This window comes from Ipomoea nil, unplaced genomic scaffold (assembly GCF_001879475.1).
Source record: "Ipomoea nil cultivar Tokyo-kokei standard unplaced genomic scaffold, Asagao_1.1 scaffold2191, whole genome shotgun sequence".
Classification (NCBI taxonomy): Eukaryota; Viridiplantae; Streptophyta; class Magnoliopsida; order Solanales; family Convolvulaceae; genus Ipomoea; species Ipomoea nil.
Window position 1 is genome coordinate 222,466 of NW_017618619.1, and position 144,179 is coordinate 366,644.

Sequence of the window (144,179 nt, forward strand, 5' to 3'; positions counted from 1 at the left end):
TAGGCGCGATTTTTGCAACACTGATAATTTCTATACTATAGATTTATAAAATCTATATTGTAGATTCATAATTTCTATACTGCACATTCATAATTTCTGTACTGTATGAATCTACATTATAAATTTTATGAATCTAAATTATAAATTTTATGAATCTACAGTATAGAAATTATGAATCTACAGTACAGAAATGATGAATGTGCAGTATAAAAATTATGAATCTACATTATAAATTTTATAAATCTACAGTATAAAAATTATTAATGTACACCGTATCCACTATGCATATGGTAGACACGGGTCCCCAGCATAACGCTATGTTCGATGCACCATGCATGGTGCATACGGATGCCAAAACGACGTCGTTTTATTAAAAAACGCGCGTATCCCATTTAAAAAAAATTCAGGTTCGATTCCCAGCAACAACATTATATTGTTCATTCATTCTGGAATTTTAGTTCATAGATTATGGAATTATAGTTCATTGATTATGAAATTATAGTTCATCGATTATGGAATTGTAGTTCATCGATTCTGAAATTTTAATTTATAGATTATGGAATTTTAGTTCATTCATTCTGAAATTTTTAGTTCATAGATTAGATTATGGAATTATAATTCATCGATTATGGAATTTTAATTCATATGTTGTTGCTGGGAATCGAACCTGATTTTTCTTTTAAGGAGAGATGCGCGTTATATTAAAACGACGTCGTTTTTGCATCCGTATGCACCATGCATGGTGCATACGGATGCACAGCATAATTTGCCATGTTCGATGGCCCGAACCCAAAACTTCTTTGGTTATGTCATCATTTGCCGGCCCAATTTGGCTTAAGAGAGCTAGGACAAAATATAATTTTGAATTTTCCGTATAAGCATAAATGAGGTTTCCAAATTTTGAAGAAGACTCCGCAGTATATCTTTGACTTCACCATTTCAGTGTTTTGGTGGTCGTCGGTGAGTTTTCTTCTCTCTGGAAGACCAAATTCTACTCCCATGGCTCATTTCCGGCTGCGTCTCTGTTTGCCAACTCTGGCCTTCGCTCTCTTGTTTGCTACCGCCTTTGCTGAGATCCGGTCCACCGAGATCCGATCTGACGCCCGATCCACCATCCCTTTCGATGAATTCGGCTTCACACACTCCGGCCGTCTCAACCTCTCCGTCACCGACTTCTCCTTCTCCGTTCCAAAAGGCCAGCCCGATCCGCACCTTTCCCAGCTCGGTTTCTTCCTCTGTACTCTCGATACTTGGATGCACGTCCTCGAGCAGTTCCAGAGTAAGGAAATTCAGTGCACCCTCGAATCTGAACTTATCACTAGGGTTTTTACCTTCGACCAAATCAAACCCTCTGCCCATGAGTACAGCGCCTCCATCAAGGTTTCGGAGGCAAACCAATTCACACTGGTGTTCGCGAATTGTATCCCCAATCTGGAGGTTTCCATGAATGTTCAGTCTGTTATGTATAATTTCAACCCCAAAACGGGCCAGCTTGATTTTCTCTCCGCAGGCAAGACAGCTCTACCTGTGATATATTTCTTGTTTTTCTTGGTATATTTGGTGATGGGCGTTGTTTGGGTTTATACGCTTTATAAGAAACGCTTATCTGTGTATAAAATCCATTTCTTTATGCTTGCCGTGCTGATTATGAAGGCCCTGAATTTACTCTGTGAGACTGAGGATAAATCGTATATTAAGCGGACTGGGACTGCCCACGGCTGGGATGTTCTGTTCTACATATTTAGTTTCTTGAAGGGGATCACCTTGTTTACTTTGATTGTTCTAATTGGTACTGGCTGGTCATTCTTGAAGCCTTATTTGCAAGATAAGGAGAAGAAGGTGTTGATTGTTGTGATTCCCTTGCAAGTTGTGGCTAATGTGGCTCAGGTAGTGATTGATGAGACAGGGCCATTTGGTGAGAGTTCATCTACATGGAAGCAGATTTTCTTGCTTGTTGACATTGTGTGTTGTTGTGCTGTATTGTTCCCGATTGTGTGGTCGATTAAGAACTTGCGTGAGGCTGCCAAGACGGATGGGAAGGCTGCCGTGAATTTGATGAAGTTGACGTTGTTTAGGCAGTACTATATCATTGTTATATGCTACATCTACTTTACGAGGGTTGTGGTTTATGCTCTCGAGACTATTACTTCCTACCGATATCAGTGGACAAGTGTGGTCGCCTCTGAATTAGCCACACTTGCGTTCTACGTTTTTACTGGGTTCAACTTTAGGCCTAAGTCTCACAACCCTTATTTTGCGATCGATGAGGATGAGGAAGAAGCTGCTGCTGAGGCACTTAAGCTCGAGGATGAATTTGAATTGTGAGTAAATTTTGGCTAGCATTAATGAAGATTGAAAAGTGCTGTGATATGTCAATTGCCTTGTAACCTTTTTGAATCAATTCTCCTAGTTTCTTTATGCATACCACATCCCCCCCTTGTACTTTGTTCCATATACAAAATCCTATGATAAGTGTCTTGTTTGTCTGTTTCAGTATCTCATTGTTGAAAAACCTGTTGGGCTATTAGATGTGTTATACTTATGTTTAATGTTGATTTACTAAATTTGATGACATCATTTATGTCAGTGATTTTGAAAGATAACTATTGCCTGGATAGTTCAGCTACATGGTTCAATGCTTATTCTTGTGAAGGATGTAAAATGGAAGATATTTCAGGCTAAAATGGTATTGTGTGAGCCTGCTTTAGTAAAACATTGATTCCAATATTATGCATAGAGTTGTAGTTGTTAGTATTAGATGCATCATAGTCAAATGGTTAGCATATAAAAGGAATTATGAGTACGTTTCTTTACTTGACTGATGAATCAAGGCCAATTCGTTTTGTCCGCATTGGGAGCTCTAGCTCCAAGATGTTGTTGGTGCGACTTGAACTCCTATCTTGTTGCTGGAGTGGTGACTTTTGCCTTTAAGTAAGGTGATTTCCCACTTAAACTAGCTGAGTGGCACAAAATTATTTCTTGATTTGATGAATAGGCTGTTGAAGTTGTTTTATTATATTTTTAAAAAATGTCAATTAGTTTAATTTGTAATGACTATTTGTAGTTTTTACATAGGTTTGTTATAGTAATTTTAATATGGTTTTTATGTAAATACTCTAGTATTATCTGAAAGAAAAAACATTATTACTTTAGCTTATGTCAATCTAACTAGGATTTATACTATAATGCAAAAATTTGCAAAATCTTTTTTCCAAATAAGTCAAAATAAAATAGGGTTAGTTCATTGTATATGCTCCCATATTTTCCAAAATGATTGTTCTATTTATTACTCCATAATCTACATCTACATACAAAAAATGATTGTTCTATTTATTGCTCCATAATCGACATTTACATACAATGGCTCTGTTTGACAGAGCTTATTTAGAAGCTTATAGCTTAAAATAAGCTATAAGTTCTGTTTGATAATGTTTCCAAAATAAGCTCATAGTTTAAAATAAGAATTTATTTTGGAAGCGTTTCAAAATAAGCTCATAGCTTCCTAATTTTTTTTTTTCATCTTTATCCTTATTATTTTAAAGAAATGACATAATTTACGCTTCCCAATTAAAATCCTTTTCTCTTTTCCTTTATTCGCAACTTTCAACGCAAATACTACTACTACTACTAACTTTCATCGCAAATACTACTACTACTACTACCTCATTATGAGATGCTAGATCATGATTATGCTTATAGTTTGATTTTCAATGCACTGGAAATATATTTTGCCAAGCAATGAAGGATTGTGTCTACAAATTAATTATACAGTATTTGACACTTGTTATCCAAATATTAACTATACAGATGGATGATTCTTCATGTTGTCATCAAAACATTCCAAATGAGCCAACTGAAGAGTCGGTTAGAGAAAAAAGCCAACTGATGTTTAAAGGTAATTAGTACTTAGTAGTGTGTTTGAACTTTGGATTGCTATTTTGTTATATAATGTTTAGACTTTGGATTTAGACTACGTGAATATGGATTGTTTGATAGTGTGTTTGGAAAATTAGGAAATGTTAAAAGTAGGGGTTCTAAAACCAAACCGAATATCAATTCAAACTAATTCCGAACTAAAATCGAACAGAAACCGAATTGAATTATAATGTTAAACCGTATGGTATCATTTTTTTAATATCAAAATATTAAAACCGAAACCGAATCCCAAAACGTCCACCTCTAATCCCAACAAATAGTCTAAAGTCCCATAACAGAAATAGACTCCATGAAATATTTTCCACATATGCTTGACTTGCAACATTATCCATAACTCAGTCCTCCATATTACCAGTAATAGAAGCCCACAAATTATGCGGACAAACATTTTCCTAAGTTTCTCTAAATAAACAATAATCCCCAACGCAGTGGAGAAAAGTTTTGTACATTATCATGCAATTGAAACATTTAGGATCTACAGCAAATAAATACATCGCTTTTAAATAAGCTAGAACTATAATATAGACATAGCTAGAAGTCTAGAACTATTGTTACCTGATACATTTTCTCTTAATTAAGTCTTAACAAATCAAAAATATTTTTCTATTGACTATTACTTTTCTCATAGGTTTGAAATAAAATTTATAATCACACTTTTTGTCAACTCAATAATTTCTCATTTGTAGATAAATAATTGAAAAAAAAGCAATCTATTTTTATAAAATACAAATTTATAGTTCACTTATAAGGAATGTTATATTTTTATTAATCTTTCAATTGTGACCTTAAAATATTTAATTAAAAATTATTATGAAGGGAAAATTTTAGTTTATGCTCCACTATATGCTAACTATCAATGTTACCCCTTAATTATTAGTGGTGTAAATGTTTCCCCTCAATTTTCAAAATGGTACATATATTGTCTCCCGTAGTGTAAATGTTGCCCCTCAATTTTCAAAACGGTAAATATATTGCCCCTCTCGTACCGTACGAGAGGGGCAATATATTTACCGTTTTGAAAATTGAGGGGCAACATTTACACCACTAATAATTCAAGAGTGATATTGATAGTTGACATATTATGGAGGGGCATAAACAACAAGTTTCCCTTAAATGAATAAATGGTTGTTTTCTTTATACAATTATATCCGTTAAAAGAAAATGAGAAATATCAGTTTTGGTCCATGAGTCTGGTGTAACATTTTTAGCTCCTCATAGACAAATCATGGTTGTTCTAAATAAAATTTTTTGAAATCGTAGTTTTGCAAGATCGATTTTGTTATCTGATCTAGGTATCAATCTTTATCTTTTGTATCTCATTACTCAACCTATGTCATTTTAACTCAAGAAGTGCTCAAATATGTCTAGTGTTATTTGATAAAAGATATCAAGTTAGTATAATAGTTATGATTTTTTGAGTTGAAAATGAAATACGTTTTGAATAAAGAAATGTGTAGAAGAAAACTTGCGATCAAAGTAACCTTACAAAATAAGAGTTCAAAATTTTTTGACAAATTTTGTTGTAATGGACTAAAAAGACTACTTTAAGAAAAAATTTTTACAACTCTAAGGGACAAAATCTACAGTAAATATAAATTTAGTAAGTTATTGAAGAAACAATTATTCTATATATTAGATTACTAGTATAAGCTCAAACAATAATGTTGAGATGGTCAAGTTGGTCTAAGGTGTCAAATTAAGGTTCTGGTCTAAAAGGGCGTGGGTTCAAATCCTATTCCCAAAAACATCAACTTTTACCATCTATTTATAGGAGCAAGTTTCTCCAAAAAAAAAAAAAAATGTGGAGCTGGTTAATTATCAACCTATATGCAGCCTACTGATGGGCTGACAATTACCAGCATGGTGGTTCAACATGTAAATGAACAGCCAGGACCATGGAGATACATACAAAAGTGTTCTCCAACCTAACCTAATATAGATCACTTGGATTCCCACTTGGAAGAGGATAGGAATGCTGCTTGTTTGTAGAAGGGATGCGATGCTTTTTCATGGAGTAGAAGGGATTACCGTTTTGGCATCAAATCAGAACTATTGCTGAGTGTTCTCCAACCTAACCTAATATAGATAACTTGGATTCCCACTTGGAAGAGGATAGGAATGCTGCTGGTTTGTAGAAGGGATGCCATGCTTTTTCATGGAGTAGAAGGGATTACCGTTTTAGCATCAAATCAGAATTATTGCAGTGTTTAATTCAATGATGCAAAATTTTGTAAAGGTATTGCTTCACGTGGCCTTGTTTTCAATGGCGCACCCTTTTTTGCTTCAAAAGTGAAGAGCGTTTAATTTGAGAATGATTTTCAATGGCGCACTTGCTTCACGTGGCCTTGTTTTCAATGGCGCACCCTTTTTTGCTTCAAAAGTGAAGAGCGTTTAATTTGAGAATGATTTTCAATGGCGCACCCTTTTTTGCTTCAAAAGTGAAGAGCGTTTAATTTGAGAATGATAAGTAGCAACAACACGCATATGATTTGATCTCCGTTTTCTTTGCAAGATATGGCTAATTGGCAGTGGCAGTTGCAATCATGATTGTTCGTATCACAAAGTCAGCAACGTGAGTCATCCAATTATTGACACGGGGGCCAACTGCCCCAAATAAAACACACCTAGTGGGACTTGAACCCACAATCACTTGATTAGAAGTCAAGCGCCTTATCCATTAAGCCATAGGTGCTAATGCATAAAGTATGACAAAGTAAAACTTTTAGTAGTGTAATAACTCATTGAATCAAAAGTAGCATTTATTCTAAAGTTCTCACCCATAAACAAAAGAAGAATCCTTGGATATGAAAATAGGCCAATGAGGGCCTCCACTTTCATAAACATTGACACATCCCGGTTCCCAAGTTATTCTAAAGTTCTCACCCAAGGGAGTGTCATCCATTGAAGAGCAATCTTTGTTTGTGCCACATATTTCATCAATTTCATCTTCATTGAGCACTTCTTCAATTGGATCATCTTCAAGTTGATCCTCATCACCATTATCCCCTTGCAAGTCCACACTTTCACCCCAACTTGGTGTCTCCATCTCAATGCACTCACCAATAACCGCATCATCTTCATCTTCAAGGTCCTCCCCTCCTTTTCATTTTCTTCAACCACATGACCTTCATTTGGCAAGAGCAACTCTTGTAGAACATCTACATTGGAAGACAATTCTTGAACGAGTTCTTGAGTTGTCAAACCTTGTATTTGAGCCATCCTGTTGTCTAGTTGAACTTGTTGCTCATTCAATTGCATAAGCATGTTGGCCATCATGAACTTCATCTCCGGATCTTGATCAAATGGTTGGAATTCTTGTTGAGGTTCTTGATAGAGTGGCTTTTTCATGGAGTAGAAGGGATTACCGTTTTGGCATCAAATCAGAATTATTGCAGTGTTTAATTCAATGATGCAAAATTTTGTAAAGGTATTGCTTCACGTGGCATTGTTTTCAATGGCGCACCCTTTTTTGCTTCAAAAGTGAAGAGCGTTTAATTTGAGAATGATAAGTAGCAGCAACACGTCGACACACATATGATTTGATCTCCGTTTTCTTTGCAAGATATGGCTAATTGGCAGAGGGGCGGCGGCGCTCCGGTAGCTGGACAGAACCGTGGCAGTGGCAGTCGTGATTGTCCGTATCAAAGTGAGTCGTCCAATTGTTGACACGAGGGCCAACTGCCCCAAATAAGACACACCTAGTGGGACTCGAACCCACAATCGCTTGATTAGAAGTCAAGCGCCTTATCCATTAGGCCATAGGTGCTAATGCATAAAGTATGACAAAGTAAAACTTTTAGTAGTGTAATAACTCATTGAATCAAAAGTAGCATTTATTCTAAAGTTCTCACCCATAAACAAAAGAAGAATCCTTGGATATGAAAATAGGCCAATGAGGGCCTCCACTTTCATAAACATTGACACATCCCGGTTCCCAAGTTATTCTAAAGTTCTCACCCAAGGGAGTGTCATCCATTGAAGAGCAATCTTTGTTTGTGCCACATATTTCATCAATTTCATCTTCATTGAGCACTTCTTCAATTGGATCATCTTCAAGTTGATCCTCATCACCATTATCCCCTTGCAAGTCTACACTTTCACCCCAACTTGGTGTCTCCATCTCAATGCACTCATCAATAACCGCATCATCTTCATCTTCAAGGTCCTCACCCTCCTTTTCATTTTCTTCAACCACATGACCTTCATTTGGCAAGAGCAACTCTTGTAGAACATCTACATTGGAAGACAATTCTTGAACGAGTTCTTGAGTTGTCAAACCTTGTATTTGAGCCATCCTGTTGTCTAGTTGAACTTGTTGCTCATTCAATTGCATAAACATGTTGGCCATCATGAACTTCATCTCCGGATCTTGATCAAATGGTTGGAATTCTTGTTGAGGTTCTTGATAGAGTAGCTCTTGAGGTTCCCATTGATTATTGGCATATTCAACATCACTTGGTCTCATGTGATAGCCCTCATTGTCAATGCCATCATCGGGTACAATAGTGACTCCTCAACGCCTAGCCAATGCCAAGGTCTCCTCATCTACTCCAAACATCCCAACACTTGGTGAATGGATGTGATGATCATATGAGGGTTGAGTGTCTTGGGGGTATGGTGTGTAATGAATGGGTGAAGGGTATGGATTTGGAGAGTAATCTTATGGTGGGAAAGGATGTTGAGGTGGATTGTACTCTTGTGAACATTGAGGGTATTGATCATAAAAAGCATATTGGGGATCTTGGTATTGTTGGGTACTCCTTTGAGTCTTCTTTCCAATGGGACACGAATCACGTAATTTGGATGTTTGTAGCTCGAGATATGGTCCAAAGACTATGACGCCAACGTGCAGGTCGGAAATTGCAATTGCATGATCGCTTGCTTCTCTTTTGCTTTGGTTTGCCCAAATGATCATGACCATTGAAAGCACCACTCTTAGGCTCCCTTGGAAGTGTTTTTCCCCTCCTCTTAGCTTTTCCTTGGCTCCTATGGACTCTAAATGTATCCATAATGTTCCACTTGACTCCAATATCCACCAACATGCATGATATATATTACTCATCTTTGCTTCCAATGCTTTCCAAATCAAACTTCTTGCAAAATAATACAATTTAGTCATAATCTCATGAAATTTAGAATGATCAATATGCAAAATTGCTTAGTGAAAGGGGGAAAATACAGACAAATAAGCACTTATCAGGAAACAACTGTGTTCAACGGTCGATCCATGCATAGGATAGGTAGGGATCACTATACCCTTTGAACCTTCCCTTGTGAAGATATGTTTACTTTACTAGATGTACGGTAGAACGCGATGTCTTTGAACTGACTGCCGTTTTTGTAGACGATGACATATCTCACACAGGAACTTCCCAACCATGCTCTGTTCTCATGACTGTGCCCATTTTGGTCGTTGGTCGCCGTTCCTGGTTCTGCGAGAGTTTCTAAAGAATTGTGCCCATCAATTCTCCTTTGAAGCGACCCTCACTTCTCTCTTACACTGAACCTAGGTGCCATCTAGGTTGGGTATCCACTATAGAACTTTTAGTCTAAGGTCTTTAGACCCATTCCTCGTTCCAACTTCTCCACAACCATTTGCTTACACTTGGGTTAGCGAGTTAGCGGCTGCTACGTTATCTTTTGACATCACGTTGTCAATAGAGATAACCCCTGTTGTGAGATATTGTTTAATGGTATTATGTCTACGACTTATAAGTCTAGACCTACCATATCACATCTAACTTTGTACTTAACCAATTTTGGCTTGACTATCGCAATGTACACAAATTGGAGGTACGAGTTTACCTCTAGGAATATTCCCGAAAAAATTGCATAGCCATTCGGCCTACTCGCTCGCGACACGAGTCTAAGGCTCTCAGCATAGATCCCGTTATGGATCTTAACTGTCACAAATCGTTTCAAGAAATTCCATACAACCAATTTCATTGGCCTACGTAAACACGTAGCCTTTAATGGACTTATCTTCCTTTGATATCTTTTTAACATGCTATACTTTCCAAGTACAGCTAGATATCCCACGTAGTGCAATCCAAAGTCACGAGCATACCTTTAGTATCTCATAACTCTCACTATTGCCTTCTAGTGCGTAACACTAGGGTTACTCGTATGTCTACAGAATTCGTTAACCGCAAAGGCAATATCCGGCTTAGTACAATCCATTTGATACAATTAAACTACCCATAATCTGAATGTATTCTCCGTGAGAAGTACATTCTTCGTGATTATTGGCTAGTTGTACGCTAGTATCTAACGGTGTCCAAGCCACTTGATTAATATCATTTCCAAGGATTCAATCAACACAATGAGATTGGCTTTACACGAGACCATACCGTCTTCTCACATTTTTAATCTCAAGGAGTAAATCTGCCAAACTCACACCTCTCATGTCAAATCTCAAATTTAACATGTTCTTGGTAGAATTGATCATTACTATCCACGATGAGTTCATCGTGTATAAACAAACAATGATATCATTGTTTATCGTACGCATTACGTAGACACACTTTCACTTTCGTTTATACTAAACTCGTTGGTCATCAATGTATGATTAAACCTACATGCCAAACACTAAGGCAATTGTTTCGAACCATACAATGATCTCACCACTTACACACTTTCTTTTCATAGCGTGGAACCACAAAACCCTCGGGTCGTTCCATGTCTACTAAGAAAGCAATACATCCATTTCGATGAACTTCCAAGTCTCGCTAAATGGCTATGGCAAGTATCATCCTAAGGGATTTCATTCTCATCACAAGAGAATATATATCAAAGTAACCGTGGCACTTGCGTAGCATGTAATCTACAATTACAAGCCCGACCATTTTACTTCAATATGTCCAACCGGTTTTATCTTCCGACTAGTGATCCACTTAGGATCCAGAGGTTTTACAACCTGAAGGAAGAACAACCAGTTCCAAGTATGATTCTCTGAGATCGAATCTACTTCACCTCGGTAGCCTCTCTCGGGTTGGTCCACCTGTAGAACTCACCACTTCTACATACGTTCGAGGCTCATTTTCTAACAACCTTGTCAGAAAATTCAGTTTATTTTCTAGTAAACAAGTTAGAATATGCGCACCACATTCTAACATGTACATCAGAAAATATGGATCAAAGGATTTTTCAATCCTAGCTTTCTTGCTACGTCTAGCTTTGAGCTCGGGTTCTCTTTCATACCCTCCAACCATAGCTATGTCGAAAGTTCATTTCAACGTTCTAGGTCCTTTTATTGAACCTTCACAGAAATACATCTTCAAAGAACGATGAATTTCTTGATTCAATTTATCGTGTTCTTATGTACATCCAAACTATAGGACTCGTGTACTAAGAACCAAAACTGCCTTTGTCAAGACACCCCCACATTTCGGGCATTAGTAGGAAAACTTCCTACGTACCCACAATTCGTAAGAATTTCATGCGGGTAACCTTATTTAAAAGGTACTTACTTGTCCAAAGTATTGTCTCACCCCACATACCTTGAGGTAGACCCGAACTTATCAACGTCTTGATATTTATGTTTTGCAACAACGTTTGATTGAGGTGAATACCATGTCGTACGCTCGAGTATGATACCAATGCTTGCGCAGAAATCACCAATAAGTGTTTCATGTCACCACATCGATCGATCGTAACCGCATTAATCCACGACTAATTTGGTTTTCTCTTTTATTCTTATAAAGAATAAACATGTGCTACCCGTTAGCACATCTCGCAGGTGCTAACAAATTAACACATCTCATAGGTGCGAGCCGAATCAGCACGTACGAATCCATTCGAGTTTGACCGATGCCAAAACCACGAATCATTGCAACACGAATTGTTGCAAATGACCACCTATTGCAAATTATGCAATTAATGCTCCATCCTAAGCATTACCTCGTGAACAACACGAATCAAAGCAATGCTAATTACTTAGCACTTTGGGTGCTAATCTTGATTCAACGCACCGAATTGAGCAAATTCAATTCTTAGCTTTAAGCATATAGCTGTAAGTGCTATATTAAGCCACAATTAAGCACTACCATTAATGCTAATTATATTTGGACGTTTAATATTACAATGCTAATTCAATTAGCATTTTCTATTAAGCTCAAGCTTAATTTTACGTCTCAACAATTTGTCTCAAATTACATTTCATACTAGCATAATTTAGATTTTTCATCAAGTTAATTATAACACAATTAACAATAACAAATCAACCAAATTTTCTGACTAGTTGAATCAAGCTTATATAATCGTACTCAGAATATTATTTAAAATATTCAACAATGGAGTTGTGACGCTCTGGATTATATAGCTATCCCAATTTTTGACGAATTGATTCTACTTTGAAATCTATATCGTTTAACATGAACTAAAACCGAAGTCCGTACGAGATTTCAAACATGTAACATGCTTGTTACATTCCGTTCCGGCCGTTAAGCCATTTTAGGATTTTCCACATAATGATACGTGATGCACTAGGCATCCATATTGAATCATTTCATACATTTGACATTATTTTAACAAATAATTCGTATGTACCAAGATTCAACAACTCAATGGAACAATTATATTTTTATTCAAAAAAGTATTACAGGGATACTAAAATATTTATTCCACAAATAAATAAATAGAAAAAATACATTGGAAACAAATTCCTTATTCCTATCTCGTAGTAATCCTTCTAACCCGTGTGCCTTGTTCCATTTTCCAACCGTCCACTCCACGAAAGGTGGTCCCATAGCGCACATTGGGGGTACCTGTTAAAGAAACCTCAGTTGTGACCTTACTCGTCCAACTATCCACATTCTTTAACCTTTTCACCAGGATGACGGTTCGCTTCATAGTGGCTGCTCACTTCTTCCACATAATCATCTTTAGGCATAAACTTTCGTTTACCTTTCCTTTGATTATCGTTGAAGACATTGGTCACACTACAATAGTCCTCAGACCATGTAGTGATTACACCATCATAGGATCCTTCGTGGCTTTTAGCCGATCCACTAGGCAACACATTAGGTACCAATTGTGTGCCACTAGCCACAGGTCTATCGGTTCGTGAACCAACGTTCTCCGGAGCACCATCGTGTGTTTTTGCAACTCTCATGAAAATATCATTTCCAACGTTGCTACCGTCAACCAGCATCACGGAATGTGCAACATCGTTGCCTTTCCGACCATTTGAATGTGCACCACAAGCAACATTCACGGTTCCAATACTCTTGGAATCCATCGACTTGTTCATTATAAAAAAATAAAGTTTTAAGATTGTTGAAAATAATGAACCAAAAGTCGATTTAATATCTCAAAATAATATTTATCTATACACAAAAATATATAAAATATTATTGGATATATATCCGAGAAATATATATACACACAAATATATATAAAATGGACCCAAAGGTTATATATACATATATATCTACGGAAAAAGATATATCAATATATATCAACCAAAATTGGAACTAATAATCCTCAAATTATAAATCCAATCCAACGACGAAAACAAATATAGAGAGAGGATTTTTGCTTAGAAGCATAATCCAAACCGAAAGAAGGAGATTGGCTCGTGTTTGGGTATAGGGTTTTTAGCGCGAGTCAAGAGATCACTCTTTCCTTAAAACCTTATTTGCCACCTCCCAAAAGTGCTAGGAGCGTTATGGCCTAGGATTCCCAGGATAAAACGTGTTACGGTTCGACGTTTGAGCACCCAAACGAACGAACCCGGCGAACTAGAGCAAAGCCTTGAACACAGTTAGGCAAAGAAAGGAGTAGAAGCAGAGATTTTTGGAGCTAAAAACGTGCAAGTGTGTATATGTATTGTTCTTGTTCACTCTTATTTTAAAAAATTCTGCTGCTCTATGCCTTCTTATTGTAACACCCCGTGTTACGACCCCTAAAACCAATTAATCATTTAATCAAATATCCGAAGAAAAAACTAAATTACAATAATTAACTTAGAAAAGGCCCACCATAGTCCGTGGGCCCTCACCCCTAAAACCCAACCCCTAACCCTAGAAGGAATAGAATTAGCAAGCCTATAATACTAGACCCTAATTAGGACTCCTAGGTGTATAAATAGGGGACATAAGAGGTACCTAGAACCCCACCACAATAATCTCTCACCACCCAAAGAGCTCCAAGAATTCCCTTAGGAGAAATCAAGAAAGAAGAAAGCTTAAAGAAAGACCCTTCATAGCCAAGGAATTAATTAAGGCTAAGAGGTAACCCATGTCTCAACAAAACCTATTTTCATAGCTATGATTCCCCCCTTAGGATTTCTCCCATATTCTTGTGTGTTGATGATTCGTTATAATGATCTTAATAATTGGTGTTATGACTCCATGGGTGATCTTGATGATAAGAGGTTCTTGATGATTATATGGTGTTCTTGATGTTCTTGATGTTCTTGATGATTATATGATATTCTTGATGTTTATATGATATTCCTACCGAATTTTGATATTAGAAGATGAATTGTGTTCTTGTTGATTTAAAAATAATTAGAACCCTAGGTTGTATCGTGGAATTCGTATGGTATTATTCTTTGTATATTGGGTGGGAATTCGTATGTTTGGGTGTTGATTATGTTTAGAAAAGCATGATAGGTTATGTGCCGTATGTTCTTGCTTTTGAATCCGTTAACTGTCTACGTGTTGTTGTCAATTGCGTTTGAAAGTGTCTAAGCATGGTCTCGGGTTCCACAATGGTTCCCGGGGCGTTTTTCTGTGATGAAAGAGTCAGTGGGGGGTAGGGGACCCGCCACCTACCCGCGGCCAATGTTGGTAACGCCGGCAGCGGGCAGCCGGCGGGCGGGCAGCTGCCCACCGGGCACCCGCTGCCCGGAAAGCTGCCGCCGGCGGGTGACCCCTCACCCACCGGCTACCCGCTGGATTTTACCCTACCTTGGGATTTTGGCTTCCCCGTTTGATGTTCCCCCGATCCTTGTGGTGTCCCAACGGACTCCATCTATCGTGCCTGTGTCTAGTTTGATATTTCGGGTACCGTTCGTAGGTTGTATAAGTCTTATATATTGCATGCTAGTTGAATTGGTATCCCGTTGGCCTAGGTGTAAGGAGTATGAACCCCTTAGGATCACTCTTAGTATGTGGATGATCACGCATAGGTTTCGTTATACGATTTCTCCCCCCTCCCAATGTGCTAATGTGGGCTGCATGTGCTTGCTATGTGTTATGTGTGCATGATACCCCAATTCGGTTGCGATCGAATTGGTTATTCCTGAGCTGTGGTTCAGAAGCTGGCTGCGGTCAGATTTACACTCTTGGGTTGCGGTCCACCGTTTGGTTGCGATCAAACGTTTCTACATGAGCTGCGGTTCATATTTCCTGGCTGCGGTCAAATGACATACTCTTGGGCTGCGGTCCACTGTTTGGTTGCGATCAAACACTATGATGAGCTGCGGTTCATCGGCCAGTTGCGATCGACCCCTCCGTGTTGCGATACGGGGCAGGGTGCTGCGGGGCCGTGTCAGAGCTATATGCGCTGACCCTCATGTATGGGCATGCGATTGGTCCTGTGGCGCCAACAAAGTGTGCTATGTGATGAGATATAGATGGTTTGATGTTATGATTGTTACGAAGGCGTGACCATAGGACACATGCTAGTGAACTATATATGCTTGGTTATGATTATTGTGTTTACCTATATCTGTGCCCTACGTTGAGAATTGTGTGTGCTTGGTTATGTCTGTTGGTTGTGTTTATCCCTATCTGTCGAGTCCATTCCCTGTTTGAAAGCTAGAGTCTCTTAGGATATATCTTCATGCTTCGAAATGGTTTTTCATATAACTATGTATATATCTATATGTATGTATTTCAACGCGTTGGAGTGGGTTACCAGCATCTCTCGCTGAACAGATATATTTGGCTTTCAGGCACAGACGAGTAGATCACTGGAGCGCGCTAGAGGTTTGGGGCGTAGATTAGATAGTTTTCCCTTTTGGCCTGCGTGCCATGATTTGTATTGATATTGACTGAGATTGTTAGAATTTAGCCTGTGCACCTGAGTTCTCTAGCTCAGGTGTGTCATAGCACCCGTACTCTTTATATTATGTTTGGGAATTAATGAGATTTCACCTTTATTATATAAGCTTCAAAAGTTTAAAAATTTCGGGGTGTTACACTTATATAGGGATGTAGGACCTTAATTGCATTAAACAAGACCATTAAACTTGACTTTGTAACATCCGAAACAGCAAGCCATTACCCAGGATTTAAATTCAAAATTGAAATTGGAGTTAATTAAAAATTAAATCCGTAACTGAAGAATTTAATCCCACATTTGTCTGTTGGCCTTTAGCCACGGTTCGGCCTTAGGCTAAGCAAGTGTTGGCCTGGACCGAGCTCATCTCGATAGCTCGGTCTTGGCCGAACCCAAGTGACTACTTTTGTTGGAAAAATGATACTGAAAGTCGGCATAACTTAGCCTGCAAGGCCAGCCAATTTCCGGACGACATTCGTGCTCGCAGGTGCCAGCGCACACGAGCTCAGGCTCGTATCAAGCCTTTCCAATCTCAGTTTCGGATTTAATTTGCACCCCTCCCCCTACGCGCGATAAAAAACCTCTATGTTATACATTCAATAAACCTTTAAAGGACTCTTGTATAAATAGTGGGGCAAATCCTCTTCCCAAACCAATGTGGGACAAAAGCTCACTTTTTCCCTTCATTTTTTTCCAACTCAATGGGTGTACTTTGAGAATCAATATCTCATTCACCCATTATCCATTTTGAGCGTACAATATATCAAAATAGCCACTTAACATGCCATTTTAATGCTATTTTTCCAACAGATTTTTCTCTCCTCGGTGATTTGAATCATAGTAGCTTGATCTCCGTTTTCTTTGCAATATATGGCTAATTGGCAGAGGGGCAGTTGCGCTTTGGTCGTTGGACAGAACTGAGGCAGTGGAAGTTGGAATCGTGATCATCCATATCGAAGTCAGCAACGTGACAGTCATGGCTTTAATGTTCAATGTCAAATTTGTAATGGTTTTGGTCACACAGGATCCAATTGTTTTCAGCGCTATGATGATCAATGTCAAATTTGTAAAGGTTTCGGTCACAAGGGAGCTAACGCTTTTCGGCGCTATGATGATCAGTGTCAAATTTGTAAAGGTTTCAATCACACGGGAGCCAGTTGTTTTCAGCGTTATTCAGGGGCTCCAAGTTTGCAGTCTAATTTGGTGTTTCAAGATGGTTTGGGTGTTTTAAAACCTCGTCAAACTCTCATACTTGGGTTCCATAAACTGGAGCCACAATTCATGCAACTCCAAACGTAGCTGCCATTTCTACCTCGGAGAAGTACACAGTACTGGTAATGACACTTTACGTGTCGGTGATGGTATGTGCCTCTCTATTAGTCGTGTTGGTCATGCTACTTTTGATACCCTTTCTTGGTTTTTTACGTCTGATATAGTGCATGTTCCTGGTCTGTCTACCTCTTTATTATCTGTTCAACGTTCTGCTACAGATAACAATGTGTTCTTTGAGTTTCATCCTTCCTTTTTTCTTGTGAAAGATATCACCACCAAGGAAATCTTCCTACGAGGCAGTAGTTCGGGTGGCCTATACACTTTACCTGTTCTAAATTCACATCTTTCCGTGTTTCTCTCCGCTAGTGCTTCCGCTTCGATTTGGCATGATGGGTCATCCTCATCAGCGTGTCCTGAGTCAAATTTTTCCGTCATGTTCGATTAGTGGGTCTACTCGTAGTATTCATTGCGATTCTAATTTATGTTCAGCGTGTCAATTGGATAAATCTACACGTTTCCCTTTGGCACGTGTTGAGTCTAGCACTTCAGACATTCTTGATTTGGTATACATTGATATTTGGGGATTAGCTCATTTGCTATCTTCTAATGCTTGTCGTTATTTTGTCATCTTTGTTGATGATTATTCTCGTTACACTTGGTACTTTCCTATGAAGCAAAAAGCTAATCTTTATGCCATATTTGATCATTTTCGTGCTTTAGTTGAGCGTTCATTTAATCCTAAAATCAAGTCCATTCAATCTGATCTAGGAGCTGAATATAAGAAATTACATTCCTCGTTTGTACAACTAGGCATTAATCATAGACAATCATGTGCATATACTCACGAGTAAAATGGACGTGTTGAACGGAAACACAGGCACATTGCTGAAATTGGGCTCACTCTTATGGCTCATGCCTCTATTCCGTATCATTTTTGGGATTTTGCTTTTGAGACTACTGTTTATTTGATTAATGAAATGCCTTCTAGTGTCTTAACCAATTCTAGTCCTCATCATGTGTTGCACAAGTCTCCCCCTTCCTATTCTTTTCTCCGTGTCTTTGGCTGTCTGTGTTATCCTCACTTAAGACCATACAATCGTCACAAAATGTCATACAGGTCTTCTCCTTGTGTCTTCCTAGGTTATCTTGAGTCTTTTAAGGGGTATAGGTGCATGGAGTTATAGACTAATAAGATTTACAAATGCAGGCATGTCAGATTTGATGAAAACGTATTTCCTTTTACTACTAAATCTTCCTTGCAGGCTGCACCACCTACTCAGACTGCTCACTGGCGGAATCTATTCTCCACCATGACGTCAGCAATGCTGCATCAAATTCCGTGCATCTAGATTCGCCGCCAAAGCCTGTGTTGCCGGACGAGCCCATGCAAGCTGATTCCGTGCAGCCTACGTCATCCTCGGCCGAACCTGTAGAGGCTGCACGGCGTCCGCGTGGCAAATCGATGAGGCCAACCATCCGCATTGACTCTATGGCAACTTGCAGTAAGTCTCAAGCTCCTCCTATGGCTCTGGCTGCTCAGGTTTGTCCTACAGAACCAACGTGTTACACTTAAGCTAATAAATATCCTGAGTGGCGTGAAGCTATGGACCAAGAATTTAATGCTCTACAACAGAATCAGACTTAGTCCCTAGTTCCTTCCACCACAAGTATGAATATTATTGGGTGTAAATGGGTGTTTGCACGAAAAGGAAGGCGGATGGCACTATTGTGAAGCACAAAGCCAGGTTAGTAGCAAAAGGTTTCAATCAAGTTCCAGGTCAGGATTTCGTTGATAAATTCAGTCCAGTGGTGAAACCCACAACTGTAAGGCTTCTATTATCCTTAGCTTTATCATCTGGATGGGTTATCAAGCAGCTAGATGTGCATAATGCTTTTTTAAATGGAAATTTGGACGAAACTGTTTATATGAAGCAACCCCCGAGTTATATTGATGCTAGTTTTCCACAACTTGTCTGCTTATTAAAACGTTCCATGTATTGATTAAAACAAGCTCCTAGATCATATCCGTTGGTTTTCAAGCATAAAAAACAGATGTTCCATTTACTCTCAAAATTGTCTACTACTTTAAAGCCCTAGTTACCCCATGCATGTTCATAACTGTTTACCACTGAGGCCCGAACCCACAACCTCCCATATAGGAGAGTAACTTGGTGTTATTAGACCATAAGATCATTGACGCACTTAATGCTTTCTAATCATTAACAATTTTTTTTATTGCATTTAGGGAATAATAATAAAGAAAATTATCAAAAGAAAAAAGTGTCAATGGCATAAAAAAAAATGTAAAGATATAACACAAACAACACAGTAAACAAACAATTAATACAACTTATATTACTAACATAATTTTAATTTCAATTAAGAACTAGTATTATTGACTCTTTCTAAATTTTAAATTTGTTGCACTAATATATATACCTATTTTCTTTTTTGGGCTAAAGTAATTCATTAAAATTTTAAAAATCAAAATTAGATTATTTAATATAATAATAATAATAATAAAATTAAAAAAGATTGAATATTAATAATAATAAAATTAAAAAGAATGAATATTAATTTTTTTAAAGACTAGTGTTATCAAAGAGGGTCATTATATCAGGGACTGCGGTCAAAAAGGCGCTGTTTCTTTCAATAATAAAACGGCGCGCCGTTAGTGTTAACGGAGCGCACATTTTTTTGTATGTTAATTATCAACTAATACTACAGTGTATCTAAACTGACACTATAATATATCTAAATCGACATTTATCACGTACTATTTTTATATTATCAAATGAAACTACAGTTATATCAAAATGATACTGTAGTTGTGGTGAAATGAAACTGCCATGTATATAATATGAAACTAAATAACATTTCACATATTTGTGTGTATATTGTACAATGAAGCTGTAATTATATCAAAATGATCATGTAGTTGTGTCTTAATAAAACTATAGTGTATATAAAATAAAATTAAATAACATTTTCACATATTTGAGTCTATAAATATCGAATGAAAATGTAGTTATATCGAAATGAAACTGTAGTTGTGTTGAACTGGAACTACAGTGTATACAAAATGAAACTGAATAACATAGTTACTTTTTACGGAATGGTGCGGAACGACGGGAAACGGATGCCGTTTATTTTCATTAAACAAAACGACGTCGTTTTGATGCGCGGTGCATAATCGATTATGCACCGTGGTGCACGATATAATTTGCCTATCAAAGAGGCAATTCCTAATTTGCTCTAAGTACAAAATTCATACTCATAAGGTACAGAATTTTATAAGTTCTTGTATATGGATTACACTTGCATGCGAGCTTTATACTTATAGATAAGTATTATTATTATATATGTATATTTATATACATGTGAACCTATTTGACTTATATCTATGATCTTGATTGGATTAACGTGTTATATGATAACAAACGATTGTCCAATCTATATCTGTATGTATTTTACAGGGTAGAGTGGTGTATACCTAGCATTCGTGCTAACAGGTTAATTTTGTATAACTTTTTACTTAACCCCTTTCAGGTTTGACCGATGATTGCTGAGCGCGTTAGATATAGCTAGACGTAGTATAGAGTTTTGGGTTCTAGTTCTAGTATTTGTCAAACCTCTTAAACTAATCTTGATAATAGACTTGCGCAGTCTAGTTGATCCTTATTATGTTTTGTAGTGCATTGACACTTAGGCATGTGAGCATTATTTTTTGTGTCGAGTTGAGCTTAGACTCCTGATATTGAGTTTGTGGGCCCTTAATGATGCATGATGACGATACGTTTTGTTAGTTTATTCCCGTGTAGTTACTCTATTGAGGGTAGCTACTGGGTAGCATCCCCTTGTGTTTTGATTTTTGGGTAATTAGTATTTAATTTTTCTCTCTTTATTCCACATTTTTCTACTATGAAAATGGAAGGACCATATACTCATCTTGTAACTAAATATCAAAGTTATAATATAAAATATGTTATATATTTATTAAACTACCAATGTCAAATATGAACAAGTGATTGAGTTATAACATGATAACTCTAAGGGGACGTTTGGTTCACGGAATGTTAGATTACCTTAGGGAATGTTAGACTGCTGGGAATGTTAGATTCCTGTGTGTGGTTAAATCTGAAGTATGTAATATAACCATGTTTGATTTAGGAGTTATGTTATTATGCGATATTACTTTTTTATTTTAATACCCTTAACATATTTTCGTGTATTTCAATATATAAATTTTAAAATAAATAAGACAAAGGAAACTTATATTAGTTTGAACTTGAAAAACAAAATTACTTTATAAGCTTACATGACGTAATAAGAAATAAAATAAAATATATAATTATAAAAATAATTAAATATGATACATATAATAAGCTAACATAAAATATATTATATATTTCATACAAATACTAATTAGAATTAAAATGTAAAAAATAGAAACTATGCACGGGAATCTTAAAAAAAACCAATTGTATATTATATATTTCATATCTTGCAGTGTGTTCAATGACACTGCAAGATATGTTGACCAGGGAGGTGGCAAAAGAAAAGGTATGCAATTGGATTTTACTGCAGAATTGTCAATTGTGGTCATGCATCCTGCTCGTCGAAATTCCAGGCACCGTTGCAGAGAATTGGACGGCGGATTCGCCTTTTTCGTTTCGATGAAAAATGCTTATTCAAAGTGTAGTGGACTCTTACTTGATACTAGTATTTGACTAAAATTATGGGGTTTGTTTTTTGTTTTTTGTTTTTTTTTTTGTTTTTTTTTTGTGGTCATAGGTTTCTGATTGATTTGATGGAAAGAAAAATAATAATAATAATAATAATAATAATAATAATAATAATAATAATAATAATAACAACAACGATAATAATACTAATAATAATAATAAAGTAGTTTTTTTCTCAGTCTTGATCATGATCGAAGACTACAGTGGATAAGAAGATTCCTTGCTATGAATTAATCATTCTTCTTCATAGTTATATTTTATCAACATTGTAACTTTCATTGGATTGTTTTGAGTATTTTGTTAAAAATAACATATGTTATGCTTTTTCTGAATATTGTTAAATGTTCTTTAAAATTTTTTGTTATTTATATGACAATTTTATTTCATAATAATAATAATAATAATAATAATAATAATATTTTTTATACAAGGGCATTTAATGTGATGCATTCTCTTAATGTGACATTCGGAATCTCACATTCCCTTAGTTATATTATATAACTTGAACAAAACGACCCCTAATAAAAACACACCTAGTGGGACTCGAACCCACAATCACTTGATTAAAAGTCAAGCGCCTTATCCATTAGGCCATAGGTGCTAATTAAAAAGGTATAACAAAGTTAAACTTTTAGTAGTGTAATAACTCATTGAACCAAAAGTAGTACTACGTATTTATTTAGACTATCATTTTTAGACTAGCGTTATTACAAAATTGCAAACATTTATTTCAGTGGCAATTATAATCAATCTCTCATATATTATCTTGGATTTATATACTTTGCATTACTTATTTAAATAAACAAATACAACATTCAACTACCGATGTTCATGCATCTCCTGTATAATCTTGAACTGTTATACTTTGAATTACTTATTTATAAATAATCATTGGGTATTATCCCATTCGCAAAACGCGCGTAAAAAACTAGTTATTGTAGATATAGATTTTATAATGGTGACTATGAAGAAAAAGTACTGACTGTTAGGCTAACTTTATCCCTCAAAGAATGGGACTTGCAAAGTGATGTGGCATGCTATGTGGAAAATAATTTTTTATATTATTGTTAGTTGTTTATTTGTACTGCAAGCTTGCAAAGTGTAAGGCTGTCCTTATCCCTGCAAACATCTCCCACTCTCAAAAATGGGTCCCACTTCCACATCATCTTATTTGCAAATCATCTCCTATTCACACTACATCCCTACAAATCTCTCTTACTCTAAAAAATGGGTCCCACTTTTATTTTATATTATATATATATAAATAAAAAATAAAAAAGAATAAAAAAGTAAAGAAAAGTACATATTTGCAGGCAACATGGCTGCCTTGCAATACTAAAGTACAAAGAAGGCTGCCATTCGGCAGCCTTCTTTGTACTTTACAAACTTGCAAAAGATGCAAGTTTGCATTACACATCATATAACAAAAAAAAAAATAAATAAAAAATAATTCCATGTGGCATGCCAAATAAGATTGCAAATGGGTACACTTGCAGGGGTAAGGTCAGCCTAATAAAAAAGGTTGATGCATGGAAACATGTAGCAGTATTTTTATACTTTATTATTATTATTATTATTATTATTATTATTATTATTATATTCGTACTTTATTTATTATTTATTATTTTATTATTTTTTAAAATTATTTTTTGATATAATGTGAGAGTATGACGACTTTTAAAAGTGGGAGAGTATTGCAGAAGTGTAGAAAAAATAATGAAGAAATTACAAATTTGATGATATAGAAGTATGATCTATTTTTAAAAGTAAGAGAGTATTACAAGCATAAACATAGTGTTAAAAGGTGGATACGATTTCCCGGCCACGGCACCAAAAAGTTGATAGTACAGAAAAGATGTTGTGAGATAACGGGTGATAATGTCATTCTGCAAAGGATTGGGACTATGACGTGTACTTGTGAGATAACTAAGGTTCTAGGCACTAAAATTTTGAACTCCACAAAAATCCAAGCAAATCATATTCATGAGTGAGCAATTATCATCAAGAGATTGAAAGTCTAGCACAAGTACAGTTAACACTATTAAAACACAAGAAAACACAATAGTAAAGGATGTGGCTCAAATTAGGGGATATCACCTTCTAGATGCCTTAAAAGCCTAAGAGATTAGGGAAGAACAATTAACCAATGGATCAAACGGTTATGCACAAAGGAATCGTAGTCTTTCATGAGCAAGTAAACAAGGATTAGAACAAGGTATTGCTCCATTATCATAGTGTATCAATCCCAAGCTCTACAAGCACTAAAGCATATAAATTCCCAATTTTCCCTACTTTCATAGAAATAAATCAGGTTGAGCAAGATGCGGCTTGAGTTCCTCTCCTTACTAAAAAAGAAAAAGGGGTGGATACAATTCAAGTCCGAATTGAGGAAGGATTTGACACTTTAAGGATGAATTCTGATTTGGTTTTGACTTCATCCTAAACAAGCAACGCGTCTACCTTTATCAAATCACACTTTTAACTATGACTTAATCTCTTAATTATTTATAATATTGATTTAACCCTTAAATTTTTAGTAAAACGGTAAATTTAGTTTTAAGGTTGGAAAATTGTAAAAAATGCCCCTCTATAATATGCCAATTATCAATGTCACCCCTGAATTATGAGTGGTGTAAATGTTGCCCCTCAATTATTAAAATGGTGCACATATAGCCCCTCTCGTAACGGACCTATGGTTCCCCACCGCTATCCATCGCTGGTACCAGGGCCGGATTTTAGGTTTGTGTGGCCCTGTTCTGGTAAATAACTGAGGCCCTTCAAAATCTAAATTTTTAAAAGTAAGATATAGGAGTTTCGAACTTTTGACCTTCAAGTTAAAATACAATATATACACATTTATACCATCTCTTCATAGAACCTTTTTAAATTTATTGTAAACTTTTAATTTTTATTTCTAAACTACCTAGGTAAATATTAAATATTGGACCTCTAAAATTTGGGGCCCCTCTAAAATTGGGGGCCCTGTACGGTAGCCCAGCTTGCACAGCCTAAAATCCGGCCCTGGCTGGTACATCGCATCGAGGGAGGGAAAAAACAACTAAATTACATATTTACTCTGACTTAACGGTGTCGTACACTAACGGGGAACTACATGACTATTGCGGGAGGAGCTATATGTGCACCATTTTGATAATTGAGGGGCAACATTTACATCACTCATAATTCAGGGGTGACATTGATAATTGACATATTATAGAAGGGCGTTTTTTACAATTTTCCCTTTTTTTTTTTACAAATTTCAAGGACCAAATTTATCCCTTCACAAATAATTTGAAAATTAAATTTACACAACGCTATAATTGGGGCACTAAACGTTTCTTCTTTTTTTTTTTTCATTTTTTTTTTGGTCCTTAAAAGTATAATACATATTTTTTAAATTTATAAATATTTTTCCTTAATTCACAGAGTTTTCCCTAGAAATATTTTGTCAAATTCATCTTGGCTTTGTCAAAATAAAATTGAGCAATAATTGAAATTATTTTTTTAAGACTTAAAGTCAATGTTTGAGTATAAGTTTTGGCATTATCAAAAGGGGAGAAATTGTTAGGAATAAATTGTAACAAATTTTGATATGCCAAATTGTAAATCGTATAACCCCCAATTTTATTTTGGTTACACTATTCGAGTCATAGATCAAGAAAAGGAAAATTGGATGAAGAAGATATCAAGCCTAAAATCAAGAATTTGCCTAGTGAAAATGGCAAATAGAAGAAGATGTATGCGTGATATGTGGAGGGAATGTTTTCGCTTGGATAAACAAGATATAACTTGAACCAAACATTGGAATGTGACATTCGAAATCTCACATTCCCTTGGTTATATTATATAACTTGAACCAAATAACCCCAAATAATAAAACACACCATAGGGATTCAAACCTACAATCGCTTGATTAGAAGTCAAGCATTTTATCCATTAAGCCATAGGTGCTAATTAATAAAGTATGACAAAGTAAAACTTTTAGTAGTGTAATAACTCATTGAACCAAAAGTAGTACTACGTATTTATTTAGACTATCATTTTTAAATTAGCGTTATTACAAAATTGCAAACATTAATTTCAGTGGCAATTATAATCAATCTCTCATATATTATCTTGCATTTATATAATTTGAATTACTTATTTAAATAAATAAATCCAACATTCAACTACCGATGTTCATGCATCTCCTGTATAATCTTGAACTGTTATACTTTGAATTACTTATTTATAAATAATCATTGGGTATTATCCCATTTGCAAAACGCGCGTAAAAAACTAGTTATTGTAGATATAGATTTTATAATGGTGACTATGAAGAAAAAGTACTGACTGTTAGGCTAACTTTATCTCTGAAAGAATGGGACTTGCAAAGTGATGTGGCATACTATGTGGAAAATAATTTTTTATATTATTATTGTTAGTTGTTTATTTGTACTGTAAGCTTGCAAAGTGTAATAAAAAAGGTTGATGCATGGCAACATGTAGCAGTATTTTTGTACTTTTTTTTTTTTCAGGTACACTTGGACCGAGTTTCTCAAGAAGAAGAATGAAGTTGAGCAAGTGTTGCCAAAGCTATTGAAGCAACTTCAAAATGAGAAAGATTTACAAATATCAAAAATTCGAACGGATCGTGGAACCGAGTTCGTGAATGGTGTGATACAAGCTTTTTGCAATTCACAAGGAATTTCTCATCAACTATCTGCCGCGAGAACACCACAACAAAATGGTGTTGCCGAAAAAAGAAACCGGACGCTTAACGAAGCCGTACGAGTGATGATTAGTGTCGCCGGTCTCCCGAAAAAGATATTGGGCGGAAGCTATTAACACTGTCTGTTACACTCAAAATCGAAGCAAGATCCACAAGCAGTATAGCAAGACGCCATATGAGCTATTAAAAGGGAGAAAACCAAATATTGGTTATTTTCATATTTTTGGATGCAAGTGCTTTATTCATATTAATGATAAATTGCATCTAAAAACTTTTGACGAGCGTGCAGATGAAGGAACTTTTCTTGGATATTTGACTACCAGCAAAGTATTCAGAGTTTTGAATAAAAGAACAATGGTGGCTGAAGAATCCATACACGTGGTATTTGATGAAAAGTCACATGTCAATATTGATGCCCTGGACGAAAATGGCGAGGATATTGAGCAAAATTGTAACAAGTGTTAGATTGATTTTTTTGATACTGATGATACGTGTGAAGATAATATTTTGCAGGGAATGGATGAGTTGGAAATTAACTCTCTAGAAAATCCTATCCCTCATCCAGTAAAAAATGAAGTTAGGGATGCAGTTGGTATTGAAATTGCAAATCAACCCAGGGATGCAGTTGGTATGGAAATTGCAAATCAACCCTTGGATGCAATTACGGGAGAAGTTGAAAATCAATTTCAAAGAGAAATTCGAACCATTGCTACCACTTCTCAACCAATGGATCCACCCAGTACCATGCACCCATTTGAACCAGACTTAAGATGGCTCAAAAATTACCCACAAGAATTAGTGATCGGAAATGTTCGAGATGTCGTGAAAACATGATCATCTACCATGGAAGCATTGTTCACATGTTATCTATCTCAAATTGAACCAAAAGAAGTGTACGAAGCTTTAAATGATCGTAGTTGGATTGACGCCATGCGAGAGGAACTCGATCAATTCAAGCGGAATGACGTTTGGGAACTTGTTCCAAGACCAACGAACCACAATGTCGTAGGAACTAAATGGGTCTTCCGGAACAAAGCAAACGAAGAAGGCGTGATTGTTAGGAATAAAGCAATGCTCGTTGCAAAGGAATACTCTGAGGAGAAAGGAATAGATTTTGATGAAACCTTTGCACTCGTAGCACGACTCAAAGCAATAAGGATTTTCATAGCTTATGCCGCACACAAAGATTTTATCGTTTACCAAATGGACGTGAAAATTGCATTCTTGAATGGACTACTCGAAGGAGAAGTTTATGTCGAACAACCCCCAGGTTTCGAGGTCAAAGGCGAAGGTGACAAAGTCTACAAACTTGACCATATTCTAGACACTCTTTCCTTTCATATCCTAGTCAGCCCTCATCGCCGACGCGACCCACTGGATGCGCTCCATCAAGGTTTTCGGAGAAATCCATCTCTGTCCGAACTGAGCTATTCGGTAAAAAAACTAACCAAACTGAAGTATGGTTTAGTTTTTTCTTTAAAATAATAATAATAATAATAATAATAATAATAATAATAATAATAAAATAGTAAATCTAATCTCCTTGTTGCCTGCTTTGTCGTTCAGCTCCTATTCTAACTGTATCCCTTTTAAATATGATTTCTTTATGGCATATTCTCTACTTTGCACTTTTGTTGTTTGCCGCAATTATTTTTTGCCTCACAATAATCTCTAATTTGAGTTATTCTTACAATATTCAGTAATTTCCTTAGTTTCATGTTTATATGCCATTAATGTGCTTCAACATCATTCTAATTTTGATTTTCAGTGCAATGGAAATATATTTTGCCAAGAAATGAAGAATTGTGTCTAAAAATTAATTATACAATATTTGACATTTGTTATCTAAATATTAACTATACAGATGGATGATTCTTCATGTTGTCACCAAAACATTCCAAATGAGCCAACTGAAGAGTCGGTTAGAGAAAAAAGCCAACTGATGTTTAAAGGTAATTAGTACTTATTAGTGTGTTTGAACTTTGGATTGCTATTTTGTTATATAATGTTTAGAATTTGGATTTAGACTCCGTGAATATGTATTGTTTGATAGTGTGTTTGGAAAATTAGGAAATGTTAAAAGTAGGGGTTCTAAAACCAAACCGAATACTAATTCAAACTAATTCCGAACTAAAATCGAACAGAAACCGAATTGAATTATAATGTTAAATCGTATGATATCATTTTTTTAATATCAAAATATTAAAACCGAAACCGAATCTCAAAACGTCCACCTCTAATCCCAACAAATAGTCTCAGAAATAGACTCCATGAAATATTTTCCACATATGCTTGACTTGCAACATTATCTATAACTCAGTCCTCCATATTACCAGTAATAGAAGCCCACAAATTATGCAGACAAACATTTTCCTAAGTTTCTCTAAATAAACAATAATCCCCAACGCAGTGGAGAAAAGTTTTGTACATTATCATGCAATTGAAACATTTAGGATCTAGAGCAAATAAATACATCGCTTTTAAATAAGCTAGAACTATAATATAGACATAGCTAGAAGCCTAGAACTATTGTTACCTGATACATTTTCTCTTAATTAAGTCTTAACAAATCAAAAATATTTTTCTATTGACTATTACTTTTCTCATAGGTTTGAAATAAAATTTATAATCACACTTTTTGTCAACTCAATAATTTCTCATTTGTAGATAAATAATTGAAAAAAAAGCAATCTATTTTTATAAAATACAAATTTATAGTTCACTTATAAGGAATGTTATATTTTTATTAATCTTTCAATTGTGACCTTAAAATATTTAATTAAAAATTATTATGAAGGGAAAATTTTAGTTTATGCTCCACTATATGCTAACTATCAATGTTACCCCTTAATTATTAGTGGTGTAAATGTTTCCCCTCAATTTTCAAAATGGTACATATATTGTCTCCCGTAGTGTAAATGTTGCCCCTCAATTTTCAAAACGGTAAATATATTGCCCCTCTCGTACCGTACGAGAGGGGCAATATATTTACCGTTTTGAAAATTGAGGGGCAACATTTACACCACTAATAATTCAAGAGTGATATTGATAGTTGACATATTATGGAGGGGCATAAACAACAAGTTTCCCTTAAATGAATAAATGGTTGTTTTCTTTATACAATTATATCCGTTAAAAGAAAATGAGAAATATCAGTTTTGGTCCATGAGTCTGGTGTAACATTTTTAGCTCCTCATAGACAAATCATGGTTGTTCTAAATAAAATTTTTTGAAATCGTAGTTTTGCAAGATCGATTTTGTTATCTGATCTAGGTATCAATCTTTATCTTTTGTATCTCATTACTCAACCTATGTCATTTTAACTCAAGAAGTGCTCAAATATGTCTAGTGTTATTTGATAAAAGATATCAAGTTAGTATAATAGTTATGATTTTTTGAGTTGAAAATGAAATACGTTTTGAATAAAGAAATGTGTAGAAGAAAACTTGCGATCAAAGTAACCTTACAAAATAAGAGTTCAAAATTTTTTGACAAATTTTGTTGTAATGGACTAAAAAGACTAATTTAAGAAAAAAATTTACAACTCTAAGGGACAAAATCTACAGTAAATATAAATTTAGTAAGTTATTGAAGAAACAATTATTCTATATATTAGATTACTAGTATAAGCTCAAACAACAATGTTGAGATGGTGGAGTTGATTTAAGGTGTCAGATTAAGGTTCTGATCTGAAAGGGCGTGAGTTCAAATCTCATTCTCAACAATATCAACTTTTACCATCTATTGATGGGCTGACAATTACCAGCATGGTGGTTCAACATGTAAATGAACAGCCAGGACCATCAAGAACAGGCATTGGAGATACATACAAAAGTGTTCTCCAACCTAACCTAATATTAGATCACTTGGATTCTCCAACCTAACCTAATATTAGATCACTTGGATTCCCACTTGGAAGAGGATAGGAATGCTGCTGGTTTGTAGAAGGGATGCCATGCTTTTTCATGGAGTAGAAGGGATTACCATTTTGGCATCAAATCAGAATTATTGCAGTGTTTAATTCAATGATGCAAAATTTTGTAAAGGTATTGCTTCACGTGGCCTTGTTTTCAATGGCGCACCCTTTTTTGCTTCAAAAGTGAAGAGCGTTTAATTTGAGAATGATTTTCAAAGGCGCACCCTTTTTTGCTTCAAACGTGAAGAGCGTTTAATTTGAGAATGATAAGTAGCAGCAACACGTCGACACGCATATGATTTGATCTCCGTTTTCTTTGCAAGATATGGCTAATTGGCAGTGGTAGTTGCAATCATGATTGTTCGTATCAAAGTCAGCAACGTGAGTCATCCAATTGTTGACACGGGGGCCAACTGCCCCAAATAAGACACACCTAGTGGGACTCGAACCCACAATCGCTTGATTAGAAGTCAAGCGCCTTATCCATTAGGCCATAGGTGCTAATTCATAAAGTATGACAAAGTAAAACTTTTAGTAGTGTAATAACTCATTGAATCAAAAGTAGCATTTATTCTAAAGTTCTCACCCATAAACAAAAGAAGAATCCTTGGATATGAAAATAGGCCAATGAGGGCCTCCACTTTCATAAACATTGACACCTCCCGGTTCCCAAGTTATTCTAAAGTTCTCACCCAAGGGAGTGTCATCCATTGAAGAGCAATCTTTGTTTGTGCCACATATTTCATCAATTTCATCTTCATTGAGCACTTCTTCAATTGGATCATCTTCAAGTTGATCCTCATCACCATTATCCCCTTGCAAGTCCACACTTTCACCCCAACTTGGTGTCTCCATCTCAATGCACTCATCAATAACCGCATCATCTTCATCTTCAAGGTCCTCCCCTCCTTTTCATTTTCTTCAACCACATGACCTTCATTTGGCAAGAGCAACTCTTGTAGAACATCTACATTGGAAGACAATTCTTGAACGAGTTCTTGAGTTGTCAAACCTTGTATTTGAGCCATCCTGTTGTCTAGTTGAACTTGTTGCTCATTCAATTGCATAAGCATGTTGGCCATCATGAACTTCATCTCCGGATCTTGATCAAATGGTTGGAATTCTTGTTGAGGTTCTTGATAGAGTGGCTCTTGAGGTTCCCATTGATTATTGGCATATTCAACATCACTTGGTCTCATGTGATAGCCCTCATTGTCAATGCCATCATCGGGTACAATAGTGACTCCCCAACGCCTAGCCAATGCCAAGGTCTCCTCATCTACTCCAAACATCCCAACACTTGGTGAATGGATGTGATGATCATATGAGGGTTGAGTGTCTTGGGGGTATGGTGTGTAATGAATGGGTGAAGGGTATGGATTTGGAGAGTAATCTTGTGGTGGGAAAGGATGTTGAGGTGGATTGTAGTCTTGTGAACATTGAGGGTATTGATCATAAAAAGCATATTGGGGATCTTGGTATTGTTGAGGATATGGATTATGGAATGGAGGTTGGGAATGACAAGGTAAGTCTTGGTAGGATTGTGGTGGATAAGGATTTTGAAATTGAGCATCATGGTAGCTATTTGGAGGAGGGGTTTGAGTTGTACAAGGACTAATGGATAGGGCATTGTAGTATCCTTGTTGATGCATGTAGTCTCCATAACCCCATAAGATTGAGAGTTATAATATCCTCATTGGTTTATCTTGCAAAATCTCTTTCAATCAAACAAAATGAAGTAAACTTGAAAGGAAGAATAAGCAAATAAAAACAAAACTTAGTTTCCTAAGATTCCCTAAACTCTAATGCAGCAAAAGAAGCAATCACATAGAACCACCAAGTTGCCAATCCCCGGCAACGGCGCCAATTTTTGAAGTAGCAAAAATAAGATGTGAGCTCGTGTAACACCCCGAAATTTTGAAACTTTTAAGACTTATAAAATAAAGGTAAATTCTCATCAAATCCTAAAACATAATATAATAGAGTACGGGGTGCTATGCCACACCTGAGCTAGAGAACTCAGGTGCACAGGCTAACAAACTAATATCCTCAATAATGTAAATACATGAGCATGGCACGCAGGCCGAAAGGGAAACTATCTACTCTACGCTCCAAATCTCTAGCGCGCTCCAGTGTCTACTCCTCTGTGCCTGAAAGCCAAATATATCTGTTCAGCGAGAGATGCTGGTAACCCACTCCAACGCGTTGAAATACGATATAGGTATATATATAGATATAGATATAGGAAAACCATTTTGAAGCAGGAAGATATATGCTTAGGAGACTCTAGCTTTAAAACCGGGAATAGACTAAGCAAATAGGGACAAGCACATTAATCAATGATAAACGGTTAAGTAGAGATAACATCATAAGGACTACGCATCTAAGGTCACAGATCACTTTTCAATTCAAACACATCATCATTCAATCATCATTTATATCACATAATCATCGATGGCGCCACGGGACCAATCGCATGCCCCGAACATGAGGGTTAATGCCTATAGCATTAACACGGCCCCGCAGCACCCTACCTCAGTACCGCAGTACGAGGGGAGCTGATCACAACCAACCCTTGGAGAACCGCTGACGAACTCAACGTCGGACCACGATCCGACACACCGCTGACGCGCCCAGTCGGTGGACCGTGATCCCCTTTACAAGGGGGGACTTACGACCCTACACACCGTTGGTGCGCACAATCGGCGGGCCGTAGCGGATCAAGCCCGACACACCGCTGAGCTAAACTCAGTCGGTGGGCAAAGATCCTCGGAGACTACGGTCCTGCATACCGATGTCCCACCACTCGGTGGATCGCAGCCAGTCGTAGCCCTACACACCGCCTGATTACTCAGGTCGGTGGACTACAACCTTCCTCGGCTTGTTGGCCCCATACCGCCTGGCGCATCCCGGTCGGTGGGTCATATCACCGAGGCCCATGTGGACCTTCAGTCCTATACATAATCTTTATATACCTGACCGGTCTCTACCAGCCTGGTTAACAGTTGGGATGGTTCTCAACCCATTCAACTGCCCGTATAGTGGATCTTAGTCCTATATAATATTTAGATACCTGACCGGTCTCTACCAGCCTGGTTAACAGCCGGTATGGTTCTCAGCCCACCCGACTGCTCGTATAGCCCAATTGATCTCAACCAAGTCGGGGTAACATGCACACATAACATATAGCAAGCACATGCAACCCACATTAACACATTGGGAAAGGGGAGAAAACGTATAACAAAACCTATGCGTGATCCTTCACATACTAAGAATAGTCCTAAGGGGTTCATGCTTCTTTCACCTAGGTCAACGGGATACCAATTCAACAAGAATGCAATATATAAGACTCATACGACCTACGAACGGTACCCGAAAATCAAACTAGACATAGGCACGACAGACGGAGTCCGTTGGGACACCACGGGGGTCGGGGGAACATCAAACGGGGAAGTCAAAATCCCCAATTAGGGTGCAAACCAGCGGGTGGCCGGCGGGTGAGGGTTCACCCGCCGGCGGCAACCATTCCGGGCAGCGGGTGCCCGGCGGGCAGCTGCCCGCCCGCCGGTGTTGCCCAAGGAGGCCGCTGGTAGGTGGCGGGTCCCCTACCCCCCACTGACTCTTTTCATCAAAAAATGCCCCGGGAACCTTTGTGGAACCCGAAACCATGCTTAGACACTTTCAAACGCAATTGATAACACACGTAGACAATTAACGGATCAAAATCAGGAAACAAACGGCACATAACCTATCATGCTTTTCTAAACATAATAAACACCCAATCATGCGAATTCCCACCCAATATACCGAGAATAATTCCATACGATACAACCTAGGGTTCTAATCAATTTTAAATCAACAGGGACACGATTCATCTTCTAATATCAAGATTCGGTAAGAATATTATATAAACATCAGGAACATCCTACAATCCTCAAGAACATCATATAATCATCAAGAATGTCATATAATCACCGAGAACACCATAATTATCAGGAACCTTTCATCATCAAGATCACCCATGGAATTATCCCATCAATCATCAATAATAACACAAATCATCAATACACAATAATATGGGGAAATCCTAAGAGGGGAATCATAGCTATGAAAATAGGTTTTTTTGAGACATGGGTTACCTCTTAGCCTTAATTAATTTCCTTGGCTATGAAGGGTCTTTCTTTAAGATTTCTCCTTTCTTGATTTCTACTACGGGAGTTCTTGGAACTTTCTTATGTGGTGAGGGATTATTTGTGGTGTGTGTTCTAGGTGCCTTCTATGTCTCTATTTATATAATTAAGAATCCTAATTATGGTCTAAGTGGCATGGGTTTACTAATTCTATTCCTTATAGAACTAAGGGGTTGGCTTTAGGGATAAGGGCCCATGGACCATGGTGGACCATATTAATTAATTAAAGAGAATCCTAACCATAATCTGAATAGTAAAGGTATACTTTCTTTATTCCTAATAGGCTTATGACTCTAGTTTAGGCAAGGGTCCATGATCCGTGGTGGACCACGTTTAATTAATTAAAGGGATTTCTAATCAAATTAAATCCTTTTTAATTATTATTAATAGAATTAATTAAATAATTAATTCGGGATTAAGGGCCGTAACACGGGGTGTTACACTCTCCCCCCCCCCCCCCTTACAAGAAGCTTCGTCCCCGAAGCTTAGAAATCATTTTGGGGTAAAGAGCTCAAATTAGTATAGTAGTTCACAAGGAAAGTATTATATGGGAAATATATACACATACACGTATAAATTCACTGTGTTTGAGCCTAACTAAAATGCATCAAATAACAAGGTCATGAATATGAAACATACAATATGTAAGTTTTACGGGTGACTAATACATAACATAGGAGTCTTACACATGGCATGTTCTTTAATTAATTATTTTATAATGATTTAACATATAGGATCGCAAGTTGGGCTGATCATGTAATTATTTATGTATCTAAATGAGAGGAAAATATTATGCGGTGCAGATTCGGATAGTCACATAATTATTATAAAGTATATATGCACATATATCAATACAGGCGAACCTCATTTACGAATGGATGCAGGTGTTTAATTATGTAGTGTAGCATGTTGTGATCCTAGATGCCATATATGCCGGACCTATGCCTAATCTTTGTGCTTTAGCAGTTATACCAAATATTCACAGTTACGAAATAACAAGCCTAACATGTATGATAATTAGCTATTTATGTTATATGCGAAACCTGCAAGTTGGCATGCCTATATGTGTTCAATCGTAATTATGCTAAATATGCAATTTCTTAAGTCTATAGGCATAGAGTGTGAAGGCATGTGGGCCTATTTCAAGTCTTAAATAATCGCTAGTCCCATGGAATCACAAAGCACATATATGTATTATTCCACATGTTAGTCTAGTGCATGATTTAACAATTAAATTTATGTGCTTAATATCATTGCATAACCAAACTTTTGTCATATAAATTCAGGAGGGTCGTAAATCATATAACAATATTATTCAAATAGCGAAATTTAGATTCTGAGGAAAAGATTGTAAGTAGTTAGGAGGAAGGCTCTTGCTTTTTATGGGGTAAATAAATTCTGGGGAGACAATAGAATTAGGATCTTTATTTTGTACATCATGGGTAACGGTGGGTGATCACATAACAAGTATTGACACTTATATGCAGATTGCTTGTAATCAATAATATTGTATATATGTATAGTGGGACGCCTTATAACATACTGTTTTTGTCTAACGTGCTTTGTATATATACATGAATGCGTGTAAGTCTGTATTTTAGATAAACATGTGAGCTATGTGATTTGACATGTAATGCACAATGTAAATTTGAACCTATAGTTTGGACCATGCAATTTGCATACAAATATTTTAGAAATTACGAGTAAGATAGCCTAGGTTCACAAGTACTAGAGGTTCTATCTTGAGAATTTAATCGCACAAACACTTAGGAAAATTAGTTTTATCTTGGTGGTAATTAGATTTTAGGTAGCATAAATCTTACCTCTAGAAGCCCGGGATACCTAAATAACTTTAGAGTTGAAGACCCTTGGTTGCTAATTCCTAAATCAATTGATGACCTGATGATGAGACTAAAGTTTTTAATTATTTAGGGAAGGTAGGAGTGTTAACAGGGCGGTCATGCGAGGGGGAAAAGTAGAATTAGGGCTACCCCAGGATATGTGTATCTATATGTATATATATAATAGTGATGTAATTTGTACGGAATGATATTTCAGGGTTAGGATATGCTAAGGGCAAACTTATAGGTGTGCGTAAGATTATTGTAGCTAGGGTGCATGTGTATGGTTTGGGGGCTAGGGATTTATTGTATATAATGTAACAATTTATATAAATTCGTATGAATAGGGGAGGATGTTCTATAGGCTCACAAGTTTATACACATATATATAGATTTAAGCGTATAGGGACGTACCGTACATGACGCAACCATTTTTAAGATTAGACAAGGTGATTTAGGATTAGGGTGCAATAAAAATGAAAATAATAATAATAATAATAATAATAATAATAATAATAATAATAATTTGGTGTAAGTGTAGCATATGTATAAATGTTTGTTTAGGGGGGTCCTTATCTTAGTGGTAAAGGGTCCTAAACAAGGTATGGGAAGTTCGTGGTCTATTATGCAACATGGACCAAGGTCTAGAGGGATAGTCTTAAGATAGTTTGGGGGCGCAATATATTTTTCCGAGGATAATTTCTAGATGACCACTTGTTTTAGGTTTCTACCGGTCTCACTCAGATTGAATTTCGGGTCGAAACTTAATACACAATGTATCCGAGGGTTTAGATTTCTAGAAATAGGATCAGTCCATATAGTTTCTATGTGGAATATAAACAAATCAATTAGGAAGATAATTCGATTTTCATGTTCAAGCATTAGATTGTTATTTATACGTTTAAACACATAGGAAGTATCAAGGGAGACACACAAAGGCACAATGGGTCAATAAAAATGAGAAGTCAAGAAAATATACCGGACCAGTGGGCGCGAGGTGGGCGGTCGACCGCCTGTCAAGTCCCCACTGGAATGTGGCAGTGGGCACGTGGTGGGTGGTCGACCTCCTGCCAAGGCCCCACTGGAACGTGACTGTGAAGGAGGAATCACTTCGCAAAAAGCCCCGAGAATGCACAATTATAAGTTTCAAGGAATTCCATACTTATGTGAACAACGAAAGGGGTGTGGAAAACTCAAGGGATCACTTTATTATAATACTAATGAGGAATATGGGAGACTTCAACTAGATATCATAAGGATCCTACGCCTCATTCTTCCCCTTCTTAATTAAAGCTATGTTCCCAGAATTTCCCTCCATGCAACTCATGTAAGTACTTATCGGGTTATTAGTGAGTTAACTATATTGGTCGATTATGATTAGGACAAGTGAGCTCTTATAGGCCGAATAAAATTACTAAAAAAAAATACTTTATCAAGTAATAGATATTCAAATAACGCATGTTTGATCAAATAGTTAAGCAATAGTATGCAATTCCTAACTTGGTCTAAAAATCAATTAGGAACATATGCTTATGCAAATGAACAAGTACGGTAATCAAAGAGTGATAAGCAACAAAGTAGGTAAAAGCATGCAAGGACATCGCAAATTTCTAGGGTAAGTATGTGGAATGAAGAGTTAATGTGTTGTACCCTTACATTGATGTGATAAGCGAAGGGGGAAATTCTTCAAATTAGTGAGGGATAAAGTGAGGGGAGTTTATGTGATGATAGGTAGGCTCACAATCTCACTGCGCGTCCTAAGATTCCTAAATCCTATGTTTCTAAATACCTAGAGTTCAAGCCTAATGTCCTAAAGTCTGGTCTTACGAGTCTTATCCTAGGGTCAAACTTAGGCTCTGATACCAACTGTAACACCCCGGAATTTTGAAACTTTTAAGACTTATAAAATAAAGGTAAATTCTCATCAAATCCCAAAACATAATATAATAGAGTACGGGGTGCTATGCCACACCTGAGCTAGAGAACTCAGGTGCACAGGCTAACTAACTAATATCCTCAATAATGTAAATACATGAGCATGCACGCAGGCCGAAAGGGAAACTATCTACTCTACGCTCCAAATCTCTAGCGCGCTCCAGTGTCTACTCCTCTGTGCCTGAAAGCCAAATATATCTGTTCAGCGAGAGATGCTGGTAACCCACTCCAACGCGTTGAAATACGATATAGGTATATATATAGATATAGATATAGGAAAACCATTTTGAAGCAGGAAGATATATGCTTAGGAGACTCTAGCTTTAAAACCGGGAATAGACTAAGCAAATAGGGACAAGCACATTAATCAATGATAAACGGTTAAGTAGAGATAACATCATAAGGACTACGCATCTAAGGTCACAGATCACTTTTCAATTCAAACACATCATCATTCAATCATCATTTATATCACATAATCATCGATGGCGCCACGGGACCAATCGCATGCCCCGAACATGAGGGTTAATGCCTATAGCATTAACACGGCCCCGCAGCACCCTACCTCAGTACCGCAGTACGAGGGGAGCTGATCACAACCAACCCTTGGAGAACCGCTGACGAACTCAACGTCGGACCACGATCCGACACACCGCTGACGCGCCCAGTCGGTGGACCGTGATCCCCTTTACAAGGGGGACTTACGACCCTACACACCGTTGGTGCGCACAATCGGCGGGCCGTAGCGGATCAAGCCCGACACACCGCTGAGCTAAACTCAGTCGGTGGGCAAAGATCCTCGGAGACTACGGTCCTGCATACCGATGTCCCACCACTCGGTGGATCGCAGCCAGTCGTAGCCCTACACACCGCCTGATTACTCAGGTCGGTGGACTACAACCTTCCTCGGCTTGTTGGCCCCATACCGCCTGGCGCATCCCGGTCGGTGGGTCATATCACCGAGGCCCATGTGGACCTTCAGTCCTATACATAATCTTTATATACCTGACCGGTCTCTACCAGCCTGGTTAACAGTTGGGATGGTTCTCAACCCATTCAACTGCCCGTATAGTGGATCTTAGTCCTATATAATATTTAGATACCTGACCGGTCTCTACCAGCCTGGTTAACAGCCGGTATGGTTCTCAGCCCACCCGACTGCTCGTATAGCCCAATTGATCTCAACCAAGTCGGGGTAACATGCACACATAACATATAGCAAGCACATGCAACCCACATTAACACATTGGGAAAGGGGAGAAAACGTATAACAAAACCTATGCGTGATCCTTCACATACTAAGAATAGTCCTAAGGGGTTCATGCTTCTTTCACCTAGGTCAACGAGATACCAATTCAACAAGAATGCAATATATAAGACTCATACGACCTACGAACGGTACCCGAAAATCAAACTAGACATAGGCACGACAGACGGAGTCCGTTGGGACACCACGGGGGTCGGGGGAACATATTGTTTAATGGTATTATGTCTACGACTTATAAGTCTAGACCTACCATATCACATCTAACTTCGTACTTAACCAATTTTGGCTTGACTATCGCAATGCACACAAATTGGAGGTACGAGTTTACCTCTAGGAATATTCCCGAAAAAATTGCATAGCCATTCGGCCTACTCGCTCGCGACACGAGTCTAAGGCTCTCAGCATAGATCCCGTTATGGATCTTAGCTGTCACAAATCGTTTCAAGAAATTCCATACAACCAATTTCACTGGCCTACGTAAACACGTAGCCTTTAATGGACTTATCTTCCTTTGATATCTTTTTAACATGCTATACTTTCCAAGTACAGCTAGATATCCCACGTAGTGCAATCCAAAGTCACGAGCATACCTTAAGTATCTCATAACTCTCACTATTGCCTTCTAGTGCGTTACACTAGGGTTACTCGTATGTCTACAGAATTCGTTAACCGCAAAGGCAATATCCGGCTTAGTACAATCCATTTGATACAATTAAACTACCCATAATCTGAATGTATTCTCCGTGAGAAGTACATTCTTCGTGATTATTGGCTAGTTGTACGCTAGTATCTAACGGTGTCCAAGCCACTTGATTAATATCATTTCCAAGGATTCAATCAACACAATGAGATTGGCTTTACACGAGACCATACCGTCTTCTCACATTTTTAATCTCGAGGATTAAATCTGCCAAACTCACACCTCTCATGTCAAATCTCAAATTTAACATGTTCTTGGTAGAATTGATCATTACTATCCACGATGAGTTCATCGTGTATAAACAAACAATGATATCATTGTTTATCGTACGCATTACGTAGACACACTTTCACTTTCGTTTATACTAAACTCGTTGGTCATCATTGTATGATTAAACCTACATGCCAAACACTAAGGCAATTGTTTCGAACCATACAATGATCTCACCACTTACACACTTTCTTTTCATAGCGTGGAACCACAAAACCCTCGGGTCGTTCCATGTCTACTAAGAAAGCGATACATCCATTTCGATGAACTTCCAAGTCTCGCTAAACGGCTATGGCAAGTATCATCCTAAGGGATTTCATTCTCATCACAAGAGAATATATATCAAAGTAACCGTGGCACTTGCATAGCATGTAATCTACAATTACAAGCCCGACCATTTTACTTCAATATGTCCAACCGGTTTTATCTTCCGACTAGTGATCCACTTAGGATCCAGAGGTTTTACAACCTGAAGGAAGAACAACCAGTTCCAAGTATGATTCTCTGAGATCGAATCTACTTCACCTCGGTAGCCTCTCTTGGGTTGGTCCACCTGTAGAACTCACCACTTCTACATACGTTCGAGGCTCATTTTCTAACAACCTTGTCAGAAAATTCAGTTTATTTTCTAGTAAACAAGTTAGAATATGCGCACCACATTCTAACATGTACATCAGAAAATATGGATCAAAGGATTTTTCAATCCTAGCTTTCTTGCTACGTCTAGCTTTGAGCTCGGGTTCTCTTTCATACCCTCCAACCATAGCTATGTCGAAAGTTCATTTCAACGTTCTAGGTCCTTTTATTGAACCTTCACAGAAATACATCTTCAAAGAACGATGAATTTCTTGATTCAATTTATCGTGTTTTTATGTACATCCAAACTATAGGACTCGTGTACTAAGAACCAAAACTGCCTTTGTCAAGACACCCCCACATTTCGGGCATTAGTAGGAAAACTTCCTACGTACCCACAATTCGTAAGAATTTCATGCGGGTAACCTTATTTATAAGGTACTTACTTGTCCAAAGTATTGTCTCACCCCACATACCTTGAGGTAGACCCGAACTTATCAACGTCTTGATATTTATGTTCTGCAACAACGTTTGATTGAGGTGAATACCGTGTCGTACGCTCGAGTACGATACCAATGCTTGCGCAGAAATCACCAATAAGTGTTTCATGTTCACCACATCGATCGTTCGTAACCGCATTAATCCACGACTAATTTGGTTTTCTCTTTTATTCTTATAAAGAATAAACATGTGCTACCCGTTAGCACATCTTGCAGGTGCTAACAAATTAACACATCTCATAGGTGCGAGCCGAATCAACACGTACGAATCCATTCGAGTTTGACCGAAGCCAAAACCACGAATCATTGCAACACGAATTGTTGCAAATGACCACCTATTGCAAATTATGCAATTAATGCTCCATCCTAAGCATTACCTCGTGAACAACACGAATCAAAGCAATGCTAATTACTTAGCACTTTGGGTGCTAATCTTGATTCAACGCACCGAATTGAGCAAATTCAATTCTTAGCTTTAAGCATATAGCTGTAAGTACTATATTAAGCCACAATTAAGCACTACCATTAATGCTAATTATATTTGGACGTTTAATATTACAATGCTAATTCAATTAGCATTTTCTATTAAGCTCAAGCTTAATTTTACGTCTCAACAATTTGTCTCAAATTACATTTCATACTAGCATAATTTAGATTTTTCATCAAGTTAATTATAACACAATTAACAATAACAAATCAACCAAATTTTCTGACTAGTTGAATCAAGCTTATATAATCGTACTCAGAATATTATTTAAAATATTCAACAATGGAGTTGTGACGCTCTGGATTATATAGCTATCCCAATTTTTGACGAATTGATTCTACTTTGAAATCTATATCGTTTAACATGAACTAAAACCGAAGTCCTTACGAGATTTCAAACATGTAACATGCTTGTTACATTCCGTTCCGGCCGTTAAGCCATTTTAGGATTTTCCACATAATGATACGTGATGCACTAGGCATCCATATTGAATCATTTCATACATTTGACATTATTTTAACAAATAATTCGTATGTACCAAGATTCAACAACTCAATGGAACAATTATATTTTTATTCAAAAAAGTATTACAGGGATACTACAATATTTATTCCACAAATAAATAAATAGAAAAAATACATTGGAAACAAATTCCTTATTCCTATCTCGTAGTAATCCTTCTAACCCATGTGCCTTGTTCCATTTTCCAACCGTCCACTCCACGAAAGGTGGTCCCATAGCGCACATCGGGGGTACCTGTTAAAGAAACCTCAGTTGTGACCTTACTCGTCCAACTATCCACATTCTTTAACCTTTTCACCAGGATGACGGTTCGCTTCATAGTGGCTGCTCACTTCTTCCACATAATCATCTTTAGGCATAAACTTTCGTTTACCTTTCCTTTGATTATCGTTGAAGACATTGGTCACACTACAATAGTCCTCAGACCATGTAGTGATTACACCATCATAGGATCCTTCGTGGCTTTTAGCCGATCCACTAGGCAACACATTAGGTACCAATTGTGTGCCACTAGCCACAGGTCTATCGGTTCGTGAACCAACGTTCTCCGGAGCACCATCGTGTGTTTTTGCAACTCTCATGAAAATATCATTTCCAACGTTTCTACCGTCAACCAGCATCACGGAATGTGCAACATCGTTGCCTTTCCGACCATTTGAATGTGCACCACAAGCAACATTCACGGTTCCAATACTCTTGGAATCCATCGACTTGTTCATTATAAAAAAATAAAGTTTTAAGATTGTTGAAAATAATGAACCAAAAGTCGATTTAATATCTCAAAATAATATTTATCTATACACAAAAATATATAAAATATTATTGGATATATATCCGAGAAATATATATACACACAAATATATATAAAATGGACCCAAAGGTTATATATACATATATATCTACGGAAAAAGATATATCAATATATATCAACCAAAATTGGAACTAATAATCCTCAAATTATAAATCCAATCCAACGACGAAAACAAATATAGAGAGAGGATTTTTGCTTAGAAGCATAATCCAAACCGAAAGAAGGAGATTGGCTCGTGTTTGGGTATAGGGTTTTTAGCGCGAGTCAAGAGATCACTCTTTCCTTAAAACCTTATTTGCCACCTCCCAAAAGTGCTAGGAGCGTTATGGCCTAGGATTCCCAGGATAAAACGTGTTACGGTTCGACGTTTGAGCACCCAAACGAACGAACCCGGCGAACTAGAGCAAAGCCTTGAACACAGTTAGGCAAAGAAAGGAGTAGAAGCAGAGATTTTTGGAGCTAAAAACGTGCAAGTGTGTATATGTATTGTTCTTGTTCACTCTTATTTTAAAAAATTCTGCTGCTCTATGCCTTCTTATTGTAACACCCCGTGTTACGACCCCTAAAACCAATTAATCATTTAATCAAATATCCGAAGAAAAAACTAAATTACAATAATTAACTTAGAAAAGGCCCACCATAGTCCGTGGGCCCTCACCCCTAAAACCCAACCCCTAACCCTAGAAGGAATAGAATTAGCAAGCCTATAATACTAGACCCTAATTAGGACTCCTAGGTGTATAAATAGGGGACATAAGAGGTACCTAGAACCCCACCACAATAATCTCTCACCACCCAAGGAGCTCCAAGAATTCCCTTAGGAGAAATCAAGAAAGAAGAAAGCTTAAAGAAAGACCCTTCATAGCCAAGGAATTAATTAAGGCTAAGAGGTAACCCATGTCTCAACAAAACCTATTTTCATAGCTATGATTCCCCCCTTAGGATTTCTCCCATATTCTTGTGTGTTGATGATTCGTTATAATGATCTTAATAATTGGTGTTATGACTCCATGGGTGATCTTGATGATAAGAGGTTCTTGATGATTATATGGTGTTCTTGATGTTCTTGATGTTCTTGATGATTATATGATATTCTTGATGTTTATATGATATTCCTACCGAATTTTGATATTAGAAGATGAATTGTGTTCTTGTTGATTTAAAAATAATTAGAACCCTAGGTTGTATCGTGGAATTCGTATGGTATTATTCTTTGTATATTGGGTGGGAATTCGTATGTTTGGGTGTTGATTATGTTTAGAAAAGCATGATAGGTTATGTGCCGTATGTTCTTGCTTTTGAATCCGTTAACTGTCTACGTGTTGTTGTCAATTGCGTTTGAAAGTGTCTAAGCATGGTCTCGGGTTCCACAATGGTTCCCGGGGCGTTTTTCTGTGATGAAAGAGTCAGTGGGGGGTAGGGGACCCGCCACCTACCCGCGGCCAATGTTGGTAACGCCGGCAGCGGGCAGCCGGCGGGCGGGCAGCTGCCCACCGGGCACCCGCTGCCCGGAAAGCTGCCGCCGGCGGGTGACCCCTCACCCACCGGCTACCCGCTGGATTTTACCCTACCTTGGGATTTTGGCTTCCCCGTTTGATGTTCCCCCGATCCTTGTGGTGTCCCAACGGACTCCGTCTATCGTGCCTGTGTCTAGTTTGATATTTCGGGTACCGTTCGTAGGTTGTATAAGTCTTATATATTGCATGCTAGTTGAATTGGTATCCCGTTGGCCTAGGTGTAAGGAGTATGAACCCCTTAGGATCACTCTTAGTATGTGGATGATCACGCATAGGTTTCGTTATACGATTTCTCCCCCCTCCCAATGTGCTAATGTGGGCTGCATGTGCTTGCTATGTGTTATGTGTGCATGATACCCCAATTCGGTTGCGATCGAATTGGTTATTCCTGAGCTGCGGTTCAGAAGCTGGCTGCGGTCAGATTTACACTCTTGGGCTGCGGTCCACCGTTTGGTTGCGATCAAACGTTTCTACATGAGCTGCGGTTCATATTTCCTGGCTGCGGTCAGATGACATACTCTTGGGCTGCGGTCCACTGTTTGGTTGCGATCAAACACTATGATGAGCTGCGGTTCATTGGTCGGTTGCGATCGACCCCTCCGTGTTGCGATACAGGGCAGGGTGCTGCGGGGCCGTGTCAAAGCTATATGCGCTGACCCTCATGTATGGCCATGCGATTGGTCCTGTGGCGCCAACAAAGTGAGCTATGTGATGAGATATGGATGGTTTGATGTTATGATTGTACGAAGGCGTGACCATATGACACATGTTAGTGAACTATACATGCTTGGTTATGATTATTGTGTTTACCTATATTTGTGCCCTACGTTGAGAATTGTGTGTGCTTGGTTATGTCTGTTGGTTGTGTTTATCCCTATCTGTCGAGTCCATTCCCTGTTTGAAAGCTAGAGTCTCTTAGGATATATCTTCATGCTTCGAAATGGTTTTTCATATAACTATGTATATATCTATATGTATGTATTTCAACGTGTTGGAGTGGGTTACTAGCATCTCTCGCTGAACAGATATATTTGGCTTTCAGGCACAAACGAGTAGATCACTGGAGCGCGCTAGAGGTTTGGGGCGTAGATTAGATAGTTTTCCCTTTTGGCCTGCGTGCCATGATTTGTATTGATATTGACTGAGATTGTTAGAATTTAGCCTGTGCACCTGAGTTCTCTAGCTCAGGTGTGGAATAGCACCCCGTACTCTTTATATTATGTTTGGGAATTAATGAGATTTCACCTTTATTATATAAGCTTCAAAAGTTTAAAAATTTTGGGGTGTTACACTTATATAGGGATGTAGGACCTTAATTGCATTAAACAAGACCATTAAACTTGACTTTGTAACATCCGAAACAGCAAGCCATTACCCAGGATTTAAATTCAAAATTGAAATTGGAGTTAATTAAAAATTAAATCCGTAACTGAAGAATTTAATCCCACATTTGTCTGTTGGCCTTCAGCTACGGTTCGGCCTTAGGCTAAGCAAGTGTTGGCCTGGACCGAGCTCATCTCGATAGCTCGGTCTTGGCCGAACCCAAGTGACTACTTTTGTTGGAAAAATGATACTGAAAGTCGGCATAACTTAGCCTGCAAGGCCAGCCAATTTCCGGACGACATTCGTGCTCGCAGGTGCCGGCACACACGAGCTCAGACTCGTATCAAGCCTTTCCAATCTCAGTTTCGGATTTAATTTGCACCCCTCCCCCTACGCGCGATAAAAAACCTCTATGTTATACATTCAATAAACCTCTAAAGGACTCTTGTATAAATAGTGGGGCAAATCCTCTTCCCAAACCAATGTGGGAGAAAAGCTCACTTTTCCCCTTCATTTTTTCCAACTCAATGGGTCTACTTTGAGAATCAATATCTCATTCACCCATTATCCATTTTGAGCGTACAATATATCAATATCTTCGTCTCACTACGAAGAACTCGAATCCACTTTGACCCGACCCAAATCAGAAGTGGACCCCACTGATAGTTGTACCCCAAAATAGCCACATAACATGCCATTTTAATGCTATTTTTCCAACAGATTTTTCTCTCCTCGGTGATTTGAATCATAGTAGCTTGATCTCCGTTTTCTTTGCAATATATGGCTAATTGGCAAAGGGGCAGTTGCGCTTCGGTCGCTGGACAGAACCGAGGCAGTGGAAGTTGGAATCGTGATCATCCATATCGAAGTCAGCAATGTGACAGTCATGGCTTTAATGTTCAATGTCAAATTTGTAATGGTTTTGGTCACACAGGATCCAATTGTTTTCAGCGCTATGATGATCAATGTCAAATTTGTAAAGGTTTCGGTCACAAGGGAGCTAACGCTTTTCGGCGCTATGATGATCAGTGTCAAATTTGTAAAGGTTTGGATCACACGGGAGCCAGTTGTTTTCAGCGTTATTCAGGGGCTCCAAGTTTGCAGTCTAATTTGGTGTTTCAAGATGGTTTGGGTGTGTTAAAACCTCGTCAAACTCTCATACTTGGGTTCCGGAAGCTGGAGCCACAATTCATGCAACTCCAAACGTAGCAGCCATTTCTACCTCGGAGAAGTACACAGTACTGGTAATGACACTTTACGTGTCGGTGATGGTATGTGCCTCTCTATTAGTCGTGTTGGTCATGCTAGTTTTGATACCCCTTCTTGGTTTTTTACGTCTGATATAGTGCATGTTCCTGGTCTGTCTACCTCTTTATTATCTGTTCAACGTTCTGCTACAGATAACAATGTGTTCTTTGAGTTTCATCCTTCCTTTTTTCTTGTGAAAGATATCACCACCAAGGAAATCCTCCTACGAGGCAGTAGTTCGGGTGGCCTATACACTTTACCTGTTCTAAATTCACATCTTTCTGTGTTTCTTTTTCTCTCCGCTAGTGCTTCCGCTTCGATTTGGCATGATGGGTCATCCTCATCAGCGTGTCCTGAGTCAAATTCTTCCGTCATGTTCGATTAGTGGGTCTACTCGTAGTATTCATTGTGATTCTAATTTATGTTCATCGTGTCAATTGGATAAATCTACACGTTTCCCTTTGGCACGTGTTGAGTCTAGCACTTCAGACATTCTTGATTTGATATACATTGATATTTGGGGATTAGCTCATTTGCTATCTTCTAATGCTTGTCGTTATTTTGTCATCTTTGTTGATGATTATTCTCGTTACACTTGGTACTTTCCTATGAAGCAAAAAGCTAATCTTTATGCCATATTTGATCATTTTCGTGCTTTAGTTGAGCGTTCATTTAATCCTAAAATCAAGTCCTTTCAATCTGATCTAGGAGCTGAATATAAGAAATTACATTCCTCATTTGAACAACTAGGCATTAATCATAGACAATCATGTGCATATACTCACGAGTAAAATGGATGTGTTGAACGGAAACACAGGCACATTGCTGAAATTGGGCTCACTCTTATGGCTCATGCCTCTATTCCGTATCATTTTTGGGATTTTGCTTTTGAGACTACTGTTTATTTGATTAATGAAATGCCTTCTAGTGTCTTAACCAATTCTAGTCCTCATCATGTGTTGCACAAGTCTCCCCCTTCCTATTCTTTTCTCCGTGTCTTTGGCTGTCTGTGTTATCCTCACTTAAGACCATACAATCGTCACAAAATGTCATACAGGTCTTCTCCTTGTGTCTTCCTAGGTTATCTTGAGTCTTTTAGGGGGTATAGGTGCATGGAGTTATAGACTAATAAGATTTACAAATGCAGGCTTGTCAGATTTGATGAAAACGTATTTCCTTTTACTACTAAATCTTCCTTGCAGGCTGCACCACCTACTCAGACTGCTCACTGGCGGAATATATTCTCCACCATGACGTCAGCAATGCTGCATCAAATTCCGTGCATCTAGATTCGCCGCCAAAGCCCGTGTTGCCGGACGAGCCCATGCAAGCTGATTCCGTCCAGCCTACGTCATCCTCGGCCGAACCTGTAGAGGCTGCACGGCGTCCGCGTGGCAAATCGATGAGGCCAACCATCCGCACTGACTCTATGGCAACTTGCAGTAAGTCTCAGGCTCCTCCTATGGCTCTGGCTGCTCAGGTTTGTCCTACAGAACCTACGTGTTACACTTAAGCTAATAAATATCCTGAGTGGCGTGAAGCTATGGACCAAGAATTTAATGCTCTACAACATAATCAGACTTAGTCCCTAGTTCCTTCCACCACAAGTATGAATATTATTGGGTGTAAATGGGTGTTTCACACGAAAAGGAAGGCGGATGGAACTATTGAGAAGCACAAAGCCAGGTTAGTAGCAAAAGGTTTCAATCAAGTTCCAGGTCAGGATTTCGTTGATAAATTCAGTCCAGTGGTGAAACCCACAACTGTAAGGCTTCTATTATCCTTAGCTTTATCATCTGGATGGGTTATCAAGCAGCTAGATGTGCATAATGCTTTTTTAAATGGAAATTTGGACGAAACTGTTTATATGAAGCAACCCCCGAGTTATATTGATGCTAGTTTTCCACACTTTGTCTGCTTATTAAAACGTTCCATGTATTGATTAAAACAAGCTCCTAGATCATATCCGTTGGTTTTCAAGCATAAAAAACAGATGTTCCACTTACTCTCAAAATTGTCTACCACTTTAAAGCCCTAGTTACCCCATGCATGTTCATAACTGTTTACCACTGAGGCCCGAACCCACAACCTCCCATATAGAAGAGTAACTTGGTGTTATTAGACCATAAGATCATTGACGCACTTAATGCTTTCTAATCATTAACAATTTTTTTTTATTGCATTTAAGGAATAATAATAAAGAAAATTATAAAAAGAAAAAAGTGTCAATGGTATAAAAAAAATGTAAAGATATAACACAAACAACACAGTGAACAAACATTTAATACAACTTATATTACTAACATAATTTTAATTTCAATTAAGAACTAGTATTATTGACTCTTTCTAAATTTTAAATTTGTTGCACTAATCTATATACCTATTTTCTTTTTTGGGCTAAAGTAATTCATTAAGATTTTAAAAATCAAAATTAGATTATTTAATATAATAATAATAATAATAATAATAATAATAATAATAATAATAATAATATTAAAAAAGAATGAATATTAATAATAAAATTAAAAAGAATGAATATTAATTTTTTTTTAAAGACTAGTGTTATCAAAGAGGGTCATTATATCAGGGACTGCGGTCAAAAAGGCGCTGTTTCTTTCAATAAAAAAACGGTGCGCCGTTAGTGTTAACGGAGCGCACATTTTTTTGTATGTTAATTATCAACTAATACTACAGTGTATCTAAACTGACACTATAATATATCTAAATCGACATTTTATCACGTACTATTTTTATATTATCAAATGAAACTACAGTTATATCAAAATGATACTGTAGTTGTGGTGAAATGAAACTGCCATGTATATAATATGAAACTGAATAATATTTCACATATTTGTGTGTATATTGTACAATGAAGCTGTAATTATATCAAAATGATCATGTAGTTGTGTCTTAATAAAACTATAGTGTATATAAAATAAAATTAAATAACATTTTCACATATTTGAGTCTATAAATATCGAATGAAAATGTAGTTATATCGAAATGAAACTGTAGTTATGTTGAACTGGAACTACAGTGTATACAAAATGAAACTGAATAACATAGTTACTTTTTACGGAATGGTGCGGAACGACGGGAAACGGATGCCGTTTATTTTCATTAAACAAAACGACGTCGTTTTGATGCGCGGTGCATAATCGATTATGCACCGCGGTGCACGATATAATTTGCCTATCAAAGAGGCAATTCCTAATTTGCTCTAAGTACAAAATTCATACTCATAAGGTACAGAATTTTATAAGTGCTTGTATATGGATTACACTTGCATGCGAGCTTTATACTTATAGATAAGTATTATTATTATTATATATGTATATTTATATACATGTGAACCTATTTGACTTATATCTATGATCTTGATTGGATTAACGTGTTATATGATAACAAACGATTGTCCAATCTATATCTATATGTATTTTACAGGGTAGAGTGGTGTATACCTAGCATTCGTGCTAACAGGTTAATTTTGTATACCTTTTTACTTAACCCCTTTCAGGTTTGACCGATGATTGCTGAGCGCGTTATATATAGCTAGACGTAGTATAGAGTTTTGGGTTCTAGTTCTAGTATTTGTCAAACCTCTTAAACTAATCTTGATAATAGACTTGCGCAGTCTAGTTGATCCTTATTATGTTTTGTAGTGCATTGACACTTAGGCATGTGAGCGTTATTTCTTGTGTCGAGTTGAGCTTAGACTCCTGATATTGAGTTTGTGGGCCCTTAATGATGTATGATGACGATACGTTTTGTTAGTTTATTCCCGTGTAGTTGCTCTATTGAGGGTAGCTACTGGGTAGCATCCCCTTTTGTTTTGATTTTTGGGTAATTAGTATTTAATTTTCCTCTCTTTATTCCACATTTTTCTACTATGAAAATGGATGGACCATATACTCATCTTGTAACTAAATATCAAAGTTATAATATAAAATATGTTATATATTTATTAAAACTATCAATGTCAAATATGAACAAGTGATTGAGTTATAACAGGATAACTCTAAGGGGACGTTTGGTTCACGGAATGTTAGATTACCTTAGGGAATGTTAGACTGCTGAGAGTGTTAGATTCCTGTGTGTGGTTAAATCTGAAGTATGTAATATAACCATGTTTGATTTAGGAGTTATGTTATTATGCGATATTACTTTTTTATTTTAATACCCTTAACATATTTTCGTGTATTTCAATATATAAATTTTAAAATAAATAAGACAAAGGAAACTTATATTAGTTTGAACTTGAAAAACAAAATTACTTTATAAGCTTAGATGACGTAATAAGAAATAAAATAAAATATATAATTATAAAAATAATTAAATATGATACATATAATAAGCTAACATAAAATATACTATATATTTCATACAAATACTAATTAGAATTAAAATGTAAAAAATAGAAATTATGCACGGGAATCTTACAAAACCTAAGAGAAGTAAGGAAATCACATTCTCTTAATGTGACATTCGGAATCTCACATTCCCTTAGTTATATTATATAACTTGAACAAAACGACCCCTAATAAAAACACACCTAGTGGGACTCGAACCCACAATCGCTTGATTAGAAGTCAAGCGCCTTATCCATTAGGCCATGAGTGCTAATTAAAAAAGTATAACAAAGTAAAACTTTTAGTAGTGTAATAACTCATTGAACCAAAAGTAGTACTACGTATTTATTTAGACTATCATTTTTAGACTAGCGTTATTACAAAATTGCAAACATTTATTTCAGTGGCAATTATAATCAATCTCTCATATATTATCTTGGATTTATATACTTTGCATTACTTATTTAAATAAACAAATACAACATTCAACTACCGATGTTCATGCATCTCCTGTATAATCTTGAACTGTTATACTTTGAATTACTTATTTATAAATAATCATTGGGTATTATCTCATTCGCACAACACGCGTAAAAAACTAGTTATTGTAGATATAGATTTTATAATGGTGACTATGAAGAAAAAGTACTGACTGTTAGGCTAACTTTATCCCTGAAAGAATGGGACTTGCAAAGTGATGTGGCATGCTATGTGGAAAATAATTTTTTATATTATTATTGTTAGTTGTTTATTTGTACTGCAAGCTTGCAAAGTGTAATAAAAAGGGTTGATGCATGGAAACATGTAGCAGTATTTTTATACTTTATTTTTAACTTATTATTATTATTATTATTATTATTATTATTATTATTATTATTATTATTATTATTATTATATTCGTACTTTATTTATTATTTATTATTTTATTATTTTATTATTTTTTAAAATTATTTTTTGATACAATGTGAGAGTATGACGACTTTTAAAAGTGGGAGAGTATTGCTGAAGTGTAGAAAAAATAATGAAGAAATTACAAATTTGATGATATAGAAGTATGATCTATTTTTAAAAGTAAGAGAGTATTACAAGCATAAACATAGTGTTAAAAGGTGGATACGATTTCCCGGCCACGGTACCAAAAAGTTGATATTACAGAAAAGATGTGAGATAACGGGTGATAATGTCATTCTGCAAAGGATTGGGACTATGACGTGTACTTGTGAGATAACTAAGGTTCTAGGCACTAAAATTTTGAACTCCACAAAAATCCAAGCAACTCATATTCATGAGTGAGCAATTATCATCAATAGATTGAAAGTCTAGCACAAGTACAGTTAACACTATTAAAACACAAGAAAACACAATAGTAAAGGATGTGGCTCAAATTAGGGGATATCACCTTCTAGATGCCTTAACAGCCTAAGAGATTAGGGAAGAACAATTAACCAATGGATCAAACGGTTATGCACAAAGGAATCGTAATCTTTCATGAGCAAGTAAACAAGGATTAGAACAAGGTATTGCTCCACTATCATAGTGTATCAATCCCAAGCTCTACAAGCACTAAAGCATATAAATTCCCGATTTTCCCTACTTTCATAGAAATAAATCGGGTTGAGCAAGATGCGGCTTGAGTTCCTCTCCTTACTAAAAAAGAAAAAGGGGTGGATACAATTCAAGTCCGAATTGAGGAAGGATTTGACACTTTAAGGATGAATTCTGATTTGGTTTTGACTTCATCCTAAACAAGCAACGCGTCTACCTTTATCAAATCACACTTTTAACTATGACTTAATCTCTTAATTATTTATAATATTGATTTAACCCTTAAATTTTTAGTAAAACGGTAAATTTAGTTTTAAGGTTTTTTTTTTTTTTTACAAATTTCAAGGACCAAATTTATCCCTTCACAAATAATTTGAAAATTAAATTTACACAACGCTATAATTGGGCACTAAACGTTTCTTCTTTTTTTTTTCATTTTTTTTTTGGTCCTTAAAGTATAATATATATTTTTTTAATTTATAAATATTTTGTCCTTAATTCACAGAGTTTTCCCTAGAAATATTTTGTCAAACTCATCTTGGCTTGGTCAAAATAAAATTGAGCAATAATTGAAATTATTTTTTCAAGACTTAAAGTCAATGTTTGAGTATAAGTTTTGGCATTATCAAAATTAGGGGAGAAATTGTTAGGAATAAATTGTAACAAATTTTGATATGCCAAATTGTAAATCATATAACCCCCAATTTTATTTTAGTTAGACTAGTCGAGTCATAGATCAAGAAAAGAAAAATTGGATGAAGAAGATATCAAGCCTAAAATCAAGAATTTGCCTAGTGAAAATGGCAAATAGAAGAAGATGTATGCGTGATATGTGGAGGGAATGTTTTCGCTTGGATAAACAAGATATAACTTAAACCAAACATTGGAATGTGACATTCGAAATCTCACATTCCCATGGTTATATTATATAACTTGAACCAAATAACCCCAAATAAGACACACCATAGGGATTCAAACCCACAATCGCTTGATTAAAAGTCAAGTGTTTTATCCATTAAGCCATAGGTGCTAATTAATAAAGTATGACAAAGTAAAACTTTTAGTAGTGTACTAACTCATTGAACCAAAAGTAGTACTACGTATTTATTTAGACTATCATTTTTAAATTAGCGTTATTACAAAATTGCAAACATTAATTTCAGTGGCAATTATAATCAATCTCTCATATATTATCTTGCATTTATATAATTTGAATTACTTATTTAAATAAACAAATCCAACATTCAACTACCGATGTTCATGCATCTCCTGTATAATCTTGAACTGTTATACTTTGAATTACTTATTTATAAATAATCATTGCGTATTATCCCATTCGCAAAACGCGCGTAAAAAACTAGTTATTGTAGATATAGATTTTATAATGGTGACTATGAAGAAAAAGTATGTTAGACTAACTTTATCTCTGAAAGAATGGGACTTGCAAAGTGATGTGGCATACTATGTGGAAAATAATTTTTTATATTATTATTGTTAGTTGTTTATTTGTACTGTAAGCTTGCAAAGTGTAATAAAAAAGGTTGATGCATGGCAACATGTAGCAGTATTTTTGTACTTTTTTTTTTCCAGGTACACTTGGACTGAGTTTCTCAAGAAGAAGAATGAAGTTGAGCAAGTGTTGCCAAAGCTATTGAAGCAACTTCAAAATGAGAAATATTTGCAAATATCAAAAATTCGAACGGATCGTGGAACCGAGTTCGTGAATGGTGTGATACAAGCTTTTTGCAATTCACAAGGAATTTCTCATCAACTATCTGCCGCGAGAACACCACAACAAAACGGTGTTGCCGAAAAAAGAAACCGGACGCTTAACGAAGCCGTACGAGTGATGATTAGTGTCGCCGGTCTCCCGAAAAAGATATTGGGCGGAAGCTATCAACACTGCCTGTTACACTCAAAATCGAAGCATGATCCACAAGCAGTATAGCAAGACGCCATATGAGCTATTCAAAGGGAGAAAACCAAATATTGGTTATTTTCATATTTTTGGATGCAAGTGCTTTATTCATATTAATGATAAATTGCATCTAAAAGCTTTTGACGAGCGTGCAGATGAAGGAATTTTTCTTGGATATTTGACTACCAGCAAAGTATTCAGAGTTTTGAATAAAAGAACAATGGTGGCTGAAGAATCCATACACGTGGTATTTGATGAAAAGTCACACGTCAATATGATGCTCTGGACGAAAATGGCGAGGATATTGAGCAAAATGGTAACAAGTGTTAGATTGATTTTTGTGATACTGATGATACGTGTGAAGATAATATTTTGCAGGGAATGGATGAGTTGGAAATTAACTCTCTAGAAAATCCTATCTCTCATCCAGTAAAAAATGAAGTTAGGGATGCAGTTGGTATTGAAATTGCAAATCAACCCAGGGATGCAGTTGGTATGAAAATTGCAAATCAACCCTTGGATGCAATTACGGGAGAAGTTGGAAATCAATTTCAAAGAGAAATTCGAACCAGTGCTACCACTTCTCAACCAATGGATCCACCCAGTACCATGCACCCATTTGAACCAGACTTAAGATGGCTCAAAAATTACCCACCAGAATTAGTTATCGGAAATGTTCGAGATGCCGTGAAAACAAGATCATCTACCATGGAAGCGTTGTTCACATGTTATCTATCTCAAATTGAACCAAAAGAAGTGTACGAAGCTTTAAATGATCGTAGTTGGATTGACGCCATGCAAGAGGAACTCGATCAATTCAAGCGGAATGACGTTTGGGAACTTGTTCCAAGACCAACGAACCACAATGTCGTAGGAACTAAATGGGTCTTCCGGAACAAAGCAAACGAAGAAGGCGTGATTGTTAGGAATAAAGCAATGCTCGTTGCAAAGGGATACTCTGAGGAGAAAGGAATAGATTTTAATGAAACCTTTGCACTCGTAGCACGACTCAAAGCAATAAGGATTGTCATAGCCTATGCCGCACACAAAGATTTTATCGTTTACCAAATGGACGTGAAAATTGCATTCTTAAATGGACTACTCGAAGAAGAAGTTTATGTCGAACAACCCCCAGGTTTCGAGGTCAAAAGCGAAGGTGACAAAGTCTACAAACTTGACCATATTCTAGACACTCTTTCCATTCATATCCTAGTCAGCCCTCATCGCCGACGCGACCCACTGGATGCGCTCCATCAAGGTTTCCGGAGAAATCCATCTCTGTCCGAACCGAGCTATTCGGTAAAAAAACTAACCGAACTGAAGTATGGTTTAGTTTTTTCTTTAAAATAATAAAAATAATAATAATAATAAAATAGTAAATCTAATCTCCTTGATGCCTGCTTTGTCGTTCAGCTCCTATTCTAACTGTATCCCTTTTAAATATGATTTCTTTATGGCATATTCTCTACTTTGCACTTTTGTTGTTTGCCGCAATTATTTTTTGCCTCACAATTATCTCTAATTTGAGTTATTCTTACAATATTCAGTAATTTCCTTAGTTTCATGTTTATATGCCATTAATGTGCTTCAACATCATTCTAATTTTGATTTTCAGTGCAATGGAAATATATTTTGCCAAGAAATGAAGAATTGTGTCTAAAAATTAATTATACAATATTTGACACTTGTTATCTAAATATTAACTATACAGATGGATGATTCTTCATGTTGTCACCAAAACATTCCAAATGAGCCAACTGAAGAGTCGGTTAGAGAAAAAAGCCAACTGATGTTTAAAGGGAATTAGTACTTATTAGTGTGTTTGAACTTTGGATTGCTATTTTGTTATATAATATTTAGAATTTGGATTTAGACTACGTGAATATGTATTGTTTGATAGTGTGTTTGGAAAATTAGGAAATGATAAAAGTAGGGGTTCTAAAACCAAACCGAATACCAATTCAAACTAATTCCGAACTAAAATCGAACAGAAACCGAATTGAATTATAATTTTAAACCGTATGGTATCATTTTTTTAATATCAAAATATTAAAACCGAAACTGAATCTCAAAACGTCCACCTCTAATCCCAACAAATAGTCTAAAGTCCCATAACAGAAATAGACTCCATGAAATATTTTCCACATATGCTTGACTTGCAACATTATCTATAACTCAGTCCTCCATATTACCAGTAATAGAAGACCACAATTATGCAGACAAACATTTTCCTAAGTTTCTCTAAATAAACAATAATCCCCAACGCAGTGGAGAAAAGTTTTGTACATTATCATGCAATTGAAACATTTAGGATCTAGAGCAAATAAATACATCGCTTTTAAATAAGCTAGAACTATAATATAGACATAGCTAGAAGCCTAGAACTATTGTTACCTGATACATTTTCTCTTAATTAAGTCTTAACAAATCAAAAATATTTTTCTATTGACTATTACTTTTCTCATAGGTTTGAAATAAAATTTATAATCACACTTTTTGTCAACTCAATAATTTCTCATTTGTAGATAAATAATTGAAAAAAAAAAAAAAAAAAAAAAAAAGCAATCCATTTTTATAAAATACAAATTTATAGTTCACTTATAAGGAATGTTATATTTTTATTAATCTTTCAATTGTGACCTTAAAATATTTAATTAAAAATTATTATGAAGGGAAAATTTTAATTTATGCTCCACTATATGCTAACTATCAATGTTACCCCTTAATTATTAGTGGTGTAAATGTTTCCCCTCAATTTTCAAAATGGTACATATATTGTCTCCCGTAGTGTAAATGTTGCCCCTCAATTTTCAAAACGGTAAATATATTGCCCCTCTCGTACCGTACGAGAGGGGCAATATATTTACCGTTTTGAAAATTGAGGGGCAACATTTACACCACTAATTATTCAAGAGTGATATTGATAGTTGACATATTCTGGAGGGGCATAAACAACAAGTTTCCCTTAAATGAATAAATGGTTGTTTTCTTTATACAATTATATCCGTTAAAAGAAAATGAGAAATATCAATTTTGGTCCATGAGTCTGGTGTAACATTTTTAGCTCCTCATAGACAAATCATGGTTGTTCTAAATAAAATTTTTTGAAATCGTAGTTTTGCAAGATCGATTTTGTTATCTGATCTAGGTATCAATCTTTATCTTTTGTATCTCATTACTCAACCTATGTCATTTTAACTCAAGAAGTGCTCAAATATGTCTAGTGTTATTTGATAAAAGATATCAAGTTAGTATAATAGTTATGATTTTTTGAGTTGAAAATGAAATACGTTTTGAATAAAGAAATGTGTAGAAGAAAACTTGCGATCAAAGTAACCTTACAAAATAAGAGTTCAAAATTTTTTGACAAATTTTGTTGTAATGGACTAAAAAGACTACTTTAAGAAAAAATTTTACAACTAAGGGACAAAATCTACAGTAAATATAAATTTAGTAAGTTATTGAAGAAACAATTATTCTATATATTAGATTACTAGTATAAGCTCAAACAACAATGTTGAGATGGTCGAGTTGGTTTAAGGTGTCAGAATACAATTTTCGTCCGAAAGGGCGTGGGTTCAAATCCCACTCTCAACATTTTCAACTTTTACCATCTATTTATGAGGAGCAAGTTTCTCCATATATATATATATATATATATATATATATATATATATATATATATATATATGTGGAACTCGTTAATTATCAACCTATATGCAGCCTACTGATGGTGGTTCAACATGTAAATGAACAGTCAGGACCATCCTCAAGAACAGGCACTGGAGATACATACAAAAGTGTTCTCCAACCTAACCTAATATAGATCACTTGGATTCCCACTTGGAAGAGGATAGGAATGCTGCTGGTGTGTAGAAGGGATGTCATGCTTTTTCATGGAGTAGAAGGGATTACCGTTTTGGCATCAAATCAGAATTATTGCAGTGTTTAATTCAATGATGCAAAATTTTGTAAAGGTATTGCTTCACGTGGCCTTGTTTTCAATGGCGCACCCTTTTTTGCTTCAAAAGTGAAGAGCGTTTAATTTGGGAATGATAATTAGCAGCAACAACATCGACACGCATATGTGATTTGATCTCCGTTTTCTTTGCAAGATATGGCTAATTGGCAGTGGGGGCAACGGCGCTCCGGTAGCTGGACAGAACCGTGGCAGTGGCAGTCGTGATTGTCCGTATCAAAGTCAGCAACATGAGTCGTCCAATTGTTGACACGGGGGCTAACTGCCCCAAATAAGACACACCTAGTGGGACTCGAACCCACAATCGCTTGATTAGAAGTCAAGCGCCTTATCCATTAGGCCATAGGTGCTAATTAATAAAGTATGACAAAGTAAAACTTTTAGTAGTGTAATAACTCATTGAATCAAAAGTAGTATTTATTCTAAAGTTCTCACCCATAAACAAAAGAAGAATCCTTGGATATGAAAATAGGCCAATGAGGGCCTCCACTTTCATAAACATTGACACCTCCCGGTTCCCAAGTTATTCTAAAGTTCTCACCCAAGGGAGTGTCATCCACTGAAGAGCAATCTTTGTTTGTGCCACATATTTCATCAATTTCATCTTCATTGAGCACTTCTTCAATTGGATCATCTTCAAGTTGATCCTCATCACCATTATCCCCTTGCAAGTCTACACTTTCACCCCAACTTGGTGTCTCCATCTCAATGCACTCATCAATAACCGCATCATCTTCATCTTCAAGGTCCTCACCCTCCTTTTCATTTTCTTCAACCACATGACCTTCATTTGGCAAGAGCAACTATTGTAGAACATCTACATTGGAAGACAATTCTTGAACGAGTTCTTGAGTTGTCAAACCTTGTATTTGAGCCATCCTGTTGTCTAGTTGAACTTGTTGCTCATTCAATTGCATAAGCATGTTGGCCATCATGAACTTCATCTCCGGATCTTGATCAAATGGTTGGAATTCTTGTTGAGGTTCTTGATAGAGTGGCTCTTGAGGTTCCCATTGATTATTGGCATATTCAACATCACTTGGTCTCATGTGATAGCCCTCATTGTCAATGTCATCATCGGGTACAATAGTGACTCCCCAACGCCTAGCCAATGCCAAGGTCTCCTCATCTACTCCAAACATCCCAACACTTGGTGAATGGATGTGATGATCATATGAGGGTTGAGTGTCTTGGGGGTATGGTGTGTAATGAATGGGTGAAGGGTATGGATTTGGAGAGCAATCTTGTGGTGGAAAAGGAGGTTGAGGTGGATTGTAGTCTTGTGAACATTGAGGGTATTGATCATAAAAAGCATATTGGGGATCTTGGTATTGTTGAGGATATGGATTATGGCATGGAGGTTGGGAATGACAAGGTAAGTCTTGGTAGGATTGTGGTGGATAAGGATTTTGAAATTGAGCATCATGGTAGCTATTTGGAGGAGGGGTTTGAGTTGTACAAGGACTAATGGATAGGGCATTGTAGTATCCTTGTTGATGCTTGTAGTCTCCATAACCCCATAAGATTGAGAGTTATAATATCCTCATTGGTTCATCTTGCAAAATCTCTTTCAATCAAACAAAATGAAGTAAACTTGAAAGGACGAATAAGCAAATAAAAACAAAACTTAGTCTCCTAAGATTCCCTAAACTCTAATGCAGCAAAAGAAGCAATCACATAGAACCACCAAGTTGCCAATCCCCGGCAACGGCGCCAATTTTTTATGTAGCAAAAATAAGATGTGAGCTCGGGTGTGAAATGTCGTCCTCAAGGGATTGGTGGATATGGCACACAATATGCAATCACAATAAATTAGGCACTAGCATAAGGAAATCAACAAGAAGCTAAGCAAACTACAAGTTTAAGGAAATGATAAGACTAACACATATACACAAAGATAAACACAAAATAAAGAGATAGGACTCAAGCTAGGGAGTATTATCATCTAGATGCTTTAACAACCTAAGGGATTAGGGAGAACAAGTAACCAAGGAAACAAGCGGGAATGCACGTAGGTATCCTAGTCTACGAACCATTCTCGTGATTAATAAACAAGGATTAGAACAAGGAATTGTCCCACTTTCGTGGTGAATCAATTCCAAGCCCATCAAGCATACAAATCATCTAAAGCCCCCAATTTCCCCTATTTTCGTAGGAAGAAATCGGGTCTATGCAAGGGGTGGCTTGGATTCATCACCCAACTCTCGTTGAGGCAAGGAATCCTCCAAAAACAAGTTAATGACTGTGTACATCAAGCATTAACAAGATATAAATACAAAACCTTCACAAACACATGAACCCTAGGTTGGAGTTCTTCCCCTTTTTTTGCAATAATCACAAATCAAGCATCAAGATAGAAAATACAACCCTAACTCAAGTCCAAAAACTAACTACTCATGATTAAATAGCATAAAGAACACAAAAACACTAGCATTAAACATAAATCTTGCAAAAGAAAGAGATAAGGGAAAGAACGCTTCTCTATTGAAAATGGATGGTGGAATCTTGAAATGTTGGAATCCAAGCTTCAAATCCAAGATTACAAGCTTCAAAAGTGTAAAGAAACATAAATCTAAGCCTAATTTAACCTAAAAATATGAAGGGAAGTCAATGAGAGTGTCTAGGGTTCTAACAAGAGTCAAAACCATGTAGAAATGAGAAAAACGAGGTTAAAAAGAGGCAGAGCAGGTTGGGACGGCGTCTTGGACGGCCGTCCACAAGGCAGTACGAATTTTCCAGATTTCTCACTGTTTCGGTTTTGCACTGCCTTGTCATTTCCCATTCATTTTGACCATGAAATATGTAGCAAATGATTTTATTGTCCTCATCAAAGTAGTAGCCCTTCAAGTTGTCTTTAAAATTTAGTTGAAATCACTTCATTTGGACATTCCTATGTCTAGATATGGTCAAATTAGCGAACAGTGGTCAGTTTTGGTCAAAATCTGTAAGTTTGGAACTTCAACTTCAAGGATGATTTTGACCACTTTGGCTTCCTTTTTAGGCTTTGATGTCTGCATATGAGTTTTAGCCCTTTGAGCCTTCTTTCCAATGGGACATGAATCACGTAATTTGGATGTTTGTAGCTCGAGATATGGTCCAAAGACTATGACGTCAACGTGCAGTTCGGGAATTGCAATTGCATGATCGCTTGCTTCTCTTTTGCTTTGGTTTGCCCAAATGACCATGACCATTGAAAGCACCACTCTTAGGCTCCCTTGGAAGTGTTTTGCCCATCCTCTTAGCTTTTCCTTGGCTCCTATGGACTCTAAATGTATCCATAATGTTCCACTTCACTCCAATATCCACCAACATGCATGATATATATTACTCATCTTTGCTTCCAATGCTTTCCGAATCAAACTTCTTGCAAAATAACACAATTTAGTCATAATCTCATGAAATTTAGAATGATCAATATGCAAAATTGCTTAGTGAAAGGGGGAAAATATAGACAAATAAGCACTTATCAGGAAACAATTGTGTTCAACGGTCGATCCATGCATAGGATAGGTAGGGATCACTATACCCTTTGAACCTTCCCTTGTGAAGATATGTTTACTCTACTAGTTGTACGGTAGAACGCGATGTCTTTGAACCGACTGCCGTTTTTGTAGACGATGACATATCTCACACAGGAACCTCCCAACCATGCTCTGTTCTCATGACTGTGCCCGTTTTGGTCGTTGATCACCGTTCCTGGTTCTGCGAGAGTTTCTAAAGAATTGTGCCCATCAATTCTCCTTTGAAGCGGCCCTCACTTCTCTCTTACATAGGTGATTCTTTCCCGAGTATCCCGCATACACACACATGTCAACCGACATTCGAATCATTAAAGCTTCAACGTGCTAGCCTCGTGCGGGAGTCACTGTTTCTAACGAATAGTGGTAGGGAATCCGACACTACATGAAAAATGCACATAGACAACACTAGAAAGACAACGGTTTTTAAGAAAAGTGTTGTCTTTTGTATAAAAGACAACAGTTTGGTCCAAAACTGTTGTCTTTGATGCAACACTTTTGTCAAAGACAACGGTTTTTACTTAACTGTTGTTATAAGTGTGTTGTCTTTGTGCATTTTGTGAAAAGACAACACCACAACGACAATGGTTTTTAAAACCGTTGTCTATGTGCGTTTTTTTTTTTAAAAAGACAACAGTTTTTTTAACCGTTGTCGTTGATGTGTTGTCTTTAAGCGCACTGGAATACACAACACTAGAAAGACAACAGTTGTTTAAAACCGTTGTGTTTGTGCACTCTTTTTTTTTTAAAAAACAACGGTTTTATTTAACCATTGTCGTTGGTGTGTTGTCTTTAAGCGCACTAGAATACACAACACTACGAAGACAATGGTTTTTTAAAACCGTTGTCTTTGCGCATTATTATTTTTTAAAAGACAACGGTTTTATATAACCGTTGTCATTTATGTGTTGTCTTTAATAGCACTTGAATACACAACACTACAACGACAACGGTTTTATATAACCGTTGTCGTTGCGGGTTCTTTATTTGTTTAAGACAACGGTTTTATTTAACCATTGTCTTTGGTATGTTGTCTTTAAGCGTATTTGAATACACAACACTACAAAGACAGCAATTATAAAAAAATCGTTGTCTTTGCTCATCATTATTTTATAAAATAAAAACAAAGATGTTAACAACAAGAGTTGAACCTATAACCTCAAATATAACAAATAAGGTTTAATCAACTAAGTAACACAAACTCTTATGTATTAAAGTGCAACATCTGGTATATAACTGGGTTGCTTTTGTGTTGTTGTGAAAACCAAAACAACAATTTTATAAATTAGGTTAAGGATGCCCCTAGGAAGAATAGAACCCGAGACTTCTAACAAAATAAATTAAGCTAAACCCACCAAGCCACACCAACACTTATATATACTCAAGCGCAACATCTAGGATATAACCAGTTTGCTTCTGTGTTGTCTTTGAGAACCAAGACAATGAATGTATAAAATATCGGTTAAGAATACCACCCGAAAGGATAGAACCTAAGACCTTTAACATAACAAATAAAGCAAAACCCACAAAACCACACCAACTCTTGTTTACTAAAGTGTTACACCTTATCTTTTACCTATAATTTGGACCTTCATTATGCTGTGCAATCATGTGCACCATGCATGGTGCACACTGTTCTATGTTCATAATTACCGAACTATATATTCAATTCATAATTTTTGAAATTCATAATATTCATAATGATTGAACTCTATATTCACAATTACAGAACTTTATGTTCATAATTTTTTATGTTCATATTCCCAATTGTAGAACTCTGTATTCACAAATCACAAAACTATATGTTCACAATTTGATAACTATACAGTTTAGAAATTATGAATCAACAGTAAAGAAATTATGAATCTACAGTGCAGATATTATGAATCTGTAGTGTAGAAATTATAAATCTACTGTATAAAAATTATGAATCTACTGTATTTAAATTATGAATCTACGGTTTAGAAATTATAAATCTACAGTAAAGATTTTATGAATCTACAATATAGATTATGAATCTATAGTATAGAAATTATGAATCTAAAGTATAGAAATTGTAAACCTATAGTATAGAAATTCAAAATCTATAATATAGAAATTATAAACTATTTTGGACCTAGCACCCCATGTAATAAAACTACTATTTTCTTACATCTCGTTCTGTACATATATATATACCCGATACACCCCGGGTAATAAAGCTACTATTTCTTATCTCGCGTTTTGTACCTATATACCCGGTACTATTTTGGGTCTAGCCGCACCGGGTAATAAAGCTAATTCTTAACTCCTATGTATACCTATATACCCGATTTATGGTGGACTCGATTCATATAAAATCATGAATATACTTATTTAATTTGAAAAAAAAGTAAAGGCTTATTATAAAATTAAAATAAAATTTCATTATTTTCCTTATTACCAAATATATTAGTACATAATATATAGTATATAATATATAGTATATGTTAATATGTTATGTTATTTCCCACTCTGTAAAATAAAAATAATTCATTCAATTCTTTCCCTCTTTGCAAATTTTTAATTAGCGCCGATTCTTTCCCTTTTAGCGCCAATATATGTTATTTCCCTCTCTGTAGAAATTTTTACTTAATTATTTTCCTCGACTTTTGTGCTATTAGCTTCACATGATTACGTTCAGCTCTTGTCGCCGCTTCAACCTCACCACTCCAAACCATCCTCCACCGGTCCGTTCATCTCCACAGCTGGCGCCGCTCGTCGTCTCCACAGCAGCCGCCGTCGCTCGGACCATTGTTACAGAGACATCGCTGGTCGGGTTTCGTCTCCTCCATCGCCGCCACCGCTTGGGGATGACGGCAACGGCGCTCCGCCTTCAGATCTGTCTCAAAGGCTCAAAGCTAAGGAGTAAGGATATATTTTTTCTTTTCTTAAAATAGATCTCAAATCTTAGGGTGCGTATATTGAATTCTTGTTTCAAAAATAGTTTCCAGTGGAGGTGTGAGTGGTTTACTTTGGAATTTTTTTTTTTAGGTATTCTCAATGCTGCTAAAGAATTCTACACTTGTTCTTCTATAAATTGTGTGAAGTTTGAAAATGTATTCACGGCTTAGCTAGGGAAAGGTTTTAATGAAAATGTGACGTCAAATCTTTTGATTTTTATTCTTTCAAGGTATGAAGGCACTGTTTGGGATGACATGCTCATGGAAAAGGTGTTTTTGTTGGTGAGAAAGGACTAGTCAGGTTTGTATATAATATTTGAATAATTGTTCCAGATAAATGTATATACTAGTGTTCAGAGTAGAGGACATGTGTTCTTGGAGTTGAAAAACCAGAGCTGATACTTTTGTTCTTCAGATAAATGATGATGAAGGGTATTTATCTCAATTCTGACTACCTTTTACCTTATTATTTTTTGAAAATCTGTTTCTTAATTGATTATATGTATTAGTAATTTAATTGGTTAAGAATGAAATTAACTTTATTTGTAAGGAGACACAATTTGCTCTACTTCACAGATTCAGCTTGGCTTGCTGGCCCCCAACCTGTTCGTCCTCTGCTGCAGCAAACCCCTCCATCTCTTCCACCAAAAAGCTTGACAGGTTAATCTATATATATAATAAAGCCACTGAAATTGTTGAATATGTTGTATCCACTGAAATTGTTAGTTTTATTAAAAGAAATGGTAATAGCAATGTGTTATAACAATTATCATTGTCACTTCTATCTATTATCTGTATGAACTATCTATATGAATGAATAGTTGTTCCAACAAAACTGTTCTTAAATCTCTAAGGTATTATAGTTTTTATCTCTAAGGTTCAAACATATAGTTGAAATATACATTAAAGTGGCGAGACCCCCACAGTGACACGCTCCGTTCCATAATTTAGTTGTCCCATTGAACCTAGGTGACAGCTAGGTTGGGTATCCACTATAGAACTTTTAATCTAAGGTCTTTAGACTCATCCCTCGTTCCAACTTCTCCACAACCATTTGCTTATACTTGGGTTAGCGAGTTAGCGGCCGCTACGTTATCTTTTTACATCACGTAGTCAATAGAGATAACCCCTGTTGTGAGAAATTGGTTAATGGTATTATGTCTACGACTTATAAGTCTAGACCTACCATATCACATCTAACTTTGTACTTAACTAATTTTGGCTTGACTATCGCAACGTACACAAATTGGAGGTACGAGTTTACCTTTAGGAACATTCCCGAAAAAATGGCATAGCCATTCGGCTTACTCGATCGCGACACGAGTCTAAGGCTCTCAGCATAGATCCCGTCATGGATTTTAGCTGTCACAAATCGTTTCAAGAAATTCCATACAACCAACTGCATTGGCCTACGTAAACACGTAGCCTTTAATGGACTTATCTTCCTTTGATATCTTTTTAACATGGTATACTTTCCAAGTACAGCTAGATATCCCACGTAGTCCAGTCCAAAGTCACGAGCATACCTTAAGTATCTCATAACTCTCACTATTGCCTTCTAGTGCGTAACATTAGAGTTACTCGTGTGTCTACCGAGTTCGTTAACCGCAAAGGCAATATCCGGCTTAGTACAATCCATTTGATACAATTAAACTAGCGTAATAACTCATTTGACACATAAAACTTTTAGTAGTGTAATAACTCATTGAATCAAAAGTAGTATTTATTTAGATTATCATTTTTAAACTAGCGTTATTACAAAATTGCAAACATTTATTTCTGGCAATTATAATTAACCTCCCATATACTATCTTGCATTTATATATTTTGAATTACTTATTTATTATTTGTGCAGAAGGCTTGTCTCAGCTATTACAGAATGCCCAGACTCGTGGATTGATTCAGGGGTGTAGGGTAGCTAGGGGAGCTCCCCCTATCTCTCATTTGTTTTTTGCAGATGACATTCTGTTGTTTTTTAAAGCCAATTACCAGGAAGCAAGTGTGGTCAAGCAATGTTTGGCTACCTACAAGAAGTTAACAGGTCAGGCAGTTAACTTTCATAAGTCTAGACACTTCTAATGAAACCCGAGAGGAGGTGGCCACACTTTTAGGGGTGACCCAACACCTAATTTTGGGAAATATATGGAACTCCCGTCGTTTTTGGGGAGAAATAAGACAATTGCGTTTGCCTACATTGAGGACAAAGTTAGGTAGAGGATCGGGTCTTGGAACAAGAAACTGCTCTCGCGGGCTGGTAAGGAGATTCTCTTGAAAAGTGTGGCTCAATCAATTCCTACTTTCTCAATGAGTGTTTTTTTGCTTCCTGTCTCTACTTGTATGTCCTTGGAAATAACTATGAACAGATATTGATGGGGTTCTGGTAATGACAAGGGAATTCATTAGAAAGCCTGGGATAAGCTGTGTGCTCCTATGAAGTTTGGGGGCTTGAAATTTAAGGACCTACTATCTTTTAATCTAGCTATGCTAGGTAAATAGGCGTGGCGTTTTTTGACTACTCCGGACTCTCTTGTGGCTAAAGTTTACAAAGCACGCTATTTTCCAAGAACATCTTTTTATAAGGCAAATTTGGGTAAATGTCCTAGCTTCAGCTGGTGCAGTATTATGGCAGCACATGCCCTAGTTTGCGGTGGGGTAAGAAGGAGGATAGGGAATGGCAAGACCTCTCTTATTTGGGATCACCCGTGGTTACCCGATGACCCAAGTCCTATGATCCAACCTCATATTCCTGCTGAATTAAGAGGTGTTTTGGTCTTAGGGCTGATTGATCCGGATACCGGAACCTGGGATGCTCATATTGACTGATATTTTGGATCCGCACGATGTGGATCATATTCTAAGAATTCCGGTAAGCCCGGACTATGAGGATTCTTGGTATTGGCATAAGGACACTAGGGGCTGTTACACAGTAAAACGAGGCTATAGGCACATTGTTGGAAATTTTGAAAATACTCCAGGAGTGTTTGGTAATTGGACTACTATTTGGAAATTACATGTTCCTCGGAAATTGAAAACTTTTATTTGGAGAGCTCTGAATGATTTTTGCCCACCAGTATGAATTTGATTTTAAAGAGGGTAGACATTGATTCCGTAAGCCCCAAATGTGGTCTTCAAGCATTCTTATCTTGTGATTTTGCTAGGAGAATCTGGCATGAGGGTGTCGTGCCTAACACTGTCTTTGCTGCTTCTTCTTTTAATGATTGGCTGCAAAATATTTTACATACTTAAGGACCTTGTGGAACTCATTGTGGCAGCATTGTATTATATGTGGAAGGCGCGGAACCAGGCCGTGTGGAAGGGCAACCGGCTGTTGCCGAGTATAGTCTGGAGACAAGCATCCTCGGCTTTAGATGGCTGGAGACAGGTACACAGACGTCTCCAAGAAGACCGAGCGACAAATGCCACACTGCTGCCTTCATCGTACCCCAGGTGCTTCGTAGACGCAAGCTACAATCACGCCACTAGAGCAGCGTATTTTGGAGCGGTACTTCTAGATTTCGAAGGCCGCTTCATGGCGGCATGTAATGGCAAGTTACCGCCTTGTTTCTCCCCCGCTTATGGCAGAGTCGCTAGCCTGTAAGGAAGCTCTTTCCTGGTTGAAGAATCATAATGTGGCTCAGGTTGACTTGTTTACAGATTGTTCGGAGCTATGCACCAGTCTAATGTCGAAGCCCCGGCTTTGTCCTATGTCGGGATTATTATTTCCGATATTAGAGTTATTTTGTCCTCGTTTCAGTTTTACTCAGTTAGTTATGTTTCTAGAGCTTTGAATTTACATCCTCATACTCTAGCTGCAGTAGCCTCTGCTCAGGATACATCTTTGTATTGGGATAATGTTCCCCTAGATTCTATTGTTGTTTTTTAATATATTGCAAGCATATATTTTTCAAAAAAAAAAAATCCAACATTCAACTACCTATGCATGAACTGTTATACTTTGAACATCTCATGTATACTGTTATAATCTTGAACTGTTATACTTTGAATTACTTATTTATAAATAATCATTGGGTATTATCTTATTCGCACAACGCGCGTAAAAAACTAGTTATTGTAGATATAGATTTTATAATGGTGACTATGAAGAAAAAGTACGGGCTGTTAGGCTAACTTTATCCTTGAAAGAATGGGACTTGCAAAGTGATGTGGCATGCTATGTGGAAAATAATTTTTTATATTATTATTGTTAGTTGTTTATTTGTACTGCAAGATTGCAAAGTGTAATAGAAAAGGTTGATGCATGGAAATATGTAGCAGTATTTTTGTACTTTCTTTTTTACTTATTATTATTATTATTATTATTATTATTATTATTATTATTATATTTGTACTTTATTTTTTATTTATTATTTTATTATTTTTTAAATTATTTTTTGATGTGATGTCTGAGTATGACTACTTTTAAAAGTGAGAGAGTATTGCAGAAGTGTAGAAAAAACAATGAAGAAATTACAAATTTGATGATATAAAAGTATGATCTATTTTTAAAAGTGAGAGTATTACAAGCATAATGACAATGTTAAAAGGTGGATACGATTTCCCGGCCACAGCACCAAAAAGTTGATAGTACAGAAAAGATGTAGTGAGATAACGGGTGATAATGTTGTTCTGCAAGCGATTGGGACTATGACGCGTACTTGTGAGATAACTAAGGTTCTAGGCACTAAAGTTTTGAAACCCACAAGAATCTAAGCGAATCATATTCATGAGCGAGCAATTATCAACAAGAGATTAAAAGTCTAGCACAAGTTAACACTATTAAAACACAAGAAAACACAATAGTAAAGGATGTGGCTCAAATTAGGGGATATCACTTTCTAGATGCCTTAACAGACTAAGGGATTAGGGAAGAACAATTAACCAAGGAATCAAACGGTTATGCACAAAGGAATCCTACTCTAAAGCTATTTTCATGAAAGTAAACAAGGAATAGAACAAGGTATTGCTCCACTCTCGTGGTGTATCAATCCCAAGCTCTAAAAGCACTAAAGCATGTAAATTCCTGATTTTTCCCTACTTCCATAGAAATACATCGGGTTGAGCAAGATGCGCTTGGGTTCCTCTCCTTACTAAAAAAAAAAAAAAATGGATACAATTCAAGGCCGAGTTGATGAAGGATTTGACATTTTTAAGGATGGATCCTGATTTGGTTTTGACTTCATCCTAAACAAGCAACGCGTCTACCTTTATCAAATCACACTTTTAACTATGATTTAATCTCTTAATTATTTATAATATTGATTTAACCCTTAAATTTTTAGTAAAATGGAAAATTCAGTTTTAAGGTTTTTTTTTTTTTTTTTTTAAATACAAATTTCAAGGACCAAATTTATCCCTTCACAAATAATTTGAAAATTAAATTTACACAACGTTATAATTGAGGCACTAAACGTTTCTTCTTCTTCTTCTTTTTTTGTCCTTAAACGTATAGTACATATTTTTTAAATTTATAAATTAGGAGGGTAATATAAAAAATAAAAAAATAAAAAAAATAAAAAAAAGGTAGAATTGTCATGTTTAATGTTTATTTTAGGAAAGTACACAACACTTTTGGCTATATTACTAATACTAGTTTTTTTACGCGCTTTGCGCGAATGGGATAATGCCCAATGATTATTTTTAAATAAGTATTTCAAAGTATATCAATGCAATATTATATCGGAGATGTTCATGCATATGTAAATAAATATTGAATTTGTTTATTTAAATCGATAATTCAAAATATATAAATGCAAGATAATATTTATTGAATTTTCTAATCGATATTTGGTAGTGGTAGTTTTCCACTACATGTTTCATGCATTTTGAGATGTGTGTCGTAGGTTATCATGTGAAAGTATTGAACAAAATATTAATATTTATTATATTTGTATAAAATACTTGGTAAATAAATATATATAATGTATTTTGTATTATAACTTTGATATTTAATTACAAGATAATGTAAAAAGAAGACAATGGACAATGCAGTGAATATAATAAATTAATAAATTTGAAGGTAATGAATCTTTGAATTGTAGAAAATAAAGATAATATAACTAATGAAATTATATCTATTTTTAAATTTTTTATAATGAATAATTTTTTTAAATAAAGGCATTATAGACATCTAATTCTAAATTAATTAAATGCATATGTATTATTTTTTGTTGTAGCTACTACTTTATTTAGTTTAAGAGCAATAAAGTGGGCAAATTATGCTATGGAACCGTGTCCACCTTGCAAGGTGGACATGCATATCGGAGATGTTCATGCATATGTAAATAAATATTAAATTTGTTTATTTAAATATGTAATTCAAAATATATAAATGCAAGATAATATTTATTGAATTTTCTAATCGATATTTGGTAGTGGTAGTTTTCCACCACATGTTTCATGCATTTTGAGATGTGTGTCGTAGGTTATCATGTGAAAGTATTGAACAAAATATTAATATTTATTATATTTGTATAAAATACTTAATTGGTAAATAAATATATATAATGTATTTTGTATTATAACTTTGATATTTAATTACAAGATAATGTAAAAAGAAGACAATGGACAATGCAGTGAATACAATAAATTGATAAATTTGAAGGTAATGAATCTTTGAATTGTAGAAAATAAAGATAATATAACTAATGAAATTATATCTATTTTTAAATTTTTTATAATGAATAATTTTTTTTAAATAAATGCATTATAGACATCTAATTCTAAATTAAATATGTATTATTTTTTGTTGTAGCTACTACTTTATTTAGTTTAATAAGAGTAATAAAGTGGCGTATATACTTTTCATCAACAATAATGCAATCATTGATTTTTTTTTAAAAAAAAAAATACATACAAAAAATATTAATGCAAAAGTATAATTGAAATATTAAGTTTTTTTCTGATCTAAATAATCAAAAGAATATTAAGTTTTTTTCTGATCAAATAATTTTTAAATTTCTTGATTTATAATCTTTGATGCTTAACTTTGAATGTTATGTATTTAGTCAGACTAATTATTTGAACAAAGTTTATGTTAAATTTTATATTATATATATTTTATATTTTAAATATATTTTAACATATTCGTAGTATATATGTTTAACAATTATGCCAACTCTAATTGGGGTGTGGTTCGAAACTAAGACTTTTCTTATAGAAATTAATGTATAAGTTAAAATAATAAATATTTAACGGAATATTCCGTTACTAAAGTTTATACTAACGGAATTTGGGTTATTTAAGGAAAGAAAATAATATAATAGAGGGTAAATAAGGAAAATCAATAAAAAATACTAAAATAAAAATAATATGAACCATTTATTTTAAGAAACAATAGTATAATATGAACCATTCATTTTAAGAAACAATAGGACCGACATTTTTTTTGTTCCAGTTAAGGGCCTAACATTATTGACTCTTATTAAAATTGTAGATTGTAGATATCAATATAAAGAAGTTTTTTATGATGACTATAGGAGAATAAGAATTCATTAGCAATAATGGCATTTAGAATTCAATTATAGTAACTCTCAAAATTCGCAAATTATTAAAAAGAAATGCTCATTTTGGGAATATTTCTTTTTCCTTTTTTTTTTTGAAAACAAAAACCAAATTTCATTAAATCAAATGTTCAATACAAGATGCAATAGAAGATGACCATATAAAAGGACCAGTTTGAGAACGAGCAGCCCTTGCTAAAGCATGAGCGACCTTATTCACTTATCTAGGAATAAACTGAAAAGACACAACTTCTAAGTGTCGTTGAAAATCCCGGCACTCATTGTTAACACAACTTGCAAACGTGGAATCCCGCAAAGAACCATTGAGCAAATTGTAAACTACTTGGCAATCAGAATAAATCAGAACCTTCATAAAGCCCCTTTCCTTAACCCATGAGAGAACCTCCTTAATAGCAACGACCTCCGCTAAGTGAGCATCGTTTAAGCACCGAATCGGGCTATTCTTGGCTGCAATATAAACATCGTTGTTATCCTTAAAAATAGCACCAAAGCTTGCTTGCTCAGTGTAAGACCCCACTTTTCTTAAATCTAAATCACGAATACTTAATTCCAAAAGATAAACTAAACAAGATTAAAATAAGATTAATAACTTAAAAAACATCTCAAAGGGTGTCACCGCCACAATCACCACACACGGTGATTGCACAGGCAAGGAAAAGATCTAAACAAAGTGAAGCTTAAACAACTATAAACAAACTTGGGGAATAAAACCCCGGTGTCCAACACCATAAAAACATCTAATCAGATCTATCAACCAAGTTTTAACAAACATAACTGAAAAGAGTTTAGACTACAACTCGCTCTCTAAGCTAAGCTAGTCTAACTCGATCGCGCTCAAGAACTGGGCCCACCTGAAAGGGGTTAATAAACAAGCAAGTAGAAAAACAACCCGTTAGCACGAATCTAAGTATAACGTCACTCAACCCTGTAAAATACTATAGCATATACTTTTGGAAAACAATTGCCACGTACACTTAGATCAAGTAATCTTAATCACTTTAAACAACACTTAAAACAAACTAAACAATAAGTTCTAGATGCTTACAACCTAATCATTAAATAGACATGCTTTCACATACATTTAATTCATCAACAATCTCATGCTTTCACTGATATAACTTATCATGGCGAAATACATTACTCATGCTCAAACTGAAGATAAAGATATACTTAACTTTAACAAGCAATATAATCAATACTCATTACTCGTGCTATCAAGATAATCAATAAATGACAATATAAAGTCATGTTTCTTCTCATACTTTCATGCAACACGTGCAAATCATATAATCATGCAATAAGATGAACATGATGCTTTAGTATAAGTATAGATAGATATACATATACACTCTTTCTTTTGTAACAAGGAACACCTGTTCTGTGGAGGTTTCTTAGAGTCACAAAGAAACGTTGGATTCTCTTCTTTCACTTGAGTTACACAGACTCGCTTTTCTCTTATTTCTCTTGAAGTATGCACTACTTTATACTAAAATCTCAACTCTTAGCAAATCTTCTCAATAAATACTTAACAAGTATTCATCATGCTTCTCAACTCAAAACATACTCATTTGCTAGCAATTTCATTCACTGAGTAAACAAGGGGATTATGCACTGTTCATTGTCAAATTCACAAATACTTAGTAAAACTTCTCAACAAATACTATCAAGTATTTAGACATGCTTCTCAATCAAAATATACTTAGATGATAGAAAATTTACTCTCTGATGCAAGTTCATGGACAACAACAACAGAGTATTCTTTTCTCACAATTCGAACTGTAAATCATGCTTTCTAACTCCAAATCCAATGAAATCAACTTCGACTAGTGTGTCGTAACGAACCCGAGTGTTCGAGCCTTAAGGACCCACGAGTCCCGATCCGAACGACACGTAGTTTAACGACAGAGGGCCCGGCCACTACACAGAATTGGCATGGCTGAGCTTGTGGCGGGGCTTGAGGAGCCCCGCCACTTGGCTCCGCCAAGCAGCGGCCTTGGGCAATGGTTCTAGTTGAGAACCGTGCCCAAGGGCCTGCTCTCCACGGGACTAGCCAGCGGTCCCTGACTAGGGCCGTTGGCTAGTTCCGTGAACTTGTCTGGTGCACAGACAGTGTGCACCAGAGGGTTTTTTCTTCACCTGCAACAATTCTCTAGCCAATCCAACATCCCAAACCCCAGGGAATAGGGTCCTCGCCCCCGAAATCTTTCCACATACCCCGTCCCCGTCCACGTCCCCCGACGGGGATGGGGAATTATTCCCCATCCCCGTCCCCGCGGGGATTTTTCGGGGAGGGGAATCCCCGCTCCCGCCCCCGAAATCTTTCCACATTCCCTGTCCCCGCCCCGTTCCCCGACGGAGATGGGGAATTATTCCCCATCCCCGTCCCCGCGGGGATTTTTCGGGGAGGGGAATCCCCGCCCCGTTTTGTATTTATGCCTATTTAAAAAAAAAGACAATTTTTTTTTAAAAAATAAAGATTAATATTATCAAAAATTCATTTAGTTAAGTTAATCCTTAAACAAAGTCCAAATTCAAAATACAAAGATTAATAAAATTAAAATATTCAAACTCTAAAATTCTTACAAATATCCAAACTTACAATTTACAAAGTTACAACTTTCAATTTTCAAACATAAATAATAATCATAAAATGTTCAAACACTTTAAATTGTTTCAAACTCCTCCAAAGTCCAAAGTCCAAAGTCTAGACATATTACATAAGTACATTAGTACATAACAAAACAAAATAAACTTCAAATTACTAAAATAATTCTCAAGTTCTGAACATTCAACTAGTCAAGTGGTGCCGTAGTGATCCTCACTGCTCAACACTTCTTCAATAACCTGAAAGATAATAATAATTTGAATAATATAATTATAATGATATATATATATATATATATATATATATATATATATATATATATTGAAAGGTTCCCGTGCGGTTATTAATGTGCGTGAGATTTGTACTCAATGTGCGTGAGTGTTGTGTCTAATGTGCCTGAGATTTGTACTTAATGTGCGTGAATGTGTAAAATGCAGCAGAAAATATGGATATCAGCTTCTTCTTCCCCATCCCCAGTACCTGCACTCTGTGAGTTGCTTCAGAATAACTTCGATTATTGGGTTGCTCATAATGTGGTATGGAATATGCTGGCCTGTGCTTATTCGACATCTGAAATGGTTGCTGATGCTCTTTTTGTTCTATCCAAGATGAAAGATTTGAATCTTCAAGTTTCAATAACGACATATAATAGTGTGTTGCTCTGCTTTACTGATGTTTACAATGAAATAAAGGCTTCCCAAAGTGAATACACAAATTCTATCCTTATCAATGGTCTATGCAGACCGATCTTGGTGCGAGAATCTGGAACTTCTGTTGTTTGCTTCAATTTCAGATTGTTGAAAATTCTCTTATTACTCACGCACATTAAGCACAAATCTCATGCATATTAAGCACAATACTCTGACACATTAAGTACAAAACTCACGCATATTAACATGACGCACATTAAGTACAAATCTCTAGCATATTGAGCATAACACTCACGCACATTAAGTATAAACCTCACGCACATTAATCCACCGCACAACCACACGGGAAGCAACAAATGCACCTGATCCCTTCCCTATATATATATATATATATATATATATATATATATATATATATATATATATATATGTTTAGTTAAACTTTTAAACAATATAATTTAATAAATACCTCTAAGCATCTGGTTCTAATTGATGAGGAAGGAAGAAATCTTCATTAATTTCATAATCCTCCAAAGTGCTATCACCTACAAATATTATTTTAGTATGGTAAAGACGTAAAGTAATGAATAATCAATTAAAAATAATTTGTTTAAATAAAATTTCTTACTTTCAAGCAACCAACTTTGAGAACACATTAATGCCTCCACAATATTTGGATGAAGTCTACTACGATGAGGCGACACCAATCTACCACTAGTACTGAAAGCGGATTCTGAAGCAATGGTAGAAACTGGAATAGCTATTACATCCTTAGCAACCTTACTCAACGTTGGATATTTCTTCCCTTCAACTTGCCACCATGATAAAACATCCAAATCATCGTCAAATGGTGACCTCTTAGTCTCTAAATACAAATCCAACTCCGATGTCTCACTCACACCCGTGTGAGAAATTTCCATAAAGTTTTTCAACTTATCCCTAACTGGGTCACCTTGAGTCATGGTCTCATCCACTTGGACACGTTTACTTGCAGGTGTTGATGTTGAAAAACACTCATATTCACGGCACAAATCATATAAATATTTCTTAACCCTCTCAATTTCTGATGCAACTTTATCTTCATAAAATGTTTGAAAGAAGAATTGAACAACTCCTAACTTATATCTTGGATCAAAAACATTAGCTACAGCTAGAATTCCATGCACCTCTTGCCAGTATTATCAAACTTTGCACTCATACTCTTAGACATATTTGCTATCACCAAATCAGTTGACTCAACCCAATTGCTCAAATTAACCTTAATCTCGGACATCAATAGGAAAAAAAACATTGGAAGTTGGATATTTTCTACCAGAAAATGCATTTGATGCTTTATAAAACACTTTCAGTTTATCACAAATGTTGGCAGCTAACTCCCAATCTTGTTCTGATGGTGCACAAAGAAATGAAGACTCTTGTTGTCCCAAACGGTAAAAAACATCTTTGTATTGCAATGCAACAGAAAGCATCAAATAAGTAGAATTCCGTCGAGTCTTACAATCGTTAACTAACTGTTTTGAGTATTCTATACCCAAATGTGTTGCACTTATTTTAAAGAGTTGTTGTCTTTTTGGTGAAGATAACCAAAAAGTAACACTATCTCTAACTCTTTCCAATCCATCCCTCATAACTTTTAACCCATCTTGCACTATCAAATTCAAGATATAAACACAACAACGCATATGAAAAAACTTCCCACCAAATATAAGATGTTTACGGTTAAGCTTGGACAAAACATGATTAATTAAACCATCAATTAGTTGAACAATTATCAACGGTTATTGTAGACAACTTTCTCTCAAGATTCAAATCCAAAATACATTTCAACATTTATTGTGAAAGAGTCAATGATATATGTGGAGGCATGACATAAATAAACCTAACATAAACACACAATAAATCTAACATAAATACACAATAAATAATTTCACAAATTGCACAATAAGTAGTCAACTTGTATATAAAAATTGCAAGATAAATAATCTCATAAAGTGCACATACCTCAAAACCAAATTATGTAGACTCCAATTGTTGTCCACAAAATGTGTTGTAATAGCCATGTATCCCTTCTTTTGATAATTTGCCGTCCACATATTCGTAGTCAATGCAACCCTACTAGAGCTTCTATTCATAGACTCAATAAGTTTGGTCTTTTGAGTCTCATAATTCTTTATAATATCCGCTCTAATTGTGTTCCGACTAGGCAGCTTCAGCAAAGGTTGAGCAAAACCCATGAACTCCCTAAAACCGGAATGCTCAACCATATTAGGTGAATACTCATGCTTAACAATCATACGAGCAAGTGCCTGTCTAGTAGCTATGGGATCAAATGTGTAAGTGTTTACATTCACTTGCCCATCTTTGTCTTTATTTAAGGTCAGTGTTTGTTGCCTAAGGTGTTGGTGAGGCCTCATTCTACAAATTTTGTTATGATCATGCAAATGTTTTGTACCATTTTTACTCTCTCTCCCAAGTAGCTTCTTACAATAATTACATTCCGCCTTCATATTGCCATCAACTTTAATCTTTGTAAAATGATCCCAAACAACCGACCTTAATCTTTTCTCACCAACTTTAGGCTCACCGATAAAACAAACAAAATAAATAAATAAATAAACAAGTGCAAAATCAATATAATAACATAAACAAAAAGTAAATTTAATAACTACAAAAATATACAAGCTCACCTTCAACAGTTTGGCTAGTTGTTCGAGTTTCTTGAATTTCTACCTCTTCATTCCTAGCACCAGGTGAATCCACGGGGATGAATTAGGGTAATCTACCGGTGATCTCATAGGCGTTGGAGTAAATGAGTCACAAGCGCCTATGTAAGAATTATCACATTCCATTTTAATAAGTAATAATATATGAAAAAATAAAAACAGTTTAACTTAGCCAATAGAAGTACATCAAAAGCATTAGAAGATTAAAGTTCATTAAACTAATCAAACTAAAGAAGAAACTAATTAAACTAATTAGAAGATTAAATTAATTAAACTACAGAACAATAGAAGAAAGAAACTAATTAAACTAATGAGAAGATTAAACTAATTAAACTAAAGAAGAAACTAAAGAAGAAACTAATTAAACTAATTACAAGATTAAATTAATTAAACTACACTAATTAAACTGTTTCTGAACTAACATTATAACAATGCAGACAATCAACACTAAAGTACTAAACTAACAATAAACACTAACACTAAACAATAAACTAATGCAGACAGTCAACACTAAACTAACAATAAACACTAACACTAACATGTAGGAAGAGATTCAGCCGGCAGTCCGCAGTCGAGAGATTCAGACGGCAGTCCGCAGTCGAGAGATTCAGACGATGGAGGGAGAGATTCAGACCAGAAGACAGAGGGAGAACGGCAGTCGAGAGAGACAGACGACGGAGAGAGAACGACAGTAGTCTGGTCGTCCGGCGAGGCGGCGAGACCTCCAGCTGTCCGGCAAATGGGTGGTGGACTCGAGCTGGAGAAATGAGTGACGTCTCTAGCGCAACAGCGATGAAGAGTCGGCTGTCGGCTTAGGTTTAGGGATGAAATGTTGAATGAGAAACAGAGAGGGCTGTTTTAATTAGGGTTGCATTTGTTTTAATTGAATTATTGAAATTCTTAATATTATTAATATTATATATATATATATATATATATATATATATATATATATATAATACTATTAGTCGGGGATTCGGGTTCGGGGCTGGGGTGGGGAAGGCCTTCCCCGTCCACGTCCCCAGCGGGGCGGGGATCGGTTTTCCCGTCGGGGGCGGGTTCAATTGCCATCTCATAAGTGCATTTTTTTCTATATTTTTGCCCCTTCTTGAACCCATTTTATTTGTGAATTGCTTAAAAACTTGTGTGAATTGTGACTAAGTTATGTTGGTTTTATTTCAAGGTGCAATCATTCACAACAAGTGAGAAATTCAATGATTTGTGGGAAGATATGAGCAATTTTTGGACCAAGAGATCAACTAAAGAGTTTGGAATGCATTTAGGAATTTCAAGAGTATCGTACTGCCTCACGTACGCCCATCCATCAGCCCATCCAAGATCTCAAAAAAGAAGCAGTTGGCGTACGCCCTGCCGTACACCCATACGCATGCCAGTACGTCCATTCCATGTTCACTGGAAATGCACCAAAAATGGTACTGCCTAGCGTACGCCCATCCCTGAAGCAGTACCACTATGCTCTGTTCCAACCCTAGACATTTCCTTCACTTCCTTTCATATTTTAGTGTTAGATTAGGCTTAGATTTAGGTTCCACAACATATTTCAAGAATGTAATCAAGGATTCAACACTTGGATTCCAAGATTTGCCATCCATTTCTTAGTGAAGTTTTCTTTCTCTTATCTCTTTCTTTTGCAAGATTTATGTTTAATGTTTATGTTTTTGTGCTCTTTATGCTATTTAATGATGAGTAGTTAGTTTATGGGCTTGATTTTGAGTTTTATTATCTATCTTGATGCTTGATTTGTGCTTATTGCAAAAAGGGGAAGAACTCTAACCTAGGGTTCATGTGTTTGTGAAGGTGTTGTGTTTATATCTTGTTAATATTTGATGTACACATTCTTTGACATGTTTTGGAGGATTCTTGGCCTCAATGAGAGTTGGGTCAAGATTCCAAGTCACTCCTTTCATAAACCCAATTTTTCCTATGAAAATGGGGAAAATTGGGGTTTTAGATGCTTTGTGTTCTTGAAGAACTTGGAGTTGATTCACCGCGAGAGTGGGGCAATTCCTTGTTCTAATCCTTGTTAATTTGCTCACGTGAGTGACTTGTAGACTAGGATTCCTAAGTGCATCCCATCTATTCCTTGGTTGTGTGATTTTCCCCAATCCTTAGGTTGTGCTATGCATCTAGAAGATAATGCTCCCTAGCTTGAGTCCTATTTCTTTATTTAATTAGTGTTTATATCCTATTAATATGTGTTTTTGTTATTTTGTTTAGTTACCGTAGCTTCAACCTCGTTATAATTTTCTTAGCTTCTTGTTGATTTTCTTATGTTAGTGCCTAGTTATTGTGATTGCATATTGCGTGTCATATCCCCCAATCTCATGAGGACGACATTTCACACCCGTACACTCATCATCACTCACATTTGCTACACCACCATCCCTAGTCATAGATCAACAATAGATCACTAATAGCTCAACAACAACAATAAACTAGCATTTCTAAGCATTTTCACTTCAATCTAGACTTCACAGAGTCAAAATAAAGCTAGTTGGGATCCATGGTTATACCTTTGTTGCATCTTCTTCTTGTTGGGATTCCTCCTTCTTCCCAAGTCAATCACTACCCCCTTCACCACCTAAATACCTCAAACAAGCCACACAACAACCTTAAAAACAATAATCTCAGAGATGGAAAGCTAAGGAATGGAAGCTAGATGGAAAATGGATGAGATTAAGCCTAAGAACTTACTGTTTTCTTCTTTGTGTTCTTGCAGAGCTCTTGGTGGGGAAGACAATGATGGAATCAAGAGGAAAATGGTTGCTAACTATTCATTTTATAGTGGCTCAAAGCCCTAAGAAGATCAGCAATGATTGGAGGATGGCAAAATGGTAATTTGGTTGATTTTCTAAAAGCATCAGACAAGGGATGGAGTCTTGTGGTTCACCAAGCAACATAGACCAAAATCTAGAAAGATAGTTTTAAATAGTTTGGGGGTCAAAATATATTTTTTCAAAAATACTTTCTAGATAATCACTTAGTTTAGGTTTCTCAGATTTCTCCCGATTTCAGTCAGATTGACTTTTGGGTCAAAAACTTAGTACGCAATGCACTCGAGAATTTAGAATTTCAGAGATAGAATAAGTCACGGTGTTGAATTTATTTAAAACGTAACTCAAAATAATTAATTCAAACACCGTTTTCATCATAAAAATTTTGGTAGAGTGAAAAATGGCTATTTTGAAATTTCTTAAAACTGAATTTATAAAAATTTAATTTTGGATTGTCAAACTCAGTGTCAGGAAACACAGTCGCATCAACAAACACTGTCACCATGTCTTCTGGCATATCCATATGAAGCACCTCCATTTTAATTCTCGTAGTCTGCCAAGTCTTTTGATTCCATACGACTTCATTCCTCTCGCGCCAAATACACCAACAAAGGGCAATACGTTTCAGCTTTGTCACCACGTCGACATGCGCTAACCACCCTGACAACCATGCAACAAAGTCATCATCAGCTTCTGGGAGAGGGTAGTCCATAAGATCATGCCATAAAGGGACAACCTGCATACATTCACACATCAAATGCCTTAGAGATTCAGGGTGTTGTCTACAAAGAGGACATGAAATGTCTACCTCCAACCTTCGAGTAGCCAGTGCAACCATAGTAGGGATAACATAGTGAATACAATGCCAAAGGATGTTCTGAATATTCGGGGGGATCTTTAGTTGCAAAATATCACGCCAAACACCATTGAGAGAGGATCCATGCGCATGCAAATCAGATAGCAGCCTATAACCATGCTTAACTGAGTAAAAACCCCTTATGACTCTCAAACTGAGTAGCTACTGAAATTTTTAAAATGAGGTATAACTCATTTATCAGCTCAATATTCCAATCCTTTGTTTCAGGGTTAATCAGTGCACTAACCTTCATATTTCTATCATGCTCAAAAATAGGAGAGTGAATGAACGTATCAGCATCATTAGGAAACCAGGGCTGCTTCCATACATTCATAGCACACCCATTTCCGATTCTCCGAAAACAGCCTTGGCAGAGCACATCTTGGCCTGCTAGAATAGGCCTCCAACAATAACTCGGGTTAGCACCAATCTTAGCATCAAGGAAATCCACCTACGGGTAGTATCTAGCCTTAAACAACTGGCAGCCAATATTCTTCATAGCCGAAAACAATACAAGATTTACCAAAGTTGACAGACTGGCCCGACATACGCTCATAGCTAATGAGACAACGCTTAACAGCTTCAACATCCAACACCATGGCTTTAAAGAATAGCAGACTGTCGACCGCAAAAAATAAGTGCAAGACCCCGAGGGCCCCACTAGACACAACACACGGTAAAACCACACCCTTATGAACTGCGCCAAGGATCAAATGAGAAAGACCTCCCGCGCACAGAATAAACAAATAAGGAGACAAGGGATCCCCTTGTCTCAGACCACACGTTGGCTCAACGAAATCTATGAGACCACCATTAACACCTACCTTATAACGATCCATAGTAACACAATGCATTACTAGGTCAATCCAACGGTGATCAAAGCCCATCCGAGTCATAATCTCCCTCAGAAAAGCCCATTCCATCTTATCGTACGCTTTCACCATATCCAATTTAAGCGCACACCACCCATCTCTGCCCTGTCTCTTACGGTTTAAATAATGAATAACCTCAGAGGCAATAAGCACGTTATCCGTAATCATACACCCAGGTAAAAGAGCACTTTGTGAAACCGAAATCACCTTTTCAAGAATCTCCTTCAATCTGTTAGCTAACATTTTCGAGAGAATTTTATAGGTTACGTTACACAATGCAATCGGGGGCAAGTCTCCCATGGTGGTAGGCGTCGACTTCTTAGGGACCAAACTTATGATTACATCATTCAACCCAACCAGGAACCCCTCTCCATTGGTACAGTCAATAACAAAACGTGTCACATCATGGCCTATTTCACTCTAGAAGTGCTGGAAAAAGGCCGGGCTGAATTATCCATTAGGCCCTGGTGACTTGTCCGGAGCCATAGAAAAAAGGGCTTCTCGGACCTCCTCAATCGTAAATGGCCGAAGCAAACGCTAGTTATCCACCTCAGCAATTTTTAGAGCAAAATCATCTAGAGACTCGTTGATGTTTACGCATTTAGAGGTAAAAATGTTCCTGAAATATCTCATAGCCAGCCCCAGCAGACCGTCACCCTCAACCCACTGATCGGCATCATCACGACGCTTCATAATTCGGTTTTTCCTCTTCCTAGCCGAGGCATACAGATGGAAGAACTTAGTATTTCTATCACCCTTCACCACCCCCCCCCCCCCCCGAAAAAAGATACGTATAGCACCGTCAAAATTACCCTCATACATTTTGGTGACACGACCAATAAAACCCCCGATGGCCTGTAATACTGCCTCCGAACGAAAACCAGCCGGTAGACCATGAACTTTTATCCAAAACTCAACATTATCTAGAGAAACTGAATTCGGATCTTCATCCAAGGATATACGTTTGAGAACAAGGAGACTTTGCTCATATGTCCATGGGTCGTCATCCATAACACGGGAGATATAGGGAAAAAGAGACTCGCGAAGAGAAGCAAGAGAGAAAATATCAAGTTCGCAAATTAGTTTCATTTTGGGATTTGATTTGCACCTCCTACGCGAGAGAGAAAGCATTTATGTTATACAATTCAAACTCCCTTAACAAAGGAATTGTTTTATACTAGTGCAAACTCACATCCCTTTTCCAATTTAGGACAAAGGCTCCTTCAAAAACCTTTCTAACTCCCATTTTTTTTCCTATTCAAATGAGTATACTTTGATAATCAATTTCACATTCACTCATTATCCATTTTGTTCGTATAATATATCAAATTAAATCTCTCACTTAAGATAACTCTTATCCACTTTAATCCAATCCAAATTGGAAAGTAGACCAGTGAAAATTATATCACAAAATAGTCAATTTAAATGTTATTCTTAGCCAACTTTTCCAACAATAATTTTGCTATAAACTATTACAGTTATGCTATAAAGTATTATATATATTGCTTAATGTATTGATTATATATGCAATTTTGCTATGTAATAATATTTTATTTCTTGTAAATTGTCTATTATAATTTTGCAATAAAGTAATACATTTTTGCTATAAAGTATTATATATAAGACTTAAAGTATTGATTATATTTGATATTATGTTATTTTATTACTTTATTTTCTACAAATTGTCTATTATAATTTTAATATAAAGTACTATATTTATGATAAAAAGCATTATATATAAGGATTAAAATATTGATTATATATGCAATTATGTTATGACTCATTTTTATTAAATTTGATCCGTTTTACACAAGAGACCAACCCAAAATAATTAGGTATGTTTCACACTTTGTAAATCTAAGCAAGAATTATTATGATTTGTTACCATTCAGTTTATACAAAAGTTAGCTTTCCCAGAGATGTGATTGATTATGCATATTCAATTTCTGGCAAAATATCTATTATACCTCTAGCAAGTGAAAACGAGAACCTCTTAGATTTGATGTAAATTTCACCTCATTAACTGCGAAAAGAGAATCAATCTTGAAAATTACAAAACAAAATCCTCTATCCCAATTAGGAGTGGGCAATTAGGTTTGATTTTTTCGAACCGAACCGAACTAGTTCGGATCGGTAATATACCGAACAATCGAACAGTAAATAATTTTTGTATATCGAACGGTACGATAAAAAGTCGATAATGATAATGATAATGATAATGATAATAATAATAATAATAATAATAATAATAATAATAATAATAATAATAAAAGAACTAAATCTTATTTCCTTGCTGCCCGCTGCGTCGTTCAACTCCTATTTACTGTATCCCTTTTAAATATGACTTCATTATGGCTTATTCTCTACTTTGCACTTTTGTTGTTTGCCGTCATTGTTCTTTGTCTCACAATTATCTCTAATTTGAGTTATTCTTACAATATTTAGTATTTTCCTTAGTTTCATGTTTATATGAAATTAATGTGCTTCAACATCATTCTAATTTTGATTTTCAATGCACTGGAAATATATTTTGCCAAGCAATGACGGATTGTGTCTAAAAATTAATTATACAGTATTTGACACTTGTTATCCAAATATTAACTATACAGCTGGATGATTCTTCATGTTGTCAACAAAACATTCCAAATGAGCCAACTGAAGAGTCGGTTGGGGAAAAAAGCCAACAAATGTTTGGTAATTAGTACTTAGTAGTGTGTTTGAACTTTGGATTGCTATTTTGTTATATAATATTTAGACTTTGAATTTGGACTACGTGAATATGTATTGTTTTGTAGTGTATTTGAAAAATTAAGATATGTTAAAAGTTGGGGTTCTAAAACCAAACTGAATACCAATTCAAACTAATTCCGAACTGAAACCGAATTGAAACCAAATTGAACTATAATGTTAAACCGTATGGTATCATTTTTTTAATATCAAAATATTAAAACTGAAACCAAATCCCAAAACGTCCACCCCTGATCCCAACAAATAGTCTAAAGTCCCATAACAAAAATAGACTCCATGAAATATTTGCCACATATGCTTGACTTGCAACATTATCCATAACTCAGTCCTCCATATTACCAGTAATAGAAGCCCACAAATTATGCAGACAAACATTTTCCTAAGTTTCTCCAAATAAACAAGGGAAAATGGCACTTTTTTCCCCTGAATTATATACCTATAGCATTTTTTCCCCCTAAATTATTGAAGTGGCTGTTTTTCCCCCTGAAATGTTAAATGGACATATTTACCCTTAAACTAAATATTTAAATTTTTTTTTTCTCCAACAAATTATGATCATAATTTGGTTCAAACTAAACAAACACTATAGCAACCAAACAGAAATATTCCAATTACAATTTATAATCGAAATTCGATATTTAGAGTTTATTAAAATCGTGAACCGGAACGGACGGTTAATGTTCCGAACTGAAAAAATAAAATACATTTATTGTTGAATTTAGACTATTTTAAAATAAAAAATAAAATTTTAAAATAAAGACGGTTCAAAATCGCGAATCAGATCCGGAACCGCCGTTTCACGGTTCAAGATTCAATTTTTTTGATAGATAATTTTAATAAATTGACATTTAAATATTGGGTTCTAGATCTGAATTATAACCGTAAACTATTAATTCGATTGCTTTAGTATCCGGTTCAATTCAAATCGAACCGTGGTCATCCCTACGTATACGCAATAATTTGTTGGAGTAGTAAAATAAATAAAATGTTTACTTTAAGGGTATAAATGTCAATTTAATATATCAGGGGGGGAAAAAACACCACTTTTAGAATAATTGAGGGGGCTAATGTGCTTACCTAAATAATTGAGGGGGAAAAAGTGCTATAAGTATATAACTCAGGGGTAAAAAATGCCATTTTCCCAATAAACAATAATCCCCAACGCAGTGGAGAAAAGTTTTGTACATTATCATGCAATTGATTAATTGAAACATTTAGGATCTACAGCAAATAAATACATCGCTTTTAAATAAGCTAGAACTATAATATAGACATAGCTATAAGTAGAACTATTGTTACCTGATACATTTTCTCTTAAGTCTTAACAAATCAAAAATATTTTTCTATTGACTATTACTTTTCTCATATGTTTGAAATAAAATTTATAATCACACTTTTTGTCAACTCAATAATTTCTCATTTCTAGATAAATAATTGGAAAAAAAAAAAAAAGAGCAATCTATTTTTATAAAATACAAATTTATAGTTCACTTATTATAAGGAAATTTATATTTTTACTAATCTTTCAATTGTGACCTTAAAATATTTAATTAAAAATTTTTTGTAGGGAATTTAATTTAAGAAATATTCTCAAAATTTATGACCGCAATTAATTTAAGAATCGGTCGAATCTTAGGAGCGTTGAAGTATTGGCTTCACATAAAACTTGAACAAACGTGAATGTTAAAATTTTCAATGTACAATTTAGGTGTACACGAGTTCAAACATATGGAACTCATTTTAAGATTTTGAGATGCCTCCACCCCCACCCCTTTACTCCAGAGTCTCTTAGGAGTCTTAGCCACAAACTTCAAACTTTTTAAAAAGTTAAAATATATTTATACTAGTATAAACCCACATATGTAGACAAAGACTCCATCAAAGCCTTTCAAAACTCTATTTTTCCAACATTTATCATATGTACAGTTTTGAAATTTAATTTTCCACTCATTAGCTATTTTGAATGTATAATATATCAAATTTATCATCTTAATTAGGAGAATCCAAATTCACCTTAGCCCGATCAGATCAAAAGTGGACATAACTCAAATTAATACCTTAAAAATGACCAAAAAGGTCAATTTTGCTAAACGAAATTCAATAGATACACCATCAATGTTTAAGTTATTCAATTTAGTTTCCAATGAGTTGATAGATTTCATTCTCAAGTTTTTAATAAAATCATATTGTCAATGTCTAAATTTCTGGGTTTTTTTTTAAACCATAAATCAATGCATTAATAAACTGACAATAAAGGTTGAATGCAAGTGGGAATAGAAATGTTCCAAATAGAAAAATCAAATTGAGAATCTATTGCTCTTGCTAAGGTGTGTGCAAACACGTTCGTTAATTGACGGATAAATTCGAAGGACACCGATTCAAAGTGTTTGACAAGAGAATAACAACTCCTAATGATTTGCATAAGAAAAATCTCGCGAAGGGTCATTCAAAAGGTGACAAACCATGAGACAATTTCTTGTTTTGTTAAAAACATATGAACTAAATTTATATTAAAAATATTAAAGAAATAATAAATATATATCACAATTACAATTAAATGAATAAATTGTTGTTTTCTTTATACAATTATATCCCTTAAAAGAAAATGAGAAATAACATTTTTGGTCCATGAGTCTGGTGTAACATTTTTAGCTCCTCATAGACAAATCATGTTAGTTCTAGATAAAAATTTATAAAATCGTAATTTTGCAAGATTTGATTTTGGCATCTAGGTATCAAACTTTATCTTACGTACCTCATTACTCAACCTATGTCATTTTAACTCAAGAAGTGCTCAAATTTGTCCAGTATTATTTGATAAAAGATATCAAGTTAGTCTAATATTTATAATTTTTGAGTTGAAAAATGAAATGCATTGAATAAAGGAATATGTAGAAGAAAGCATGCGATCAAACTAACCTTACAAAATAAGAGTTTTCAAAATTTTTATAACAAATTTTGTTGTAATGGAATAAAAAGACTACTTAAAAGAAAAATTAACGGAAAAATTTTACAGCTGTAAGGGACAAAATCTACCGTAAATATAAATTTAGTGGCCAAAAAAGGGCAAAGATATCGAAAGAAAAATTATATAATATATAAAATACTAGTATAAATCTAAATAATACTGTTGAGATGGTTGAGTTGGTTTAAGGCGCTAGATTAAGGTTTTAGTCCGAAAGGGCGTGGGTCCAAATCCCACTCTCAACAATAATTAACTTTTGCATCTATTTGTGTGGAACAGATCGACTGAATACAGGCCCGTTAATTATCAACCTATGTAGGACCCACTTATGGGCTAAACCAATCTATTTTACTATTTATGTCGAAGAAATTGACTAAAAGTTGGCCAGTCAATCGTTATACCCTACACCACGGCGCACATAGCACTGTGCGTCGCGCGCCTCCCAAAACGACGTCGTTTTGAGTCGTTTTGGAAGGTGCGGTAGGAAGTTGCTGGGATTATGTGTATTTGTTCACACAGATATGTGTATTTGTTCATACAGTTATGTGTATTGGTTCATACAGTTATGTACATTTCTTATACAATTATGTACATTCTTTTTATACAATTATGTACATCCGAATCTGTAGAATACAAACAAAGAATAAAAAGGAGAATTGATTATGTATTGTCTCTTGTGTCTAAACCTCAATACAAGCACTCTATTTATAGTGCCAACAAGATGATGAAGAGTTAATACAAAGAAAACAAAGAGACACATAGAAAACCCAAGAGACACATGGGAAACCCAACATGGGAAACCCAAGATACACATGGGAAAACCCAAGAGACACATTGGAAAACAAAGAGATACATTATTATTAATATAGATGATTAATATCATCAAATATCTCAACACCCCCCCTCAAGTTGGAGCATGCGGATCTGAAATGCCCAACTTGCGAAGAAGAAATTCAAATTGTCGTTACCCCAGAGCCTTTGTGAAGATATCAGCTAATTGCGAATTGGTAGGAATGTAGGAAGGGAAGATCAAACCATCTTTAATTGCATCGCGAACAAAATGACAATCCACTTCAATGTGTTTTGTGCGTTCATGAAAGACTGGATTCTTTGCAATATGAAGAGCCGATTGACTGTCACAAAATAACTTTATGGTTTTGGGATGATGAACCCCCAGACTTAACAACAAGCCCTTTAACCATTTGAGTTCACAAGTAACGGCTACCATGGATCTGTATTCTGCTTCTGTGGAAGAACGAGAAACAGTAGTTTGTTTCTTTGTTTTCCACGAGATTGGAGAATGGCCAAGAAAAACTAACCAACCCGTAAGCGATCGCCGAGTAGTAGGACATGCGGCCCAATCTGAATCACACCATCCCTGTAGCGTTAAATCACTGTCTGCTCGTAGGAGAATCCCTTGACCCGGTGTACCTTTCAAATAACGGACAACTCTTAAAGCTACCTCCCAGTGCTCATCATGTGGTTCTTGCATGAATTGAGTCAACACATGAACAGAGTATGCGAGATCCGGTCGAGTTACGGCCAAGTAGATAAGTCTTCCAACTAGACGCCGATAAGCTGCCGGATTAGAGATAATTGGTCCACTAGCTAGGCCGAGTTTGTGGTTTTGCTCAATAGGAACATTAACCGGCTTGGCCCCCAACAATCCTGCTTCAGAAATAACATCAAGTGTATATTTCCTTTGACACAAAAACAGTCCAGAGGCGCTACGAGCAACCTCAATACCAAGAAAGTACTTTAGAGTGCCGAGATCTTTCATATGAAAACAATCACTGAGATAAGCCTTAAATGTCTTTAGAGCAGCAAAATCATTCCCAGAAATGATGAGATCATCGACATAAACAAGTACATTTATCTGAATTCCACCTCGAGTAAAGGTGAATAAGGAGTAGTCTGAATAGGATTGTAAGAAACCATACCCTTTCAAGGCCGTAACAAGTTTCGCAAACCAGCACCTCGGTGCCTGCTTTAATCCATACAAGGACTTGCGCAATCGACACACTAATTTAGGATCGGATGCCTCAAAGCTTGGGGGAAGCTTCATATACACCTCTTCATCGAGATTACCGTGCAGAAAAGCATTATGCACATCCATCTGATGTAGTTCCCAATTTTTAGAGGAGGCAATGGCAAGAAGTGCACGAACAGTAGTCATTTTGGCAACAGGAGCAAAAGTTTCAGTGTAATCGATGCCTTCTTCCTGATGATTACCAAGAGCCACTAATCTTGATTTGAGTCTTTCAATCGACCCATTTGAGTTATATTTGATTCGATACACCCAATGACTCCCAAGAGCCTTTTTCCCAGGTGGGAGATGTTCAAGAGTCCAAGTTTGATTGTCTTCGAGGGCCCGAATTTCATTTGTCATAGATTCTTTCCAACCGCTATGTGTCATCGCCTCTTTAAAAGATTTTGGTTCTTTTTCAGAAAGAATTGCTGCCATAAAGGTTCTGTATGGCAGAGAAAAATTGTCACAATTAATGTAATGTGCTAAAGGATAAGGAGTACCTGAGGGAGACTGTGGAGACGGTGTGACGGAGGATGGACTTTTAACAACAGTAGAATTAATAACATAGTCGCGCATCCACACTGAAGGAACTTTATTTCTCATACCCCGACCCATCTCAACATTCTGGTCTTGGTTATTTGGAACAAGATTACTAGTGTGTTGTTCATGCTGTGAGCTGAACTCGGGTATGGAGTCTGACTCAGGCTGAGACGTTGGCTCGGGTGTAAAGCTTGGCTCAGGTTGAGGGTCTGGCTCGTTTGGGGAGCTGCATCAATGATTGCAGAAAAATCTTCATGAACAAATTCTTCATGAGGAATGGTAGTCGTATCCGCGAGGGGAAATGGAAAAACATCCTCAAAAAATTTCACATCATGGGAAACAAAAAATTCTTTGGTTTCAAGATCATACAGCTTCCAACCCTTTTTCCCAAACGGATATCCCATAAAGATGCACTTTCGACTTTTACTAGCAAATTTATCGCCTTTTTCTTTTTTATTGTGAGCAAAGCACAGACACCCAAAAACACGAATTGTGTTGTAAGATGGAGGACTACCAAAGAGAAGTTCATAGGAACTTTTGTTATCAAGCAACGGTGTTGGTGTCCGATTGATCAGATGTGCGGCCGCAAGAACACATTCTCCCCAAAAATAAATTGGCAAACCAGCTTGAAATCGCAAAGCTCTCGCTACATTGAGAATATGTTTATGTTTCCGCTCAACCCTACCATTTTGTTGAGGAGTTCCCACACAAGAAGTGTGAAATAAAATTCCAGTGGCAGAAAAAAATTCACGCAAGCAATGGAATTCAGTGCCGTTGTCACTCTGAACGACTTTGATTGATTGAGAGAATTGTCTATCAATCATAGCGACAAAAGACAAAAACATTTTGAGAACCTCAGTTTTATCAACCATCAAATAAATCCAAACTGCTCGCGAAAAATCATCAATTATAGTCAAGAAATAACGCGCACCACAAGAGGATTGGTGTTTGTAAGGACCCCATAAATCACAATGTATTTTCTCAAATATTCGAGATGCTCTACTATTACTCAAAGGAAACTTTTCTCTTGGTTGCTTAGCACGAAAGCAAACCTCACAAGCTTTATTAAAACTTCCCACAATTCCAACAGAGGGAAGTAGCTTTACCACTTTTTCAGATGGATGACCCATTCGTTGATGCCAAAGATTAATTGAATTTGTCACACCATTAACTGTAAGATGTTGCACTGATTCGGTTCCCTTGAAGTAGTAAAGTCCATCCCGTCTAACACCCGTTCCAATCAGCTCCCTCGATTGATCCTGTATAGCACACATATGAGAGTTAAAGAGAACACTGCTCTGCATATCATCATTTAACTGTGAAACAGAAATAAGATTGCAACTTAAAGACGGAACATAAAGAACATGATGAAGAATAATTTTGTCTGTTAATCGAACCGAGCCTTCTTGAGTTGCAACCACTGTTTTTCCGTTAGGTAAACCAACAGGGCAATGAGATATATCTTTTGCATAAGTCATCCGAGTGGAATCACCAGTAACGTGACGAGAGGCCCCTGTGTCAATTATCCACAATCGTGCATCAAACTTACCAGTCAATTGATCATCAGAAACCTTTGTACCACTAATTAGCCCTGTTAATGCCTTCCATTGGTCCGGTGAGAATAAATGAGATGAGGGAACTCCACAGCTGTCAATGGGCTTTTTGGTTAAAGTGGCATTGGCACGGGGAACACCTCTACCCCGTCCACTGCGTCCTCCATGCGCGTTGTTATTGCCACAATTCTCATACCAATCTGGATAGCCATGTATTTCGAAGCATTGAGATACGTCCTGGCCAGATTTCTTGCAGTGAGTACAAGAGAGATGAGATTTGTCTGGTTTATCAAAGCGACCACGACCCTTGCCAGAACCGGTATTGACAGCAAAACTCATAACTTCTGGTGACTTGTCTTCGGAGACTGTAGTTGAGCAAATTGTCTCTTCTTGGAGGATCATTTGATAAGCACGGTCAAGAGATGGTAATGGATCTATGGACAGAATATTAGTGCGAACTTGTGCATAATACTCTGAACAAAGACCCATTAAAAATTGATGTAGCTTGCTATTTTCTCGTCGTGCCTCATGTTCACTGCCGGCGGTATAAGAGACACAATAGGAACATTTAATAATAGGCTCATGGGTATGTAATTCTTCCCATAGTGCTGACAGCTGGCCAAAATATGTGGACACAGACATATTCTTAGACTGCTCACATTTAACAATAGATGATTTTAATTGTTGAATGCGTGGCCCATTAGTCACTGCAAATCTTTTCTCGAGAGTATCCCATAACTTTTTGGCATCCCTGTATTTAGCAAGAGAGCGTTTTACCTCAGGACTAATGGTGTTCATTAGCCAAGAAATAAGCATAGCGTTGATTGTGGTCCAATCCGACTAAGAACAAGGTGGAGTTGGTCCTGTGATCGTTCCATTAAGGAAATCAAATTTTCGTCGTGCCTCCAACGCCGTCTGTATGTCAGCAGCCCAATCATCATAATTGTTTCCGGTCAAACGTGTCGGGGTTATGAAATCACCCGGTCGATCTTGAGGACCAAGGTAAAAGGAAGAGTTTGGTTCAATTTTGGGTTGAGGTTGGGGAGGCTGCGCCAGCGGTAGGTTGTCGTCGGCCATGGATGAGTTTATACGCAGGTATAAACCTTAGCGACTGATACCATGTAGAATACAAACAAAGAATAAAAAGGAGAATTGATTATGTATTGTCTCTTGTGTCTAAACCTCAATACAAGCACTCTATTTATAGTGCCAACAAGATGATGAAGAGTTAATACAAAGAAAACAAAGAGACACATAGAAAACCCAAGAGACACATGGGAAACCCAAGATACACATGGGAAAACCCAAGAGACACATGAGAAAACAAAGAGATACATTATTATTAATATAGATGATTAATATCATCAAATATCTCAACAGAATCAGAAAATTTGTGTGTATTATGTTAATAGTTGATGTGTATTATGTTAAAAGTTTATGTTTATTATGTATTATGTTAGATTATGTGTATTATCTTTTAAAAAGAGTATGTATATTTTGTTATATAATTATGTACATTCATGTATACAATTATGTGTATTCTAGTATAACATTGTGTACATTCTTGAACAGCGGGTTTTTTTTTAAAGAAAAAACTACTGCCATTCACTGGGGCGGGAAATTTCAAAAAAAAAAAAAAAAATTAAAACGACGTCGTTTTGCATCTGGGCCCATAATGCAACGCGCGCCCGGTGTAGGATATAAATTGCCCGCCAGTTAATATCAATCTATATGCGGCCCATAATTTTAGCCAGATCTGCCTCAAATCGATATATTTGACGGTTCGAACAAGTTAGTCCAATTTGGGTCCAGCGGACTAGTTCAACTTGATTGTCCGAATGGACTAACCTAAAATTTAGGGTGTGTTTGGTTCATAGATTTACATATTAAAAATGTGAATCAAAATCGTAGTTAGTATTTTTTTTTAATACAATTGACTTTATTACAAGGTAGTATATGTTCTATACTACTTTCTCTAACTACTGCAGTCCAAATAGTCAACACCCCACCACCAGGGTTCGATCTTGTAACCTTCCCTCAAGGGGAGGGTACAATGTGCTTGGCATCAAAATCATAGTTAGTGTTTAGTTAACAATTTTTTAAAACACAATTTATGAGATTTGATTACCCCTTCAATTAAAAACTCTATTTTTTAATTTAAAAAAAAAAAAGGTATTATTTCATATTATTGGTAATATGATTTTGAAGTTTGAATTAGTGCTTTTAGATCTTTGTTTTGATTTTTTTGTTCATATTGGTACTTTAGATGTCATTATATTATGAGTGAATTCCATTTTTGGTCCTACTTTTATAGGGGCATTTCCAATTTCAGTCCACTTTAATTTTTTTTGCCACTTTACAACAACTGTTATTGAATGTGTTCTACTTTTAGTCCACCCTTAATATTTCCGTCAAGAGGCCGTATAATCAAAAGGTATTTTGGTCTTTTTATGTTTGTCTCTTCTCTTTTAATCCAGACGCTTCGTCCTCCTCCTCCAATATTCGAAGATGGTTCTTCGAACAACGAGAATGGGAAGTCAAAGCTACATCGTTTCGTTCGTTCCAACATGGGCCGACGAGGTTTCTTAAGTTTTAGGTTTAATGTTCTCATTTCTTTAGTCAAACATAGTCTTGGATGAGAAGAAAGGTCAAAATACACCTAGATTACACGGCCTTTTTATGGAAATACTAGCGGTGGGACTAAAAGTGGAACACATTCAATAATAGTGATTATAAAGTGGCAAAAAAAATTAAGGTGGACTAAAATTGAAAACGCCCCTATAACAGTAGGACCAAAAATGGAATTCACTCTTATATTATGATCAATTGCTTTAATTTTTTATTTTTGTATTTTTAAAATTTTTGTCCCCATTATAGTGTCATACATAACCAGACATGTAATCAATCTAATTCCACCATACTACTAAACATGCAAAATACTTTCATCAAAACTCGTAAAAAAAAAAAAAAAAAATTATTGAGGGTACACACCGTTATTGTGTTTACCCTCAATAGTTTAACCCGCTCAAGGTTGTTCTTTATTTCATTAAAAAATGTGAAATAAGATATAAAATGGATACTTTGAATTTATTATAACACAATTACACAAAACACAAACACATAAACCAAGGTTCAAAGTGCAGTGTTAACCCTGATCCATGATATAACGCTAGTATCAGAGAATACCCTCACTATTTGTCATATTTTACTGAAAGAATAAAAACTACAATCTAATTTATCATTCAAGTTTCACGGGCCTTCGCCATGAAAATTAGGTCACGGAAAGAACAAAATCATATCCACAGAAGCATTAGGGAAGAAGACTTAAGCAATGTATAAACAATAGAAACATGATGAAATGGTACGAGTATTAGTTTTGAGGCACAGCCTACAGAATTGAACATACTTGGCAGGCAGCATAAATTACCACAAATTACGCCTCTCGTAATACACCATCCAACTCTCTACAACATCTAACACAGCTACAAAAGAAAACGTTGGTTGCACATCTAACACAGCTACAAAAGAAAACGTTGGTTGCAGATACCAAACCATGACGGGTCCGACAACACCAAAACCCTAATTCATAGATTCGGCTAAGCACAGCGCTATGGAGGAGGTATCTGTATCATCTATATGTATAGAATAGAATACGAACAAGAACAGCTTTAAGGCGGTGGCACAGGATAGATCAGTGCAGCACAGCAGGGCGTGGAGCACGGGGTCGAACAGGAGTCTTTGATGGACTTACCCTGAAACACAACGATAGAGTTTAAGATGGATGATGCATATACAACGATAGAAATGTGGCAGGCAGTTCAGAGGCAGACCTTATCGGAAGTGATCCCAAGATAACACCACTGCAGTTCAATGCAGCAATCGCACTCTCAGCCTGTAAGCCAACAAAATTTTTCACAAATACACAAAAAGTTTACAGTTTTATCATCCAATTGTTCATACATTAAATTTGAGCAAATGAATATCGGATTATGGACAAGTATAGGAAAAAGGAAATTACAGAATATTGTGTTAGTTCAAACCATTGTTAGATGTCATTGTGTTTTCATTGTTTACTTTATAAGGAAGAGAAGCAGAATGGAAGAACAATAATATGCACAAAATATTCAAATTAGACCTATCTGAGAAAACTGATCATAGTACAAAAAACTTTCAGCACGCTATTTTCAAAATCAACTGAGCAGTAATTGTATGCGCTGAGTGGAGTGGTAATACGGCGATGATTAGATTCCACCGCAAAAATGTATTGTGCAAAATCACCCGAACATCATAGGCACGGATGATGGATGGGATGCACCTAATGTCCTAAGGGCGTTTGGTTGGAAGGAAGGAATTAGGGGGAAATGAATTATAATTCCGTGGGAAAAGAATAAGGGAGAAATAAAGTAAGAATTCAAATTACATTGTTTGGTAAGAATGAATAGAATTATTGGGAATTAGAATGGAAGAAGTGATATAAAGACTAAAATGCCCTTGTGTAATAATAATAATAATCATCATCATCAAGGGCAAAACGGTCATTTCCTTTTCTCCTTTTTTTTTTTTTTTTTGCTTTCTCCACTGCTCCGAATTACAATTCCTAGGGGGGCGGGGGGGGTCCTAGAATTCCGATTCCACAAATGGAGGCAATTGCAATTCCCTCCAACCAAACATTGTAATTCACGTGGCAAAAGAATTGGGTTGTAATTGAATTGCAACTACATCCAACCAAACAGCCCTAATGTCTCAATGGATATCATTATTGTAAATGACTAGGCAAAAATAATAATAATAATAATAATAATAATAATAATAATAATAATAATATAGCTTCTGTTAATTTGGTACCCTAAACCCCATCTCTGTAAGACATAAACAACAGCTTTAGTTTGATCCTATCATGCTTTAGTGTAGTGCACCATAATCATTACAAACTACCACCTGCAGTGACATACTGACACCAACCCTTTCCTCCTGTGGGCCACCAAGACACCATAATAATAATAATTGTTATCATATTTCTATCAGAAACATGATTGTAATAATGCCAGTACTGTAGGTTAAAGCTAACTGTATAAGAAATATAACCAACCATAAAAGTTAATTTCACAATACATGGAAAAAGCTTTAGGGACACCATGATCAAACAGAAACTTCACATAATAATGGAGAACGACAATAAACTCTTTTTTTATGACGAGCGAAACCCCACAACCCTTTAAAAAGGGGACAGACCCTACCTTGTGACCCTAACTGGCAAAGGACCACAAGGAACTGAAGGAAGTAAACCAGCCTAGGTTACCCATTGCTGACCGGCTCAAACGAAGGGGACAAGGATTCTAACTCGTGACCTTGTGGTCATAAGTGTGGATCTCTTGCCATCTTGGCTGGGGTTACCCCCGACAATAGACTTTTTCCTTTTAGGAGAAAGAGTAGAGGATTAGGATATATAAAACTGTCTAAAGTAGCTACCTACATTTGTGGTTTTCAGAGCTGGGAGGTCGTTAATTCTGACCCTCCTAGCATATCAGATTTTCCAGTTTGACCTCAGAGCCAAATACAGTACCAGTTTATACACACATATGGAGATCCTCCTAAATGGCAAATACAATAGTCAAGTAGAAATGCATAAAGAAAAAGAAATGCAGAATGGTACAACAAAAAATTACAATGCTCAAATAATTGACACGAGATAGATAAAATATGTAAAACTACAAATTTTGCAGTTCAAATCATGATAGGGCAGTGCGGTTAGCAAAAGAAGACAAAGTAAGAAGAAGCCTATGGTGGTTACCATTACAAACTCAACAAATGCTATGCGTGTTGAATGCTGATAGTCACCAAGCAACCGCAAACGGTGAACCTACATTTAGGATGACTTTCAGAAATGGAATATGCAATTCAAGGAGCAAAACTTTGAAATATTTTTATACCAAAAGAGCTACAAACCTCTCCACAAATGGTTTCAAAAAAGAGTTTGACATCTGCTTGAGTAACCTGGATTTGAAAGAATATACAACCATTAGCCTATTTTTTAGTAGATGTTCAGCAAACACATCAAAAAAAAAAAAAAAAAAAAAAAAAAAAAAAAAAAATTAAATCCTTAGTTACCTTCTTATCAATGTTTGTACAATATATAGTTCTTGCACACATCTCCCTTTCATCTTCAGACTAAACCTCCCAGAAGAAGATAACAAACTTAGCATCGATCAGTGCAACTCTATAATGTGCCCTCTAACAACAAAAGTAAATATTTCAAGAATCCATAAATCTGACCTGTGGCAGAAATGTTGGATTAACGGGTGCAATAGCAGTTTTAGAGGGAAGCACCCTCACTGGATAGTACCCAAGCATAGTTCCTGCTAGACTCAAAGCATTCCTTGCTCCTTCTGCACACCAAGTTAAAAGTGTAACAAGCGCCCTTATGCAATGTTGTAGAAGGTGCTAGGCGCTAGTCGGTCGCCTAAGCGGGCGAGTAATAATAATAATAAGAAAAAACACATCAGTGTACACATTGTACACCCAAAGAAAACACCTCGGCCGAGTTGGCCAAGTTGGATGGCTCAAGTGCCGAGTTGTCAGACTTGCACCTAGGCCGCCTAGTCTAACGACTAATGCCCACCTAAGGGTAAAATCTCCTCGGCCTAGGGGCGCCTAGCTCTTAGGCGGCCGCCTAGGCCCCCCGATTTTTACAACAGTGGCCTTAAGCAATACGAATACAAATTAAACAAGCATCACTCAACCTACCTTCATCAGTAAATTCAACAAAAGCAAAGCGAAGCACCGAGTTGGGGTCACCACATATTCGACAGTCAACAACCTTCAGCACCAAAAAGTAAGGTGAAGCATTGAGAGGGCAGTTCCATCAACATAATCAAAAGGGTAAACCATATATCTGTTTGCAAGTATTGAAGTGTGGTAAAAGGAAAAGCACCTGGCCACAGTTGAGAAAGAGTCCAGCAAGCTGCTCTTCAGTGACCTGCATACAAAAAACATGTAATCAAATCAAGCTAAACATCTTAATGACACAAAAAGAGCTGCCTATCAAAACTCTGATACTTTACCTGATGATCAAGGTCAGATACATATACTGTCCTCTTTATAACATCGTCTCTTTGAGCCATACTTGTTCGGTTATTCATCCTTTTCTTCGCATAACCATTGCCATTCTTCTTCTGAACACAGTATTAAAATCTCAAAATCAATAGTAGCTACAAAGTATTATCAATCACACTGGGACTATAAGAAAGAATATGGAAAAAAAGTTTCAAGAAACTGCAAAACAAAAAGAGTAATAATTTGTTACCCTTCTAATGGAGTTCCCATTACGAAGGCCGGAATTAGCCTGCTGCAATACAAAATTGTTAGCAAAGTGCCCTCCACCAGGCGGCAGCGCCACCACTCTAAGGCTGCCGCCGATGCTGAGAGACGGCGGCACAAACTCCTCCGCCATGGGATTCAATTTCGAGAGCATTTCTTCCAAATCCCTCATCTCTTTCTCGCTCTTAAACCCTCTCCGACCATCGCCATCCTCCTCGTCAATCTGTACATCTCTCCTCGCATCCAAACCGTTCACTTTTGACCGCTGATCGCCCAGCACTCCATTGCCATTCTGCACCGTCTGGGAACTCTGATCACTCTGCGCACTGCTCTTTGTTGACTGGTCACGATCGGCTGCAACGACGTCGTTCTGCACATTACCGTCGTTCCCATTCTCAACCACCGCCATGATTCTTCAAGAACCTATACGTAGCCGGACCAAAGATTTTTCCTTTCTACTAGTATGTTCCTTTGATCCTCCTTCCCCGATATGGGTTCTGCCAAAAACTAAAAATCGCCGCACCTTTTACGGTTCATTCCAAAATTTTCAAGCCGAATAAAGATTCGAAAAGAACAACAAAAACGAAAGAAAGAGAGATCAGTACCTGATAGAATTTAAATGTTGTCCATTGATGAGTGATTAGAGCTGCTGAAACTCAAAGAAAGATGTGAGCTTAGGAATCAAAAGAAAATCAAATACCCAATTTCTGATTTTAAAGAGTTTTGGTAGTACTATGATTTTTACTGAGTCTGCAGAGAGAAGAGATGAGTAGTTGAAGGAGAGAGAGAAAAAGGGTGGGGGTTCTTCGGATCGTCCGTTTAGGCCACTATAACTTTTTGGACCTTCTTCACTACGCCCCAAAAAGATGAAATTGAAACTCTGATAAAGATGACCATTACTATAATAATAACTCCAATTTTATTTTTTCTTCTTCCGCCATCACGACATGTGTTGTGCTAATGGATATGAGTTATTGCGATGTTTGGTTGGAAGTAAAGAATTGTAATTCAGTGAGAAAAGAATAAGGTATGAATAATATAAGAATTTAAATTATGATTCTTTTTAATCAAACATTGTAGTCTTTACCTCTGCTGAATTTGATTGTAATTGAATTACAATTCATGTCAACCAAACACAAGTGCATTTTGGAAGGGAAAAAAAAAACAAAAGAAATGACTAAATTACCCTTGATTATTATTATTAGAATGATTATTATTATTATTACACATAGATATTTTAATATTTATATCACTTATTCCCTTCTCATTCTCGATAATTCTATTCATTTTTACTGAAAATGTAATTTGAATTCTTATTTCTTATTTATTATTCATACTTTATTTTTTTTCTAAAAATTACAAATTTTCACTCTAATTCTTTCATTCTAACCAAACACATTTTACATGTCCTGCTCCATACACCTTCATTCAATTATCCTATTACTAAGCATGTGCTTTTTAATTTACTAAGGGGCCGTTTTGTTCACGGAATGTTAGATTACCTTAGGGAATGTTAGATTGCTGGGAATGTTAGATTCCTGTGTTTGGTTAAAATTGAGGTATGTAATATAATCATGTTTGGTTATGCAAGGTTATCTTACAATTAGAATTAAAGTGACAAAATTCATAAATATGCAAGGTTATCTTACATTACCTAACAAAACGAAGGGAATCACATTCCCTTCAAAATCCTATGTGGAGGGAATGTTGCATTCCCTGGGAATGTTATATTCCCTGAAAGAAAATGAACCAAACATAGGAATGTAAGTTCGGGAATGTCACATTCCCTTGGTTATATAATATAACCTGAACCAAACGCCCCCTAAATGTTACATGCCATATTGGAAAATTATTGACATACTTTTTGAAGTATATCTTACTTTTCTTTTGTTGGTGCACTGTATTGTAATGAATTGAGTATTAAATTAATTTATAGAGAAAATATCTAAAATGGTCTTCCGATTATAGTCTTTGCTCAAATTAATTTTTTGACTTTTAATTATAACCAAAATAGTCCTCTAACTATTAAATTTTAAGTCAAAATGAACTCCGTTAAATTTGGCGTTAACAAGAAGAGCAAAATAGACATTTTTATATGTTTTGTTGTTTAGACCTTTGACCAGCCGTTATTTTCTCCTCTTTTTTTTTTTTTTGACAAACCCCTAATTAACTAAAGCAACAATTTTCCCCTAATGAACTAAACATGCGAATTTCCCCAAATTAGTGAAACACTGCCAATTGCGACGAAGAACCCTACCGTATGGCTGCGATTTTATACCCATAGGCTTAATAGCATCGACGGTATTGACGATATTTGTTTGTAAGAGCAGGATATTTGTTTTGTTAGTGTTGGTTGAATACACCTTTTGTGAAATGCATAATTAGTAACTACAAATTTTGTTTGACAAAACAATGAATAACCAAATATTTTGATTACAATAATGCAACCTGCGAAAATCTAATATATTGAATGATATCTCTTTGGGAAAAAAACATCATAATTTAATTACTGCACATTTTATATCAGCAACGTATATGTCTCAAAGCACAAGAAAAGGTGGTGACAAATTGCTTTAAATTAAAGTGCAAAATCTGAATTACTAAGTTTATCCTCATTTTAACACCCACTCTACACTAAAATTAACGGATGATCATTTTGACTTAAAATTCAATAGTCGAATGACCATTTTGGATGCAATTAAAAGTCAAAGAATCAATTTGAGAAAATATCATAATCGGAAGATATTTTGGGAATTAAGTCTTAATTTATATCACGTCAATCACGTAGGATTATTTTTACACGTAATACTAATATGCATCTTGATTGTTACTGATAATTACTTAATTACTCAAACTCAATTAGCTCAATTTAGTGATTTTATAAACCAATACAAATACAACAACCTAAACTCGAAAGCTCAACTTTTCAAGACATACGCATATAACAAGAGACGAGAAGTCATCTCAGTAATTCTAATACGATGATTATACATAATAATGCATGATAACATATATTATTGACAAGGTGACACGGGTAAAAATAATATTTATTCATATTATATCCATAACCTAACTTTACTCTGCTCCTGTTAAAAATACTAAGGCCATATGTGATACATAGTTCATTTATCAGATTTGATTATTATTAGCTGTTTAACTTGATTAAATAGTCAATATAAGTGTTTGATTAATTAGCTTTTTGTAACAGCTTATCACTTCAAAACATTAAAATTCAAAAAGTTGTTCAAAACAGCTTTTCGATCAGCTTTTTTGAAAAAAGTCATGTTATATGTAATAAGTTATCAGCTAACAACTAATTTATCAAACATCTTTTTACAATCAGTTAATGTTATCAACCAGTCAAACCCACTAACACAACTATTTACCAAATATCTCCTAACTAATAATATTAAATTATTGATATCCATTCATAATTGCTTTATTATTTAGTGCACCAAAATGCTTTATTATGATATATATATTTATGTATTAAATGCTAGCACTACGAATGGAGTAAACTAGTCACATCATTTTTTTTATGTTATATAAATTTTAAAACCTCATCAAAGATTTTACCAATTTGACATAATCTTACATAATTAACTCATAATGAACTTGCTACTTTATAAGTATCGTATAAATATAAAATAATGTGAAAATATCATATTACACCTTATTAGGAGAAAATATATGGTAAAATAATGTTTGTCTATATAATATTTTTCATGCATTTATTGACTTTATGTAAATGGTTTGACCCCTGAATAATCAATTATGTAAGGGAAATTCTATTTGCACCACCCTATTTGCTATTTACACCCACCTATTTAATAGGTATAGTAACTTTATAGGTGTTGTAAATACAAAAGTGCTATTTGCACCACCTCACTAAATATAGTCAATCATTAATTTTATTATTTATTTTTATTTAATAATCAAATTACTAAAAAAAATAAAAAAATAAAAATAAAAACTTCTCTGTTGAGAAGGCGATGGGCTGCCTTTCTCACCGGAGAAGGCTGCCTTCTCCGGTGAGAAGGCAGCCCATCTAGTGGGTCGCCTTCTCACCGGAGAAGGCGACCCAGGTTGCCTTCTCCGGTGAGAAGGCAGCCCATCCAGTGGGTTGCCTTCTCACCGGAGAAGGCAACTGGGCTGCCTTCTCCGGTGATTGCCTTCTCCGGTGAGAAGGCAGCCCAGTGGGTCGCCTTCTCGCCGGAGAAAGCGATAGTTGGTTTCTTTTTTATTTTTTTTAAGAATTAAATTTTGACTTAATAAATGCAGTTTTAATAGGGGTGATGCAAATAGCAATTTGACCACCCATTAGGCTATTTGCACCACCTATATATTTATTATAAATTACAACCTTTTTACATTTTCAATGATACTTTATATCATTTTTGGTCAAAGGGTGGTGCAAATAGCAACACCCTTATGTAAGGCTGCCATTACTGTCAAATTGTATATATGTTGTTAATGCTTTTTAGTGGTTCAATCAAGAGCCTTATGATTTAGCCATCAATAAACTATAATGCTTGCCATTATACAAAATTTTTAATTGTCATATATATATTTATCACTTTCATTATTTATCAACAAATATTTTATTTGTAATGTCAATTTATAGATAAATTTTAACTTGATCGCAAATATTTTTGTTAGATTTTTATGTGATTTTAAATTAATTTGTTGACAACAAATAAGAAAATTTGTGTATACTATAGGTTCGTATTTAATTGGAAAATAACACTTATTTCCTCTGAGTTATATGCTTATAACACTTTTTCCCCTGAGTTATTCATGTACCCACATTTGCCCCCTCAGTTATGTTAAAAGTGACGGTTCCTCCCCCCCCCCCCTCCCCCCCCCCTTATGTTAGATGGATATCTTTCTATAAGTATTTCATTTATATTTCTTCTCCAAAAAATTATTGCTTGTAAGTATGGATGACCACGGTTCGGTTCGAACCTAACCGAACATTGTAACAACTGAATCAAAACAGCAGGGACGGTTCTGATTACGATTCAGAACCGAAAAAATAAAATAAAATAAAATAAAATAAAATAATTGTTGAATTTAGATTATTTTTAAAATAAGAAATTGAATTTACAAAAATAAATAAATTTTGAACTGGCGATTCTAACAAAATTTATTTATTTATTTTTGTAAATTCTATTTATTATTTTTTAAATAGTCAAAATTCAATAATTATTTTATTTTACAATGTTTTTATTTGGTTGCTACAATGTCCGGTTAGGTTCAAACCGAACTGTGATCATCCATACATACAAGATTTATTGGGGAAGAATAATTTATTGGGAAAAAATAGATGAAATACTTATTTTTAAGGGTAAATATGTCCATCTAACATAAAAGGAGGAAAAATCGTCACTTTTAACATAACTGAGGGGGCAAATGTGGGTACATGAATAACTCAAGGGGAAAAAATGTTATAAGCATATAACTCAGGTGAAAAAAGTGTCATTTTCCCTATTTATATTTTATATTCGGTGTGTGAAAAATTATAGTACTAGTATTTTCACCCGTGTGTTGCACGGAATGAATTTATTATAATACTCCGTACTTTATAAGAATATTTGGATCGATATACAAATATAAATTATAACAACGAATATTATATAGTGCAATTGATGAAATGAGTTGTATCAATTATGTTTTTTGATGTTATCCTTGCTTGAATTCGAGCAAATAATTGCCCAATTACCCCTGTAATGCGAGTGCGGTGCACGTGCAATGCACGAATAACATTTTTTATTTTATATTTAGACAATAAAACTAAAGATGAAATTATAAATTCTGTAGTTGGTGAGGCTGTATTGCTTTAAAAAGTTCATTGATCAATGGGGATTGATTCATCATCTGTTCTGGGGAAAATGAAGGATAGGGTGGTGGAGATGACCAAGAATGCAGCAAAAATTGGGAGGGACGACCCAAGAAGTGCTGGCGCAAATGGGAATGTTTGTCTTTTATATATATATATATATATATATATATATATATATATATATATATATATATATATATACTAGTTTTTTACGCGCATTGCGCGATTGGGGTAATGCCAATGTTTTTTTTTTTTTATTTTTAAATAAGTACTTTAAAGTATATCAAGGCAAGATTATATTGGAATTGTTCATGTATAAATAATTGAACTTCCATTTGGAAGATTATGAGTTCGAGCCTCAGTGGAGGCGTTATTGGTTCTTTGTGTTTCAGTAGGTTGAGAAAGTATATGAACAGATACTACAATGTAATAGAGCCAGTAGCTTTCAAAAAAAAAAATAATTGAATGTTAAATTTGTGTATTTAAATAGGCAATTCTAAGTTTACAAATGCAAGATAATATAGTCAAGATTGATTATAATTGTCAAGATTGATTATAATTGTCAAATAAAAATTAGGGCATAAAATATTAAATATATACTAATATTGAAGAGCTAACTCCTGATTGCCAAACAAGAACATTGCGAGATAGTTTCCACTTCAATTTGTTGTGTGATTTGAATACTCTTTTTGTCAATAAATCCCCAAAGTAGTTAATATGATCAGTTTAATTATATTTTTTATTTCTTTTTTTAAAACAATTATTATTATTATTATTTTTTATTATATATATATATATATATATATATATATATATATATATATCTTAAATTTTGTCATCGTATTAATAAAAATACTTGGTAAATAAATATATAGCATTGTTTTGTATTATAACTTTGATATTTAATTAAAAAATTGTGCACAAAAAAAAGATAATAGACAATGTAGTGAATATAATCAATTGATGAATTTGTACATTGGAGAAATATAAAGACAATATAACTAATAAAATTATTTCTCTTAACTAATTTATTGATAATGAATAATTTTTTTTAATAAAGACATTGTAGGGACAATGTAGCGAATATAATCAATTGATGAATTTGAATGTAAAGAAGTTTTATATTGGAGAAAAATGAATACAATATAAATAATGGAATTATTATTTTTATTTAATTTATTGATAATGAATAATTTTTTTTTTTTGAATAAAGACATTGTAGACACATAATTCTAAATTAAAGAAATGCATATGTATTATTTTTTGTTGTAGCTACTAAATTATTATTTTAATTTAATAAGAGTAAAATAAAGTACTAATTATGCCAACTTTGATTGGGATGGGGTTCGAACCTAAGACCTTTCTTATTGAATTCAATGAGTAAGTTAACGGTGAACTAACAGAAATTAACGAAAAAGATAATATTTAACGGAAAAGTTAACAGAAAATCATATTCATTAAGGATAAATTAGGAAATCTTAAAGAAAAATAAAAATCTGATCAATCTGAGCCATTCATTTGATTAAAAAATTTGACCGCCATTTTTTCTACCCATTATAGGCCTAACTCTCTTGGCCTCTTATTAGTATAGTAGATAGATAGTAGATTTTTAATAAAGACATTGTAGGGACAATGTAGCGAATATAATCAATTGATAAATTTGAATGTAAAGAATTTTTATATTGGAGAAAAATGAATACAATATAACTAATGGAATTATTATTTTTATTTAATTTATTGATAATGAATAATTTTTTTTGAATAAAGACATTGTAGACACATAATTCTAAATTAAAGAAATGCATATGTATTATTTTTTGTTGTAGCTACTAAATTATTATTTTATAATTTAATAAGAGTAAAATAAAGTACTAATTATGCCAACTTTGATTGGGATGAGGTTCGAACCTAAGACCTTTCTTATTGAATTCAATGAGTAAGTTAACGGTGAACTAATAGAAATTAACGGAAAAGATAATATTTAACGGAAAAGTTAACGGAAAATCATATTCATTAAGGATAAATTAGGAAATCTTAAAGAAAAATAAAAATCTGATCAATCTGAGCCATTCATTTGATTAAAAAATTTAACCGCCATTTTTTCTACCCATTATAGGCCTAACACTCTTGGCCTCTTATTAGTATAGTAGATATATATATATATATATATATATATATATATATATATATATATATATTGGATCCAATGAGACTCCTTGGCAGGTGAAATGGTGATACGTCATCTTGATCGTTTATTTTAATATTTAAACGGCTCAGATTTGGTGCATTTTAACACCACGTGTGCTCAGCATGTATGGACTCAAGGGCATTGTTGTCTTTCTTCGCTATCTTTATTGATTTGCATTAATTAGTCTGCCGGTTATATGGGCGTGTGTTTGTGTTATTTTTGGTCTAATATCACTTTTCAATATTTTTTACTTTATTTGCCGTCCATTCAGTTGCTCTACCACTAGTTTCTTCTCCGTCCAGCCACGCTAGGAAAGCATTCTCCAGTGCCGCTCTTCCCGTTCCGTCCAGGGTGTCTCCATGGATGGTTCTACCAACAGGCATTCTAAGCGTCAAAGGGCAGTTCTTCCGATTCCCGTCAAGGTATTCCGAGTCCCCATTCTTTTGTGTTTGGGTTTCTTTGTATTTTTTTTTTTGTTGCTTTGCGTTGTTGCGATCTCTGGGGAGAGGACCAGGCCGGCGTGATTTTTTGGCGGTTTTATTTGGAGTGGTTCGGGTTGGGGGGTTTTTAGTCTGTGAGGGTTTTGGCGGTGATGGGCGCTGGGGTGGTTAGGGTTTCGGCTGAGGGTTTTTTTTTTCTTTATCTATTTGTATTTTTCAGGCGGGGTGGTGCGATTCTTTGGCTGTATTTGTGGGTGATTCGTGTACGGTGATGGTGTGCGGTAGGGCGGGGTATGGTTCCTGCCGGAATTTTTTTTTGTTTTTTGTTTTTTTTTTTTTGTATTTGTATTTTTTCGGTAGGGGCTTTGCTGGCTTTTTTTTTTTTTTTTTTTTTTTTTTTTTTTTGTTTATACCCGTGGTGGGTGGTTTTGGCCTGACGGGTTTGTGGGGGTGGCCGGTGCGGTCTGGCGGTGATGGGGCAAAGGGAGGGGGGTTAGGTAGTGAATGTGCGGTGTGGCAGGGGGGTTGGGTAGTGGATTTGTTTACAAACTTGAACAGACAAATTTTTAAACCAGTCACTGTTCTAGTTCTAGTTCAGAATCAGTTTGAATTTATAAATTTTAAAAATTATAAAGGGCATTCTGAGTTTCTATGCCTAAATTGGAGGAATCTTAACAAGGACCTTAGGATCTCGGCTTAGAATAGAATAGTAAATGGTTTGATCCAAACTGTTGCCATGGCTACATCAGGCTACTGGTTTCTCAGAAAATGTTTAACAGTTTGTTCTGGCAGAGTGTGAGAGTGATGCAAATTAAGTCAAAATATTATTTTGAGATAGTTTTAACTTCTCTTAGATTTTAGTGTTAATCTGATTCAATGCATTCTTTCTCCTTTCAGTGCTCTGCCTTCAGGATTGAATTGTCTTCAGAAGAATTTTTTCCCATGTAATTGGGGAGATCCCATTTGTAAGTTAAACCAAAATGTGCTTCACTGATTAATACTTTATGCTCAAAACAAATATGTTGAATTTATAATTCTTTAAAGATGAAATTTCTACTCGTTTCCAACTTCTGTCGTCTAACTTTTTATATAATTTTGCATGCTACATACTGTGAAAACGAGGCCGAATAATTAAAACAGCAAAAGATTTTTGTATTAAGTGTTGATATTTAATATTTAATGTTCATTGCAAAGCATGTAGTCTTTGCATGATTAAGTTCTGAGATGTTATAGATTATTACATGACTACTATTCTATTTCTATGCATTTTGAGATGCAGGTCTTTTAACACTTCATATTTGCTCATCACCCACAGACTCTAAGCTTGTGCGTGTGGCTGTAGAAGTGTTTTTTTTTTAATTTTTTTTTAAAAAAGTGTTGTGTTTTCTAGATTTTTGTTTTTGAATAATTTTATTTTTGTTCTAAATTTTTATTTATTGTAGTATTGTAGACCACTTTGTATTGGCAATTAGTGTATGCGTTATTGGGGTGACGTTTGTGCGTAAAACAGTGCATGCTAATTGGTTGGTGCATTCTAAGTGGTTGGATTCACCAATTCTGGTCTATGAGTTGTTTTTTTAAATTTATGGCGTGTTTGCACTTGTCATGTTCTCAGTTATTGTAATGTTGTAGACCATTTTGTACTGGCAATTAGTTGGTGCGTTATTGGGGTGACGTTTGTGCGTAAATTTGTGCATGCTAATTGGTTGGTGCGTTCTAAGTGGTTAGCTTGTGCGTAATAACGGGTTTTTGTCTTTCCCAATTCTGGTCTATGCATTGCTGTGGTAAAGTAAGTGTTTAGGAGTGTGTTTTTTAATTTCTACTGTCTTGTTGAATCTTTTGTTGCTAATAGTGCTTCAAATTTGTTATGTCTAGGTGCCACTGTTGTACATACGGTTGATGTAGTGGAGGTTTCACCTTTGATGCCGTCTGTAGATGTTGAAGCACCCCCTGTTCCGCAACCGGATACGAATTCAGAGGAGGAGGAGGATGATGGGCTAGACGCTGATGATTTGAAACTATTTCCGCTTCTGAAGATTCGTGCTTCTCCCAAGCATTTAGTCGAACCGATGAAGCATTCGGATAGGGCAGTGCCCCGAGCCATGCCGTCGTTGCGTGGTTGGACTTTTGGGCTTTTAAAGGCCAGACAGTTATCCGATATCAAAATGGGAGGTTTTGGTAGGGGAGAGGTTGTGGGACCGTTCATTCCCGATGTTGACCACGTAGTTCTGGGTCCAGTTAGGGTAATATATGAACTAATTTAAATTCATATAGTGTGTTTTGAGGATTCTTTCTCTATTTTGTTTGTTTTTCCATAGCGTTTTAACTGTAGTTATGGGGTTATTTTTATTTCCCTGTTGATTGGTTTCTAATATTATGCTTTTGTTTGTGTTAAGTTCCATGCGACTACTAACGCTCTCTTTTTTTCATAACGCACCGACAACAACTAACGCACATACCACCACTCATTCACAAACCAAGTACCCTGTCATACCGTCTATTTCATTCATAACGTACTTACAAATTGCTTTAACGCTCACCCTTTATAATAATAAACTCAGGCAAAAACTAGTGCTTTCCTGCCATACCCATTATACTACCATGCACATATGACGCAAAACACCGTTGTTCACGAACGCACTACCTGCAAGTCCCCCAACTCAACAAACTATGTAAACATTTCTCTTTTTACTAATAAAACATCCTATAAATATCCCCCATGGTTCTTCATCCCCTAGCTTATTTACTTCATTATAGCCAGTCTAACAATTCAACACCAAAACTGTAAACATTTCGACGCACAGACCGTTTATCACTCAAGCACAGTCCGACAACTTCTGACGCACAGGCCGACAACTACTAACGCACACACCACCTCTCAAACAATACCAAGCACCCTGCTATACCGTCTATTTCATTCATATTGTACAACAAATTACTTTCACGAACTCCAATTCTAATAATAAACTCAGGCAAAAAGTATTGCTTTCCCACCATACCCATTATATTTCCATGCACATATGACGCACCTACCGTTGTTCATGAATGCACTATCCGCAAGTCCCCCAACTAACCAACTGTGTAAACATTTCTCTTTTTACTAAGAAAACATCATATAAATATCCCACATGTTTCTTCATCCCCTAGCTTATTAAGTTCATTACAGGCAGCCAAACAATTCAACACCACTACTGTAAACATATTCGACACACATACCTTTTATCACGGACGCACAGCTAGCCAAACAATAACTTATTCGACGCACAGACCTATTATCACGCAAGCACAGACCTACGAATAATGATTCAATAATTATTAACGATAACAACTCTCATACCTGTGTTGTCATCCATCTTCAACCTCTGCACCCTACTTACAATCAAATATCAAACATAACGGCAGTAATATTATACATGTAGAGTATATTTGTATATTCTTTATTTCCATAATATTTGTAATCTTTGATTATGGCAAAGATTGCAATCTATTTATAACCAAAAATACCACATGCATACAATTACTTTTACACCCCTATTTAAAAAATGAACTTATTTAGCATTAAATTCCTCATTAATCATAGTTTGACAGTCATAATTCGATTAATCCTCTCTCTAGCTATCTAGGGTTTCAACATTCTCCTCCTAGGGCTTCCGAGGTTTCTACACGATTTCGACAATCTTCTCCGGCTATTACGACCGGTTTTTGTTTTCTTGATCGACGACATACGACGCTGAATTAGGCAGAGTGATGGAGCAGCATGCAGGAGGGGCGGTCGCAACAATTACTGCACGTTGGGCGGACCTGACGATCGAACAGGAGGAGGCAGCGCCGTTTGCTCCAGTACTGGATGAATCTGAAGTAGCGGCTCAGCAGACTGCTGAGCGGTGGATGTTGTTGGGGAAGTTTTTAACAAACAAGCTAGTGAAGATGGAGTACATGAGGCAGGTGATGGCGGCAGCGTGGCAGCCGGTTGCGGGTATGGAGGTTTCGGAAATCAAACCCCGTTTGTTCTTGTTTACTTTCAACCATGTCACTGATTTACAACGTGTTCTCAATGATGGACCATGGGCGTTTGAGAATGCAACATTCGTGTGTGATCAACTTGTGGAAGGGGGTTTTCCGGATGATGTAAGATTGGATACGGTTCAGATGTGGATACAGGTTCATGGTTTGCCGATGGGGTATACAACTGACAAAGTATTAGAACAAATTGGAAACTATCTTGGAACTTATATAAGAGGTGATGATAGGTTCACGGGTGCACCATGGAAAGTCTTCTACCGGATTCGTGTTGCTATTCGGGTGGACAAGCCGTTGAAGCGAAGGTTGAATTTTGTGAAGAGGGATAAGTCTGCGTGTTGGGTATCCTTCAAGTATGAGCGGCTGCACAATTTTTGCTTCTATTGTGGTAAGCTTGGCCATTTGTATAAATTTTGTCGAATAGCTAGGGATTCGGCTTTACCGGTCGAACAATATCCATACTCGGCAGAACTACGGGCAGGTGGTAGAAGGGGACCGAGAGCGGTTGGCGAATATTAGTTGACGCCGGCGGAGGATAATCAGCTTCGGCGGGAGGGGGGGCCGAGCGACGGATGGGAGTAGCCAACCGGAACAGTGGGGTGGCGGAGGCGGTTGATGATGATGGTGAGGGCTATGCTATGGAGGCCGTATCAAAGAGGCGTAGGGAGGATGGCCAGCAGAATGGAACCAATGGAGATGTAACTATGGCGGATCTCTCAAAAAACATGTTTGTGGCGGGAGCTGGATCGCAGCCCCGCCCGTCCTCATGAGTACCCTTAGTTGGAACTGTCGTGGCTTGGGCAATCCACGAACAGTTCAACAGATAGTGGACTGGGTGTCCAGTAAGAAGCCAGAGTTTGTTTTTCTTATGGAGACGAAGGTGGGACGGAGTCATGCTGAGCGACTTCGGGTAAAGTTGGGGTATGAAGGTTTATTTTATGTTGATAGTGATGGATTGAGTGGGGGATTGGCTTTGCTATGGCGCAAAAATAATATGGCAAGGTTGGTCAATTATTCCAGTAATTATGTAGATGTGGAAGTGGCTATACCGGGGAGTGCTCCGTGGAGAATGACAGGATATTATGGATATCCGGAACGTAGTAGGAGGTATGAGGCTTGGAACTTGTTACGATCCTTGGCTAATCGATCACAACTGCCATGGGTGGTAATAGGGGATTTCAACGATTTATTGTTTCAAAGTGAGAAGCGGGGGGGAAATCCACATCCGAATGGGCTCCTACGCGGATTTGGGGAGACCATTGATGATTGTGGTTTAGCGCAGATGCCTATGCACGGGTATCCGTTTACTTGGAAGAAGAGGGAGGGGACGGTACACTGGTTGGAGGAACAGCTTGATAAGGTCCTTGTTACGGAAGCATGGAGGAGTATGAATATGCAGGCTAGTGTGTTAAATATGATGACACGAAAGTCTGACCATTCGGCTTTGTATCTAGGGATTCGGGATGATATAAGGGGAGGGAGGCGAAGGGTGAGGAATTTCAGATTTGAAATGTCTTGGCTACATGACGAGGGCTGTAGGGAGGTGGTGGAGAGAGCATGGGGAGAGGGGAGGTTGTTGGGGCTGGTGGACTGTCTACAGTTGTGTGGAAACAGACTCACTACCTGGGGTGGGGATCGATTCCATAGATTTGGGGAGAAGATAAAGCGGTTACAGAAAGAGCAGGATCGACTGAGAGGTAGGCGAGATTTAGCATCATTGGCTGAATTTCGTCGTCTGGATGCCGAATTATGTAAGCTCGAGGCAATGGATGACTCTTTCTGGAAACAGAGAGCGAAGCAGCACTGGCTACAGGGGGCGGATGCGAACACGAAGTTCTTTCACAGGTATGCTTCTGACCGTAGAAAGAAAAATACTTTGAATCGATTAAAAACAGTTGATGGGGTATGGGTTGAGGGGAATGAAATGACTAAAACTATTATGGAATACTTTCATGAGGTCTTTAGTACTGGGAATCACCAGGATATGCCCACCACTTTATTTGATATGATACAGCCCCGAGTTACACAAGCACAAAATGAGTCTCTAAATTCTCCGTTCACTTGTGAAGAAGTGAAAAAAGCCTTGTTTGATATGTTCCCTGACAAATCCCCGGGACCCGACGGAATGAATCCGGGTTTCTACCAATATTTCTGGGATGTGGTGGGGAGTGATTTCTCTACTTTTGTTGTTAATTGCTTGGATGTTGGAACATTCCCGGAAGGACTAAATAGTACAAATGTGGTGTTAATCCCGAAAAAGAAATCCCCTGAGTATGTAACTGATTTAAGACCTATTGCTCTGAGTAATGTGGTCTACAGGGTAATAGCGGAAGTGATGGCGAATAGACTGAAGCCGTTAATGGAGGGACTAATTTCTGATTCCCAAAGTGCTTTTATCCCGGATAGATTAATAACAGAAAATATATTAATAGCTGCGGAGGTGGGACACTACCTGAATAGAAAGCAGTGTGGAAGAATGGGATGGGGAGCTTTAAAACTTGATATGGCAAAGGCTTATGATAGGATGGAGTGGAGTTTCCTGCAGAAAATGTTGACGGCCCTGGGTTTTAATGCTAGATGGATTGAGCTGATAATGCATTGTGTCACAACTGTCTCATATGAGTTTTTAGTTAATGGTATCCCATCCGGCCATGTTACACCGACCAGAGGTTTGAGGCAAGGGGACCCGTTATCCCCGTATTTATTTATAATATGTGCAGAAGGATTGTCTATGCTTTTGCAACAGGCCCAAGTACAGGGGAAAATACATGGCTGCAGAGTAGCCAGGGGAGCACCGCCAATATCTCATTTGTTTTTTGCGGATGACAGCTTGCTATTCTTTAAGGCGAATGTGGAGGAGGCTGGGGAGGTAAAACGGTGCCTTGCAGAATATGAGGCTTTGTCTGGTCAGGCTGTCAATTATCACAAATCCAGTGTGTGCTTTAGTAAAAATACGCAGGAGGAAGAGAGGGATCAGGTGGCGCAACTTTTGGCAGTCCCAAAAGCGGAGAATTTTGGCAAGTATTTGGGGTTACCATCTTTTGTGGGACGAGGAAAAAGGGCGGTGTTCTCGTATATTGAGGACAAGATCAAACAGAGAATTGGCACGTGGAATAAGAGGCTATTATCCCAAGCAGGAAAGGAGGTACTCTTGAAAAGTGTAGCACAATCAATGCCTACCTTTTCTATGAGTGTTTTCTTACTCCCGGAGGCAATATGTCTTGCGATTCAGAGGGCAATGAATAAGTATTGGTGGGGATCCGGGACGGACCGCCATATACATTGGAAAGCATGGGACAAGTTATGTGCCCCGAAGAAGTATGGAGGTTTGGGTTTTAAGGACCTGCGAGCTTTTAACTTGGCGATGTTAGGAAAGCAGGGATGGAGATTTTTGGTAAAGCCTGAGTCACTAGTAGCAAGAATTTATAAAGCAAGATATTATCCAAGAACATCCTTTGAGGAAGCGGTTTTGGGGAATAATCCTAGCTACTGTTGGAGGAGCATTTTTGCAGCCCATAGTTTAATTTGTGGAGGGATAAGGATGAGGATTGGGGATGGAAATAATACTTTAATATGGGGACATCCGTGGTTACCTGATGACTCAGAACCTATGATTCAAACTGATATGCCCCAGGAATTGGCAGGAACAAAAGTGGTGGGTTTGATTGACCAGGATACTGGAACTTGGGATCCACATATACTCAGGGACTTATTCATGGATTATGATGTAGCGAGAATAAAGAGGGTACCTGTTTGCATGGAATATCCAGATATGTGGTATTGGCAGGGGGACCCAAATGGAAATTATACGGTTAAAGGGGGATATAGGCTTGTTGTTGGAAATTATGAGTACAGGGATGGAGAATTTAGAGACTGGTTACACATGTGGAAAATGAAAATACCGCCGAAATGGAAATTATTTATGTGGAAAGCCCTCAGTGGTATTCTCCCTACCACAACGAATCTTATTACGAAAAGAGTGGATGTTGATCCAATATGCTCAATGTGTGTGACTAACCCCGAGTGTACGATGCATGCCCTTGTGACTTGTACATTCACGCAAGCAGTATGGGAGGAATCTACTTTGCCAATTATGAATATTACGGCCGATTCTTTTCAAACTTGGTTTCTTGAAATCATGAAAAAACTCACCCCTGATCAATTTATTATGGCAGCTGCGACGCTCTATTATATTTGGCGGGCGAGGAACCAAGCGGTATGGGAGCGTTTGTTACCGAGGCCAAGACGAGTGGTGCAAGCAGCGGCTGCAGCGTGGCAGGCATGGGCTGCGGTACATGCTGGAGTATCCACGGCAACATCAAGCAATGTTGGAGCTCTTGCGGCGTCAGATTCTGTTGGAGCTGCTACTGTGGAGAATGGATTGCCGAAGGTATACATAGACGCGGGTTATCATGCGACAAATGGGAATGCGACGGCGGGTGCAATTGTGCTAACAAGCGGAGGAGAGTTCATGGCGTGTTTTCATATGCAGCTTCCCGATTGTCTTTCCCCGTTGATGGCAGAAACCTTGGCATGTAAAGAGGCGTTGTCATGGTTAAAGGAGAAAGGTTTGCTCTCAGTACGACTACATACAGATTGCCGAAATCTACAGCGACTCCTAACAACACAAGCCACACGGATGCGAACATATACTGGCTATATCATTGATGAATGCAAGACTATATTGTCAACTTTTAATTTATGTCCTGTTAGTTTTATTCCTAGATTAGAGAATCTTATGGCGCATTCGTTAGCGTCACATGCTTTTTCTCAGACTCATACGATGTATTGGGATTCTAATCCCCCAGATTTTGTTGCAGCCTATCTTTAATATAATCACCCATAATGGTGGCTTTCAAAAAAATTCCTCATTAATCTCATCCATCCATTTCAATTTAACAAATGGATGGGATGTCATCCCACCATCTCATTTTATAAGGGGGTCTCATGGGATCCGCACCCTATATATATATATATATATATATATATATATATATATATATATATATATATAGTAATTTTAGTTGGCAAAATGGGAATGTTTGTTTGAGGTGAAAATCACATCAGTCTCTCTTAATTTTGACTTCTAAACCTCTCCCATTTGCTATTTAATTACGCAAATATTCACATTAATTTAGGTGTGTGTATCTCTCTGTGGCTCTGTGACCCACTCTCCTTCTTCTTTTTTTACCTCTCATTCAAATAATTATTTTTGTGTCTTTTAATATGTTGGTTGTGGTGGCCTGGTGCGTGGTGGAGGGACAGAGATGGATGCTCTAGAGGAGGTGGCCGGAGATCCCAACTACACCAAGCAGGATCTCTCCCACATTGTCAATGGCAAAAGAACCAAACGCTCATGCTCAACGCCCCATTATCCGATCACTGCTATGATGCCACCGCATTATTCCGTTGGAGATGCTGCTGCTGATAACGCCACCTCTGAGCCAATCCCCGCCGCCGCACCCACGCCAGAGGACGAGGACATAGCTCACTGCCTTATGCTCCTCTCCCAGGGCGGCATGGGAGCTGGAGGAGTCTCGCGTCATCCTCCTGACATCCCCAAGTAGCCGCTGTACAAGGAGGAGGATGGCGGCGGCGAAAAATTCTACAGCAAGAAATACATGGAGATGACGACCACCGTAGGCGGTGGGGGAGGGGTGAAAGTGGGAATGTACGTGTACGAATGCAAAATGTGCGAGCGCACGTTCCCGACGATTCATCATCAGCCAATTACTCGTGCGATGCACGGATAATACTTTTTATTATATAGAGATCTTCTTCCCTTTGGAGGAATTCACTATATCATCAAACATGCTTATGACAGAGGGACGACTCAACTGTTCCATCCAAAAAAAATAAAAAATTAATCCTTAAGGTCTGCTAATTAGCTAGGGAGTATATATGAATTCTGATATCAGACTCACGATCCAAGACTTGTTAGCATCGTCAGATTTGGAGGGTCTTCGAGTTGGCAAGGAATCCCTCATGGATTCGAACAATGCATTGATCCTGGCGGGGAATGGCAATAAAACTCCTTGCTTCGATGGGCAACGACTTCGGCATCGTGTGCAAGAACAATGACAGCTTCGGCACCACCACCTTTATGACGGTGACAGCGGATTTCGGGTCAGAAACTACCATATTCTGATTAGTAATTTTCCTCTTGTCTGGGTCAGTATTGATATACAAATATAAATTATAACAACAAATATTATATAGTGCAGCTGATGAAATTGGTTGGATCGATTATGTTTTCTAATGCAAATAATTGCCCAATTACCTGTGCGATGCACGGATAAATTTTTTTTATTATATATTTAGATAATAAAATTAAAGATGAAATTATAAACAATTCTAATATTTGAAAGTGTGCATTTTTTTTATAAGATTAGTGCAAACGTATTACTCAATTAATTGAATAATATATGACTCGTTTGTCTGTAATTATCTTAAAAAATCGATATGCAATATGATTAATGTAATTATATTATTACAAAAATAAACATGGAAAACAAGAGAAATAATTTAATTATAATTATTATAAAAATTAATACAATGACCCATGTTTAGCTTAATTACCATAATAATTATTAGACAATTATATAAATATTTGTGCAATTATACTTTTATATCTTAAGTATATTCCTTTCCACCATATTGCATTTATTTTTCATCCTCCTTCATATCTGAATGAATTAATTGTAATTATTAGAAGAAAAAAAAAATCTAACGACCCATGTTTAATTGTAATTATATTAATATTCGTGTAATTATAATATAATAATAATTATTAGTCAATTATACTAATATATGTGCAATTATACTTTTATAACTTCACACACGCACGCACGCGTGCGCGCGCGCACACACACACACACACACACACACACACACACACACACACACACACACACACACACACACACACACACACATATATATATATATATATATATATATATATATATATATATATATATATATATATATATATATATATATAATTAAGTTTTAGTGCGGGTGCATGTTTCCCGTGTGGTTGTGCGGTGAGTAATGTGCGTGAGTTTTGTACTTAAGGTGCGTGAGTGTGTACTTAATGTAAGTAATTATTGAAACTTAAGGTTCATGAGTTTTGTGCTTAAGGTGCGTAAGTTTCGTACTTAAGACGTGTGAGTCTTGTGCTTAATGTGAGTAGTTGTTGAAACTTAAGATGCGCGTGTTTTTGTGCTTAAGGTGCGTGAGTTTTATATTTAAAGTGCCTGAGGGTTGTGATTAAGATGCGTGAGTTTTGTGCTTAAGGTGCTTGAGTTTGTGTTCTAAAGGTATTTTGTTTGTGTGCTTAATGTGTGTGTGTTGTGTACTTAAAGTGCGTCAGTTTAATGCTTAATGTGAGTCCAACCGCACAACCGCACGGGAAGCTCTTCTCGCACCTGATCTCTGATATATATATATATATATATATATATATATATATATATATATATATATATATATATATATATAACCATAAAATTACCATTGTAATTACACGGAAGAATAGGAATGATAATTTATTTTGTTTTCATATTATTATACAGTTATACCTTAAATATATAAAAATGTATATATAAATTATCAAAAAATTAACTGTAATAATTAAAAAAAATGGAAAAATTGTAATTTATGCCCCTCACAAATATGCCAATTATCAATGTTACCCCTGAATTATTAGTGGTGTAAATGTCCCCTTAATTTTCAAAACGTGACATATATTGCCCCTCCCCTGAATTATTAGTGATGTAAATGTGGTTACCTATCGCCTTTCTTGTTCGAAAATCACGTTTTTTTCCTCAATTTTTCTTTCTTCGATTGTTCGCCTTCCGTCGACAACAATTTTTCTCCTTCTTCATATTAGGGGAGGGGCAATATATGTCACATTTTGAAAATTGAGGGGCAACATTTACATCACTGATAATTCAGGGGTGACATTGATAATTGACATATTTGTGAGGGCATAAATTACAATTTTCCCTAAAATAATCAATGACCCATGTTTAATTGTAATTATATTATTATTATGGTAATTATTAACCATAATAATTATTAGTCAATTATACTAATATCTGTGTAATTAATTCCTTAATTTTCATAATAATTTTTAGGTAAATATATTAATATTGTGAAATTATACTATTATACCTTAAGTATAAAAATATTTATATAAAATTTGTCACATTTATTGAGCTTTTGTATACTATTATAATATTTGCAATAGTGTATGTTCTTTTTCGTTTTTATTCTGATTTTCACATATAAGTATATATAACCGCGATTTGGTTTTGATTTTGAATCGTCGGTTCACTGTTTCGGGTCCAATTTGAACTAATGGTTCAAACTTTCTTTTAAAATTTTATTTATTTTTATTTTTAAAATATTTTAAATTCAACAATTAATATATTTTATTTTTTTCAATTCAGAACATGAATTGACAATTACGGGTAAATATGTCCATTTAACATATCAATGGGGGGGGGGGGGACTACCACTTAAATAATTCAGGTTGAAAAAAGTGCTATAAATATATAACACAAGAGAAAAAAGTGTCATTTTTCCTATATTCTATTATGAATTGTATTACCCTATTTTACAATATTACCCAAACCTTAACAGGGCGTTTGGTTGGAGGGGGGAATTATGTGGGAAAGGAATTGTAATTGCATGGGAGTTGAATTACTGGGAATAAAGTGGGAATTTAAATTTCAGTGTTTGGTTGACAGGAATAGAATTACTGGGAATTTCAATTCCAATGTTTGGTATACATGGGAATTGAAAGGGAATAAGTAGTATAAAGTCAAAAATGTCCACTATTGTTGTTAGACATTAATTTTAGGTTAAAAAGGAAGGGGTAATTTTGACTCATCACTATCTTTTTTTCCCAGGAATTAAAATACCAGGGGGGGACATGGGATTTTAATTCCATGAAAATGGGGGAATTGCAATTCCATGGAATTGCAATTCCCTCCAACCAAACTACGGAATTTAATGGCCTTTGGAATTAGGTGGGAATTAAGTGGGAAGGGAATTTAAAATCCCTCCAACCAAACGCCCTGTAATAGTAGACTGTTTTGGGCGGGAAGTTAAAATGAAGGATTTTGTTTTTATATATGGTACTAGTTTTTTTACGCGCTTTGCGCGAATGGAATAATGTCCAATGATTATTTTTAAATAAGCATTTCAAAGTATATCAATGCAATATTATATCGGAGATGTTCATGCATAGGTAAATAAATATTAAATTTATTTATTTAAATCGGTAATTTAAAGTATATAAATGCGAAAGATATATATGAGAGATTGATGATATTGTCACTAAAATAAATGTTTTGCAACTTTGTAATAACGCTAGTCTAAATACTTAGTCTAAAAACGATAGTCTAAATAAATACTACTTTTGGTATAAATTTCTCTAATTCTTCTTAATTCTCTTTTGGGTAGCATTGTCATTGTCTTCAACTACAGTACATGTCCACTTTTTTTTTTTTTTTAATTGGTAGTGTGTCATGTGTAATTGGGTTGCTGGTGGTAGCATAGATGGATTCATCATGCAATGAGATTATGGTTTATGAAGATTTAGATTTGCCTTGTTGTGTACAGATGGAATCTTAGTTGTACTATTAACTCTTTATCTTACAGGCACATATTGATATTTGGTAGTAGTTTTTCCCCTACATGTTTCATGCTTTGTGAGATGCACGTGTGTCGTAGGTTATCATGTGAAAGTATTGAACAAAATATTAATATTTATTATATTTGTATCAAATACATGGTAAATACATATATTAACATATCTTGTATCATAACTTTGATATTTAATTACAAGAAAATGTAAAAAGAAGACAATGAACAATGTAGTGAATATAATAAATTAATAAATTTGAAGGTAATGAATCTTTGAATTGTAGAAAATAAAGATAATATAACTAATGAAATTATATCTCTTTTTAAATTTTTATAATGAATAATTTTTTTTTTTAAAATAAAGGCATTATAGACATCTAATTCTAAATTAGTTAAATGCATATGTATTATTTTTTGTTGTAACTACTAATTTATTTAATTTAATAAGAGTAATAAAGTGACGTACATACTTTTAATCAACAATAATGAAATCATTGATTTTTTTTTTTTTTAAATTTACATTCGTTGTTGAGACAAATTGTTTTGAGAGTTTGTCAATAACAATTGTTACAATTCCTGTCAATAGAGGGTGATAATAAATAATTAAAAATATATAGTTACAATAGATATTGTTATTATAATGATATAGTAAAAATTAACTTACAAATTTATTTAGAAGTTTTCATGAATTGATAAAATTCTTATGTATAAACTTGTTCAATTGGAGCTAGTGGGATGTCAACATTGTCAATTCTTTGTAAAATGGTCATACCATTTTAGAGCACAGGTGTAATTTTATTTATGATCAACAATTTTGTAGTTTGGTCACGTAGGTCTGACAATGATGTAAAAACAATTTCGTCCGATAAAAAAAATAATAGTAATAATATTTGTAAAATAATGTACAATTGTACCATTATAAATTATAAATATAATTATAAAAATACATACAAAAAATATTAATACCATAACGACCTAAACCATACCAATAATACAAAAGTATAATTGAAATATTATTTTTTGTTCTGATCTAAATAATCGAAAAAAAAAACTTAACCTAATTTTATTTTCAAATGCATAAAAATCAAATGATTTTTAAATTCTTGATTTATAATCTTTGATGTTTAACTTTGAATATTATGTATTTAGTTTTGGACCCCTTCAATTAATTAAAAAGGAAAAAAAAAAAAAAAAAATCGCCGCTAGTCACAATACATGCATTGATAACCTTTCATAAACAAGTAAACATCACTTATATCAAACTTCAAATATTTAGGGAAAAAATATCATTTTCCATTCTTTTTTTTTTAAATATGGCGTACCAGTATATTAATTCAAAAATTGAATGATAGAGTCAGGAGGGATTAAATCCCAGTACATAGAATGATCCTGATCATGGGCTAATCTAGCAAGTGTATGCACATGTAAATTTAGAGTTCTTGGAATAAAACTAAGCGAACAAAAAACGAAACTATTAATAGCTATCCTGCACTGCTCAATCACAATTCCAACATAAGATAAGTTCGGTGTAGTTACTGCATGAACCGCATTCCTGAAGACAAGACAATCTGTAAGAATATCGACCTCGTTCTCGTTTCGGTCTTTAAGCCAGGACAAGGCTTCCTTACATGCTAGTGCTTCTGCCATAAGAGGAGTTAAACACCCCGGGAGTTTTCCGTTTGCCGCTGCTTTGAACAAACCATTCGAATCGAGTAAGACCGCCTCATAGGTTGCATCTCCCGTCCCCGGATCGTATCCGGCGTCGACGTAGCATGTCGTCCGCCCGGCTGCCACTGTCTGCACCTCGCCGGCCGGTGCCGCTTCTGGACGAGAATGAAGTGCCGTGTAGCTCGCCTCCCCCGCAGCTGCACGGCGCCACACCACCTCCGGCCTCCGTACCGCATGTTGCCAGACCGCCTCGTTTCTGGCCATCCATAAAAAATAGAGGACCCCCACAACGCGTCTGACCTGTTCTCCTGTGAGCATATCCATAACAGTCATAAGCCAGTTCGGGAAAGATGTTGAAGAAATATTCATAATATCATTTTCCATTCTAAATGAGTAAATATATGAAATTATAAATTAATTAAAATTTGATGTACATTTTAGCCTTATTTGGTAACATAGTTAGCTTAACAATTAATTTTTATTTCTTTGACCATTATTAGCAGTTTGACTTGATTAAACATCCAATATGAGTGTTTGATTAATTAGTTTTTTTGTAACAACTTATTGTTCTAAAAATCTAAAATTTAAAAAACTGTCCAAATCAATTTTTTCGATCAGCATTTTGGGAAAATCATTTTGCATGTAATCAACTATCAGCTATCAGCTATCAGCTAATTTACCAAATATCTTTCTATAATCAACTAATTTTATAAACTAGTTAAATTCATTAACCCAATCAGCTAACAGCTATCGCCTAACAATTATAGAGTATTTATCAAACACCCCATTTGAAACTTTTGTTGGGATTGTGAAGGACAACAATTTTTTTTTTTTTTTTTTTGCTAAGTATATATTATTTAATGCTTGTTTGCGTATGAATTAAAAAAATCGCAAAACATGCTTCTATAAAGGAAGCTTTAAAAAAATGCATATATTATTATTATTATACTCATAGTCAAAGGAAAGGAACTTCGTAGCATGTGCATGTTGGCTATCATCATCATCACATGCATAAGGTATGATTTATAATGTCTCGTGCATTGTATATTTGTATTTATATCGCTTTATTATGTATGTATATGCAGTCCATATATATACACGAATATAATGTGGAGTTTGTTTTATTTATTTATTTATTTATTTTTTGAAAAGATAATGTGGTGTTTGTCGTCACCTCAAATACCAAATTTATATGAATTACTTATCATTATAATATAGAATCAATGGCAACCAAAAAAAATAATAATATAGAATCAATAGTATGTATATATTCAAAAAAAAAAAAAAAATTAGGATAAATTTTACCATGTTGAAAGAAAAATACATATACCAAAATTTGTATTACATATATACATACATACATACATACATACATATACATATATATATATATATATATATACATATATATATATATATATATATATATATATATATATATATATATATATATATATATGTTCTAATGATACCTTAAAAATAGTAATAATTGTATTTATAAAAATGTCAAAAATGTCACTATCGTATTTTATTTATAATATTAGGTATAATGCATATTTAGCCAATATGGGACAAGCTGGAGACTAGCGCACCACCATTTTAGAACACCCCTAGTTGGTTTGGACGTTTGATAACTTTGCTTCTAGCAGACGCACGGAGACTGCTACTCAGCGTATCCGCTAACTCGAGGCTTTGCCACTCGTTCTTCACCCAAAAAAAGATAATGCATATTTAGCATTGTAAATTTTCTTATTATTTTGTAACAACAAATAAATTAATAGAAAACTTTACCTACACTATCACATAATAAAAATATTGCATATTATAAATAAAACAAAGAATGACATTTTAATAAATAATAAAATTAAAAATATTGTTTTGTTTATAAATATGTGATTACATTTTTCTATATTTATAATAATTGATATTTTTATTATTTGATGTTGTTAAATTTTCATAAATTCATAAAAGAAAACATTTCACATTTAGATATCGACTATTAAGCCATTATTATCAAATTTAGTCATACTTTTTAAATTTTGTCTAATTATATCATTGAGTTTCATTTATTTGCAACAATTAATCATCTATTTACAATTTTGTCATTCAATTGTTTAATAAAAATAACTAACATGTAATTCAATTATTCAATAACATTTTCCCCAATATGTAATTTCTCACTGATAGCATAAATGGAACCGAGAGATACAACTACACTACGAATACGTACGTTGTGAACAAGTAAAAGAGAGCGCTCGTAGGCCAGTCGGTCTACTAGGTGATGACTGGGCGGTCCGAGACTATGTTGTATTACAAGTAACGAATGATTACAAGTGAATTGAAGTAGATTGCAATGTAGAGTAAATCACAAGTGGTGTAATGTTACGATCAGATGAATATGGCAAGTGAGGGGGAGACCCTCCTATTTATACTAAACAACTCGGTCTAAGCATTTAATGCATCACTGCAAGCAGCTTGTCGTGGCTTACTCTTGTTGACTTGATCAAACGATTGCCCCGCAACTACGTGTAGGTTCACTACTATCTGAGGTGACAGAGTCGTTATTCTTGAAAGTTGTCAATCGTCACTCTGCAAGTGCAAGTGAGCTTCCTTTACTTGTAGTTTAAGCTAAACTTTTCCGCTCACGGAGTGCGTTGCACTGTAGACCGACTGGGCAACCTACGGTAGACCGATCGAGTGGCGCTCCGTTAAGGCAATTCCAATGGTGATTTGAGAACATCTTCATTTGCCATGAGGCCGGTCCATTGATACGAGCGGTACGGTTGATCACAAGTAACTTAGTTCTGTCGGGATGATGGTTACAATGGACTGGCTGGGTAGTTCCTGATGAACTGGCTCTATGGATTAGTCCTTGTACGTAGGGGCGGATCCAGAAATTTTCTTCAGTGGGGGCTAAAGAAAAATAAAATGAAACACTTAGAGGCCAAACCATAAATATTGTTGACAAGGGATAAAAAAAATACATTAAAACGCGATAAAAAAATATTCAAAACAAAAACATAGTTCAAATAGAAACTACATTATAAATCACTCATCTCACTATTAATATTTAAAAGAAATCCCCAATGTTACATATAACGAATCCAATTAGAATTAAAAATTAATCTCATAAATCATAATTATAATCTCACTATTAATATTTAAAAAAGGTTGAAAAATAAAAATTAGAAATTCAATGCCCAAGATACTTCACACACTATCATAGACCCAACCATCTAAGCTAACTCATCATTTGGTTTAAGTTTTGTGCATCTAGTATTTATACACGTTTTGTCTGTATATATAGGGAACCTATACATACAATATATAGGTCAAAGTATCTACGAAGTCCATGTACTATATTGCTTTGTTCAATTTAGTCATTATACCTTTATTTTGTTCAATTAAGTCCCTGTACTTTCAAAAGTGGTACAATTAAGGACAATAGTTAACGGTGTTAATATTTCTATTAATTTAGGTTACGTGACACTTACGATATTTATATTCCTACGCATATATTATTTTATAAATATTTAAAATTAATTATTTTTACCACCAATATATTAAATTAATATGTCCAAAATAAATAATTACAACTATGTTCATAATAAGATTTGGACAATTGTCTTTAATTTTACTTTTTAAAGTAGATGGACTAAATTGAACAGAATAAAAGTACAAGGATTAAATTGAACAAAACACGATAATACAGACTTCATAGGTACTTTGACCCAGTGTATATAAAGGGGATGGCGGTGGGGGGTGGGGGTTGCTGCCCCCACTGTGGATTCGCCCCTGCTTGTGCGTATTTACCCATCACTCACATTCTTTCATAAAATATTTTAATTGAATGATAAAATTACATGTTAAACATCTTTATTAGCATGAAAATTTAAATAATGGAATTGTGTCAAACATTAAAGTTAACGATAAAATAAGAAAAAAAATTACTAAGATTAAATATATATGATAATATCACAATAGTTAATAACTATAAAAGGTGAAATTTTTTATTAACGTAAAGAAAATGAAAGAAATTAAAAACAAAATCAAAAGAACAAAACAAAAACGTTATGTGCGTGATAGAATAACTTTGTAGAATTGGTCTGACTTTCTTTGCTGCTGTACGTCCCCAGTGGTTATGGGCCCCACTTTCTTTGCTGCTGTACAGACTACAGACAGACACGCAGAGATGAGGGTTCTCAGTCTTGGCATTTTGTTGAGAATGGCAAATTGTACACCCATACTATGAAATAAGGTAATCAACTATGCTCTGCATTTGAGCCGTATGTTCTAGTAATTAGTTTTGCATTAGCAAATGAGTTAATCTACAATATTTATAATTAAATAAATATTTAAAAGTATATTAATGTAAAATAATATATAAAAAATTTATACATTGATAATTGAATGTAGAATTTGTTTATTTAAATATGTAACTAAAAAAAATATATGAATACAAGATAATATAGGAAATTTATTATAATTGTCATTAAAACAAATATTTGTAACATTATAGAATTGATAGTCTAACTACTTAGTCTAAAAACGGTAATATAAATAAATACTACTTTTGGTATGAATTTTTTAAGTATTCTTATTTCTTTTCTTTTTTTAGTAGCATTGTCATTGTCTTCATCATCTTCACTATTTGTCTCCTTCTTTTTTGTTAGTAGTATGTTATTTGAAATTGGGTTCTTGTTGGTAGCATAGATGACAGCGTTATGTAATGCGATTATGGTGTAGGAAGCTGTGGATTTTCCTTGTGTATATGAGTGGATCTTAGTTGTCCCTATGAACTCTTGATCTTGCAAGCGTCTGTTGATATGTTGCAGTGGTAGTTTTTTCTCTTATACGTTTCATGTGGAAATATTAAATAAAATATTAATATTTATTATCTAAAAACATAATAAGCTTCAATCCAAGTTATGTCCCTGATTTTATGTTCGTTTTTACTATTAACTTTTTTTGTACCTTATGCTATAAATGTTGTACTTCATAATTATTTGGACAATAATATCCCTGCCGTTATAACTTCTGTTATCTTTCACATTATTATTACCATGCACATGCATACACAATATCTTTGTCTTACATTCTTCAATTGGTAAGGTTGATTTTATTTAGATTTAATTAAATGTTACCATAGTTATATTTAGTAATATATTATTTCTATAATTCTTAGTTCATTAATATTAATATGAATTCTACAATTATATATATATATATATATATATATATATAACTAAGATTTTAATATTAAATATTAATATTGGGCATATATTTTTGCGCATCGCGCATATGAAATACTAGTATTTATATAAAGTTCATGAATAGTACATCTTGTTCTATTTTCATAACTTGATAGTAAAAATAATAACTCTGCAGGTAGTCCAAATACTAATGGTGTGTGTGTGTGTGTGTTTTTTTTTTTTTTTAATTATTGAATTGATACTAATCTTGGAGTTAAATTGTTTTTCACTTTGTGCATAAACTTTTTTTTTAAATAGTGACTACATCCTATATACCAAGTATTATTTACAGGATCAATGAATGAATCAACCAGCCCTTTAGGTGTTTTGCTCGGTGTTCATTTAGTTCAACCATTATTGTTGAATGAATTATTATGGATAAAGAAATTCCTAATTTAAGGAATTTAGATGAAGTAGTAAAAATTTGAAATTTGTATATATTATGTAACCCAAAGATATTGGGCGGGTGAATATGATGTAACACAAAGGTCAAAACGCTAAAGAAAGTGTTTTGTTATTCAGCGGTTTGGAGCAACAATTTGTTCAAAACCGCTGAAAATACAAACACTGCAATTTGCAACGTTTTCACTTAGCGTTTTGGAAAGATTTCCCCAAAACATCCCTGTATTTTTAAAAAATGTTTACTGTGGGGGAGGCGTTTCGACTCCTAGAATGCCAAGAACCAGTTTGGCTGGCGCACTGCTTGCCCATCAACGGATGGGCAAGTTTAATAATGTTTAAAAACTGTTAAAGAAAATGTTTTTTTGGAGCAACAATTTGTTCAAAATCGCTGAAAATACAAACACTACAATTTGTAAAAACTTAAAGTGGGTGTGTTTTTGTGCTTAAGGTGCGTGAGGGTTGTGCTTAAGATTCGTGATTTTTGTGCTTAAGGTGTGCGAGTTTGTGTTCTGAATGTATTTTGTTTGTGTGTTTAATGTGCGTGTGTTGTGTACTTAAAGTGCGCCAGTGTAATGCTTAATGTGAGTCCACCCGCACAACCTCACGGGAAGCACCACCTGCACCTGATCCCTTCCCGTATATATATATATATATATATATATATATATATATATATATATATATATATATATATATATATATATATATATATATACACTAGTACAAAAAATTAGACACCTCTAAAAGTGTTTTCGCTACACCTGTACAGGTGTAGCGGAATCCAGTGTTGCTGAAAGTGCCTGACTTTTCCCCGCGGAAAGCCAAAGATATTAATTTTTTTCTTTAAATATTGACTTTCCGCTACACCCTCTCCGTGGAGGGTGTAGCGGAAAGTCATTTAAAAAAAAATCAAGTCTTTCCGCTACACCCTCTCTGTTAAGGGTGTAGCGGAAAGTATTACTTTAAAAAAAAATCAAAATTCCACAACACCAGTGTCATGGAATTTAAAAAATAAATAAATATATTCTGCAAAAGTTTATGTGTTTTTTTATTATTCTATTTAATTTTTTAAAATCAAAAATTTATATCATGTATAGAAATTTTTAAAAACCAACAAATGAACACAATAATTTACAAACTAATACAACAATTAACAATCAACAGAATATACTTATAATTATCAACACAATATACTTATAAGTTATAACAATCAACACAGTATACTTAGGCTCTTGAATTATCTCTAAGTTTATGTACCTCTATCCCGAAATATTTTTTTCAGCTTTCGCCTTAGTTCCAAATATTCCAACTCCTCCATTGAAGGCTCATGTGTTTCTTCCTGCTCACTCCTCCTCTTCGTAGCCCCCTTCCTCTTCGATCTTCACCTAATAGTGAATTGCGGTGACAAACACTTTGAATTTTGTAACTAGGTCTCAAGTAAAAATGTTGATTACTCCTTCCTGGTTCTATGATGTATGTGTCCAATTACAATAAAAATAGTTTCCCCAACACAAAACTTGACACAACAACTTCTTCCACTAACTAACTATATCACTGCAAAAAAAATAGAGAATTTGGGTTCAAAAATGGATATACCTCAGCAGCTCAACTATAACTTGTTGCCTCATAATTCAGAAAACACCCACCTCTTTTGTGGCTACTTCTGCTTTGTCTTTATTTGGTCTATACTATATTCTTGCAGTATGCAATGCCTACCGATTTCTTATTTCCTTCTCTCTTCCTATATTTTCAACCATGAGCACCATAAACAAATTAAATCCTGCCACATAAAAATGAAAGGGGTTCATCTTCCAGTAAGAGGCAACCTTATCCTCCAAGATTGTCAAGGATCATTTGCACATGCACACAATGTTGGTGATAATGAACCATAAATTGATTTAATATCGTAAAATAATATTTATATATACACACACAAAAGTATATAAAATATTATTCGATATATATATCCGAAATATATATATATACACACAAATATATATATATATATATATATATATATATATATATATATATATATATATAACGGATCCAAAGGTTATATATATACGTATATATCTATGAAAAAGATATACCAATATATGTTAACCAAAGAATGGAACTTATAATCCACAGATAATAATTCCAACCAAACTATACAAAAGGAGAGGAATTTTGCTTAGAGCATAACCCAAAACAAGAAAGAAGGAGAAGGAAGTAAGAAATGTACGAGTTAGGCGAGATGCCTTTCTTTCCTTAAAACCTTATTTCCCACCTCCCAAAAGTGCTAGGAGCGTTGTGGCCTAGGTTTCCCAGGATAAAACGTACAATGGTTCGACGTTTGAGCACCCAAACGAACGAACCCGGCGAACTAGAGCACGGGCAAAACACAGCAGCAAGAAAGGAGTAGGAGCAGAGTTTTGCGAAGAAAAAGGTGTTTATCTTTGTGTGTTGTGTACTCTCGTGTTCTTCCTTTTCATTGTTGTTCACTTTCTCACTGTGCAGTTAAAAGACCTCTACTCCCACTACACTCTTATATAGGAGGAATAGGATTTAATAGCATATTCATGGCACATAAAACCCAATTAATCCAATTTAATAATTGAATTATAACGTTTGAAACGGTCGTACTTATTATCGAAATAATATCAACGGTCATGAACTTAATATCTGATTAATTCGTACGGACCATAACGACCCGTTTCAAAATATCTAAGTGACCGAGAAGTTCGTACAAACCCGAAAGATTAACGAATTGGGACCAAAAACCACACCTGAGTGGTCCGCAAGCACCTAAACGGTGCAGCACGAATCAATGCATATAGCATTGACTCGTGCTAGAAGAACCAGACTGGTGCTGCACAAAAGGACTCACACGAAAGGAGTCCAAGAAACCAAAGTATGAATTTGTGCTCAAAAGCACGAAACTATACTTTAAATCCCAATTCACTATTTTAAGCTTTCCAAAGCTTAATAATATTAAGCTTATCCTTTCGTGATACACCATCACAGCTAATTCTTTAATTAGCTATCAAGCTTAAAACCTCGCACCTTTCGAGTACAACGAATCACAAGAATTACTAATTTAATTAGCAACTATCTTAAGATTTTGACTTCTCTCAAATAGGTTCACGATGAGAATCAATTTCTCATTCACCTATTACTCATTTTGAGCGTACATTATATCAAATTCTTCGTCTCACTACGAAGAACCCGAATCCACATTGACCCGACCCAAATCGGAAGTGGATCCCATATATATTTGTACCACAAAATAATCACTCAAAATGCCATTTTAATACTATTTTTCCAACAATCCCCCACATGAATGAAAAATTGATTTTCAGGGTATTTTGAAATCGGAAACAATTGTGTTCAAACGGTCAATCCCTGCATAGGATAGGTAGGGATCACTATACCCTTTGAACCTTCCCTTGTGAAGACATGTTTACTCTACTGGCTGTACGGTAGAACGCGATGTCTTTGAACCGACTGTCGTTTGTGTAGACGATGACATATCTCACACAGGAACCTCCCAACCATGCTCTGTTCTCATGAGTGTGCCCATTTTAGTCGTGGGTCACCGTCCTGGTTCTGCAATAGTTTGTAAAGAATTGTGCCCATCAATTCTCCTTTGAAGCGACCATCACTTCTCTCTCACATAGGTGATTCTTTTCCGAGTTTCCCGCATACTCACATATGTCAACCGACATTCGAATCATTAAAGCATCAACATGCTAGCCTCGTGCGGGAGTCACTGTTTCTAACGAGGAGTGGTAGGGAGTCCGAGACCCCCACAGTGACACGCTCCGTTCCATAATTTAGTTGTCCCATTGAACCTAGGTGCTAGCTAGGTTAGGTATCCACTATAGAACTTTTAGTCCAAGGGCTTTAGACACATTCCTCGTTCCAACTTCTCCACAACTATTTGCTTACCCTCGGGTTAGCGAGTTAGCGGCCGCTACGTTATCTTTCGACATCACATAGTCAATAGAGATAACCCCTGTTGTGAGAAATTGTTTAATGGTATTATGTCTATGACTTATAAGTCTAGACTTACCATTCCACATCTAACTTTGTACTTAACCAATTTTGGCTTGACTATCGCAATGCACACAAATTGGAGGTACGAGTTTATATCTAGGAACATTCCCGAAAAAATGGCATGGCCATTCGGCCTACTCGCTCGCGACACGAGTGTAAGGCTAGCTCTCAGCTTTGATCCTGTCGGATCTTAGCTATAACAATTCATTTCGAGAATTTCCATAGAACCAACTGCACTGGCCTACGTAAACACGTAGCCTTTAATGGACTTAGCGTCCTTTGATATCCGTGGTACACTTTCCAAGTGCAACTAGATATCTCGCGTAGTGCAGTCTAAAGTCACGAGCCTACCTTAAGTATCTCATAACTCTCACTATTGACTTCTAGTGTGTAACACTAGGGTTACTCGTATGTCTACCGAGTTCGTTAACTGCTAAGGCAATATCCAGCCTAGTACAACCCACCAGATACAATTAAACTACCAATAATCTAAATGTATTCTCCGTGATAAATACAATCTCTGTGATTATCGGCTAGTTATACGTTACTATCTAACAGTGTCCAAGCCACTTGATTATCATCCTTTACAAGGATTCAATCAACACAATGAGATTGGCTTATCACGAGACCATACGGTCTTCTCACGTTTTTAATCTCGAAGATTAAATATGCCAAACTCACACTTCTCAGGTCAAATCTCACATTTAACATGTTCCGGGTAGATTTGATCAACTGATCGTTACTACCCACGATAAGTTTATCGTGTATAAACAAATAGTGATATCATCGTCTATCGTACGCAATACGTAGACACACTTTCACTTTCGTTTATACTAAACTCGTTGGTCATTACTGCATGATCAAAACCTCACATGCCAAATACTAAGGCAATTGTTTCGAATCATACAATGATCTCACCAATTATACACTTTCTTTTCACATCGTGAAACCACAAACCCTCAGGTCGTTCCATTCTACTAAGAAAGCGAGACATCCATTTCGATGAAATTCCAAGTCTCGTTAGACGGCTATGGCAAGTGTCATACTAATGGATTTCATTCTCATCACCAGAGAATACACATCGAAGTGATCGTGGCACTCGCGTTGCATGTAATATACAATTACAAGCCTGGCCATCTTACTTCAATAACCAACTGGTTTTATCTTCCAACTAGTGATCCACTTAGGATCCCGGGGCTTTGCAACCTGGATGAAGAACAACCAGTTCCAAGTATGATTCTCTGAGATAGAATCTACTTCACTCTTTGTAGCCTCTCTCGGGTTGGTCCACTTGTAGAAGTCGATACTTCTACAAACGTTCGAGGCTCGTTTTCTAACAACCATGTCAGAAAATCCAATTTATTTTCATAAACAAGTTAGATTGTGCGCGTCACACTCTAACATTTACGTCAAAAAATCTGGACCAGAGAATTTTTCAATCCTAACTCTCTTGCTACGTCTAGCTTTGAGCTCGGGTTCTCTTTCACACCCTTCAACCATAGCTACGCCGAAAGTTCCTTTCAACATGCTAGGTCCTTTACTGATCCTTCACAAAAATACATCTTCCAAGAACGATGAATTTCTTGAATCAATCTTTTGTGTTCTTATGTACATCCAAACTCTTGGACTCGTGTACTAAGAACCAATACACACCTTTGGCAAGACACCTCCACATTTTAGGTATTGGTAGGAAAACCTCCTACGTATCCACAATTCGTAAGAATTTCATACGGGTAACCGTATTTAAAAGGTACTTACTTGTCCAAAGTATCGTCTCACCCCACATACTTTGAGGTAGACCCGAACTTATCAACGTCTTGATATTTATGTTCGGCAACAACGTTTGATCGAGGCGAATACCGTATTGTACGCTCGAGTACGATACCAATGCTTGCACCGAAATCACCAATAGGTGTTTCATGTTCACCACATCGATCGTTCATAACCGCATTAATCCATGATTAATTTGATTTTTCTCTTTATTCTTATAAAGAATAAACATGTGTTACACGTTAACACATTTCGTAGGTGCTAAAAAATTAGCCCTCACGAATCCATTCGGAATTTGACCGAAAGGCCACAAACCCGAACCAGTGCTTCCGAAATTGAAGCACGAATAAGTGCTTAGTAGTGAAGCACGAAACATGCTACACAAAGCATGAATCATTGCTACCAACCTAATGCACCAATTCCAAAGCAATCTCTATTGCTTTAAACTATAAACTTACAGCAACATTCGGTTGCTTAATTTATAACTTCTGAGCTACCTAGCACTAGGACTATTAGTTAATTACATAATTAACCAAACCTCCTTTCGTGCTAATCACATAGCACTTTTCACAATGCTAAATTTAATTAGCCACATACGAAAGGTTTGAGCTAAGTAGATTAGCATTAAGACCAATCATAATCTAGCACCTTTATTGCTATTACCAAAGCACCAAATGCTTAAGTTTTCAACACCTAAAGGTGTAGCCACCAAGTGGCCGAAAGTGCCTAATTAGCCACTCTACCTAGTGCTTAATAGCACTGTTACAGTGTTTTAATTTGCACTTCAAAGTGCCAAATTAAATTGCACTTTCCATTAGTGCTACAAAAGCACTATTCACCAAAACACAATTTGTCTCAAATTAAATATACTAGTATAATTTGGAATTTTTAATCAAGTTAATTATCACACAATTAACGAGAACAAATCAACCAAATTTTCCGACTAGTTGAATCAAGCTTATATAATCGTTCTCAGAATATTAATTAAAATATTCAACACTTGAGCTGTGACGCTCACGATTATATAGCTATCCCAATTTTTGACAAATTGATCATTGAAATCCTTATGGTTCTACATGAACCAGAACCGAAGTTCTCTACGGGATTTCAAGCATGTAACACGCTTGTTACATTTCATTCTGGCCGTTAGGCCATTCTAGCATTTTTTTCCATATAATGCTACGTGATGCTCTACGCACCCTTATTTAATCTTATATACATTAAAAAATATCACATAAGAATATTTTAAAATATACAAAGTTCAATACACACAAATGGAACAATTCATTTTATTCAACAATAAAATGTATCACAAGGATACTACAACATTTATTCAAAATAAATAAATAGGAAAATTACATTGGAAACACATTTCCTTATTCCTATCTCGTAGTAATCCTTCAACCCGTGTGCCTTGTTCCATTTTCCAATCGTCCACTCCACGAAGGGTGGTCCATAGCGCACATCGGGGGTACCTCGGTTGTGACATCACTCGTCCAACCATCCACACGTTTTAAACATAGCGAAATTGTCCTCAACCTTTTCACCAGGATAACGGTTCGCTTCATAGTGGCATTTCTCCTTCTTCTCATAATCTTCTTGAAAGCTAAGTTCCGCTTGCCTTTCCTTTGTTTATCGTTGAAGACATTGGTCACACAACAATAGTCCTCAGACCATGTAGTCATTACACCATCATAGGATCCTTCATGGCTTTTAGCTGATCCACTAGACAACACAATAGGTACCAATTGTGTGCCACGAGCCACAGGTCTACCGGTTCGTGAACCAACGTTCTCCGGAGCACCATCGTGTGTTTTTGCAACTCCCATGGAAACAACATTTCCAACGTTGCTGCCATCAACTGGCATCACGGAATGTGCAACACCGTTGCCGTTCCGACCACTTGAATGTGCACCACGAGCAACATTCACGGATCCAACACTTTTGGAATCCATCGACTTGTTCATTATCAAAATTATAAGGTTTTAAGATTGTTGGAGATAATGAACCATAAATCGATTTAATATCGTAAAATAATATTTATATATACACACACGAAAGTATATAAAATATTATTCGATATATATATTCGAAATATATATATATACACACAAATATATATATATATATATATATATATATATATATATATATATATATATATATATATACACCAATATATGTTAACCAAAGAATGGAACTTATAATCCACAGATTATAATTCCAACCAAACTATACAAAAAGAGAGGATTTTTGCTTAGAGCATAATCCAAAACAAGAAAGAAGGAGAAGGAAGAAAGAAATGTACGAGTTAGGCGAGATGCCTTTCTTTCCTTAAAACCTTATTTGCCACCTCCCAAAAGTGCTAGGAGCGTTGTGGCCTAGGTTTCCCAGGATAAAACGTACAATAGTTCGACGTTTGAGCACCCAAACGAACGAACCCAGCGAACTAGAGCACGGGCAAAACACAGCAGCAAGAAAGAAGTACGAGCAGAGTTTTGAGAAGAAAAAGGTGCTTATCTTTGTGTGTTGTGTACTCTCGTGTTCTTTCCTTTCGTTGTTGTTCACTTTCTCACTGTGCAGTTAAAAGACCTTTACTCCCACTACACTCTTATATAGGAGGAATAGGATTTAATAGCATATTCATGGCACATAAAACCCAACATTTATCCAATTTAATAATTGAATTATAACGTTTGAAACGGTCGTACTTATTATCAAAATAATACCAACGGTCATGAACTTAATATCTGATTAATTCGTACCGACCATAACGACCCGTTTCAACTTATGTTGGAAATTTTGAGGTGATCCATTTTTAGTTGCTACTATTTTGGAACTTGAATCCTTAGACTATACAAGGTTGTTACCAATAGTTATTCATTGTCCCCCAACAATACAATGTAGCTACAGTTAGTTCTCCATGGTTCCTCAACTTCCAAATCTACAAAGTACCTACCATTAGTTCTCCATTATTAAAGCTGTTAATTGTTAATTTTGATGAAATCCTACAAGGTATAACTTTTATTTTGAATTCTTGTAGACTTTAAGGTATGGTGGATTTCAGCAAGATATTAATGTAATCAGTAATAAACAGAATGATGTTGATCAATTATTCCTAGTTGAAGAATTACAGTTGGCTACTTTTAGAATTCAAGGGTCAAGTGATCAAAGATGGCAAAAAATTTGGACGTACAAATGAAAAATTGTTTTATGGGGTATAATATATGGGTGTTCACTGTTCTAGATACTAGAGTTAATGCCAAATGACAATCAGTTTATAAATGGGTGTTAACTGTTCCAGCTATCTGCCTTAGCTACTAATCAACACTAACATGTTTCCATTTTTTCCTTTTTTTTTTTTCCACATTACTGAACAAGCCCTAAGACCTAGTTTATAATCAACACTAATCAATCTTAGCTACTAAAATCACAATAACATAGTCAATAAGATACTTATATCACAATAAAAATAATATTTGAAATCAATTAACAAAAAATTGAAATAAATTAATATAAAATATATTTTTAAAAAATAAACTTACCCGTTGTTTTGGGAATCGGCAGCTACGGGGTAGTTGGTGGCGGTGGCGAGTGAGGCAGTTCCCGCGAAGGAAGGGCGGCGACGAGTGTGGCTGAGGCTGAGGCGATGGTTATCGGCTGTCGTCGTCGGCGAAGGAAGAGCGTCGGCGGGAATGGTTGTCATATATCGGTTCTGGTCTCGGAAATGAGGAAGGTCGTTGTCGTCTGTCGGCGAGAGGAAGGTCGGCTGTCATCGTCTGCAGAGGAAGGGCGGCGGAACGGCTGTCATCGTCGGCGAAGAAGCCGGCGGAATGGCTGTCCGACTGGAGTCATTACCCCGAGGGAGAAGGAAATTCATATTGGATTCCAATTAGGAACAAATTTCGAATTGAGGCAAAAGAAGGAATAATTTTTTTCAGTTTGCCTTGTTATCTAAAAGCATAAAACTCCTTTTTGTTTGCCTTGTTATTGTTTACAAAAAGTCAAACTCAGCTTTCCGTGTTGATATTTAATTTGTGTTGTGATTAATAATGATTTTGTGTTGATTTACAAATGATTAATGAATAATGTAAAAATGATTACTAATTATTAGTTCATGAAAAATTACAGCTAAAGAATTTTTTTTATTCATTATTCATACATCAAAATTATCTCATTAACTTAGTTAAGCGGTGGATTTCGCCCTCAAAAATACGATATGTGAATGATCACGGATAAATCTTCTCAACGTTACATGATATAGCAATAGGTAAGATGAGTATGACGTTTTGCTCAACATTGAAGCATACAACACGGTCACATCCTTGTAAGTGAAAATGAGCATATATTTGCTCCCACTGTTCGTCGAGGATATTAATGTGTAGTCGAAGTAGAGTTCTAGGTACCTATCTCCAACAATGAATTTCAGTGGCCCATTCACTTTGATGGAGTCGCGGAGGAATTCACTCAATCGGTCACGCTAGAATTCGGTAAGAGGACGTTAGCAAGTAATGGCACTGATTGAAGGATGCATTGATGTATATTCTTTTCTTACCGCAAAAAATGTACCAAAATTTGTATACAAATATCTACATTGCTCTAATTGATGAAACCGATATGTTGGTCGTATTGCAGATCGGGCGTTGACATTGATAAACACTAATATATAAACCAATTTTTACGATTAGAATTCCACAAACCCGCATGTTATGTTTACGGTTACTACGAGCTTATTATGTATAATATAATTGAAAATATGTACTAGAACGAGCTTATTGGCAAATTATGCTGTGCATCCGTATGCACCATGCAGGTGCATACGGATGCAAAAACGACGTCGTTTTATTAAAAACGCGCGACTCCCCTTAAAAAAAAATTCAGGTTCGATTCCCAGCAACAACATATGAAGTATAATTCCATAATCGATGAACTATAATTCCATAATCGATGAACTATAATTCCATAATCGATGAACTATAATTCCAGAATCTAATCTATGAACTAAAAATTCCAGAATGAATGAACTAAAATTCCAGAATCTATGAACTAAAATTTCAGAATCGATGAACTACAATTCCAGAATCGATAAACTATAATTCCAGAATCAATGAACTAAAATTCCATAATCTATGAACTAAAATTCTAGAATGAAAGAACAATATAATGTTGTTGCTGGGAATCGAACCTGGATTTTTTTTAAGGTGAGACGCGCGTTTTTAATAAAACGACGTCGTTTTTGCATCCTTATGCACCATGATGCACAGCATAACTACTCGAGCTTATTAGTGTAATAGCAGCGTCCCAGTACTATAATATCGGTGTCCTAGTGTGAAAAAAGAAATCAAACATAACAAGGATTTTTGAAATCCTTGTTATGAATATAACGTAACAAGGATTTAAAAAATCCTTGTTATGATATTTACGAACATTGTTATGAAATGTTACATGGCATGTACGAATTTGTACGAAATTGTAACATTTCATAAATCCCAGGCAGACTATAATATCTCACGGCATTTCTCCTCTTTGATCCACACACTTGAAATGTTAGAAATTCGTACATGACATAATATCGAACGTGTTATGATATTTATTGAGATCCATGTTATGAAATGCCATGTACGAATTTGTATAAACTTATTAAACATTAAGTTTAACGTAAGATATCATATAAAGTTTTGAAAATGTATTTTCTAATTCGGAAATTTTTTTATTGCAATTCGTGTTCACTCCTTACAATTCAGTTATGCACATTTTGCCCAATTATTGCAAGGATGGGCAACAAATCTGGACCGCAAAAGTACCACTCATCTTTTTCTTTATTGGTGAGCATTACTTTTCTGACCGCTTCTGTAGAAAATTTGGTGGGTTTCAACACGTGCCTGCGCTAGTGGAATACCATGTTGACTTGCACGCTATCGACAGACGGCCATCGAGGAAAGTAGTAGATTGGGCAAACAAACACTTAAATTATTTAGTCGCATGGTATGAGTGGGAATAGAATCTCATCAAACTTCAAGTGCCGGCGGGTGAACGAATTGTGAGCGATGCCTACATATCTTGGTACCAACAATATGGCCATCGCCAAATCGGTAATCCTGCACATATACAACATTAGGGTTATCAAGAGCAGTCCAGCTCGTATGTTGCATTGGTTAGTATGTGTTTTTTTTTTCTAAATTGATACGTTTATATGCTTATTATGTTATGAATTTGATGTGTTTTATATGTTTATGACGTAGATTTATGAGGTGCAGATGATGGGTATTAGAGGGAGACGCTCCCTTGATAGTGATAATCCCGATGAGGTGCTGCAAAATTTTCGTGAAATGATCTAAAGATGTGAGCAACTCGTAGAGGCGTCCCAGTACTCATTTTTGAATGTTATCCCTGCTGAGATTATAAACAATGCCCCTAACCCAGATGAACTGATTCCGGGTCGTCGTCGTGAGAGGCGGCAAAGGCAGGGGGGAGGGGAGGGGCATGGTCGTAGACGAGTGCGTGGAATGCAACCGCCTAATACAGGGGCACCTGTTGTTTTAGAAGAAGATGATGCTGGGGATAAGGACGAGGATGAGGGTACGGAGAATGAGGTTAGAAGGAACAATCTATTGCCCATTATGACTAGTCTCTCTTTTGGCGCGTTTGGAGGCCCTTCTAGTAGTTCGCAACGTGACCTTCAAACGACTAATATTGCATATAGCTGCGAAGGTACTACTAGCAGTCAAATTCCATCATCGTATTCCCAATATGGGGAGTACTCACCATACACACAGTATGGGAATATTATATTCGCTGAACCGTCATTCCAGTATCAAATTTTTACGACCCTGGCGACTGCTTTGTACGATCCGACACAACAGGGGGCATCTTATTAACATTTCCATCCTCAAACTCAAAATTATGAACCTCGTCCCACGTACAACCTAATGCCTTATGACCACCCAATAATGCAACTTCAAAGGGGAGAGCCCTCGAGTCAAGGTGTTAACCAAGATCAAGAAAACCAACAAATGCCCCGTCGATCAACAAGAATGAGCCGGCCAACCAGGTGTGGAACTGGTTCACGACATTATACACACAGGTACTAATACATATATGCAATTTAACTTAGTTATATTTGTAGTGAATTTTGACTTTTAACATAAATTCTTTCACTTGCAGGGACCATTAAATAATATGGATGAATAATCATAATTCAAACATGTATTAATGACTGAGTTATTGAGATCAGTTTGATGTATATATACAATATCATAAATTATTTTTTTAGCTGTAATTTTTTCAAAATAGTACATCATCATTATTAAATTATTATAATGAATATATTATTTCTAATCAATCAATACAATTACATAATATAATTCATGAACGAATAATTAGTAATCATTGTTACATTATCCATTAATCATTTGTAAATAAACACAAAATCATTAGTAATCACAACACAAATATAAACACGGAAAAATGACTTTGATTTTTTGAAAACAATAACAAGGCAAACAAAAAGGAGTTTTATGCTTTTAGATAACAAGGCAAACTAAAAGGAGTTATTCCTTCTTTTGCCACAATTCAAAATCTGGTCCCAATTGGAATCCATTTTGATTTTTTGTCACCATCGGAGAAAGCACTCGTGATTTTCACGAAGAAATAGCGGATGGCGGAAAATGCAAGTCTAGGGCGAAATGAAATGGCGAAAAATGCTAAGTCTGGGGCG

At 35.8% G+C, this 144,179-nt stretch overlaps 4 protein-coding genes, 3 long non-coding RNA genes and 6 other non-coding genes across 18 annotated transcripts; 4 read left to right on the forward strand and 9 right to left on the reverse strand.

Annotated features, from left to right (window-relative positions):
• Window positions 1-897: 897 nt before the first annotated feature.
• On the forward strand, window positions 898-2,571 carry LOC109150063 (protein GPR107-like). Its single transcript, XM_019298028.1, has one exon. It carries the CDS (start codon window positions 1,000-1,002, stop codon window positions 2,323-2,325), a length of 1,326 nt encoding a protein of 441 aa, XP_019153573.1. The 5' UTR covers window positions 898-999; the 3' UTR covers window positions 2,326-2,571.
• A 3,984-nt stretch (window positions 2,572-6,555) lies between these two features.
• Window positions 6,556-6,628, reverse strand: TRNAR-UCU. The gene has a single exon. It is a non-coding gene; the product is annotated as a tRNA-Arg (tRNA).
• Window positions 6,629-7,629: 1,001 nt separating this feature from the next.
• On the reverse strand, window positions 7,630-7,702 carry TRNAR-UCU. The gene has a single exon. It is a non-coding gene; the product is annotated as a tRNA-Arg (tRNA).
• Window positions 7,703-22,490: 14,788 nt separating this feature from the next.
• Window positions 22,491-22,563, reverse strand: TRNAK-UUU. The gene has a single exon. It is a non-coding gene; the product is annotated as a tRNA-Lys (tRNA).
• Window positions 22,564-31,017: 8,454 nt separating this feature from the next.
• Window positions 31,018-31,090, reverse strand: TRNAR-UCU. The gene has a single exon. It is a non-coding gene; the product is annotated as a tRNA-Arg (tRNA).
• A 15,933-nt stretch (window positions 31,091-47,023) lies between these two features.
• Window positions 47,024-60,929, reverse strand: LOC109150054. The gene is made up of 3 exons (XR_002049079.1): window positions 60,711-60,929; window positions 57,958-57,961; window positions 47,024-47,036 (listed from the first exon to the last, which is right to left on the reverse strand). It is a non-coding gene; the product is annotated as an uncharacterized LOC109150054 (long non-coding RNA).
• Window positions 52,327-52,399, reverse strand: TRNAR-UCU. Its single transcript has one exon. It is a non-coding gene; the product is annotated as a tRNA-Arg (tRNA).
• On the forward strand, window positions 56,495-76,961 carry LOC109150055. Its single transcript, XR_002049080.1, has 3 exons — window positions 56,495-56,506; window positions 58,637-58,642; window positions 76,612-76,961. It is a non-coding gene; the product is annotated as an uncharacterized LOC109150055 (long non-coding RNA).
• On the reverse strand, window positions 59,848-59,920 carry TRNAR-UCU. Its single transcript has one exon. It is a non-coding gene; the product is annotated as a tRNA-Arg (tRNA).
• On the reverse strand, window positions 76,153-80,311 carry LOC109150053. Of its 3 annotated transcripts, XR_002049078.1 has the most exons (5): window positions 80,047-80,311; window positions 79,472-79,608; window positions 78,786-79,025; window positions 77,254-77,595; window positions 76,153-76,373 (listed from the first exon to the last, which is right to left on the reverse strand). It is a non-coding gene; the product is annotated as an uncharacterized LOC109150053 (long non-coding RNA). The 3 variants fall into 3 exon arrangements; XR_002049077.1 differs by lacking the exons at window positions 79,472-79,608; window positions 80,047-80,311 and having other exon boundaries at window positions 78,786-79,114; XR_002049075.1 differs by lacking the exons at window positions 78,786-79,025; window positions 79,472-79,608; window positions 80,047-80,311 and having other exon boundaries at window positions 77,254-78,605.
• A 16,864-nt stretch (window positions 80,312-97,175) lies between these two features.
• Window positions 97,176-102,045, reverse strand: LOC109150066 (polyadenylate-binding protein-interacting protein 11-like). 4 transcript variants are annotated; one of them, XR_002049084.1, is made up of 12 exons: window positions 101,788-102,043; window positions 101,169-101,679; window positions 100,927-101,037; window positions 100,797-100,841; window positions 100,610-100,682; window positions 100,139-100,251; window positions 99,974-100,033; window positions 99,812-99,859; window positions 99,657-99,725; window positions 97,696-97,757; window positions 97,378-97,617; window positions 97,176-97,342 (listed from the first exon to the last, which is right to left on the reverse strand). XR_002049084.1 is itself a non-coding variant. In XM_019298036.1 (12 exons), exons 3-12 carry the CDS (start codon window positions 101,589-101,591, stop codon window positions 97,557-97,559), a joined length of 1,065 nt encoding a protein of 354 aa, XP_019153581.1. In that variant the 5' UTR covers window positions 101,592-101,679; window positions 101,788-101,831; window positions 101,916-102,045; the 3' UTR covers window positions 97,176-97,556. The 4 variants fall into 4 exon arrangements, 3 of the variants coding, with proteins under 3 accessions (XP_019153581.1, XP_019153580.1, XP_019153582.1); XM_019298036.1 differs by having other exon boundaries at window positions 97,176-97,617; window positions 101,788-101,831; window positions 101,916-102,045; XM_019298035.1 differs by having other exon boundaries at window positions 97,176-97,617; window positions 101,169-101,705; window positions 101,788-102,045.
• Window positions 102,046-109,460: 7,415 nt separating this feature from the next.
• LOC109150062 lies at window positions 109,461-111,983 on the forward strand. The gene is made up of 3 exons (XM_019298027.1): window positions 109,461-109,634; window positions 110,550-110,617; window positions 111,528-111,983. The coding sequence occupies exons 1-3, from the start codon at window positions 109,576-109,578 to the stop codon at window positions 111,914-111,916; spliced, it is 516 nt and encodes a 171-aa protein (XP_019153572.1). The 5' UTR covers window positions 109,461-109,575; the 3' UTR covers window positions 111,917-111,983.
• Window positions 111,984-113,399: 1,416 nt separating this feature from the next.
• On the forward strand, window positions 113,400-114,191 carry LOC109150058 (uncharacterized protein At4g02000-like). The gene has a single exon (XM_019298025.1). The coding sequence runs from the start codon at window positions 113,400-113,402 to the stop codon at window positions 114,189-114,191; it is 792 nt and encodes a 263-aa protein (XP_019153570.1).
• Window positions 114,192-144,179: the final 29,988 nt, after the last annotated feature.

Bases quoted from the DNA above. Each gene is read 5' to 3' on its own strand.
- LOC109150063 (XM_019298028.1), top strand. From the start codon at position 1,000: ATGGCTCATTTCCGGCTGCGTCTCTGTTTGCCAACTCTGGCCTTCGCT.
- LOC109150058 (XM_019298025.1), top strand. From the start codon at position 113,400: ATGGAGCAGCATGCAGGAGGGGCGGTCGCAACAATTACTGCACGTTGG.
- LOC109150066 (XM_019298036.1), bottom strand. From the start codon at position 101,591: ATGGCGGTGGTTGAGAATGGGAACGACGGTAATGTGCAGAACGACGTC. The intron at 100,252-100,609 runs GTAGGTTGAGTG...CTTGGTGTGCAG, and splicing joins TGTTGAATTTACTGATGAAG to AAGGAGCAAGGAATGCTTTG. The intron at 99,860-99,973 runs GTAACTAAGGAT...TTTCAAATCCAG, and splicing joins GTACAAACATTGATAAGAAG to GTTACTCAAGCAGATGTCAA.
- LOC109150062 (XM_019298027.1), top strand. From the start codon at position 109,576: ATGGTTCTACCAACAGGCATTCTAAGCGTCAAAGGGCAGTTCTTCCGA. The intron at 109,635-110,549 runs GTATTCCGAGTC...TTCTCCTTTCAG, and splicing joins TTCTTCCGATTCCCGTCAAG to TGCTCTGCCTTCAGGATTGA. The intron at 110,618-111,527 runs GTAAGTTAAACC...TGTTATGTCTAG, and splicing joins TAATTGGGGAGATCCCATTT to GTGCCACTGTTGTACATACG.